The 144,179-nt window shown below is 32.4% G+C and overlaps 4 protein-coding genes across 8 annotated transcripts in view; 1 reads left to right on the forward strand and 3 right to left on the reverse strand.

Moving 5' to 3' along the window:
* The window catches only part of LOC143085264 (uncharacterized), a 79,683-nt gene extending 57,775 nt beyond the window's left edge, over positions 1-21,908 (reverse strand). Inside the window, exons 1-6 of the mRNA XM_076261513.1 lie at positions 20,475-21,908; positions 15,369-17,361; positions 14,953-15,150; positions 12,242-12,454; positions 10,995-11,171; positions 9,846-10,201 (exon numbers count right to left, since the gene is read on the reverse strand). Coding sequence (XP_076117628.1) covers positions 9,846-10,201; positions 10,995-11,171; positions 12,242-12,454; positions 14,953-15,150; positions 15,369-17,361; positions 20,475-21,893 — 4,356 coding nt within the window. The 5' untranslated portion in view covers positions 21,894-21,908. The remainder of the gene's footprint in view (positions 1-9,845; positions 10,202-10,994; positions 11,172-12,241; positions 12,455-14,952; positions 15,151-15,368; positions 17,362-20,474) is intronic.
* Positions 21,909-21,928: 20 nt separating this feature from the next.
* Positions 21,929-34,053, reverse strand: LOC143042982 (uncharacterized). The gene is made up of 3 exons (XM_076215482.1): positions 33,890-34,053; positions 22,098-23,593; positions 21,929-21,955 (listed from the first exon to the last, which is right to left on the reverse strand). The coding sequence occupies exons 2-3, from the start codon at positions 23,586-23,588 to the stop codon at positions 21,929-21,931; spliced, it is 1,518 nt and encodes a 505-aa protein (XP_076071597.1). The 5' UTR covers positions 23,589-23,593; positions 33,890-34,053.
* Positions 34,054-58,490: 24,437 nt separating this feature from the next.
* LOC143085265 (uncharacterized) lies at positions 58,491-113,813 on the forward strand. 5 transcript variants are annotated; one of them, XM_076261518.1, is made up of 7 exons: positions 85,724-85,823; positions 101,334-102,018; positions 103,468-103,546; positions 105,500-105,577; positions 105,862-106,128; positions 107,012-107,098; positions 109,428-113,813. In XM_076261518.1, exons 2-7 carry the CDS (start codon positions 101,344-101,346, stop codon positions 113,672-113,674), a joined length of 5,433 nt encoding a protein of 1,810 aa, XP_076117633.1. In that variant the 5' UTR covers positions 85,724-85,823; positions 101,334-101,343; the 3' UTR covers positions 113,675-113,813. The 5 variants fall into 5 exon arrangements, with proteins under 5 accessions (XP_076117632.1, XP_076117630.1, XP_076117631.1 ...); XM_076261519.1 differs by lacking the exon at positions 85,724-85,823 and adding an exon at positions 90,448-90,486; XM_076261517.1 differs by lacking the exons at positions 85,724-85,823; positions 101,334-102,018; positions 103,468-103,546; positions 105,500-105,577; positions 105,862-106,128 and adding exons at positions 58,491-59,182; positions 61,533-61,605; positions 62,351-62,428; positions 65,575-65,841.
* Positions 113,814-128,952: 15,139 nt separating this feature from the next.
* Positions 128,953-144,179, reverse strand: part of LOC143085266 (glutamate--cysteine ligase catalytic subunit-like) — a 23,368-nt gene continuing 8,141 nt past the window's right edge. Inside the window, exons 3-17 of the mRNA XM_076261520.1 lie at positions 143,916-144,016; positions 143,327-143,446; positions 142,370-142,435; positions 141,643-141,756; positions 141,180-141,238; positions 139,258-139,463; positions 138,575-138,691; positions 136,937-137,075; positions 135,524-135,636; positions 135,175-135,267; positions 133,979-134,083; positions 132,214-132,295; positions 131,327-131,430; positions 130,803-130,926; positions 128,953-129,208 (exon numbers count right to left, since the gene is read on the reverse strand). Of these exons, the coding sequence (XP_076117635.1) occupies positions 129,066-129,208; positions 130,803-130,926; positions 131,327-131,430; positions 132,214-132,295; positions 133,979-134,083; positions 135,175-135,267; positions 135,524-135,636; positions 136,937-137,075; positions 138,575-138,691; positions 139,258-139,463; positions 141,180-141,238; positions 141,643-141,756; positions 142,370-142,435; positions 143,327-143,446; positions 143,916-144,016 (1,686 nt within the window). The 3' untranslated portion in view covers positions 128,953-129,065. The remainder of the gene's footprint in view (positions 129,209-130,802; positions 130,927-131,326; positions 131,431-132,213; positions 132,296-133,978; positions 134,084-135,174; positions 135,268-135,523; positions 135,637-136,936; positions 137,076-138,574; positions 138,692-139,257; positions 139,464-141,179; positions 141,239-141,642; positions 141,757-142,369; positions 142,436-143,326; positions 143,447-143,915; positions 144,017-144,179) is intronic.

A 144,179-nucleotide genomic window follows, 5' to 3' on the forward strand; every position in this document is an offset into this window, starting at 1 on the left:
TGTCATTGTAGGAAATTGACATTTTGATGACAGTTCACAAGTAGTGCATGTTTTGGATTTAATTGATCCGGTGTAACTTCAAAACACATTTATTGATTATTTTCTGATAATGTACATTTTTCAGCACCTGTTTGTAACACAGATTAGTATTTCAAACTCGGAGCGGACATTTTATTGTAGGTTTTTACTGAGATTTACGGACCTAGCAAGCTATTTTTACAGCATTGTCATTTCTTTTCTCTAGGAAAAGCTTTGAGAGATATCTGCACCAAGTTTTTTTATAAACGTTTAGTACATGTATGCCCTGCTGACTGCAAATTTTGAGGTCGATTGTACTTGTAGTTTCAGAGAACATGTGGATTTTTTTTCAGAAGTGACGTAAGAACAATATTAAATTTCAATTTTTCTTGAATAATTGAGAGTTTGTTCCTTCAATAAACTGTCATGATTAAACAGTCATACAGATTGATTGATTGATTGATTGATTGATTGATTGATTGATTGATTGATTGATAAGTTGATTAGTTAGTTGGTTGGTTGGTTGATTGGTTGGTTGGTTAAACACGTTGGATAGGGTCAACTGAAACACGGAAAAAGAAACAAAGAAGATCTTGGACCCTATATTAAACACATGAGACGGAAACATGATTGATTGATCATGATCATGATTGATTGATTAGTTGATTGATTGATTAATTGATTAGTTGGTTGGTTGGTTGGTTGGTTAAACACGTTGGATAGGGTCAATTGAAACACGGAAAAAGAAACAAAGAAGATCTTGGACCCTATATTAAACACATGAGACGGAAACATGATTGATTGATCATGATCATGATTGATTGATTGATTGATTGATTGATTGATTGATTGATTGATTGATTAGTTGGTTGGTTGGTTGGTTGGTTGGTTGGTTGGTTGGTTGGTTAAACACATTGGATAGGGTCAATTGAAACACGGAAAAAGACACAAAGAAGATCTTGGACCCTATATTAAACACATAGGACGGAAACATGATTGGTCGATCATGATCATGATTGATTGATTGATTGATTGATTGGTTGATTGGTTGGTTGGTTGGTTGGTTGAACCCTATAAGAAACACATGAGACGGAAACATGATTGATTGATTGATCATGATCATTATTGGTTGATTGATCATGATCATGATTGATTGATTGATTGATTGATTGATTGGTTGGTTGGTTGGTTGGTTGGTTGGTATGTTGGTTGGTTGGTTGAAATTCAAACACACATAAAACTGTTTAAATAGTGCCAAAACCACATAATTTGATGACCTTGACCTTTGACCTTGTAACCTTCGTCAAGGTCATTGCTCCACAAGGTCATTGCAAAAGACCCTATGGGTCAAGGACCTTTTGTTTAAGAGTTTTGCCTAAAAATGGCCTTTTAAAAACCATCGATGGGAGTTATGTCCCTTACATGATGGTAAAATCAATATAGTCATAATGTAAAAAAAGTTGCCCCTTGAAGTACCAAGCATTTTTCACTGCTTAATTGTTTTGTATCTATAACCGTTCAAGAGTTATAGGGAAATCAAAGACATATGAAAATCTAAAATATGACCTTGACCTTTGACCTTGACCTAATTTTCTAAGTTAGGAATCAGGGGACTCAAATAAAAACATTCCAGGGTTATACGGTTAACGGTTTATGAGTTAAAAAAACATACCGACAAATTTATTCCGAAAAGATAGATAACTCCTATAAAATTTCTTCGAATCGCTTCGATCCATATACGCCAAAAATTACTGAGGATGTAACGAACAATTTTGTAAAATAAATTTGTCATAATCTTTAACGGTTGCGAAGGAGATGCCGTAACAAGGAAAACAGTGTTTGGGGAGATAACTCCTACAAAGAAAAGTATTCGTTTACGCAGGGTAAATTTCAAAAGCGCATAAACTGTTCGATATCATATACAAAATATCTAAGCGACATATTGCGAAACAAATGTTTATCGCAAGAACAAAATTAGGCGGAAGAAAAAAAAAAAAATAATCAGAAGAAAAACAATAGGTCTTTCCACAGAAAAGTGGAAAGACCTAATAATATGGAAAAAACTGGAGTTGTCGTTCGTTTTACGTTGATAGGATAGATAGCACACAACCTACATTCAGTTGTAATTGGAGGGTTAAAAAAAAAGGGGGGGGGGCAAAAGGGGGTCTCGGGGAGATTTTTTTTTTTATTATTAACGGAACAGAATGGTTAAAAAGGTTTTTTACAATATAAATCAATTGCTTTAAAAAAGCAATTGTAGGGGGTCTTTCCCCCTGTAAAATTAATTGAATTGGGGGTGGGGGGGGGGGGGTGTTTGTTTGTTTGTTTGTTTGTTTGTTTCTGTATGGGGTCTATATTATTGTTACCGGAGAAGTTTCATGTTTAGTTTGGAAAGTTTTTCTTTTATTTTAGGTACAGCGCGCGCGCCACATCACGTGACACGGGTTTATAATAACGAAAAGATAGTCTTTTTATTTCTTTTTAGGTGGGGACGTTAAACAGACAACATCTATAGAGATGGAATGTACACAATGTAATTTCTTTTGTCATTGTAGGAAATTGACATTTTGATGACAGTTCACAAGTAGTGCATGTTTTGGATTTAATTGATCCGGTGTAACTTCAAAACACATTTATTGATTATTTTCTGATAATGTACATTTTTCAGCACCTGTTTGTAACACAGATTAGTATTTCAAACTCGGAGCGGACATTTTATTGTAGGTTTTTACTGAGATTTACGGACCTAGCAAGCTATTTTTACAGCATTGTCATTTCTTTTCTCTAGGAAAAGCTTTGAGAGATATCTGCACCAAGTTTTTTTATAAACGTTTAGTACATGTATGCCCTGCTGACTGCAAATTTTGAGGTCGATTGTACTTGTAGTTTCAGAGAACATGTGGATTTTTTTTCAGAAGTGACGTAAGAACAATATTAAATTTCAATTTTTCTTGAATAATTGAGAGTTTGTTCCTTCAATAAACTGTCATGATTAAACAGTCATACAGATTGATTGATTGATTGATTGATTGATTGATTGATTGATTGATTGATTGATAAGTTGATTAGTTAGTTGGTTGGTTGGTTGATTGGTTGGTTGGTTAAACACGTTGGATAGGGTCAACTGAAACACGGAAAAAGAAACAAAGAAGATCTTGGACCCTATATTAAACACATGAGACGGAAACATGATTGATTGATCATGATCATGATTGATTGATTAGTTGATTGATTGATTAATTGATTAGTTGGTTGGTTGGTTGGTTGGTTAAACACGTTGGATAGGGTCAATTGAAACACGGAAAAAGAAACAAAGAAGATCTTGGACCCTATATTAAACACATGAGACGGAAACATGATTGATTGATCATGATCATGATTGATTGATTGATTGATTGATTGATTGATTGATTGATTGATTGATTAGTTGGTTGGTTGGTTGGTTGGTTGGTTGGTTGGTTGGTTGGTTAAACACATTGGATAGGGTCAATTGAAACACGGAAAAAGACACAAAGAAGATCTTGGACCCTATATTAAACACATAGGACGGAAACATGATTGGTCGATCATGATCATGATTGATTGATTGATTGATTGATTGGTTGATTGGTTGGTTGGTTGGTTGGTTGAACCCTATAAGAAACACATGAGACGGAAACATGATTGATTGATTGATCATGATCATTATTGGTTGATTGATCATGATCATGATTGATTGATTGATTGATTGATTGATTGGTTGGTTGGTTGGTTGGTTGGTTGGTATGTTGGTTGGTTGGTTGAAATTCAAACACACATAAAACTGTTTAAATAGTGCCAAAACCACATAATTTGATGACCTTGACCTTTGACCTTGTAACCTTCGTCAAGGTCATTGCTCCACAAGGTCATTGCAAAAGACCCTATGGGTCAAGGACCTTTTGTTTAAGAGTTTTGCCTAAAAATGGCCTTTTAAAAACCATCGATGGGAGTTATGTCCCTTACATGATGGTAAAATCAATATAGTCATAATGTAAAAAAAGTTGCCCCTTGAAGTACCAAGCATTTTTCACTGCTTAATTGTTTTGTATCTATAACCGTTCAAGAGTTATAGGGAAATCAAAGACATATGAAAATCTAAAATATGACCTTGACCTTTGACCTTGACCTAATTTTCTAAGTTAGGAATCAGGGGACTCAAATAAAAACATTCCAGGGTTATACGGTTAACGGTTTATGAGTTAAAAAAACATACCGACAAATTTATTCCGAAAAGATAGATAACTCCTATAAAATTTCTTCGAATCGCTTCGATCCATATACGCCAAAAATTACTGAGGATGTAACGAACAATTTTGTAAAATAAATTTGTCATAATCTTTAACGGTTGCGAAGGAGATGCCGTAACAAGGAAAACAGTGTTTGGGGAGATAACTCCTACAAAGAAAAGTATTCGTTTACGCAGGGTAAATTTCAAAAGCGCATAAACTGTTCGATATCATATACAAAATATCTAAGCGACATATTGCGAAACAAATGTTTATCGCAAGAACAAAATTAGGCGGAAGAAAAAAAAAAAAATAATCAGAAGAAAAACAATAGGTCTTTCCACAGAAAAGTGGAAAGACCTAATAATATGGAAAAAACTGGAGTTGTCGTTCGTTTTACGTTGATAGGATAGATAGCACACAACCTACATTCAGTTGTAATTGGAGGGTTAAAAAAAAAGGGGGGGGGGCAAAAGGGGGTCTCGGGGAGATTTTTTTTTTTATTATTAACGGAACAGAATGGTTAAAAAGGTTTTTTACAATATAAATCAATTGCTTTAAAAAAGCAATTGTAGGGGGTCTTTCCCCCTGTAAAATTAATTGAATTGGGGGTGGGGGGGGGGGGGTGTTTGTTTGTTTGTTTGTTTGTTTGTTTCTGTATGGGGTCTATATTATTGTTACCGGAGAAGTTTCATGTTTAGTTTGGAAAGTTTTTCTTTTATTTTAGGTACAGCGCGCGCGCCACATCACGTGACACGGGTTTATAATAACGAAAAGATAGTCTTTTTATTTCTTTTTAGGTGGGGACGTTAAACAGACAACATCTATAGAGATGGAATGTACACAATGTAATTTCTTTTGTCATTGTAGGAAATTGACATTTTGATGACAGTTCACAAGTAGTGCATGTTTTGGATTTAATTGATCCGGTGTAACTTCAAAACACATTTATTGATTATTTTCTGATAATGTACATTTTTCAGCACCTGTTTGTAACACAGATTAGTATTTCAAACTCGGAGCGGACATTTTATTGTAGGTTTTTACTGAGATTTACGGACCTAGCAAGCTATTTTTACAGCATTGTCATTTCTTTTCTCTAGGAAAAGCTTTGAGAGATATCTGCACCAAGTTTTTTTATAAACGTTTAGTACATGTATGCCCTGCTGACTGCAAATTTTGAGGTCGATTGTACTTGTAGTTTCAGAGAACATGTGGATTTTTTTTCAGAAGTGACGTAAGAACAATATTAAATTTCAATTTTTCTTGAATAATTGAGAGTTTGTTCCTTCAATAAACTGTCATGATTAAACAGTCATACAGATTGATTGATTGATTGATTGATTGATTGATTGATTGATTGATTGATTGATAAGTTGATTAGTTAGTTGGTTGGTTGGTTGATTGGTTGGTTGGTTAAACACGTTGGATAGGGTCAACTGAAACACGGAAAAAGAAACAAAGAAGATCTTGGACCCTATATTAAACACATGAGACGGAAACATGATTGATTGATCATGATCATGATTGATTGATTAGTTGATTGATTGATTAATTGATTAGTTGGTTGGTTGGTTGGTTGGTTAAACACGTTGGATAGGGTCAATTGAAACACGGAAAAAGAAACAAAGAAGATCTTGGACCCTATATTAAACACATGAGACGGAAACATGATTGATTGATCATGATCATGATTGATTGATTGATTGATTGATTGATTGATTGATTGATTGATTGATTAGTTGGTTGGTTGGTTGGTTGGTTGGTTGGTTGGTTGGTTGGTTAAACACATTGGATAGGGTCAATTGAAACACGGAAAAAGACACAAAGAAGATCTTGGACCCTATATTAAACACATAGGACGGAAACATGATTGGTCGATCATGATCATGATTGATTGATTGATTGATTGATTGGTTGATTGGTTGGTTGGTTGGTTGGTTGAACCCTATAAGAAACACATGAGACGGAAACATGATTGATTGATTGATCATGATCATTATTGGTTGATTGATCATGATCATGATTGATTGATTGATTGATTGATTGATTGGTTGGTTGGTTGGTTGGTTGGTTGGTATGTTGGTTGGTTGGTTGAAATTCAAACACACATAAAACTGTTTAAATAGTGCCAAAACCACATAATTTGATGACCTTGACCTTTGACCTTGTAACCTTCGTCAAGGTCATTGCTCCACAAGGTCATTGCAAAAGACCCTATGGGTCAAGGACCTTTTGTTTAAGAGTTTTGCCTAAAAATGGCCTTTTAAAAACCATCGATGGGAGTTATGTCCCTTACATGATGGTAAAATCAATATAGTCATAATGTAAAAAAAGTTGCCCCTTGAAGTACCAAGCATTTTTCACTGCTTAATTGTTTTGTATCTATAACCGTTCAAGAGTTATAGGGAAATCAAAGACATATGAAAATCTAAAATATGACCTTGACCTTTGACCTTGACCTAATTTTCTAAGTTAGGAATCAGGGGACTCAAATAAAAACATTCCAGGGTTATACGGTTAACGGTTTATGAGTTAAAAAAACATACCGACAAATTTATTCCGAAAAGATAGATAACTCCTATAAAATTTCTTCGAATCGCTTCGATCCATATACGCCAAAAATTACTGAGGATGTAACGAACAATTTTGTAAAATAAATTTGTCATAATCTTTAACGGTTGCGAAGGAGATGCCGTAACAAGGAAAACAGTGTTTGGGGAGATAACTCCTACAAAGAAAAGTATTCGTTTACGCAGGGTAAATTTCAAAAGCGCATAAACTGTTCGATATCATATACAAAATATCTAAGCGACATATTGCGAAACAAATGTTTATCGCAAGAACAAAATTAGGCGGAAGAAAAAAAAAAAAATAATCAGAAGAAAAACAATAGGTCTTTCCACAGAAAAGTGGAAAGACCTAATAATATGGAAAAAACTGGAGTTGTCGTTCGTTTTACGTTGATAGGATAGATAGCACACAACCTACATTCAGTTGTAATTGGAGGGTTAAAAAAAAAGGGGGGGGGGCAAAAGGGGGTCTCGGGGAGATTTTTTTTTTTATTATTAACGGAACAGAATGGTTAAAAAGGTTTTTTACAATATAAATCAATTGCTTTAAAAAAGCAATTGTAGGGGGTCTTTCCCCCTGTAAAATTAATTGAATTGGGGGTGGGGGGGGGGGGGTGTTTGTTTGTTTGTTTGTTTGTTTGTTTCTGTATGGGGTCTATATTATTGTTACCGGAGAAGTTTCATGTTTAGTTTGGAAAGTTTTTCTTTTATTTTAGGTACAGCGCGCGCGCCACATCACGTGACACGGGTTTATAATAACGAAAAGATAGTCTTTTTATTTCTTTTTAGGTGGGGACGTTAAACAGACAACATCTATAGAGATGGAATGTACACAATGTAATTTCTTTTGTCATTGTAGGAAATTGACATTTTGATGACAGTTCACAAGTAGTGCATGTTTTGGATTTAATTGATCCGGTGTAACTTCAAAACACATTTATTGATTATTTTCTGATAATGTACATTTTTCAGCACCTGTTTGTAACACAGATTAGTATTTCAAACTCGGAGCGGACATTTTATTGTAGGTTTTTACTGAGATTTACGGACCTAGCAAGCTATTTTTACAGCATTGTCATTTCTTTTCTCTAGGAAAAGCTTTGAGAGATATCTGCACCAAGTTTTTTTATAAACGTTTAGTACATGTATGCCCTGCTGACTGCAAATTTTGAGGTCGATTGTACTTGTAGTTTCAGAGAACATGTGGATTTTTTTTCAGAAGTGACGTAAGAACAATATTAAATTTCAATTTTTCTTGAATAATTGAGAGTTTGTTCCTTCAATAAACTGTCATGATTAAACAGTCATACAGATTGATTGATTGATTGATTGATTGATTGATTGATTGATTGATTGATTGATAAGTTGATTAGTTAGTTGGTTGGTTGGTTGATTGGTTGGTTGGTTAAACACGTTGGATAGGGTCAACTGAAACACGGAAAAAGAAACAAAGAAGATCTTGGACCCTATATTAAACACATGAGACGGAAACATGATTGATTGATCATGATCATGATTGATTGATTAGTTGATTGATTGATTAATTGATTAGTTGGTTGGTTGGTTGGTTGGTTAAACACGTTGGATAGGGTCAATTGAAACACGGAAAAAGAAACAAAGAAGATCTTGGACCCTATATTAAACACATGAGACGGAAACATGATTGATTGATCATGATCATGATTGATTGATTGATTGATTGATTGATTGATTGATTGATTGATTGATTAGTTGGTTGGTTGGTTGGTTGGTTGGTTGGTTGGTTGGTTGGTTAAACACATTGGATAGGGTCAATTGAAACACGGAAAAAGACACAAAGAAGATCTTGGACCCTATATTAAACACATAGGACGGAAACATGATTGGTCGATCATGATCATGATTGATTGATTGATTGATTGATTGGTTGATTGGTTGGTTGGTTGGTTGGTTGAACCCTATAAGAAACACATGAGACGGAAACATGATTGATTGATTGATCATGATCATTATTGGTTGATTGATCATGATCATGATTGATTGATTGATTGATTGATTGATTGGTTGGTTGGTTGGTTGGTTGGTTGGTATGTTGGTTGGTTGGTTGAAATTCAAACACACATAAAACTGTTTAAATAGTGCCAAAACCACATAATTTGATGACCTTGACCTTTGACCTTGTAACCTTCGTCAAGGTCATTGCTCCACAAGGTCATTGCAAAAGACCCTATGGGTCAAGGACCTTTTGTTTAAGAGTTTTGCCTAAAAATGGCCTTTTAAAAACCATCGATGGGAGTTATGTCCCTTACATGATGGTAAAATCAATATAGTCATAATGTAAAAAAAGTTGCCCCTTGAAGTACCAAGCATTTTTCACTGCTTAATTGTTTTGTATCTATAACCGTTCAAGAGTTATAGGGAAATCAAAGACATATGAAAATCTAAAATATGACCTTGACCTTTGACCTTGACCTAATTTTCTAAGTTAGGAATCAGGGGACTCAAATAAAAACATTCCAGGGTTATACGGTTAACGGTTTATGAGTTAAAAAAACATACCGACAAATTTATTCCGAAAAGATAGATAACTCCTATAAAATTTCTTCGAATCGCTTCGATCCATATACGCCAAAAATTACTGAGGATGTAACGAACAATTTTGTAAAATAAATTTGTCATAATCTTTAACGGTTGCGAAGGAGATGCCGTAACAAGGAAAACAGTGTTTGGGGAGATAACTCCTACAAAGAAAAGTATTCGTTTACGCAGGGTAAATTTCAAAAGCGCATAAACTGTTCGATATCATATACAAAATATCTAAGCGACATATTGCGAAACAAATGTTTATCGCAAGAACAAAATTAGGCGGAAGAAAAAAAAAAAAATAATCAGAAGAAAAACAATAGGTCTTTCCACAGAAAAGTGGAAAGACCTAATTATATATATATATTATATAAAAGAACTGTAACGATTTTACGACCTTAATATCAGAAATAATGATAGTATAACGGTAGATTTATAGACTTACATCATAATCTTCGGTGATAAATACAGCCTCTGGATTATCAGATGTTTTAGCCTTGAAAATTACTTTTCCTCGATGGACAACAATTTCAACACTGGAATCGCCATTGGGACCACAGTTAGATATGATTGGTTCAGGTCTGTATTTACCAGCTCCACGGTTGATCTTGACCTTCATTCTTATTGCAAATGTTTTCCCGAGGTATCGGCTTTGGAAGCCCCAAATATACAATTTACTATTGCCAACGAAAATACCTTTACCACGGCGTAGGGATATATGACTGTAATCAAAGGCTAATCCACCTTTTGAAATATCTTTAAAACCGTCGTCAAAATTAATCTTAAATTCTGCACTACAATCTGAAAAAAATACACACCATACTTTATAGTAATGAATTGTCCTTCAATTGGTGTCTTCCTCGAATGCCAACATTTTATATGTTACCTATTCCTTGAATGCCAACAAAAATATTTCAAAAGATGTTTATATAGGAACAATAGGTTTTTTATAACTATTTAAATGATTTTATAAGTATTTAAATGTAAAAAATAATTATAGAGAACATGATAAAATTGCAACATTTTATCACTTTTTGATTAGGAAAAATAGTAGCTAAGCCGTCTATATAAAGAGGTCCAATAGCTTGATTGGTAAAGGCACAACTGTAAATAAATGAATAGATCAAAGTAACGAAAACTTCTATTCTTTTTAATGAAAGTTGTACACGGGTAACGTTCCTTATTTGTTTTCAAGTTAGAGTACGTGTTTACATGTAGCTTTAGGCGACTGTGCGTTTGTTTAGATTTATACTTACTCAATGAGTATAGTATTCGATAAGATGCGGATCGGTAGCAATTATTGTCCTTTGGACCGCACATAAAATGAATTACCTTCTAAGGACCATATGAGCCAACTCAACGAAATGTATTCTAAACACAAATATACTGACACAAAAATTGCTATTGGAAAACATGTTAACATCTTGTATTTTGGCACAAAGCTGTCGATAGGCTCGGTAAACCTTGATCTTCTCCGTTACTTAAGTTAAATACAAGATATTTGATATTTTTTTGACATTGACATAATAATAATTTTTATTTGTATTATGACAGAAAGCAAAAACGTGGTCTGTATTTTGGTATTGTAACTTACGTCTATATTGTTTCCTAGCGCTTCCTCTTAAACCTCCATTTCCATTCATGTTTGATTTACACCTACATTGATTCTCACTGTAAATAGTACCGGATGGGCAAGCTCGAATTCTAAGTCCGCCATACTGAGGAGCAAGGTAACCATATCTGTTCATTGGATCTGGCAAGCTTGGGCAAGCTGTTAAATAATGAAGTACAGAGAAATTGTTTCACATATAAGACATATTTTTGCAGTACAATACAGAAGGAATAATTAAATGGAAGTTCGATGGAAAGGGGACACAACCTAAAAACACTTGAGAAAATGTTCGACTTGGAGATTGCATTTCTGTAAATATAGACAATACAATTTCCCATAGGAACTCCCTTTGAGGCTAAAACTTTGACAAATTTATTATTAAGTTTCGTGAAAATAATATCCTAAAATAGAAAGTTGATATGTACTGCTATTTTACTCAAAAGTCAAAACATAGGGCTGTGTGGCATATTTTCAATATTTATATGCCCTAAACTTGATATACTAAAATTGTGTTCTACCCAAACCTTTACTTTTTCACTAATTTAGAATTCATTATTCACCGCAATAGTATGTTTTTATGCTGGTAACATCCCCACGTTATGTCTCTATGGGATGAAACATAGACATCATATCTGGGAAACAGTATGTCAACACATCAAATGATCTATGAATAGTATATATCTGCCCAAAAAGAGGCGTGGTTTGAGAAACAGCTGTATTCACAAAGTGCAACCTGGACGTATTTACCGTTTTGATTTTTCCGTTTCTCTTACTCTTACAAAGGTCATCGATGATATATGACAGTTAATGTATATAGAGAAATTCTGGAAGCGTTTTAGTGAAAATGTGAATAATGAATTGAAAGAAGATCTTCGGATTTCAACAACTAATTTGTAAAATTTTTGCTTTCACTTGGATCGCAAACTTGATTAAAGAGAAAATCTTTGAAACATCATCAGCATGACAATTTGTAAATGTAATCTATGTCCGAATATACACTTTTATATCAAGAAGTCATGATTTCAATTTTGATTTTCAATGACACTGTACTTTAAAAAATAAAAGAAAACTGATGTTCTATTTTGGATGAAGAATCATGGAAACTTTACCGTAGACGACTCAACAATATAAAACATATGAGCATGCATTTAACCATTAACTATATATCTTATTTCTCACATCGCCTTCCAAAATAGATAAAATGATACTAGTAATGATAATTCATTTACATGTTTGAGCAAGCTGTCTTGTTAAAATACTCGGAGTTTCACACTCGTCGTCACACAGATCCCTGCCTGATGCTCTTACACATTCTTTATCGTCGTCATAGCGATAACCTTTAGGACAACATGAGGGTACTGATATCCCTTCTACACATTTGTAGAAACAATTACACCCTCCATCTCTTCTATAATGATTTGTTCCATGAATCAAACACTGGTCTGAAACGAATATTATGTTTTGTAATTTAATTATACATGTAGTTGAACATTGATTTTTGTATTGGTTCAGTGGCAAATGTTACATGCATTTGAAGGACGATATGTTGTATGTGTTCGGGTATGAGTTACTCTTCTTCGTTTCAGCTACGAGTTTGTACGTGCGTGCTAACATGGAACAAGTAACTGTAATCCGATATTTTACAACAGAGACGTAGCAAAGCAAACGCCAATTCTAAAATCTTTACCTGACGATAAGCGACGAATCGATAGGAGCACGGTATACGATAAGACCAACGTTTAATGATAGAAGAACTATAAGACTTTCGGTGTGTATGATTTGAATGTAAATTAATTTAATTATAAAAATTAAATATAATATTAAGCTTGTATATAAAACTTTCCCAGATACATTAAAAAGCCTAAAATATTGAAGAACTGACATTATTGAGAAAATGATTCTGATGTATGCTTGCTATTGGTATAGTCATGTAAGGTTTAGGAATTTTTGTGAGATATAAGGACTCATTTGCTTTTTCCCTACAATACGGGTGAACTATTTTGCCAGATATCACCCATTTTTATACTTTATAAGACATTAATAGCTCATAAAAGGTCATTTACCAATATTCTAGCAGATTCTAGATTACTTAGAGCCAAAATAAAGTATATATGCTATATATAAGATAATTCGAGTCAGCTTTTTCCCACAATTTGAAAAAAAAAAAAATCAAATATCTCGAAAAGGATTTCAATAAACCATGAGTATTTTTGGCTTATTTTTCTCTTCTGGTTAAAAGTTATTGTTTCACATTCAAGATTTGTTTTAATCACATAAATACACCTTTAAAGAATCGTACAGTTCCTTGAAACGTCTCATATAACGGACATATTTAAATTGTTTAGAAATGGTCCGAGACCACAATTGTCCGCGTCCCTTGACGAATATAGTCCCTAGTGTTGACAGTGGGTTACTTGCCATTAGTTTTTATACCCCTTCCAAATTTATTTCTCCATGTTTAATGCCTCAAATTGCAAGTATCTGAGGGGTGAAATTACACTGTAAAAAATTTGGGTCCAGAATTTTAAAGGAAAGTAGTAATTTGGTCCAGCTGAAAAAGGTTAAAAATGAGCACTTCGGAAACTGTCAAAAGATTTCAAGACGCCCCAAACCTAAAATTGTTCATATTTTGAGTTAGAGCCGATGAAGTTTTCTATAATTTTGAGATAGTTTGTCCCAAAAGTAGTACAACACACTGTAAAAATTTCTTTGAGAAAGCGCAGGTGGGATTTTTTTTTATTTTTTATTTATGTTCTAAAAGAAATGCAAAACGAAATAATTGTGGTCTCGGACCAAATGCGAAGATACATTTGGGTTAACTACTAACCCAGATGTATTTGTAACAAATCACTCCGAAGAATAACACTGAAGGGGGAAATAACCATTGGAATCCTGAAATTTATTCTATATCGCTTGGCAATTAAAATTCAAAAGCCGTACAATAAATCGAACCAGAAAAGTTTTATAGTCATATTGCATATCATTATGGTCTGTAGTTTTAACATTGGTGTCTAGTAGCTCACTCATTCATTTATTTTTATTAGTCCTGTCGATAAATACGATAGAACTGTCACCGTCAATATTAATTCAACTGTATAATAGAGTAATTTATAACTGGCAATAATGTGACATTTTTTTTTATTAACGAAATACTTCTGTCATGTCATTCTTTACACTTATTTTAACATATATAATGTATATCTATGTTAATACGAGCATAGTTCATGACACGAACTAATTACGATCTAGATGTAACATTTATACATATTTTAAAAAGCACCTATTTTCTATTTATTAGATAGAAATAATCAAGTGTTTTACATTGTAAAGTGTTCAAACACAAAAAAAAAAAAAAAAAAAAAAAAAAAAAAATCACCCCACTTTTTTTTAGCAAATTTTATTGCATTTTATGGACAGCAACTACTACAGAAATCTTTTAGTGAATAAGAATATGGTTTTGCTTACACAGACACTAAAGAGATAAAATTGAGAATGGAAATACGGGAATGTGTCAAAGAGACAACAACCCGACCATAGAAAAAACAACAGCAGAAGGTCACCAACAGGTCTTCAATGTAGCGAGAAACTCCCGCACCCGGAGGCGTCCTTCAGCTGGCCCTTAAACAAATATATACTAGTTCAGTGATAATGAACGCCATACTAATTTCCAAATTGTACACAAGAAACTAAAATTAAAATAATACAAGACTAACAAAGGCCAGAGGCTCCTGACTTGGGACAGGCGCAAAAATGCGGCGGGATTAAACATGTTTATGAGATCTCAACCCTCCCCCTATACCTCTAGCCAATGTAGAAAAGTAAAGAGTCTATGATATTAAGAATTTTATTTTTATATCGACTTTGTATTCCGAGAGAGAGAAAAAACTACCATACATTTCCAATAAAAAAGATGGCGAAGATTACAATACATTGCACTTACCTTCGAGACAAATAACATCATCTGGTGGTCTACACAGCAACTGCTTCTGGTCCCAGAACATACCAGCAGGACAATCTCTGGCAACAGTCTGAAGTTTTCCACCAAGATAGAAACATTGTACCAATTTATTACATTTACCAGGGAACGGTGCATATCCAATAGAATCGATGAATGCACCCAGATATAGCAAACATAAGGCTAAAATACACAAGAAGAAACAAAATTTACATTCTATAAAATCATCCAAAATATGTGATTTTTACAATATCAATACAAGAACTATAACACTATAAGATATCATTAAAACGATTTATGGAATAGTCAAAAAAATAGTTGAAACTCTGCTACCTTTAAAAGCATTTGCCTTTCTTGAAATGGTCAATAGCTATTCAAAACAGATAGGAATATTAACTCACCTTCTAAGTTAGGAGTAGCCGTTGCTGCTACAGTCGCTGAAGAAGTAACCTTTGTAAGTGATGGTTGTTTGGCTAAAACTGCAGATAGCAATCTTTTTCTAGATAAAACGTCCACATCGTCAGTTTTCAATTTTAATTTAATTTGTTTTGATAACTTTTCTGATAGTGTATTGAGACTTCCACCATTGCTAGGAATTTTGTATGTTGTATCAGGCAATGTTGGTTTTGACCTTATACTCCCTGCTGCTAAAGCTTGATTTTTTGCCTGTATTTTTTGTAGGGCTGTGAGTGCTTTTACAGCTTCTGCTATCTTTGTGGTTTTTGCTGAGTCTACACCTATACTCACTGATGCGGTACCAGTCGACAAGGTATTTCCGTTCCCCTGTATTATTGTATATGTATTATCCCCGTCTTCTTCACGCTTAATAGATCTATCAGTATGTTTCCCGGCTACAGTTATCTGGTTCGATTTAGCATGTTTACCAGAATGAACAAAAGATGATCTCTCCACAGACACAGATCTATCCCTGAACTGCTTTTTAACCTCAATATCTGGTAATACACGACCGTATTTATCTATTGTCAGTTTTATATCAGTTTTTGCTTTGTTATCACCACGTCCTGATTCTGTTTTTATTTTGTATTTTAAGTTTCCGTCATCTTTGCTCCTTTCAATCTTGATCTGAGTAACAGGTTGAGCAGGCAGAACCTTAGCCTCGGACAAAATAGCAGCTTGTTTTCCTTGAGTTGATATGACAGTGTTAGCCTTGTTATCATCACGTCCTGTTTCAGTTTTTATTTTGTATTTCAACTTTCCGTCATCTTTGCTCTTGTCAATCTTGATCTGAGTAACAGGTTGAGCAGGCAGAACCTTGGCCGCGGACAAAATAGCAGCTTGTTTTCCTTGAATTGATATGGCAGTTGTAGCCTTGTTATCATCACGTCCTGTTTCTGTTTTTATTTTGTATTTTAACTTTCCGTCATCTTTGCTTTTTTCAATCTTGATCTGAGCAACAGGTTTAGTTGGAAGAACCTTAGCCGCGGACAAAATAACTTTTTGTTTTCCTGGAGTTGATTTGGAAGCTGTAGACTCCTTCTTGGTTATGAGACTGGAACCGACATAATTTGAGTCTTTTTCAGATTTGATTTCACCACCTAATGCGTTCACTTTTTGAACATTTGCTAATTTTGAGTTTGAATTGTCCTTGTCGTTTACATTTTTTTTAGCAGTTTTTACAGCATTGATGGCGCCATTAACATCGGTCTTTTTCAAATCGGCTTTGATTTTAATTTTAAGATTCCCATCATCTTTGCTTGTATCAACACTTATTTTGTCTGATTTTATCTTTGATAAATTGTCCTTTATAGTAGAAATCGTCGAGTCTTTTACATTTTCAGCTTGAACCTTGATTTTTAATTTCCCATCATCTTTTCTAGTATCAACGGTAATCTTTGCATCTTTGCTTGTATCGGATGCTTTATCTATAGACACATCGTTAACCTGTGTTCCTATGTTCGTATCATCAGATGGTTTATTTATAGTTATATCGCTAACCTGTTTAACTAAGTTCGTATATGATGGTTTATTAACAGTTAAACCACTAACCTGTTTACCTAAGTTCGTATCTGATGGTGTATTTACACTTATTTCGCTAACCTGCGTACCTATGTCTGCATCAAATAGGTTATTGAATTGTAAATCTTTCTTTGAATTTTTAAACATTTTGGAACCCAGTTTCGATCCTTTAGGTAACAATGCAACAACCAATATATCCGAGTCGTCAGTCGAGCCTGTTCCGGTGTTCATGTTCATACCGAATAATTCAGATGGTGACGCAATTTTTTCAGTAAGTGTAGGCTGTATTATTAAGTTAGGAAATTCTAAGTGAAAATCCCCCATTCCATCTGCATCTACAATTTTAGCTCTAGGCATTTTTGCTATAAGAACATTTCTATCCCCAACAATCGCTAATTTTGCCGTAGCCTGTATCAACTGAAAAGAAGAAATGAGTTGCAATCTAAAACTGTACAGAATTTATTTGTAGCAAACAGTTGAGTGAAACACAATGTTTATTAACCTCAAAATTCATGTTTTTAGGTGTAAATATCATCTTTATATTAAAACAAAAAATTACCTGCTGTTTTAGTGGTTTTTTTTTGTTGTTGACGTGACTCGTTGATATATAACCCATATTTCTTATATGGTAAACAATAACTACTTTTATCGAAAGGAAATCATGTTGTCTTTAAGTTTTTATTTGTAGAAAGATTATTTTCCCACGGAACTTTCGAGAAATCAAACTTAACCAATTTAAATCTTTTAATGTTTTTTTTGCAGGCTTACATGCCTAATACATTCTAAATTACCGACTTTTGTAAAAATAGCTTCCTAAGTGCTATTTTGACGGTTCCGACAAAAAAATATTTATCATTTTGTAAATTTCTGTTTATAGTCTATTTATTAAAACAATGCTTTTCTGGTGCTTTCTTTGTACTTAATCAAGAAAAGAGTTTTATTCCATTGATATTAAATAGCTTGCAGTCTATGACGTAGCATTTGAGTAATTATTCGTTTTCATTGTTTTAAATTGACATAGATAAAATTGAGAATGGAAATGGGGAATGTGTCAAAGAGACAACAACCCGACCAAATAAAAAACAACAGCAGAGGGTCACCAACAGGTCTTCAATGTAGCGAGAAATTCCCGCACCCGGAGGCGTCCTTCAGCTGGCCCCTAAACAAATATATACTAGTCCAGTGATAATGAACGCCATACTAATTTCCAAATTGTACACATGAAACTAAAATTAAAATAATACAAGACTAACAAAGGCCAGAGGCTCCTGACTTGGGACAGGCGCAAAAATGCGGCGGGGTTAAACAGGTTTGTGAGATCTCAACCCTCCCCCTATACCTCTAACCAATGTAGAAAAGTAAACGCATAACAATACGCACATTTAATTTCAGTTCAAGAGAAGTCCGAGTCTGATGTCAGAAGATGTAACCAAAGAAAATAAACAAAATGACAATAATACATAAATAACAACAGACTACTAGCAGTTAACTGACATGCCAGCTCCAGACTTCAATTAAACTGACTGAAAGATTATGATGTCATCATATGAACATCAGGCACAATCCTTACCGTTAGGGGTTAGTATCATACCATCATAACATATATGAGAAGAACATAACCCGTGTCATGCCAACAACTGTTTTTAGAATAAATGTGTTTAGTTCCGATGCAAAGACCTTATCAGTGACTCAATATTAACGCCAAAATATGCAATCTTTAATGACTTGACAACAGTATCGTAATTATATCCCTTCTTAATAAGTCTATTCAAAGGTTTTGTAAGTTGCTGAGGTGAATACTGACACCTTTGTGCTTTATAAAGAATATTTCCATAAAAAAATTGGATGTGAAATACCTGAACGTATTAGAAGTCTGCATGTTGAGCTATATTTACGAATGATGTCTTTATACCGATGATAAAATTTAGTAAATGTTTTGACTAGTTTGTGATATCGAAAACCCGGGTGTAATAATTTTTCAGTAATACATACATTTCACTCGTTAAAATCTAAAACATTGTTACATACACGAGCGAATCGTACAAGTTGAAATATATAAACACCGTAAGATGGTGACAAGGGAACGTCACCATCTAAAAACGGATAATTAACGATAGGAAATGAAAAATCATCCCTTTTATCATAAATTTTAGTATTCAGCTTTCCATTAGTGATATAGATATCAAGATCGAGAAAAGGGCAGTGGTCATTGTTAGTATTAGCTTTATTTAAAGTGAGTTCAACAGGATAAATTTCATTAATAAACATACTGAAGTCGTCATTATTGAGAGCCAAAATATCATCCAAATATCTAAAAGTATTATTAAATTTGTTTATCAGATGTTGTTTCGATGGCTCTTTGCTTATTTTTGTCTATGGAATATATGAATATAAACGAGTGAATCACTGGGTTATATTAAGCATTAATTAGCTTAATAATTAAACTCTAGTTATTCTACCTATATGTAAGTATTTTATATTGTTAGGTGACAATTGTTCTTAGCACTTGCAAGACATAATTAACTCGGAATATTGATTTACTTGTTGTGTTATCCGTTCAGGCGTTTTTTACTGTAAAGAATCGTATAGAGTAAAAGACATGAGTACCGATAATTTCAAACACTTCTTTTTAACTATATACAGCTAGACATCATCTTTAAATTGACATACAGGAAATATCATGCTGTATCAATTACAAAAATTACAAATTGGAGGTATTTTGGATCGATATATAATAAGGATCATTTATTATTTTTGAATGCTTCTAAAATCCGTTTAGGTTCATCCACATATCGCTTAAGATTCTATGTAAATATCATAGTCAATTAATACGTGTTTGATAGATTCATAAATGTATAAAATGAAGATAAATAAAACTTCCTTTGAATTCCGATTCTCCTTTGAATTTCTTCCTTAAGAATTGTTTTTCGAAAATGATATATTATTGTTTATAACATTGTTGTTTTAATTATATGGAAATTGTTTGGGACCACCTGCTTTGTTCTACTTGAGTATCATTTATTTTGAGTGACGTGTTAACAAAACAGAATAAAAAGAGACTAAATTGCAGTTTGACTTTGTCACGATATTATGCTTAATTTCGTGCTTTTTTGTGTATTCTGTACATCTGAAGATCAATATCACAAAATTGTAGGCGATTGTAACCTTAAAGTTATGATTGCAGCAAATACATATTTTTTTTTCAATCAGAATGCAATAAAAATTAAAAAAGATGTCGAAATACCGTGTAATAACTAAATGATACTGGATCTAAGTCAGGAACCACGTCAGCTGTTGTGTTCTGCCATACTTTAATGACATTTCTTTGTCGGAGAACTTTGATTATTTCTGTTTTTATCTAAAGACTTGTAGTGATTGAGAACTTTGAAATAATAGACATCTGTCTGTTATACTAAATTGTAAATTGATCTCATGATAAGATGATTTATTTTAATTTTTTGTTCTTAAATTGTTGTATCATTTACTTTTACCCTTCATCCTTTAAAATCATATTCAATGTAAACACTTACTTGGGGCTTTGGTGTGTTTAGAGTTGCCTGAGCACAAGAGCACCCTTGTAGACCTGTTCCTAGCGCACCATGCTGGGTAAGCGATTTTGATGGTAGGGAAGGCTTCAGTATGTTCCATTCTTTAGGAGATGTACCGGAAATATCATCTAGAAATGCGGGCCGTGGTCGTTTTGTATCTACTTCCGAGACTAAAAGTTGTTGTATAAGCGGTTTATATTGCTTTATTGACTGGACCCTGGCTGCCGAATTTGGCGCTGCTAGTATTTCCCTTTTCGTAGATCCAGCAGTAGTATGAGCCGATGATGAAGCAGTTCCTTGGACTGGTATAGATATGGATTTAGTTGGTTTTGAAGGCCATGAAAGCCTTTTCAAAGGCCTAGGTAATCTCATTTGGTTGGCTAGTGTTTGCTGGTTTTTAAGTTGATGGTTAACAGCGGCATTTCTGAAGCTTTGCGAATGTCTTTGTGATTTAATTTGATTGGCTAAAGTTTGTTGGTTTCTAAGTTGAAGATTGATAGCTGTATTTCTAATATTAGGGTTGACACCTTTCATACCTGCATCTATATTTATACCCACTGAAGGCTGTTTGGGTTGAGGTGATCCAGTAGCTGAACTTGGCGACATATCTAATTTTTGTGATGCACCGCCTGTGTTTGTGCTATGTCCAATGATAACCCATGAACTTTTTGTTTTATCTTGATCCTGATTTATTCCTTGTGAACCGTCCTGATTTTTCCCTTGTGAACCATCCTGGTTTTGTCCTTTAGAACCATCTTCTTCTCTAAATTTATTCCTTCCAGTGGATTTATGTTCGTCTGATTTTGAAAGTTCAACCTGTTTTATTTCAATTTCTATTTTCTGCATTGTTTGTTTATCGTGTGGATCTTGCACTGATACTTCATTTTGTTTATGTTCGAATTCAAGCTTCTGTATTTTATTTTTGTCTTGATTGAACCCTTTTGAGTCGTCTTGATTCATTCCTTTAGAACCATCTTCATTATGTTTGTCAACATATGTTTGTATATCAGATATTGCAGATTGGAATTTACCTACTGAACTTTTGTCTATATTTGTATTACCTCTAGGAACCATATTCATCGACATTTTATTAAGACGTGATCCAGAGCCAGAGCTTTGATCGGACACATATTTAGAATTTGGTGAATCTGAACTTACAGAAGACATTCCAGATCTAGACGAAGCTCCTCCTACAGGTGATGTCATTCCAGACAATGACGAAGCTCTTCCTGCAGCGGGTGTCATTCCAGACACCGATGGAGCTCTTCCTGCGGTGGATGTCATTCCAGACACCGATGAAGCTTTTCCTGCAACGGATGTCGTTCTAGACACCGATGGAACTCTTCCTGCAGCAGATGTCATTCCTGACATCGATAAAGCTCTCCCTGGAGCGGATGTCATTCTTGACACCGAATGAGCTCTTCCTGGAGCGGATGTCATTCCTGACACCGATGGTGCTCTTCCTGTAGCAGATTTCAATCCAGAAACAGATGAAGCTCTTCCTGCAGCAGATTTCAATCCAAACACGGATGAAGCTCTTCCTGTAGCAGATTTCAATCCAGACACAGATGAAGCTCTTCCTGCAGCAGATTTCAATCCAGATACAGATGAAGCTCTTCCTGTAGCGGATTTAAATCCTGACACAGATGGAGCTCTTCCTGTAGCAGATTTCAATCCAGAAACAGATGAAGCTCTTCCTGCAGCAGATTTCAATCCAGAAACAGATGAAGCTCTTCCTGTAGCAGATTTCAATCCAGACACAGATGAAGCTCTTCCTGCAGCAGATTTAAATCCAGATACAGATGAAGCTCTTCCTTTAGCGGATTTAAATCCTGACACAGATGGAGCTCTTCCTGTAGCAGATTTCAATCCAGAAACAGATGAAGCTCTTCCTGCAGCAGATTTCAATCCAGAAACAGATGAAGCTCTTCCTGTAGCAGATTTCAATCCAGACACAGATGAAGCTCTTCCTCCAGCGGTTGTCATTCCAGAAAACGATGGTGCTCTTCGTGTGGTAGCTGTCATTCCAGACAATGATGAAATTTTTTCTCCAGCGGATGTCATTCCAGAAAACGTTGGTGCTCTTCGTGTAGTAGCTGTCATTCCAGACAACGACGAAGCTCTTCCCGCCGTGGATGTTATTCTAGACGGAGAAGATGCCTGTTCAGAACCAGATAGCGTTTGTGTTGTTGATGATCCACTCATAGAAGAGCCAGATATATTTTTAGACAACCTTTTTCTAGCGATACTAGCCTGTGTCTTTGATGCTGACGGCAAATTTCCAGATATCGTTACTGAATCAGAACCATCCCTTTCCCTTTTTTTACCTGAAAACATTGATATTTTTAGTTTGTCTGAATCGCGCGATCGTTCATCTGGTGAATGTTTACTTGACTTATCACTTGATGACGTTTTTGACGGCGAGAAAGATACAACAGCGGTACTTGAGTTGGACTGTTTAGATGAAATGTTACTTTCACTTTTAGAACTGTTATCGTCTTTTCTGGTACGTTTACCGCTTTTGACAGAAAGTTTGACGTCTTTACCCGTATCTAATGCTTTAACTAATGAATTTACAAGAGAATTCACGTTATCTGAAATTGAGGTTTCAGCATTCTCTTTCAGTTTTTTTGAAGACATTTGGCCTTGTTTAGCTGATGATTTTGATCTATCCTCCTCTTTCTGTATAAATCGGATTTTAGTTTTTCTTGAATTTGATCGATTTTTAATGAGGAATCTCCTTCTGTTTGCGGCCGTGTTCAATCTTGCATATCGATGACAGTTCTTTCCACCTTTGCCATCAATGCAAGCTTGAATGTGAGGAGGAAGTGGAGCGAAACCTCTCTTTTGTGTTTTGCGAACCTCCTTATATCTAGGCCCGGTATCTATAGGAGGTCCAGCTGGAGGTCCGTTTGATCCAACAAAGTCTGAAGGGCCATCTATTACCGGAGCAGACATCAAATTACCGGAAGGGAAGCTTGCAGCGGGACTTAATCCGGAGTTAGCTTTATCACAGTTTACAGTACATTTTATTGTGGCGCTATACGCATACTGAACATAAACAATAAAGATGAGTGCAATCCCGAGGTTGTTCATTTTATCTGAAATGTAATAGGAAAATAAACTTTTAAGGAAAACATTTCTTCAACTTAGGCTAGTGACGCATGTAGTGGGAAAGTAAATTTAATAGATAAAATTTGAAAAAAAGACTGAAGGTTTATGAGTCATAACACAGTAACGATGTCGAATTCTAAGAAAGTGAATAGAAAATAGTATTAAAGTGTTATCATTGGAATTAAATGGTTAAATGGAAGATTCTATCAAATTATTCAATACTGAGCAGAAACGCTTACAAGTAACGTGTATTTTCCTGTACACAATCACTTTGAAAAAGTTTTCAAAGAACGAAAGACATTCATATTCACAAAAAATTGAAACACAACTTAGATATTCTGATTCATAGCAATTATCCCGCCTTAAATCAAACAGGAAAAAATCATCTTTCAATTAAGTTTGAAATTAAATATTATAGATACTTATGTGACATATTTCATCAACTAAAGTGTATATAAAAGTGTTATGGCTTCTATAATAAAGGTTAACTTTGATTTATAACCAAGTCGTTACATCTGACAATGTATGATCTTTTTCTCTTTTACCAGTGCGTTGGTACTGGTATTATCAAAAGTAACAAATAAAGATGTTATTAAAAAAAACCATTAAATTCATCTTCTCTCAGACAAATTTAAACGACCAAAAAAGGTGGTTAAATTGTTTAAATATCATAATCAAGTTAAATAAAAACGTTATTGTACACAGATTTGTATTTTTTTAATGATTTATTTTAGAGCTTTTACATCAATTTAACCATATCTGCAAACACGAAACACGAATGCAGATACTAATAATAATATTAAATTCTTTATTTTCAGAAGGTAACACAGATAACAATACAGTTAATCCACGCAAAGGCCTTATACATCTACGTGATATTTTTACACAAAGATAAACAAAACACAATGCTATTACACTGCATGTGTACAAGAATACATGTATAGTACAGATAGACCAATACCACTGACATGAAAAAGTATTACTACAGTAAAGTTATAGCATTTTAACTACAAAAAGTCCTCTTCTTGTGTCGTTAAGAGATGAGATAGACAGATTTCCTTATTTACACGCTTACTTTCTTTCAAATGTTAAGGCTAAAAATTCAACAAAAAGCTTCCTGAATACTTTAAAGTTGTTTTACAATAATTAGTTTCACATCGTTTAACAAATATATTGTTTTGGGTAGATGATCTTAATGCATATTCAATAACAGTTGAACAGCTTGAAAATAGTTCAGATAAATATTCAGGTGCTACTAGATTATTCATACACTTATATATCATCACTGCCATAAAATATTAAATTCTATTATAAATGGTAAGCTATTCTAACTCTTTAAACATAATCGATGAAAAGATATTGAACCCAAAATAAGTTTCTAAATGTATATAATTTACGTAAAATATATGTGATATTCGAAAAATCGTCCACATACATTATGATATCTACATTCTTCCGATTAAATGTTATAAAAATATAAGGTGGTCACCGGATTGATTTTTCGTACATAACGCAATCTTTTGTGAGCTAAATGCAAATCTGACCAGTTGATGTTTTCATATTATGAAAATAAAAATGCTAACGAAATCAAACATTCGGTGGACGGATCGTCGACAAATGCCTATTTTTATAGACCTTATTTAGAAATGTGTATTTTACTATATACTAGTATCTGAATGTATAAAAACCGACGTTTAACGTGTTAAGTTCTTAATGCATAGTACAGAATTTTCTTTGAAATTCGATGACCACCCAAATACACTTAGTTTGCATCATGTCAGAAGGTTGTTTTTCATATATGAAATGGGATATGAATTTGTGAGCTCTTCCTAGAGACGGATTTATCTTACTCTGATCTGTACATGGTTGTCCTATCTGTGTCTGTAAACTTAATACATACAACGTGTTTACTAGCTATTTACTTTGTTATAAAATTTTCATAATTGTCTTTGTTTAATTTTAATCTTAATTGGTATATAAATTAAAGTAAACATAAACATGTCACCCTAACACGACTTTAACATACATGTGATTGTTTTAATTTATCATTATGTATATTATTTATTATTTACATACTTTATGCATTGTTCGCCATAGTAAAACTCGTTTACCAATTTGCGGTAACATTAAGTCAAGGATACCATTAAGATGTTGTTATGAATTTGATGTATAATATAATATATGATATTCTAATATAATATATCATTTATGTATGTATTTGTTCGTTTGTCTTATGTTGAATAACATCTTTTTAATGAATAAGTTGATTTTTAATACACATACTACTACAATCATTACGAATATACTATTGGATATTTATCATATTGTCATTATAATGTCATTATAGTCATACGATTAAACTGAGTGACTTTCCATTTATGTCAATTCGACATTTAAGAATCTAATGCAAACACCGTGAAACATTCAAAAGCATACCCAAAAAAATTGGACTAGCAGATATTGCATTATACAATGAATATTTGACTAAAAGAAACCTGGGGATTGTCAGATTATAAGTCATATGGTTTACTACGGACCCCCTACAGATTCATAGAGGGCCAGTCAATTCGATTGGGCATGAAGTCGAAAGCCGAATCTCCCCTGGTTTTACTTACACTTTACCTTCCGAAGGGGATCGATAATTAACTGTAAAACGAAATTATCGCTCACGGGATTTTTCCTGCCGCGTTTTGTAAAACGCTTTTAAAACAATAAAATACAGCAACATCAATATATGACTCATCAATTGTAGTAAACGTGACGTCAGGAACTGCATATGCAATCTACTGACCCCAATCGGATCTACAGAGCGTTACCATCTGAAGGCATTTAACCAATCATAACGTCATGAGTTGAACGAGGTGGGATAAACGTTTTAAACAACGAATGTTCGATTAATGAAAACGTTGGAATTGACAATAAATGGACTACACAATGGGATTTTAATTTGAAAACCGTGCGACTAGCAGATTAATATTGATTTACTTATAGGGTTTTTGCATCGGAACTAAACACATTTATTAAAAAAACAGTTGTTGGCATGACACGGGTTATGTTCTTCTCATATATGTTATGATGGTATGATACTAAACCCCTAACGGGAAGGATTGTGTCTGATATTCATATGATGAAATCATAATCTTCAATCAATTTAATTGAAGTCTGGAGCTGGCATGTCAGTTATCTGCTAGTAGTCTTTTGTTATTTATGTATTATTGTCATTTTGTTTATTTTCTTTGGTTACATCTTCTGACATCAGACTTCTCTTGAACTGAATTTTAATGTGTGTATTGTTATGCGTTTACTTTTCTACATTTGCTAGAGGTATAGTGGGAGGGTTGAGATATCATAAACATGTTTAACCCCGCCGCATTTTTGCGTCTGTCCAAAGTCAAGAGCCTCTGGTCTTATTAGTCTTGTATTATTTTACTTTTAGTTTCTTGTGTACAATTTGAAGTTTAGTACGGCGTTCATTATCACTGAAATAATATATATATTTGTTTAGGGGTCAGCTGAAGGACGCCTCCGGGTGCTGGAATTTCTCCCTACATTGAAGACCTGTTGGTGACCTTCTACTGTGGTTTTTTTCTATGGTTGGGTTGTTGTCTCTTTGACACATTCCCTATTTCCATTCTCAATTTTAATGTTCGATATATGGAGACGTTAGAACTAATAATTATTATTGGTATTATTTTCATGTATGTCATGGATATAGGTGTAAACGAAGTAAACATTTTCTATAGGCTTGAAAATACGTTTTTCTAAATTCACACTAACTCATTTTGACGTAAATTAATGAATTCACTGTACCGCATTAAGCAATGTGTGTTCTACATATAAAAAACGTTGGAACTGACATATATATTATATTACCTCCTATACATTTCTAGGAATATGATTGGTTAAAAGCGTCCTCGTGGAAACCGTGTATATTTAATATTAGGTTAGTTGGGAGGCGGGGCATATTTCATACAAGGTTAGTAGTGGAGTTGCGTCCCTTTATATTCCATATAAGGTAATAAGGAGGCGGGGCTGATTTCATACACGATTATTAGTGGTGTTACGTCCCTTTAGAAAAAGAAAACAGTACTGAGAATTTTTTTTAAAGGTTTAAACAGACGAAGAATGTGATGATAAAGTTAAATAAATTCATAAAACACATTTAAATCTAACAGGTTGTCATTGTTGGCATCTGTTTTTGTAGGATCAAAGGGAGTAGTTTCCATGTTAATGCTTACTGAATTGAAAACTTGCTCATTTTGATAGGTCACTAGTCTAAATTTTACACGTTAAGATAGTCGGTATGATAAATTCGTTACATAGTGTGCTAGTGACGTAATACGGTACATATGGGGTCAGTAAATTCCATATGGAATTTACTGACCCCATATATATACCGTATTAGGTCACTAGCACACTATTGAACTAATGATATTAAACAAAAGGTGTTCGACTTATGGAGTCCTTGAATTAAGAGATAACGTATTAAACGATGGATGTTCGACATATTTAAACTTGAAACTGGCAAATATTGCATTAAACGATTAGTGTTCGACTTTAGAAATCTTGGCACGGAAAATAACATATTAAATAATGAATTTGCGACATATGGCAAATATGGGATTGTTAGATAACGCATTAAATAATGGATGTTCGAATAATGAAAACATTGGAATGGGCCGATAACGCATTTCGACATCTGGAAACGTTGAAATTTAAAGATAAAGTATCAAATACAATAAGGAATGGAAACAAGGAATGTGACAAAGAGACAACATCTCCGCCATAGAGCAGATCATAGAACAACTTTTCGAAAAATTTCCGTTCCAGAAGGCGGGCTTCAGCTATTAACTAAATCTTTGTGTTTACTTGTTCAGAAACACTAAACTTCGAAAATATACACGAAACTAAATCAAAAACTAACACTCATGAATAACAAAGCCTAGTGGTGCCTGAATTTAGACAGGCGCGCAAATGCGACGGGGTTTAACATGTTTAGTATCATGAAATCATGCGAGAAGAACATTGAAACATTGGGATTGAAAAATAACGGATTGAACAATGATTGTTCGACATATGTAAACCATGGGATTGTCAGATGACGTATTGAACAGTAAATATTTGACTTGAGGAAACGTTGGGAATGTCAGATAACTCACTACACAAATGATATGCGACATGTGGAAATCTTGGAATGGTTAGAAAACGCACTAAACAATAGACGTTGACTAATGAAAACTTTTTGATTTTCAGATAGCGTATTACACAACAAGTATTTGACATATAAATACCTTAATGGACAGATAAACCGATGAAAACCTTGGGATTTAAAAATAACGTATATCACAATGAATATTCGACATATAGAAACATTTCGATAACCAGATAACGTATAAAATAATGAATATTCTTCATACAGAAAAAAGTAAAAACACAAAAATACTGAACTCCGAGGAAAATTCAAAAGGGAAAATCAAAAATCAAAAGGCAAAATCAAAAGTCCAAGCACATCAAACGAATGGATAACAACTGTCATATTCCTGACTTGGTACAGGCATTTTCTAATGTAGAAAATGATGGATTGAACCTGGTTTTATAGCTAGCTAAACCTCTCACTTGTATGACAGTCGCATCAAATTCCATTACATTGTCAACGATGCATGAACAAAACAAACATACTCAAAGAGTAAAAATGTCAAAAATAGGGGTACAACAGTCAATGTTGTGTTATCATCTTAATATCACTACATAAACAACAAATGTAACAAAGTAGCACAAAAAGGCATACATCAAATTCAACATTCTCACTTTGCTTTTCCTATACGGCTGAATTTATCTATGTACAGTCTACCCATAAATGAAAGAATGTTTGAAATGTTTAAATTGACAAAAAAAAAAAAACCCGCATTAAACAACGGATATATGACAAATTATAACACTGGGATTAATTAAACAGTGGATGTTCGACACATGGGAACCTTGAGAAAGGCAAATAACATATACCAATATATAGTTTATGTTTATGTTACTCTGAGAATATTTTGTATATTGATTTGAGTAACACAAATTACTGCGCCTAAACTTAACTTTCAAAACTCGCATTTTACACTACAATTACGAATGAGAAAAGTTTAAACAACACGACGGGTGCCACATGTGGAGCAGGATCTGCTTTTCTTCCGAAGCACATGAGATCGCCCCCAGTTTTTGGTTGGGTTCGTGTTACTGAGTCTTTTGTTTTCAATATTGTGTCTTCTGTACTATTATTTGTCTGTTTGTCTTTTTTTTAAGCCATTGCGTTGTCATTTTATTTTCTATCTATAAGTTTGACTCTCCCTCTGGTATCTTTCGTCCCTCTTTTTCTAAACAGGTCATTGGGTAAAAATATCAGTATATACGTAAGTAGACAGGCCTACTAGTCGACAGGGCATAGCAATTACCAGATAATTTGTTTCAGGTAGACAAGTCATACGTCTCGCTGTCGATCAACAGGTTAACTAGGTATTATAGTAGCAGGTGAAATTGTTTACAGGTCGAAATGTTACCAAATTGACTTGTTAATAATGCAGGTCGACTGGACGTAAGATCGACTGATCGACTAATCGACTGGTCGACTGGTCAACAAGCCGAGAGGTTAGCAAGTCAACAGAACAAAAATTTAGTATTCGTTATATCAATTTGTTATATGTTTAACAATCATTTGGCAACAGTTAAAAATAGTGTATCAACAAAATATATACAGTTCGATTTAACAAATATCAACCATTTCATATATCAATTCGTCTCATGTTTTGAAACAATTTACTTTCGAACCGTAAACCTATTTATATTGCAAGCACCTACAAAAAACCTGAACATTTACTTTAATCTTCGTTTTAAACTTGAGCTGACTTGAACCCTTACCTTAATCCAAACCTTGAACCCTTACTTTGAACCCTAACCTGATACCTATCCCATAACCCTAGCATTGTACCTGTACCTGTACCCAACCCCTTACCCATACCTTTACTGTATTCATAACCCTATCATCTAAACATAGCTCTAACTATAACTCTAAACCTCACCCTAGTCTTACGTATATCTTAAACCAATATTACCGTAACTGTAACCCTTATCGAAGCATAAAACGTAACCTTAAACCTTAACCTATCTATTGACGAACCATTTTTTTAAATAGTTTTATCGCGTTTGATAATGCAATATTCTGAATGATGCATTCAACAAAACCCAATATAATTGTTTTTAAAATTATAGAGTAATCGCACTATAACTTGATCCGAAATCAAAAGTGTGTTGTTTGAGCGTTATCAAAAGATACTCAGCAAGATATAAGTTTTTATTTCTTCAAACAGTTTTTTTTTGAAAATCAGAATTTTCCACATAAGGTATCAGTCTTGTATTACAACTTCAGTTTTCGGTGTATGTCAAAACATGGAGGGAAATAAAATAGTGCATATTTTTCTGATTTTTTTTCCAAATTTATTTTTTTCTGTTTGATTATAGGTTTATGCTGAATTGAAACATAAATATAGACTTTTAAAAAATCTTGCATCTCTTGGGGGATATCAATCCAGGAAAGTAGAAGGATATCATGTTTACTGGAAGTGGTGCGGCCTAGTAAAAACAACAAACAGAAAGTAGAAAAAAATGTTTTGACTTCAGGTTTACGTAACTTTTTATTCTTCGTGGCATGACCCACTTTTTTTCTATTAAATCACAATTTCACATTAGTACATACATGATATGAACATGAATTTATTTTCTATGTAGCATGTTTGATTTTTTTATTTTCAAAGATCAGCTGTTTTGCATGTAAGCCTATGTAGCAGTCAATTACAAGACTGCAACCATAAGGTAATGACTATACCATTCGTTTCATGTGTTTGAGTCTTTTGCAACTTGTTAAAGAACTTTCCATGTTAGAATTTTCCTGTGAGTTTTGTATTTTTGCTCTTTACCTTGGGTAAATCCTATTAGATAGTCTGTATGTATATATAAAGGCAACAGTAGTGTAACGCTGTTAAGCAGTCATAAATCTATTAAGTGAAAAATAAAATAAGGTCACAAACCAAAACTGAGGGAAATACATCAACTAAAACAGTAAAACAACCGAATAACAAATACACTGAACTGCAACAAAAACAAACACCAAAATATAGTGAAAAGGACTATGTGATAACAAATGCCTTATTCTTTACTGGTACACTTAAATCATCTGTTATCAAATGTTTCATATTATTAATTATTAATACAAATTTTTTTTCGGAAAAAACCAAATGTTGAAATAAATATATGCTTTGGTTAAACATTTTGGTTAGTAAACATTTCATACCAATAACGTTTAGATAACTCAATTTGGTTGGCAAATCTATCTACACGACAAAATATCTTTAAGCAGTTTCACCATTTTTGTTCGAACATTCTGAAGTACACATATTAGTCTTTGAAACTATGAATTTTAAGATTAATGTTTTTTTTTAAAGAAATGGCCGTTGTGAAATAAATACAAGGCAAATTGTCCCTTTTTAAATTATGATATGCCATTAACAGTTCCATCCCAGAAAGATTGTAATTTTTTAGATTTTGATATGCCATTAACAGTTCCATCCGAGAAAAATAGTCATTCCATAATTTCTAACTGACTTTGTGTCTAACAAATTTAATGATAAATCTCTAGCCTTCTACCAATGGAGTTCGTCAGTTCAATCCAGATGTTAATATATACAACATACTTTATCGTTACAGCAATCAATATTCTAGATTAAAATAGAAATTGAAATGAAAATAACACTATAAATTTAAAACAAACATAGCGCTTGTCCCGTCTTGAGAATGTTAAAACGCTCCAAAAGCATAGAATGTATGCAATCTGCATACGTGAGGATACTTATATTTGAAAGGAACGTAAACAACAGGATAGAAAATTAACATTAATTTAAGGTCAACATTTGGTCAGTTTCTTTATAATTTCTAAATCTATCTAACGCGAGTTTAAGAAACTTTATAGGGATAAAAAGGTACCAGGATTATAATTCAATACGCCAGACGCGCGTTTCGTCTACATATAGACTCATCAGTGACGCTTAGATCACAATAGTTAGAAAACCAAACACGTACAAAGTTGAAGAGCATTGTGGACCCAAAAATTTCAAAAAGTTGTGCCAAATACGGCTAAGGTAATCTATTCTTGGGATAAGAAAATCCTGAGATTGTCGAATAATTCAAAGGTTTGTAACAGAAAATTTATAAAAATGAACATATAATTGATCTTCATTACAACACCAAAGTGGTGACTACTGGGCTGGTGATGCCCTCGTGGACAATAACATTTTCGTTTAGATGTTAGACATTCTTATCTCAAATTGATAGTTGTCTAATTATAAATTGTACAATGATTTCTAATTTTTATTTCAAACTGTGATGCTTTAAATTAAGTGGATCTTTAAAAACAATTAACGCTAATAAATAATATTAAAAACAAAGTCGTGATACGTTTCGGAAAACGTAGATATGTTTCACCTTTGTTCATGTTTGAAAACATTTAGATTTACGACAATGTCATTATCACAACTTTATGAATGAAAGCGTACATTATAAAAAAAGGTTCATTTCAACAGCTTAAAATAAACGAAAGAATTAATGCATGAAGAATCCATTAAAAAAGCACAAAAAGGTAAACCTAATATTACGTGACACTTTAACTGTACTTGAGCTAACATCAAATGCAACAATCTGCATGTTCTAGGTTTTAGCAGTTTTTTCTTTTTATCTAGATGATTTCCATTATGAAAAAGCAGTTCAGAGTGTCACAGGAAATATACTGTTTATGCATTTTAAATCTTAATCTAGAAGTTATGTTTTGAAAATTAGGTGAAAGCTTCCTTTGAATTTAGATGATAACCAAGTTAGAACCACGAAATGAATTTATATGGAATATGATTATGATTAAACAATTAAATTTATTGACTTAAAGTTTTAAAGCTAAATTTGGGGAAAAATGTTAACAAATCTGTTAATTAACCACCGATAAAACTGGACGAACAAAACGGAATAGATCTCAGTTACAAACGATCTGAATAACTGTAACCGAAGACAACAGCTTACGGGCATATATACTATGATATAAGAAATATATAACTCTGCATAATTTTTATAATGGACAAGTTCTGTTTTTTCTTATTATCCCTTAATTAACTGAAAATCATTAACAAAATCGTTGTTCTTAGTGTTATATTTTTCTGAAAGTATGTTTATAATAAACAAATAAAATGAAAGGATCATACCTTAGTCTTTGTCAGCATACAGTTAAACCACGTGCTCTCAGTCTGTGAGCTAACTCCTGCACTGTCTGTTTCCACACACACCGATTTAAAATGCACATTGCTTGTCATTACACTGTCACCTTTCATCACGGAGCTAGACCAAAGCATACTGTCAAAGGGGCTATATATTACTATAAATAAAACAAATGACGGTATTGTGTAATAATTAGAAGACACAACATGAATTTTAATTATGCATATTATTAATAATTTTGGTGAAATAAGTTTAATTAAGATTTAAATTATATTAATCACTTCTAACAAGCTTTTCCGGCTTAAAAATAAACTTCTTACAAATTACATATGCGTTGTAGCCAAATTCAAAACAGTTAAAGATTTGTATAGGCTGTTAAAAGATTTGAAAATGTTTTACCTTGTAAAGGAAAAGTAACTTTAGTAATAAATATTAGAGTCAAGATAAATTTAACAACAATACAATTCAATGTCAAGAAGCAGATGAGTGTATTACAGATTATAAAATTACATATTTCGGGTTTGGTATTTCTTTACCACCATCAGATCCTGTGCTTTTTGCTTTTAAAACAGACTGCCATATCGGATTTTGACTCAAAACTTGTACTTAATTCTCTAATTTTTTAAACCTTTCTATCAAATGCGCTAAAGTTCATCCACCAAATTGACGAAGAACGAACATACAGAATTAAATATTGATTTATGAAAATTCGAAAGATGTTACAATAAACAGGATGTTTTTGAGGTAAACCCTTTAAATAGGCATCAACACTTTTCATTTCTTTTCAAGATCGCTTCCTCAACAAAGTCGTCAGAGATAAAAAAAAAAAAAAATTATATATATTTGCATTCAATACAGAGGGTGGTAAAGGGGGGGGGGGTGCTTGCACGAAAAAAACGTGAAATAAGATATAATTTCACGTTGAACATGAAATAATTTCTGTAATGAACGTTGCACGAAAAATAAATACTTTTATTTGAACCTTTTGTGACTGAGTCACTGTCTTCTTGTATATTTAACTCTTTGTTTTACTTTATATCCCTGATTTAGTATACACATTTATGATATAATTGGTTTACGACTTTTAAAAAAGTATTTCTTGACGATCCCTGCCAAGTGTTTGAATTTTATTTGAAAAATACCGAGCACGCAAAATAAGACTTTGAAAATCACGATGCACGTAAAATTAAATAAGCAGAACACGTTGAACGAGATACCCGTCTTGCACGAAAGAACGTCAAATAAAAAAGTAAAAACACGTTGAACGTGAAATAAAAAACGGCGATCACGTTGCACGAAAATAACCCTTTACCACCCTCAATACATGCAGAACTGATTCTTTTGGGTCTGATATGCAGCAGATGGATTGGCTTGTTAGTACTGTTAAGTCTTGTTGGTTATGAATTGAACAGAATATATGTGTTGTCTTTGTTTTTAAAGGTTATGCCGACTCTAAATATTGATTACCTACTTATACAGATTTATCAACGATAAGCAATCCTTTTGCAACTTTGATGATTATTCTTAATGAAATTCACATTCTGAAAGTGGTGTATGCATACTTAACCCGCCCGCACAAGACCTACATGAACTTGAAAGTGCATGTAATCAAAACCTGATTTAATTATGCTACATGTTTTTCATCAATGAAAACATACTAAAGTCTTACGTATTTGGGATATTAACACTACAACGAGTTGAATTCGAAATGGGCCTATTCATAATTAGTTCACAACAGTAACCTCACAAGTATAATCTCATAATCTGGGATACCATAAGTAGAATTTAAGGATGTAATATAACAGGGTAAATAACACATCTTGTTATAGTTATTGGTTCGAGGCTAGATCTACTGGTATAGAGAGAAAGTCGAAGTCATATGCAGCTACCCTGTCACCAATATGATTATGTTGTTTGTTTTTGCTTTTCTCTGTGCTGAGTGTTCATGTGTTTGTTTGTGCTGTGTTCACTTCACGTAGTGGTGTAGTTTATCAATATTTTCCCGGGAGTTTTGGCTAGCCATAAATTCAGGTTCAACCAACCATATTTTCTTTAAATGTCCTGTACCAAGTCAAGATGATAACAGTTGTTTCTATATATGTTGGCTTTTATTTTTGTTGTACTTCAGTGTTTCTGTCGTTCCGTTGTTTTCCTCTTATATTTGATGTGTTTTGAACGGTTTTATTTTGTTACCCTGAATTTGATTTCTCTCAATTGATTGAGGGCCTATAAACAGCGATATAGTTCTGTTGCCTTAATTTATAACCAATTTATAATAGACAATAGGCCTACATTAGTCAAAGAGAGGTTTTAATGAACCCTCCTATGCAAAAAAAGTTCCGGAAAACAAACAGCAGTTCTTTTTGTGTGAATAAGAACACCGATGATATTACTACGGAATGTGTTTACTTGAAGGCTGCCTTCGTTAAATGATCTTTGGAGATGAGATTTTTCTTTGATTAAATAATACAACTTTACTGATTAACGGAGTAGATATTTATTTAACTTATTTAATGTTTTTGCAGTAAATGATTGAGTACAATATTGTTAAGATTTTACGAGAATGTTTCCTATTCGATCCTAAGAGAATAACTAGTTTTGAACACATGTTTTGTCGAAACGCAAGGGAATTTATAAAAGGATATTTCAATATTTTTGTTGAACTTGATACGTGAGCAGTTGAGCAGTAAATATTTATCAGCCAATAGGATCGAATTAAAAATTACTCATTTTTGTAAACACCCCCTATTACTTTACAAACCGTAATGACACCAGGGACATGGTTCTAAAAAGAGGATAACGCGCCCTTCTAATTCCAGTCCAAATTCAATGTCTTTAAAATAATAAATGAAAACGCCGTATAACTTTGTCAGTTCAAATAGTTACAAGCTACGCATGTTTCGATCAGAAACACAAACCCGTAGAAAAAAAAACCAGTCAATGTTTGTGTATATTGAAAATTGATAATAACTAAACAAAACGAAAAAAGTCTTTCTTTACATTATCAAACAAGTATTGTATTTCAGACTCAAATTTAAAAGAAAAGGGAAAACACATAGCCTGAGCAAAAGATGACTAATTAAGGGCTTTTGCTACTGGCAGGTATAACAGGACAAATGAGCGTTTTTCTTATAATATATACATGTATATGTGTTTTAAAAAAACTTTTTTGAAGAAAAAAATCTGCATTTAATATGCATGCATATAAGTGTTATTTCGGATAAAAAAATATACAATAGTCCACCTGTCTTCATTTATTTCTTTCACCCATCATAATATAATAAAAATGTCTAATTTATGACATAACTTTGCGTCATTTGCGAATATTATGAGAATTTGTAATTATGACTCTAAATATCATAATTCCGATTCTATTATTACATATCTTGTGAAAATTACTTGTGCACTGACAGACATGAAAGGGATGACCTTAAATACAAAATATCAAGACAAGCTGCCGATAATAACAATGAAATAGTTTTGATACAGACAGGCAAATGTTTCACACACATATGGTTCTGTGTATGGGCATGCAGAGCTATGACAGAAATTTGCAATTCATGTCTTATAAAGTATTTGACTCTTTTTGTATCAAATCACATGAAAGTCAACATTTTTATTTAGTGAGAAGGCAATTACTGAAAGCTAGTGCAATGCAATAACAACTTAGAAAATATAATGTATCTAAGACTTAAATATCAATCAGTACACATCCATTGGATTTAGTTTGTTTCTTGATACATCCTAGTTTATTTCAAATGAATTCACATATACAAACAAACATACTATTTGAAATCGTCAATTAATTAAAATTCAATATATTTAGAAGAATATTTCACAAACAATTCATATGCAATCTGACAAGTGGTCATATGAACAAAATTTAAAAGATTTCAAACAAGGAACATATAGACACAGTTAATCTGAAAATAAGAGGGTTGTTAATTCGTTTATATTATAATGTCATAACAAGTATTTGGATGTCCTGCAATTACCATGCTTAGCAATGACATAAGGTCATATTGTTGAAAGATCCCTGTTTAGATTATTAAAATCTTTCATTTTGCATTATTTAAAGATTTTTTTTCTATAAATAATATCATGGTATAGATAAAAAACAATCAATCGGGTTAATGCAAGTTATATGATGCATGAGAATGAACAATGAAGTTGGATCATAATAAGAACTAAAGGAAAAAGTGTTGATTCTTATTTTCATTCCTAGAAATGATCAGACCCGTTAAATGATTCAAAGTAATAACTGTTCCCTAATGACACGTTTTCTTTGTGTTGGTGAAGAATTCGTATACGTTGAATATATCATTTCTTTTAATCATGGCGTTGTCTGATCTTTTCCTATTTATGGGTTTTTAATTTCTACAATCCTTTTAAAGGGGCACTAGCTACGAGATATATAACAAATCTAAAGTTTGATTTATTTCTGTTCAACCAATAATGAAAGTGAAATAGTGAAATAATAATTCGCTTTTTGCAGCCAAAAAGGTTCAATTTTGTCAAATTACGCTAAGAAACATTGATAATTAGTTATTCACTTGCAAGTGAATGAGTCGACCTTTTTATAAATCAGTATTCATGTGAACTTCCATTTAACCCCTAGCTAGAGATTGACAACGCATGTATTGTACGTGTACTGGTTATTTAAAGAAAAAGAATGTCAACAATGAAAGTGAAACTACGGTTAATCATTTGATTACTAATTCGATGCACATAAAATCATTCTTAAACGATTAAAAACAACTAGAACACACCCGCGAAATCGCGGGCATTCAGAGCGTGGTTGAAAGTATTTTTCGAAAAACTAAGGATTTCCTTATCCCAGGAATAGATAATCTTAGCCGTATTTGGCACAACGTTTTGGAATTTTGAATCCTCAATGCTCTTGAACTTTGTACTTGTTTGGCTTTATAACTATTTTGTATGAGCGTCACTGATGAATCTTATGAAGATGAAACGCGCGTCTGGCGTAAAATTTATTTTAAGATTTTTTGTGAAAAGGGCTACTGGTACCTTTGATAACTATATAGGTACCTGAGGACAGGAATTTGTTTTTTATTTCATTCATCTTCCTTTATTTCTAAAATTCCCATTTTTTTGTTTTCTATTAATTTCAGTATGAAAATACATTTAATATGTACTGACCATTCAAGCCAGGGACCTGTAATTCAGTGGTTGCCGTTTGTTTATGTGTTAAATATTTGTATCTCGTTCTTTTTTTTTTTTTAACATAAATTGAGGCCGCTAGTTTTCTCGTTTGAATTGTTTTACATTGTCATTTCAGGGCCTTTTATAGCTGACTATGCGGTATGGGCTTTGTTCATTGTTTAAGGTCGTAAAGTGACCTATAGTTGTTAATTTCTGTGTCATTTGGTTTCTTGTGGAGAATTTTCTCATTTGCAATAATACCACTTCTTCTTTTTTTGTAATCAATGAATTTTTGTATAAGATTTCATGACTGAAAAAAATCAAAAAAGGTATCAAAAGTCATAAGTGATCATAGATACTTTGGGACAGTGCAATTATTTTTCTAGCCGGGCTCCTCCTTTTTTTCCCCCAAATTCCCATTTTTTTCTAATAGTTTTAATAACACAGGAATAATTTTCGTACTTATCTGTATATTATGATATAAAGTGTAGTTGCTTTATACTATCAATTCTCAGTTTATTAATCAATCCATGGCGGTCATTGATATATAATTCAGACCCTCTCTATTCAATAAACTCTGTGACTGCCGTGGATAGTAAACTTGAAAATGATAGCAGATAGAAAATACACTTTGTTCGAATTATATCTATGTTAAAAGTATACAGAAAAAAGCTAAACCGGAAGTCTAATCTGACTTAAAATTTCGTCCAATGACGGAACAATATCCGGATGCATTTTTTTCTTTTTTCTCCCAAAATAACTCAATCTGAATAATCATATGAATGGATGACAAATGCAACTATGTACTGTACCTATATGACACAGAGGAATGATGATTAATTTATTGTGGAAAGAAGAGAAGGACACACACAATGATGTCTTCTCGTCTAATAATACAGATGAAAAACATCTATTTCTAATCTATGAAATAAAATCAAACAGACCTATAAAAATCTAATTGCACGTGTTTGTTTAATCTATTCATATCTATATTTATGTTTACATCGCTTATATGGTCATCTGAGGTCAAATCGATAGTTAATTAGATGGCGTCTGCACTAAAATACACACGAAACGAACCTATATATTATCTACCCCATGCTCTGTAAACTGTTTATTTTAGACTTTTGATTGTTTGAATAAATGTTTTACATTGTTATAAATCAAATATGAGAATTTGAGTCAAATCGGTGACCATGAAATTGACAGCTAGTTCCCCTTTAAGGTTGGCCTACTGGTTTGCATTGTTGTAAGAAAAATGATTGTTGACTGAACCTTAATGCTTTTAACTACGGAAGCCGTAAGGGGACACACAAAACATTAGAAAATATTTTTTTTAATTCGAGATCACGATAAAACATTACCGTTTTACCGAGATCTCGATAAAAAATATATCGTTATCTCGAGAAAACGAAACTGTTATATCGAGATCTCGGATTATTATATCGTTATCTCGATTTATTAAAACGAGATTTCGGATTATTAAATCGTTATCTTGGTCAAATATATCGAGATCCCGATTAAAATATATCGTTATCTCGATAAAACGAATCTGTATTTCTGAATTCGTCATTCTGATGTTATCTTACAAATATTCAAATTAATATCAGAAACAAAAATTCAAAGCACTCTTTAAAAATTTTAACTTAATTGCGAAATTCCTTGGTTCAATGTATGGAAAACCTGACTACCAAAACATATAAATATATTAAAATACTCAACGTTACCATTTTTTATTTTCACAGTACCTTTGATGTTCTTCATGCCATATTTATAGATATAGCATGTCCATTTTGCCCCAATGACCATTAGAGGGGTTACAGAAGACGTACATGCCAAAATAAGCGTGAAAATTATGAAAATAGCCAATTTTGAATAATGAATGGGATATTTTGAATAATGGAATGGACTGTTGCGACCCTTCAGACCCTATACAGATATACATTACACCTTATTCGAAAGCTTATTAATAGAGAAACAAAAGGAATATAGTCAATATGTCCTGCAACGCATATTAGAGGAGTAACCAAGGACCTAAAAATAGAAATACGGGTGAACATCATAAAATAGCTTATTTTGAATAATGGAGTGAACTTCTGCGATCCGTCAGCCCATAATTAAGGAAAAATTTATAGACCATTTGAAAGCTTATTAATAGAGAAACAAAATGGTTATGAATAATATGTGCCGCAATGACCATTAGAGTGGGTTACGGAGGACCTAAATGCCTAGATACGCGTGAACGTTAAAAATATGTAGCCAATTTTGAATAATGAAAGGGATATTTTGAATAATAGAATAGACTGCTACGATCCTTTAGTCCCTAATTACATACATATCTTATACCTCATTCAAAAGCTTATTTATAGAGAACAAAAGACATATAGTCAATCTGTTCCGCAACGCATATTTGAGGATTGACATAGAACCTACATGTTGAAATACGCGTGAACATTAAGAAATAGCTTATTTTGAATAATGGAATCGATATTTTGAAAAATGGAATGGACTGCTGCAATCCTTCAGCCCCTAATTACATACATACCTTATACCTTATATAGCTTATTTATAGAAAACAAAAGACATCTGGTCAATATGTTCCGCAACGCTTATAAGAGGAGTAAATAGTTATCATAGGTACCAGGATTATAATTTAGTACGCCAGACGCGCGTTTCGTCTACATAAGACTCATCAGTGACGCTCAAATCAAAATATTTATAAAGCCAAACAAGTAAAAAGTTGAAGAGCATTGAGGATCCAAAATTCCAAAAAGTTGTGCCAAATACGGCTAAGGTAATCTATGCCTGGGATAAGAAAATCCTTAGTTTTTCGAAAAATATAAAGTTTTGTAAACAGGAAATTTATAAAAATGACTACATTATTGATATTCATGTCAACACCGAAGTGTTGACTACTGGGCTGGTGATACCCTCGGGGACGAAACGTCCACCAGCAGTGGCATCGACCCAGTGGTGTAAATAGTTTCCAGGATTATAATTTAGTACGCCAGACGCGCGTTTCGTCTACATAAGACTCATCAGTGACGCTCAAATCAAAATATTTATAAAGCCAAATAACACAGACCCTTCGACCCCTTCGACCCCTTTATACACTACTTGAAAGCTTATAGAAAGAGGGATACAATGGTATATTAATAAGCTTTCGAATTAGGTATACTGTATATTTGGAATTAGGGGTTGAAGGGTCGCGACAGTCTATTCTAATATTCCAAACATCCATTCCATTATTCAAAATTGGCCATTTCTTAATATTCACGTGTATTTTGGCATTTAGGTCCTCAGTAACCTCTCTAACTGTCATTGAGGCACATACTATTTATATCATTTTGTTCCTCTTTTAATAAGCTTTCAAATGGTGTATAAAGTTTTCCTTAATTTGTGGCTGACGGGTCGCTGAAGTTCATTCCATTATTTAAAATAAGCTTTTTCATAATGTTCAGCCGTATTTCTATTTTTAGGTCCTTCAATACTTCTCTAATATGCGTTGCGGAACATATTGACTATATAACTTTTGTTCCTCTATTAATAGGCTTTCAAATGAGGTCTATTTACAGCAAAGGTAACGTAAAAATAAAAATAAAGAATACGTTGAGTATTTTAATATTTATATATATATATATTTTGGTATTCAGGTCGTCCATACATTGTACAAAGGAATTTCGGTTAAAAATAGTTAGGGAAATCCACTAGTTTATTCTCTGAAACTAAATAAATGAATGAATTAAGTTTAAATTTTTAAAGAATGCTTTGCATTTTTTTTCTGATATTAATTTGAGTATTTGTTAGATAACATTAAAATGACGAATTCAGAAATACAAATTCGTTTTATTGAGATAACGATATATTTTTATCGAGATATCGATATATTTAACCGAGATAACGATTTAATAATCCGAGATCTCGTTTTAATAAATCGAGATAACAATATAATAATCCGAGATCTCGATTTAATAAATCGAGATAACGATATAATAATCCAAGATCTCGATATAAGAGTTTCGTTTTCTCGAGATAACGATATAATAATCCGAGATCTCGATATAACAGTTTCGTTTTCTCGAGATAACGATACATTTTTTATCGAGATCTCGATATATTAAACCGAGATAACGATTTAATAATCCGAGATCTCGATATAACAGTTTCGTTTTCTCGAGAAAACGCAACTGTTATATCGAGATCTCGGATTATTATATCGTTATCTCGAGAAAACGAAACTATATATTAAACCGAGATAACAATATAATAATCCGAGATCTCGATATAATAATCCGAGATCTCGATATAATAAATTGAGATCTCGATATAATAAATCGAGATAACGATTTAATAATCCGAGATAACGATTTAATAATCCGAGATCTCGATATAACAATTTCGTTTTATCGAGATAACGATATATTTTTTATCGAGATCTCGGTAAAACGGTAATGTTTTATCGTGATCTCGAATTAAAAAAAATATTTTCTAATGTTTTGTGTGTCCCCTTACGGCTTCCGTATTTAACATATATTCGTCTAATGAACTTTTTTTTTGTCTGTTCCTTATTTTAACCTCAATATATATTGATTAATATTAAAAAACACTGTAATGGAAAAAACACTAAAAACTACATTTCGTTTTAAAAATGCATATATATGTTTTTATAAACAAATGAAATTAAAAAAAAAGATAACAAAACACAATTACATCATCTTGATATTCATCATTGTTTTCATGGACAAACTTTTCAACATTGATCTAAAATCCAGGACAAAATAGAAAAAAAAAACCCAAACTATTCCCTCAATTTTAACGTTTCTCTACTGCATACAGTTGGCTGCAAATGTAAGAAATCAAAATACATATATCAACATTGTGGTCTGCATGTAAAATGACATTTTTATGAATAATTATCTTGTCTAATGTTTTTTAGTGACGTGTGACGCTTTTTCCGCAACGAATGCACATTTGTTGATACATGCATTCTCTAATTATACATCAAAACCATACTTAAGTGCAATTTTTATTGAAGAACTTAAAACCAGAGGGTTCTATTTCGAGTAGTAGCAATTCGTACAAGGAGTTCAAAATAGAGTAGAGTAAAAAGTTCACTGTCCATCATATCACTTAACAAAATGTATATTTTTAATATTTGTTTATATTATTACTGGTTTGACCAGGATAAATTGGATTTCAGCATTCAAAATATACAAGGTCGTTGATTTAGGACATGTTTTTAATATCGAACTTCAAATTGTGATCACTCATGCGGAACGCAGGAAATATTTAACGACATTGATATTTTATTTCAATATTCGCAGTTTTCAATATCTATACGTATTCCGAATTTGCAACGGTTAAGCATGTCAAAGATATTTAAAAGATGAATACATTTTGTGTTTTTACAAAAGGCGTCGAAATCACTATAATTGTGAAAAATCTTTAGAATGCTCCATTCCGATAATGAAAAGCTGAATCACAAAAATTTTGAACTCCCAGGAATATTCAGAAAGGAAAGTCCCTAAGCAGATGGCAAAATTAAAAGTTCAAACATATAACACAATTGGATAACAACTGTCATATTCCTGACTTGGTACAGGCTTTTTAATGTAGAAAATGGTGGATTAAACCTCATTTTAAAGCTAGCTGAGCCTCTTACTAGTAAGACAGTCGCATCAAGTTCCATTAAATTGACAACGATGTGTGAACAAAACTTACAGACATTTTAGGTAAAAATGTCAAAATAGGGATACAGCAGTCAACAATAGTTATAATCGTAACCACTATAAGACAAACAAATATGCAACAAAGAAGCACAAAATGGCATATAGACCAAGAATATTAACAAAAATTAAAGACAAGAATACACAAATTTACAAAAGTATAATGACACATTGACAGGATGCATAAGTACAGAGCCACTTCATCTATGCATTAACGAAATATCAAAAGGCATATAGACAAAGCGCATTAGCAAAAATGAAAGACAATACATATTATAGGAAGATGTGGTGTGAGTGCCAATGAGACAACTCTCCATCAAAAATAACAATTTAAAAACAGTAAACCATTATAGGCCAATGTACGGCCTTCAACACGGAGCCTTGGCTCACACCGAACAACAAGCTATAAAGGGCCCTAAAATTACGAGTGTAAAACCATTCAAACGGGAAAACCAACGGTCTAATCTATATAAAATAAAAAAAACGAGAAACGAGAAACACGTATAAATTACATAAACAAACGACAACTACTGTACATCAGATTCCTGACTTAGGACAGGTGCAAACATTTGCAGCGGGATTAAACGTTTTAATGGATCCAAACCTTCACCCTTTTTCTGAAACAATAGCATAACATCACAACATAGAAAAACACACGGTAAAATATCAATTGGCAGGCTTAACTCAATCAAAAAACGTACATTAATACACTATAAACGAATAAATTTGATCTGCGATATCTGAATGCAAACGCACAGTTAATAAAATATTAGGGACAAACATTCAAGGCCAAAAAGCAAACAAACAAGTTCAAACAAAGCCATGGCAAGTCACCACTGCGTAATATTTCACCCTTCGAAAATATACATTTTAGAAAAAAAACCTGGTTTTGATAAAATACAGATAAATCTTGAAGTTTATGCAAATGTAGTAAGAAGAAGTGAAACTTAGAATATATTCCAAATAAAAGCTGGTATATAGATAAGATCCATATAAGTATAAACTAACAAAAAAGCATTATAAACAGTATCAACAGGTCGAATTAACAAGAAAATACGATTTGGGTGTACTTGCAGTTACTGACAGCTAGTTAAAAGCCAAATACAATTAATAATAATAAAAAAAATCATGCATCAGAGACTAAGAATGCAAAAATATTTTACAATATCACAACATCGGTATGTATAAGTACAGGAGTCAAGTCATATGCAGCAAAGAAACACAAAAAAAATAAAATATAGACAAAGCACATAAGTAAAAACGAAAGCCAAGGATACGAGAAGTTTCATAGACCAATAACTTTTCAAGTTCTGGGGATAAATCAATGGAATCCAATCAGAAACATTTGAATTGCTAATGGAAAAAGTAAAATCACAAAAAATACTGAATTCCGTTGAAAATTCAAAACAGATATTATCTAATCAAATGGCAAAATTAAAAGCTCAAACACACCAAAAGAGTGGTTTACAACTGACATATTCCTAACTCGGCAAGTGAAAGAACATCATCAATATTTCTGAAAGTGACATGAAATGACCTGGCTTTTTTGACCTTCTTGTTTCTGACAAGTGTCTGAAGGAACTCTGATTCGTATGAAAATAGAAAGAGATTGGCAAGGAGAGGTGCACAGTTTGTTCCCATCGGAATGCCGACAATTTGATGAAAAGGAAGTGTTCATATTTAATGGTTTGGAAAATAGACGGACAAAAGACATCGACACAGCAAGTGTCGCTTTACAAAATATTACTGTGTAGAAAGTATGAAAATATCAGTACGTGTATTTAATCTTAAATTACTGAGGGATATTTTGATTAAATCAAAACATGCGTTAAATTTCCAAAATTTACGATGACACATAATTAATTATGTGACGCTTTTATTGTTTAACTTGTTGATGAAGTCCATCTCTTGATTTTACTGAATTAAACACCTATTTTCCATGCATTAAGTATGTCAAGGCATTACGTGTTGAATTTGATTTATAACATACTAAAATTTATATCCATATTACAAAAGGCGATTATAAACAGTTAACTATGCAAGGATGTGTCATAACATGTAATTCTAGACACAATTAAGTCATTCATCGGGATGACCTCCGAGAATGCCGATAGTTATACGACCAAATATAAATATAAATATAAAAAAGGCAAGCACGTATAACAACAATTACGCAGGACCTGTTCATGTCATTGACCAAACACTATGCAAATCATCGTTATATCTTTACAAGGAAATGTTTTTTTTAAGTCGAACCAGGCAACGAACTGGTTCTTCTGATGGATCATATATTTCATATATATTTAGTGCGAATATTTGGTTTTCTTTAATAATTGAACATGAGTAGCACATGGGCGCCAATGGTAAAATTGAAGATCGTATGAATACAAATTCAAATTAGGTGGTATTTTTGCCTTGCAAGCCAATAATACAACAGGTATGGTTTGGGGTGTATATGGAAAAAAACTTCTAAAAGTAAAATATTATTCAGTAATTCTGTCGTCTAACATTTGAATGAAATAACAATCAATTTTATATGTTTTTGCTAAAAAGTTTCTACTGCAAGTTTAATTTATCAGACGGCAAGGCTAAGAAATAATTTTACCTCAGTATAACTTAGATATAACGTATTTATAATGAGATTTATGAACAAAAATGATGGAAATACAACAGTAATTCATCGGTGCAAAGTTGATCAACATCATCAAGTATCATTCATAAATAACAACGTCGGAAAAGTTTGCACATTCATTCATCTTTTTCAGTATTCTAAAATGAAAAGGGAACACTTATTATTGCCTTCTAACGGCGTCAATCCGATGAACGTTGTATTAAACGAATTAACTTAAATAAAAAAAACCGAATTGGTTTGAAATGGCTCGTTTCACGTCAGGGATTGGCGGGGCTACTTGAAAATATTTGAAATATTCAAAGAATATGCAACGATGCCGCGGCGCAACCGGCATGGATTAAGTTAAATAATTGTTGTTAAACTTCAATTAATTTTCATAGATTCAATTACTACTTTTATTTGACATTGACCTTAATCCTAAATATTATGCTGAATTTTGTGACCACGGAAATATCAATTCAACAACTTCCGCGCATTCTCCTGTTGGTTACATTGCTAGAAAAATATACAGTTGACGGGAAAGGTAAGAATCAAAAATACATAAGCAACTAAAACTTTCTCGTTTTAAAACTACATATTTATAAATTATTATATTGTCTCATGTTGTGTAGGGACGTGTAATTTTTTTCTGCAACGAACGCACATTTGTTGATATACATTCACTAATTGTATTTCAAAACCATAACTAAATGATAATTATAATTAAGCACTTAAAACATGAAGGTTACATCTTGAGTAGTAGCAAATAGTATAAAGAGTTTAAATGTGGCAGAGTAAACAAGAAATTTCCCCCATATCATTAGACATGATGTGCATAAACAAAGTTAATCTCATCGAAATGGCGGAAGTACACATGATAATGTTATATGTGCATTATTGAAATCAATAGTAATTATATTTATTATTGACTTGTGAAAAACCCCCATCTTTTTATTAAAAACTCTAAAATATAATTTTGAATCATCACTAAAATATAATTTTGAATCATCACTAAAATATAATTTTGAATCATCACCAAAATAAATACAGATCTTCAATTTAATATAACTAAGAAATGTGTATAGTTTTAAGAAATATTCTTAAATCGTTTTTGAGATACGGCGCGACATGTAAAAAAACACACCCCTGTTTTATTTATAAAGTCCCGTAACTCAAAAATTTAAATCCTATTTTTACCAAAAAGTATACAGATAGTTTGATTATTATAAACAAAAAACAACTATGTAAAGTTTCATGAAATTTGGATAAGCGGTTTTCAAGTTACTGTGCAACATGTAGACACCAGACAGACAGACAGATAGACGGACGGACGCCGGACAATTGTATACCATAATAGGTTACGTCAAAATTTTGACGGGCGTTTAAAAATGAATGTTAATGCAAGTGTTTTACCTGCATAAGAATGATGTTTTGTAGATCGAATCAGCCAATCAAAGGGTTCAACCTGGTTTCACTTTCAATGTTGAACCAAATTGGCTGCTAAAACAAATCATTATTTCACTATTTCACTTTTATTGATAATTAAACAAAAAAACAATAACACTCATATTTTAATATTGTTTTATACCAAGTAGATAATGTCCTTTTAAAGGTGGTTTGGCAGAGCCAGTTTCAAATGATTCTCAATTATTCAGACGCTCAGCTGACATGTATTAAATTAGCGAAATAAGGATACATCAGATATATTGACAAATAGATTCCGACTTCTGTAAATATTCTCTTGCTAAGTTATTTATGTTATTACAATTTCAATATGCATTTCGTAAGAATACTAAAGATTGATATTGAGCTGACTATGAAACAATAGTTGTATTAAACGGATTTTAAGAATATACCAGTATGTGATTATAAGGATATGTAGACTACACAACTACATTTGGCAACAATCCTTCAATGAAAATAACCAAAAGACAGTTCAGAAGACAATAGTTTATGCTTTGTCTTATGTATCCTGGTATTTTAGTGGTATTTGATGTTGCAAAATGTTATGAGTATTCTAATTGGACACTTAGGTGGTCGATGCTGATTCTTCCTTGGGAAGGAAACAACCCCCTTATAATTCTATGTTATAGTCAATTTGTATGTTTTCTAAATTTTGGAATTAAACTTATAGTCTAACCCATTATCAATTTTAAATTAACGACCATGTTATAGCTATTAAAATTTGAAAGTACGATTAAATTGAATTTCCCCCTAAGTATGAATCGTATCATGCTTTCAATTTTCAAACATTTCATTGAATATCATAAATTAGAAGATAACAGAAAATATTAGATACTTCTAGTATATTATAGTTTCAAAGAACTACTTTATTGTACAATGACCTTATATCCTGTATGTAGTCATGAACGGAAATATGTATTAAGTGTTTCCAGTTTACGTACATAATTTTGATACACATGACTGCAAAGGTGAGAAATCAATATATAGGTTTGAACGTTGTTTTCACTTTAGACTTGGATATATATGTATTTATATAAATGCTCTGTTTGATAATTATTATCTTGTCTAATGTTGTTAAGTGACGTGTTAAGATTTTTTTCCAAAAACGAATGCACATTACTTCATATGTATTTGTGCATTGTATTTAAAAACGATAAGCTAGCGATAATTTATCTAAACACTTAAAAACTCTTCAACTGTTTCGGTACTTATACATCCTTGGATTTCAAATATTTGGCTGTGAGCGTTCCTTTACAATTTACAAACATGTTGTTTTAATTTTTTAAAAACATAGAAGATACCTTTTTTTTTTTTTTTAAATAAAAAATATCAGGAGATTATATATGGACGAAAGAATAAATGTTCTCCATTTCATTTTACATTATGTGAATACTAAAAGATTTCATAATGAAAGGAGTAGGTCCGATTTTGGCCTCAAATTTCAGGTTCATCTGACGAAAGATTTTGACCACTTTTTAAACACTTAAGTGTCTATTTCATTTGATTCAATTAGTTAATGAGAACGATTTTAAGTGATTTAGTCATTAAAAACGATCCAATTGAAGGTCAAATATGAAAACTACCAAATATGCCAAAAAATATCACTTTTCAGATGTTCTTTTGTCAAAAATGAAAGTGGCCGCATCCGTGTTCATCCTCAACCTTTATATATGTTATGTATTATCATCAAATACAACTTACATTTCAATATTAAGGATGAACACGAATGCAGCCACTTTCGTTTTACACGGAAACAGTCTAAAATTTAACTGAAATGCTAGAATTGTGAAGATTTCAGTAATTTAGCATAACTTAATAGTGCTAGTACCCACTATATATGCATTGTATTGTCAAAAACAGCCCATATTTATGTAGTAGAAGAATTCTGCTGTCCAATAAATAACTAAAAGTATACATTTTAAGAATTTTGTAAAACTGCTATATTTTGGGGCCAAAAAGGGGTCTTACTGGACCTACTCCTTTGACGATATGCAAGCAATTATATACGCTATCTTCATTAATGAATATAGTGGAGTGTAAACATTGTCAGATTTATTACTTATTATTATGGTAATTCAGTCCAGTGTTCAATAAACTCATCATAGCTATCAATGTTATTTTAATTTAATTACCGTTCATATAAAATATATTAAATATTACATGTAAACATCTAGATCCGTGCCTACACACACTTTATTCATGCCATCTCTTAGGATGCTAGGCTTGATTAAGGTAAATCCAGGAAAGCGCTTCGGACGCATTAAATTATTAAACGTGTTGTTTCCAATTTTTTAGAATGCATTCGGATAAATCTAAATGTGATAGATAATATGATGACAAGTACTAATATAACAAATGCCCGCAATAAAACTAGAGGATTGACTTAATATAGTGATACAAAAACGATTTTTCACGGAAATATAATCATCATCCATTTTAAGTAGATCGCGTTTTTCTTCCCACTAAAAACTTTTTATTTCTCCAGGAAGTGTCTGTCTTTATTACGTGGTCTTTATTATGCTCATCCAGTTTGAATAAATCTTAATACAACAACTATAAAAGGTCTTGAATATTCACTTTACGGTTTCTTCGTTCATCTTTTATACAAACGAAAAAAATGATAAGAATTATTACTCAACAATGCTTTTATTCAATTAAATTTCACCTAACATCCGCCATATCTATTAACGGTTACATATGGAAGTCAAGACCAATCTTCTTACAATCTATAAAGGCAAGTTATAAAATAACTTATTTTAATATGCAGATGACAGAAATCTTTAGCTTTATTCTAATTTTACTTTTGCCTATCCCTTTTGGGAGCCCCTGCACTAGAGCTTGTGTTGTAGTTATTACACATCACGTGTCAGTTGTACACATTCTTGATAATCAGCACGACCGATGATTATGTAAACAAGATTTTATTTGGGATTTTATCATCTTCTTAACAGTTATTTGTACATTTAGACAATTTATATACCTTCGTTATTATTAGATGTGTTAGAGAACTAACAGGTAATGTAGTAATGTATCCAATTGCATTTGTTTGAACTTATTTCTGTTGTTGTTGATATGAAATATTCATTGATCAGGGAAGCTGTGGTTCATCGTCATCTTGTATATTAATTGTGTACGAACAGTACATCGCTATATAATGCATAGCAAACGCATTTGAATACTTTTCAACCCGTTATTTGCTTAAACAGAATGTATATTTATTGGAACTCTTCTTATACAGCGTATATTTTTCGATTACATTATATATAGCAATTTACGGAAATTGGAAAGTCGGAACTAATAAAATCTTTGTCGGAGTTGTTTTGATGTGCATCTTCATTCGAGGAAGATTTGTGTTCTCTTGAATAGCTAGAGGTTTATGTCGTGTGTGACAAACCTTGTGTGGGTGCACATGTACTTATACTGTTAGGTATTGATGAATCACCTGCATTTAAATGGACATCCATCTCAACAGAGATAGGTCTCATCTGACGAGATTGCAGCAAAATGCCATTCTCCTTTAAATTCTCCAGAACTGTGACAGTAACAACTACCGATGTTGCCTCTGTCATAGCATTCTCTTGAAGGGTTTGGTCCATTTTCTGCTTTTTAGATGGCCTCTTTTTAGGTTTCCTTTTCGGATCATCCTGTTAATATGCAAGTTTAATGAAAACCAAAGTGTATGTCTATATACACATTTATTGAAATATATTATCTTTGATAAATAACATGGTTTAACATTGACATGTAATGACCATACTGACCAAACACAATGAGTCAAATTGGTGAACATAAATTTGACAGCTAGTTCCCCTTTAATGGGATCACTCAATATGCGGAACTTCGTTAGTAGCTGCAATTCTGAATATTCTTAAGTAGACAACTAATACAGTTTAACTTGAGTTTACCAATGAGAGCGATAATTATTAATGTTGTCCATGTTTAGAAACTTCCCGAGTTTTGTATTTGCATCTTGATCTTTACGGATTGTTTATTTTGCATTCTAATAAAGATTTTGTTTGTCCGTCGTCGTTAACTTTTACTAAAATCTTCTCCTCTGAAGCGGAGAACCCGTTGTGGGGTTGCTGCCCCTAAATTAGTAATTTTAAGGAAATTTTGCCGTTTTTGGTTATTATCTTGAATATTATTATAGATAGAGGTATCTCTGAACAGCTATAATGTCAGCAAAGTAAGATCTACAAATAAGTCAACCTGTTCAAAATGGTCAATTGACTCTTTAAGGAGTTATTGCCCTTTAAAGTAAGTTTTTAACAATTTTTCGTAAATTTTTGTTATCTTTTACAAAAATCTTCTCTGAAACTACTAAAACAAAATGTAACCAAACTTGTCCACAATCATCATAAGAGTATCTAGTTAAAAAAATGTGTCCGATGAGCCTGCCCGCCTACCAAGATGGAAGACATGGCTAAAAATAGTACATAGGATAAAATGCAGTTTCTGGTTTATATCTCTGAAACTAAAGCATTTAGAGCAACTCTGACTGGTGGAAAAATGTTCATCCGATTAAGATATATCTGCCCTGAAATTTTTAGTCAAATCTGACGACCAATTGTTGGGTTGCTGCCCCTGAGTTAGTAATTTTATGGAAATTTTGCAGTTATTTGCTATTATCTTAGATATTATTAAAGTATCTAATGATATCTTATACTATAAAGTATGATTTTAACATTATTTTACATAATTTCCAAAGCATCAGTAAATACAGGTGAGCGACACAGGCTCTTTAGAGCCTCTAGTTCAATATATATCTAGTTCTAATTCAAAACATATTTCAGTAGCAGATTTAAACTTTCAATATGAATAGATGTCTCTTTTCAAATTACTGTGGCTTGATTATGGGTGTTGTTATTTAACTTTACCTGTTGCTCAACCTGATTGTGAAATTGACAATACAGATGGGACATTCAAATTGACCAGTTGGTATTGTTAGATTTAAACTTTCGAGTTCGATTCATTTCCGTCAAAAATGATAAGCGAGTGATTGGAAAACTATAATTTTATATTGCACGAATTATTTGTCAAATTAAATTCACATCATTGACACTCAACACTGCTGTCAATAGGGGGTTGTGATTAAGTACTTACAAAATAAAATTTATTTTAGTCTGTTCTGCACAATGACGATCACTAAGTCGCCGGATGAACGATAAGAGTGCAGGGATATAGGCGACCCTCTATCTGGTAAATGACGTCATAGAGGCGTGCATAATTGAAGAGGTTTCCCGGTGACGGATGAACTCGAAAGTGGTCTATTTGGACATTTATATTGACCAGTTGGTATTGTTAAATTTAAATCTACCTTGATGCTACCATTACAGTTTTTTTCACCTATTCAAACCGTACAGAATGCTTTCTCCTGAAGTTTTCTTCACTTAGTATTATTCTATTGAAAAAATGATAGGGAAGAAATTATATTTGGTTTTTATTATTTGAAATCCCCAATATAATTATGAATTATCTAATTTTTACCAACCATTTCTATGTGTACATTTGATCAATACTTATTGACATGAGCTTGTACAAAGGGTTCCTGCATAGTGAGATACCGAAAATAATAGTTTGAATGAACTGAAATTGATTTATTGACATTTGATATCCCATCCAGTATTCAAGTTTTCACTATTTGAAATCATTTTAAAATATATTCCTAATTCTAACAACTTTTTGGAATATTTTCTTTCACTTTTCACTATGCCACTAGATTTTGTTTTTCTATATCCATTGTTTTCAGTTTAATTTCCAAAGATATGTATCTTAATCAAACTGGTGCAGAGTCTTTATATTAGATCCATAATTTTGTAATTTTTCGATATCACATTCAAAATAATTATCCTCACTATACATTCTTTTGGAATATTTTATTTATATTGTCACTATATCACTTGATTAAACTTATCTCCACAGTATTCACGCTTTACTTCATTTCCAATGATATATGTTCCAATTTTACAATATTAGATCCAGAATTTTATAATGATTATTTCCAATATAATATTCAAAAATGTTATCCTCAGGTAATGATTTTTGTGGATTATTTTACTTTTATTATTCACTTTATCACTTAAGATTTGACTATATTCACTATATTTACATTTTATTATTATTTCCATGATATATATCCCAAATAAGCTGGTGAATTTTCCTTATCTTAGATCCAAAAATTTTATGATGATTATTTTCTAAACAACATTTAAACATTTGATGGAAATTACTATAAATTAAGGAATGTATCTCCCTCGTGCAAAGCTCTGATTCCTTTCACGGATTTGGCTATACTTTTTGGACCTTTTGGATTATAGCTCTTCATCTTTTATATAAGCTTTGGATTTCAAATATTTTGGCCACGAGCATCACTGAAGAGACATGTATTGTCAAAATGCGCATCTGGTGCAACAAAATTGGTACCGTTAATTTTATTACAGACACAGAATAATGTTGGTTGAACTTATTTCTCGAACTTGCATTAGAGTTTTTTTTAACTTTAAGATCCCATCTTATAAAAAGTGAATTTCCCTGAGTGAACAAAATTCTTTTTTGTGCACAAAAATCCTAAGTAGATTTCAAAGAAAAAACTGCAAGTACACTCCAAAAATATTTTGGCTTTTACATGTACATCATCCTGTGACAGCCATACATTTTGAATGAATTATTTCCTTTTTGATACATTCATCACAATTTATTCAAAGTCCCATTTAAAGAAGCAAAATTAAATGCATCTAAGAATTGAATTCAAATCAAATAAATCCATTTTTAGCTCACCTGGCCCACAGGGCCAAGTGAGCTTTTCTCATCACTTTGCGTCCGGCGTCCGGCGTCCGTCGTCGTCCTGCGTCGTCCTGCGTCGTTAACTTTTACAAAATCTTCTCCTCTGAAACTACTGGGCCAAATTAAACTAAACTTGGCCACAATCATCATTGGGGTATCTAGTTTAACAAAAGTGTGGTGTGACCCGGCCAACCAACCAAGATGGCCGCCATGGCTAAAAATAGAACATAGGGGTAAAATGCAGTTTTGGCTTATAACTCAAAAACCAAAGCATTTAGAGCAAATCTGACATGAGGTAAAATTGTTTATCAGGTCAAGATCTATCTGCCCTGAAATTTTCAGATGAATCGGACAACCCGTTGATAGGTTGCTGCCCCTGAATTAGCAATTTTAAGGAAATTTTACTGTTTTTGGTTATTATCTTGAATATTATTATAGATAGAGATAAACTGTTAACAGCAATAATGTTCAGCAAAGTAAGATTTACAAATAAATCAACATGACCGAAATGGTCAGTTGACCCTTTTAGGAGTTATTGCCCTTTATAGTCAATTTTTAACCATTTTTCGTAAATCTTAGGAATCTTTTACAAAAATCTTCTCCTCTGAAACTACTGGGCCAAATTAATCCAAACTTGGCCACAATCATCTTTGGGGTATTTAGTTTAAAAAATATGTCCGGTGACCCGGCCATCCAACAAAGATGGCAGCCATGGCTAAAAATAGACCATAGGGGTAAAATGCAGTTTTTGGCTTATATCTCAAGTCAAAATCTATCTGCCCTGAAATTTTCAAATGAATCGGACAACCCGTTGTTGGGTTGCTGCCCCTAAATTGGTAATTTTAAGGAAAGTTTACTGTTTTGGGCTATTATCTTGAATATTATTATAGATAGAGATAAACTTTAAACAGCAATTATGTACAGCAAAGTAAGATTTACAAATAAGTCAACATGACTGAAATGGTTAATTGACCCCCTAAGGAGTTATTGACCTTTAAAGTCAATTTTTAACAGTTTTTATAAAATTTGTAAATTTTTACTAACATTTTCAACTGAAACTACTGGGCAAAGTTCATTATAGAAAGAGATAACTGTAAGCAGCAAGAATGTTCAGTAAAGAAAGACGTACAAACACATCACCATCACCAAAACACAATTTTGTCATGAATCCATCTGCTTCCTTTGTTCAATATTCACAAAGACCAAGGTGAGCGACACAGGCTCTTTAGAGCCTCTAGTTTTTATGCAAATTGGTTCCAATAGATTTCTAACACTGCGAATTAAAATTCAAAATGAAAAATTTGAAGGGGTATAGAAACACTTAAAAGACACACATAACATATCCATCTGAAACCTGAAACTGAAGAAACCTGAATAGGAATTCTTGTTTAACTAACAACTGAACAATTCTATGACTATTAGGATTGAAAATTTAAAGATATATTTATTATGTAAAACCTGTCAAAATTTTCATACACGTTAAAATTTATTATAGAATAACCCGAGGTGAAAAAAAAACTCCAGGAAAAAAGTTGGCTGTAAGGTTGAATTAGGTGAATAAAAACTGTACAAGTTGCATCAAGTTAGATTTAAACCCAACAATACCAACCGGTCAATTAAAATGTCCAAATTGTATTGTCAATTTTACTATCAGGTTGAACAATATGTAAAGTTAAACAACAACACCCATATAGAAGTCACAGTTAAAGCTTAATTAACAAGTAGATTCATTGATGAGTTATTTCATGCATCATTGCAGCATTCATATATTGCAAATTCGGTTTCCTGTGGGAACTTGTCTTCTGTTAGATTGGCATAACTAATATTTTCAATTATTTTATTTTTAAGATCCTATCTTTATGTCAAGAATGCAGCATCAAATTATTTATTTAATTGGATAATTATGCTTAAGTTTTACAGATAAATGATTTCTTGCCCTATTAGCGGGAAGTTGTGGTAGCCATAAAACCAAGTTCAACTCATCAATTTTCCTGAATTGTCATGTACAAAGTCATGAATATGGCATTTTTAGCAAATTGTTCATTTTATATATATTGGCGTTTATTTTTGTTTCAGTTCTGTGTTTCTGTTGATGCGTTGTTTTCCTCTTGAACTTGATATGTTTCCCTTGTAACTCGGATCTGTTTTCGCTTAATCGATTTATGATTTTTTAACCGCGATGTTCTTTTGTTGCCTATATTTCTCAATGATAGTTGCTGGTTAATCACAACTTGAAGGAAGAATTTATCATATCACATGAAGTGTCAATGATTTATCCACTCGAGATAGTTTAAATTTTCGAATTTTAAAGGCGAGGCTCGCCGAGCGTTTTAGATATTTAAAACTCAATTGTGGAGAGTAGATGAATATCGTATTACACGAGATATGGTGGAATATGTTTCTCTTATGAATTTTAAACATTGTGCAGGCAGATTTATTCCTTTTTTCAAATGATCTGCAAAAGATGTGTGTTTTTTATGTGACGTCATCAGGCATGGTCGTCATGTTTCATGCCGTCTGAATAGGAATTTTTGAGGAAAGTAAAAAGTTCAAAATCATAATCGAATTTTTACCAATGAAGAACATAGATCTAACGATCACACGTTGATTTAATAATAAAAAAATAATCAACGGGTCATGATAGGTATAAATCCAGTAAGAATTAGAGAAACCTTGATACGGGACTCGTATCATAATGGATTTTCCCACGTAAAGCCGTTTTGGGTACTGGGAAAGATCATTCAGAATACAAACGATAGTTGAATTCTTTAAGCATTTTTACTTACATTCAAATAACAGTAAACCTTAGATTTAAGTATTTGTTTATATTTATTCAGGATGAAGATATGGCACAGGATGAAAGAGAAAATTTCTATCGACACTCCACACTTATCGTAGATGATACAAATGAGGTTTTCCTGGGATTAGTTGATCTACATTTAACTAATGAAAGCCTTAGCCTTATCAAGTTCATTGAAAATAATCAGCATGCAATTTATCATCTATGTTATAACAACATTACCTGCTGTTCATGTCTACCTCAGGCAAAGAAACCTATAGGATCTCCACATAGTAGAATTCTACATCCCTCGCAGTTAGATATCCTTTTTGATATCAATAAAAAAGATCCAAATCACAAGCCTCAAAATCGGGCAAAACATTGCTGCTGTCCTGTTAATACTCAATTACAACGAGATGATCTAGACCTAACACTAGCAAGATGTTTATTAGTAAACTTCTCTAATGTTGTACCAGATCATTCACAAGAAAGACATTCGCTGGAGAAACTAATCAAGTTCAGAAACAACACGTACGGTCATGCAGCTAAAGGAACAATTTCTAATAAAGAGTACACTGATAATAGGAAAGAAATTGAAGCATCTATTATGATTCTCGCTAAAAGATGTGGCAAAGAAGAAGAATTCAGGCAGAAATTGAAAGATTCTAAAGTCAGACCTTTAGACGAAACAATTTGTAGACAGCTTCAAACGTCACTTCTACTTTATGCTCAGAGAGAGGAAGAGTTTAAGACGGTAAAAAAGTAGCTAGTTAAAACTGTTTTACAACACACATACTACTACACACAGTTTTGTGTTTGCCCTAATTCTCTCTTTGTATTGGTAAGGTCAATGTACTGGACGTAAATATTTAAGATTTATCCTTGTATCAATTTAAAACAAGTATTAAAAAATACTCTCTATTGAAAATCCAAGCGTTTATATCGACGTGAAGTACATCTTACTTTATCTTAGCCTGTTATCTTTTGATGGTTATTATTCGTTTGTTTGTCCTATATTTTCTACCATTTCTTTGTTGTAGCCCTGTCGTGTAATTTTGTCATTTTAATGTTATAATTATTTTTGCCATCAAAGCGGGAGGTTTTGCATGCAACCCACCACTTTTTCATAAAATACCCTTTACCAAGTCAGGAAAATGGTCATTGTTACATTATAGTTAGTTTTTGTGTGTGTTACATTTCGGTGTTGTGTTTCTGTTGTGTCGTAGTTCTCTGATATTTGATACGTGTCCCTTAGTTTGAGTTTGTAACCCGGATTTGTTTTTTCTATATCGATTTATGAAATTTGAACAGTGGTATACTGCTGTTGCGTTTAGTTTCTATACATAAAAATGTACTTTTCTAAGTTTTACTAAATTTTCATCTACATTTGCGATGCCACAATATAAAGTAGCATTGGATGTATTGACAGTTAATTCTACGTTTGTTGGTTGTGGCGCTCTGAAAACCTTTATATTTTCCGTTCATAATATTTCACCAAGAGCAGTAATGCTATTGTTAAAAGAAAAATGTTTTTCAAGGAAATACTATCAATTGTTTTTCAAACAATACTTTTTCAATTAGGTTACTTCCTCATAGTGTTTGTTTGTAGTTGACGAACACTCTCATATTAGATATACTAAAGTCATTCAAATATTTAGGCAAAAGTATTTGAAAGAACATTATATGGAAAACGAATGGCAAAAAATTCCTGTCAGTGACTGTTCAGGCTAAATGTTATAGAAAACATCAAATCATTGTTTGCTGGATTCACGTACATTAGGAACGCTCAGATCCGAAAATTTGAAAGTTGAGGATGATTTAGAAAAGTTGAGAGCTGATAACCGAAAAAAAATATTAAAAGTTATGTATAAGCCATCTAAGGTCAATTTTGTCAGAGGTAGTTGGAACCTTGTAAATAATTAATAAAGCTATAACAGTGTTTTCCTTTTACTAAGGGAAGGTGGGTGTTTTAAAAAAATCACTTGCAACCGGGTGTTTTTTTTTTAAATGTCCACCCGTTTTTTTTTTTTAATTTACTGTGGGTGCACGTGGGGGTCACAAAAATAAAGATTAGTATAATATTCACATTTAATGGAGTTGAACAAACATAAATAGACGTAGTCATATTAATTGTCAAATATTCTTTGATTTGATTTTTTTCAACAATTTATCTCTTTTCTCTCTTCTTTCATTTACAATTTTATGTCCTGTTTCTTGCTTTTGTGCCGTATTTTTGGCCCATAGAACAGTAGTATCCTTCCTCTGTGACTATAAGCCATTTGAAGTCTTGCTCATATTTGTCTTCACTTGCGTGTCTTTTCCGTTGTTTGGTTGATTTTTGTTCAATTTCCACAACTTCAACATTACTATCAATTTTATTTAACTTATTTGGTCTAGTATTTTCTTTATCATCATCGTCATCTGCCTTTCTTGTACCCCGATTGATAAATGAAAACATTGAAATTTGACGATTGGACGCCATGTTTGTCAATGAAAACAAATCAGCGAGGCACGATTAGTATTCAAATTTTAACGGTACGGAACCGAAAAAAAGCCGAAATTTGAAAAAAAAGCCGACCACCTCCTAAAATCGAAAGGTGGTCGGCTTTCGAAAGAAGGTGGTCGGCACACCCGGCTTAAATGCCGAATGGAAAACACTGTATAATAAATGGAGGGTTTGTTTAAGGATGTCAGTTCCAAAGTACTGACAACTGATGAGCTGATGATTTTATTTGGACTTTTTATCTTATGTTTCTGATGCGCTTTTCTTGATTTACCTTCATCAGGAACACCTAGAGCAAATTTTAAAAGAGATAGAGTTAGAGGGAGTGTATTTCTCTAAATGAGAATTTATCCCCTAATATTCACCTAGCAGATTTGAGACAAAATGGACCAAGTAGAACAATAGTTTTGTTCTATAGATACTCTGTGTATCTGCAACAAGTACTGTTTTACTCATAACCAGAAAACATTCCATTTTAAATAGTTCATTATGTTTATTTTGTGTACCTGTTCACATAATTTTGATAAATGTTCACCTAAACCTAATAATATTTCTTTAATGTTAGCGTTTTGCCTAATATTTACGAAATGTTTTGTCATAGGACATCCCGTCTGTAATAGAAACTGCTGTCGAAGCTGCTTTTGAGAAGTTTCAAGGAAAACAAGCAGGTAATGGTAAGTCGTTTTATAAAAATTGTTATGCATATGCTAAATCTAGATTGTTTTCATTGATCGTTTACGTGTCACCAAATATGTAAATATATATATATATATATATATGTTTCGTAGATAAAGGCAATAGTCGTATACCGCTGCTCAATAGTCATTATTTGATTTATCTAAAACAAATCTGGGCCACAATACAAAACCGAGAGAAACAAATGAATGTTTCGAGGAAAACAGCAACATAACAACATAACAACATAACAACATAAACACTTATCTGCTACAATAAACAAACGCCAAAATACATAGAAATGGACTATTTGATAACCATTATCGTACTCTGGACTTAGTACAATCCTTTTTAAGAAAAAATATGATGTGTTGAACCTGGTTTAATGACTAACCAATTCAACTTATATGTTAATTTTTTAAGAATACTGCTTGAATGAGTATCATACCATATAAAGTCTTTTTCTATAACAATGTAGTAGTAAACAGGTATACCAAATTACAATTTTATGAAAAGTTTGTCTTCTACATGCCATTTTATTTTTAGAAAAGAAAGCATCAATTAAAAATAACATGTTTACGTCTATGAAATGCAAATTTAACATTATTATAAGTAGTCAAAAGTATATAGATATACACATTCACCTTATTTCCAGAGACTAACATCATTTCTGTCATTTTCTAAAATTAACATTCTCTATAACAATCTCTTTGACATCCTTTAAGATTGTCAATTGTGTTGTAGAAACAAAAAAGTCAAATACAAGGAATGAACGAAGCCCAAGCGAAGAATATGCTGGAAACAGTTTTACAGAAGAACATGGTATTTATAACATGCACATTATAATCCTTCTTTTAGCTCACCTGGCCCTAAATGCCAATAAACTCATCATAGATGAAAAAAGAAGACGTGGTATGGTTGCCAATGAGACAACTGTCCACAAGAGACCAAAATCATAGACATAAACAACTATAGGTCACAGTACGGCCTTCAACAATGATCAAAACCAATACCGCATACTCATTAATAAAAAGGCCCGATATGACAATGTAAAACAATTCAAACGAGAAAACTAACGGCCTTATTTGTATAAAAAAAAAATGAACGAAAAACAAATATGTAACACATAAACAAACGACAACCACTGAATTACAGGCCCCTGGCTTGCTTGGGACAGGCAAATACATAAATAACGTGGCGGGGTGAAACATGTTAGCGGGATCCCAACCCTCTCCTAACCTGGGACAGTTGTATCACAGTACAACATACCACGATTATATTTTGTATATTCGCCAGATGCGCGTTTCGTCTACAAAAGACTCATAGGCGACGCTCGAATCCAAAATAGCAAAATGGCCAAATAAAGTACGAGGTTGAAGAGCATTGAGAACCAAAATTCCTAAACATTTTGCCAAATACAGCTAAGGTAATCCATGCCTGAGGTAGAAAAGCCTTTAGTATTTCAAAAAATCAAATTTTTGTAAACAGTTAATTTATAAGTATAACCATATCAATGATATTTAATGTCAACACAGCTGTGCTGACTACTGGGCTAGTGATACCCTCGGGAATTAAAACTCCACCAGCAGTGGCATCGACCCAGTGGTTGTTAGTAAACTCATCATATGAACCAGGATTAAATTATATATAATATACGGTAGACGCGTGTCTCGTCTACAAAAGACTCATCAGTGATGCTCGAATCCAAAATAGTAAAAAAAGGCCAAATAACGTACAAAGTTGAAAAGCATTGAGAGCCAAAATTCCTACACGTTTTGCCAAATACAACTAAGGTAATCCATGCCTGAGGTAGAAAAGCCTTTAGTATTTCAAAAAATCAAAATTAAGTAACAAGTAAATTTATAAATATAACCATATCAATACTAATTCATGTCAACACAGCTGTGCTGACTACTGGGCTGGTGATACTCTTGGGAAATTATAACTCTACCAGCAGTGGCATCGATCCCGTGGTTGTAAATAAACTCATCATAGAAACCAGGATTAAATTATGTATATACGCTAGACGCGTGTCTTGTTTCCAACGACTCATAAGTGACGCTTGAATCCAAAATAGTAAAAAAGGACAAATAAGTACGAAGTTGAAGAGCATTGAGAATCAAAATTCCTAAACGTTTTGCCAAATACAGCTAATGTAGTTATTCCTGAGGTAGAAAAGCCTTAGTATTTCAAAAATTCAAAATTTTGTAAACAGTTAATTTATAAATAAAACCATATCAATGATAATTCATGTCAGCACAGTGCTGTGCTACTGAGCTGGTAATAATCTCTGGGAATTAAAACTCCACCAGCAGTGGCATCGACCCAGTGGTTGTAAATAAACACATCATAGGTACCAGGATTAAATTTTGTATATACGTCAGACGTGCGTTTCGTCTACTACTCATTAGTGACGCTCGAATCCAAAATAGTAATAAAGGCCAAATGAGGTACGAAGTTGAAGAGTATTGAGAACCAAAAATTCCTACAAGTTTTGCCAAATACAGCTAATGTAATCTATTCCTGAGGTAGAAAAGCCTTAGTAAGTGAGCTATTCTCATCACTTGGCGTCTGGTGTCCGTCGTTGTTCTTCGTCGTCGTCTTAAACGTTTTATTTTTTGAATTTCTACTAGATATCACCAGAATGGAATGAAACCAAACATGGCAACAATGTTGCTTTTTAGGTGCTGACCATGTGTTGATACTTTGTAGCCGATCCATCACCCAAGATGGTCGCCAGCGGAGGACTTAGTTTAATATAGGACCCTATGGGAAATACATACAAATGTCTTCTTTTAGAGAACTGAATGGAATGAAACCAAGCTTAGCATGAATGTTCTTATGAGGTGCAGCCCAAGTGTTGTTACTTTGAAGCTAATACATCATCCAAGATGACTGCCAGCGGGGGACTTAGTTTTACATAGGACCCTATGGGAAATACAAACATATGACTTCTTTTAGAAAACCACTGGATGGAATGAAACCAACACAGCATAACTGTTCCTTATGAGGTGCTGACTAAGTGTTGTTACTTTGAAGCTAATCCATCATCCAAGATGACTGCCAGCGGGGGACTTAGTTTTACATAGGACCCTATGGGATACATACAAATGTCTTCTTATAGAGACCCACTAAATGGAATGAAACCAAGCTTAGCATGAATGGGGTGCTGATGAAGTGTTGCTACTTTGTTGCTGATCTACTGTTCAAGATGGCAACCAGGATTTATTTCTAAGTTATGGGATATAAATTAAAACAATATTAATTGAATCATTATTTAAGTATCTGTTATTGTTTTTATCTTTTTTTATATGATTTCAAAAACCCAAGTAGAGTCAGGTGAGCGACACAGGCTCTTGAGACCCTCTAGTTCCATAATTGTACGCCACCAATAATCTTACTTTTCTCAGTTAAGGTAGATCATGGGTATATATTTATAGCGATATTTTCAAAAATATAATAAAAAGTCGTTGAAAATTGCCTAATTTGGTTAGATTGTTCATGACAAAACTCATTTCTGTGCATAATAAAACATCTATGACAAATAAATTGTAAGAAGATAGGTTTTATAATATTTTTTAAGAAAATAAAAGTTAACATTTGAATTGTAGATATGATGACAGAAATTGTTCAGCTTTGATGATCTGTGTATGATTATAGCGCATTTTATAAAAAATAACAGTGACATATAGAATCGTATGTATAACAGAATGTATACTAAAACTTTGAATCACAATCTTTAGCTAAGTGTAAACTCGCATCTTTTTTTTTTGTCGGTGAACTTACCAAATTAAAACATTGATACACCTCTCCAAAATTAACTTGGTTAAAATTTAATTTTCCTTTTGTGCATGTTTCAAAGACTTCTGTAACAATTGATGCTTAGCATATGTCATTATATTATATTATAAGTAATAACCTATTCGTGATAATTTACTAGAATAAATCTGCTTTGCATTCTTTTGTAGACATTCTTCCTGATCGTTTTCTGCACTCTCTTGCACAAGAGTTGAGTGTAAATTGGAAAGACACTGCCTTTCAACTAAACTTTAACAAAAATGAAATAGACGAAATAAAAGAAGATAATACATCGAGTATTGTAGAGCAAGCCACCACTATGCTCATCAAATGGAAAAGACGCAGAGGAATACAACCAGAAATGATCGACGAAATATGTCATGCTTTGACCGAGTGTGGAAGAAAAGACTTGAGTGACACTTTAAAGAAGAAGCTAGGTGATTAAACTTGTATGATATGTGTATAAAATCATCAAGCGCTTAGCCGTTCTTTAAAAGATAATTTAACAAACTCTTTTTGAGACCTCATTTTAACAAAACAAAACTTAAAATTAATCGAAAATATTTACAGAACACTTGGTTGATTGCTTGATCAAATATTGGCCTAGCTATAAACCATCAGTGGCGTAGAAATTATAACTAATATATGATAAGGGTGTGGATTAAAATGCATACCATTCCAGACCTTTCAGGTTTTTTCACATGACTAATATTGCCAATAATTAACAAGTGCTCGGTCGAATCCGATATCGACACATATGGTATTTGTCACATGTTATCTTGTTCGCAATCTGTACGTTCTGCCTGTCAGGCGCACCGTACAAAGGTGAATCTGGAATTTGCAATATACACGGGCATTTTCTTACCTTAACTTACTAGTACTCATTAAACCGAACTGACTGTAACGAATTCAATCATTAACCAACAAAATATATCTAGGAGTAGTTTCCGGTGGTAAGAGAACAAGGACGGATTCAAACAGAGAGACTTTTCGAAAGCGGGGAAAACTGTTCACCTTAAAATCAGCATTACTCTATCAAATGACAATACGAATGCTGAAAATCTAGGCTGAAAACAAGGGAGGGTACTTAATTCAGTCATGGAATCGTGATGTCGCGGGTGTTTTCTAGTTTCTATTGTAGTCTATAATACACAATACAGATTAAAGTATCTTATATATCACTTTCACACACACATATTTTTCAAAATGTTTTCTAAATCTGAATAAAAAACCAAGCAAATGACAGTACATTTTGAAAGAACATCTCTGTCTTCCAAAATTTATTTTGAAAAATATAAATATTACGTACTGACTAATATGCTGGGTGTTTAGAAAAACAATTATCTCAACTATAGTATTATAATTTGGCTTAATACTTGTTGAGTATTTAGAGAAGCAATCATATTGGTATTGTATATACTGATAATTTCATGTACATTCTTATCCCCCTTTTATAGGTATTTATAAATCCGAAAAAGTAGACGAGGAGGATTCATCAACTGGTTTGCAAGCCACTGCTAGTTCAAGACAGATTTCCTATCAAGGTTTGTTAATAGAAAGTAAATGGATTCGTGTTGATCTTGCTTTAGTTTTCAGTGTTGTGCTTTGTGTTTTGATGTCTATGTCATCCGGTAGCGCTCTTAACAATTCTCTGTCCTGCAAATCGTGTTTCTATTTTATAGTTTTAAAATTGATAACGTTTAAGAGCTACATAATCTAAATAATAAATATTGTACGAATTTGTTGTTGACTAAGATTGAAATGAGAGTCAATTACTTATCTGCTGAATCTCTTGATATCAATATAATCACGAATAACATGAATAAGACATCAAGATATTTATAGAGGAGTTACATGACTGAAGTCACTAGTATAACAGGATCTTTTAATTTAAATTTGATTAGTTGACCATTTTTTAATATATGTTATAAATGACAACTGAGATGTTCCAATTATTGTGTACCTGCAATCCCGTTCCCATTCACTCAGATTTGACCGAATTTAACTTATCACTGAGTTTGAATACTCACATAATCAATACGACAGAAATCTGCTTATGATGCACTCGTCAGTTAGGAATTACTATTTTAATTGAATCACAGATTGTTAAAGCATCTTCTGTTCCTGGCATTCTGATATATAAAGTCAACTCGTTTTGTCATACATTTGCATATGAATGTTATCTGTATCTTCCATACATTTAAAAAGCGTAGTTGGTGACAAAAGATCTGTTTTGTGTATCCAAAGCAACCTTTTGCCTTCATTTACAACACCATAATACCAAAAAAAAATAATTAAAAAATAACGCTAACAAATATCAACCCCCCTCATTTGATTCAAACTTGAATTTCAATTCTTTTATGTCCAAAATGTTTTGGTACTGTTGATATAAATGTAGCAAATGACAAAATACAAATTTGTTGTCTGCAAAAAACAGACCATAATATATTACACAATTTTGATGTTGAAATAAATCCAACATGAAGACGATGTTAATCCTCAGATATCAATTAAAAACTCCATTTGATCAAAATTCAAAACTTCACACTTAACTATGTAGTGCAACATTACCCTTCCGGAGCACCTTAGATCACTCCCAATATTTAAGGGATTTGTGTTGCTCAGTTTTCTATATTTAGTTTTGTGAATAATTTTTTTGTGTCGTTTTTTCAATTTTCGTTTTTGCCATTGTATTGTCAGTTTTGTTTTCGAATTCTGGGTTTTAATGTTCATTTGATATCATTCGACTCTCTTGAACGGATAGTGTTATGATTTAAGTGACTTTAAATGAGTATCATTGTTACCAATGAGTACACACATTCCCATCTGACGAAGCCATATAAAAATATTAATGTTTCTCATTTTGATATAAAAAGGAATATTTTAGGTTACCATGAGACATTATAGACAGAGATTTTCTGTTTTGTACTTCACGGCGAATGCCAGTAGAAAACAATGATCTCTGCCCAAATTACATAGTTTTAGCTCAGAGTTTAATTTAATCTAACTCGATAAGATTTATAGTTTTTACGCGGTAAAGTTCATATACATGTATTTCATGTACAGAAATTTAATTTTTGTTTAAGGGCCCGCTTCCGGGTGTCGGATTTTCTCGCTATATTTAAGACCCATTGGTGGCCTTGGGTGTTTTTCAGCGCTTTGGTCGGGTTATTGTTTTCTTTTACACATTCCCTATTCCCATTATCAATCTTAATATTTTTTCGCCTTTTTAATCATTGTGTATACGTATTTCTCAGAATTTTAATACAACTGTTGAACGTGTTGAAGACCCTCTCCAGAACCTTTTTTGTCATCATTTCTCCTTTCAATGAAGTCGAAACATGACTTAATCTATGTTGATATGAAGATGTGCACGTAGCCTGGATTTCCAAAAATGTTCATCATGTCCAGTTTTAACCTCGTAATCGCACCTTCTCCAAATTATTGGTTATGCCAATTTGAATCACAATCTATTGTTAGATTCAGATATGCAACAATGTACATATGTAGATCTATATTAACAGTTCCATTTTTTCCCTTTTTGGAGTCTCTAAAAAAGTTAAACGTCAATCTAGGATGGTAGAATATTTGTCCAGTTCTACAGCTCGAGTTTTTTCAAATTGTATTTTTATTTTTACTTTTTCACTTCGTGCACTTAGCATGTCAGAAAAGTAGTGTGAAAGGTTCTTCAAATAATCTTGTATACTGAAATTTATCTAAATTTCAGATGAGGAATTGGCACAGCTTGAGGCGATTGAAAATAGTTTCATTGAAACCAGTGCTTTTGATGATGTCAAAAAGGTTTTAATGGATAAGAAAATGGTACTCATAAAAGGTGAGAATGGATCGGGTAAGACAAGTCTCGGATATCATTTATACTGGGATTTAACATGTAACGCAAACATGGACAAAGATAACATTTGTACAAATATGACGGAATTCTTAAATGAATATGATCTTGAAGAAACACAAGTGTTACTTTTAGATGATGTATTTGGTACTCTAGACGTTGATCAAACCGAGCTCAACAAATGGTCAGAACTAATGGAACGGATGCCCGACAACCGAAAAAAAGAAAATGAGGCTGGATGTGAGACATACATGATATTCTGTTCAAGAAGCAGACTAATTGACATAATCAAACAAAAAGAACAAGTTGATTGTTTAGATCAAAGTTATTTCGTTGACATTTCTTCTTTCACAAAAAGATTATCGGTTGTAGAAAAGAAAAAAATCTTCACACGACTTTGGTCAAAATATCACAATGAAGAGTCTCAACCTTCCTTCATCAACAACTTCCAATTTCCAGAGACAAAACATTTCAACTTTTGGTTCTGTGCTGAGGTAATGGCAAGATGCTCTTACGGAGAACCATTCTGGAAAGATCCCGTAAACTTTTTGCTAAATAAATTAAAACACGAAATTGATAGCAATACCATTTCATCCGAGCTTTGCAGAAAACTAATTTCAAGTTATTCCAAGGAAAATAACAATCATTGTTTGGAGTCACACACGCTTGGTTGCAGGTTTGAAAAGGAAGAAGTTAAGCTATGTAAAGATCATCCTGAATTTTTTAAGTGTATCTCTCCAGACCAATTCGAGTTTCAGCACCCATTGATAAAAGACAAAATTGAGATTCACCTAGCTGTAAAAGGTGATTTGGTAGATGCAATACGACAGTTGCCTCTTCAAAATCTAATGACAGCTGTTTTACCGAAAAAAGGTCGTCGTTCGTTAAAAAGAAAAGAGATCGAACTTCGTTTGAAAGATGAACATATATGTCATTTGATAGAAAGACTTATAGCAGAGGTTTTAAAGGGCAATGTAAAAGATGTATCATCACATGACGTTTGGAATAACGACGACTGGGTTACCATGCTAGACGATATCTTGAAGAATAAATCATCCGACGTGAAACACAAATTGTTAACGATTGAAGATAAGATTGAAGGAAAACATTTTCTTTTCTGGAGCGCGTTGTCACATAAACGGCGGCTATGTGAGAAACTTATACGGTATATTGAGAGTTGCAAACAGATAGAAAATAAAGAAATTTTTCTTTCTGTGACCCTTGTTGGTGCATGTACAATACAAAAGAATGTTTCAATCGTTAGAGAGCTAATCAAATTTGGTGCCGACGTCAGTTTCTGCAATGCTTGTCGGATAGAAGACACTACGCGAAATGATGAAAAGGGTATTGAAAGTTCAATAGATGAACAACACATGTGTCCGCTCGATATATCTATGAGTTATGGAAATATTTCTCATGTGGAAAATCTGCTGAAACATGGAGCTACTATATCTCATTGCTCCTGGAGACCATGGCAAATAATTCATAAAGCATTTGCTCTCGGTGATATGTTTGTTAAACAGCCAGTATTTCTTGAAGCTTTTGTGGATGTTTTTTCAAAGTACAATTCAAATAAACAAAATGCATCTCCCTGTGTAGAGAAATCAGGATTGTATATCCTTTTCAATGAAATCAACGATTCGTGCCATGATTTAAAAGATATATTCCTGACATTTGCCAAATACGGTGTATTAAGTACTACCTTGTTGAATGCATTTCTTGAGTGCAAAGTAGATGCAAATGTGACCAATCGAGACAAAAAGAACGCCTTGCATTTACTTATGGACCATTCTGAGGGTGATATATCAGAAAAGTGTAAAGTAATAGAGAAACTGTTACTGAATGGTTGTGATGCTAATATAAAAGGTAAACAACGACATACCCCACTGTCATTAGCCATAAGAAAACAGTATAAACATCCACAAATACTGCAGACTCTTTTCGAAGGAAATGCTGATGTAAATATCAAAGTAGGAGAAGGAAAATCTTTGTTACATGTTTGTATAGAAACTACAATGCCGCCGAATGATGCGATAAATATCATTAGAAAATTGAAAGATCAAAATTGCGATCCATTTTTGGTAGACAAAAAAGGCCAAAGCGTAATCGAAATCCTATTTCAACAGGACGAAATTAACATCGACATTTTAAGTGAACTTTGCCGTTATCCCCTCCATACTTGTCTTGAATACAGCAAAATACCAGAAGAAAGAAAATTGAAAATCATCCGATATTTACATGGCAGAGGAATGGACGTAGATTGTCGTGACGAGAAAGAACAAACCCCTTTATCTACCGCAATCACTTCTTATTGTAGTCAGTCAATCATTCAATGCTTACTTCAACTAGGAGCTTCACTCAATCTTAAGTTTGGGAATGATCACTCCATATTGCAATTATTTCTGAGATTTCATCCTGACATAGACGGTCGGACGATTAAAGAGTTTGTTAATAAAGATGTACATCTACAGTCGGGAAATGTCATGGTTATCATAGCAGATATTTTGAGAAGCAGCAAAAATTATCATTTCGTATTGAAAACCATTTTGGGCCAATTTTCATTAGAGTCAACATCCTTCAAATCATTCTTAGATGAAGAAAGTAGAACATTTCTGCATCTGACCGTTATGTCAGAACTGACGGACAGGGAATGTAAAGAGGTTTCCGAAATGTTTATCAACAATGGAGTTGATGTTAATCACAGAGCAAAAGGTCAAATTCATGCTCTAGATTTGGCAATACGAAACGATAAAGTCAGAAGGACGAGCACCATTCTATACCTATTGGAGCATTCCAAGTTGAAGGAGTTTAATGCAAAATCATTCCTGTCAAATATTTTTGACAGTGGACAAATTTGTATAGAAATTTTATCCAGAGCAATTGACAAAAAAATTATCAACAAATCTAAACCACCAAAAACTAAAATATTGCACATTCTAGCAGAAAAGGGGTTAGAGAACTTTTATAAAAACTTTCCAAATACCGGTCACACGTCTTGTCCCACTTCTACAGAGTCAAATCTTGGACTTCCTCATTCCAAAAGCGTTAGTTCTAAAATGATAGATATGGTAGAAAGTAACGTAACATCTAACGAGTCGCAGATTATAAAATGTTTATTGGAATGTGGGTTTCAAATAGATGAAAAAGATGGCTTTGGAAGAACTCCTTTGCACAAGGCTTGCTATTGCAAAGATCAAGATATCAGTTTGGTAACCGCATTGTGTGAAAATGGTGCAAAAACAAATGCGAAAGATCTAGATAGAAACACGCCACTTCATTCATGTGTAGCCTCAGAATCCGGAGATCTGAATGTTTTATCCGTGAGCAAAGTATTATTAAAATACGCGGCTAAGGTGGAAAAATGTAACAATAAGAAAAGAACGCCATTGTTGCTTGCTGTAAAACAAGAGAAAGAAAGAATTAAAACGGTGACATTTCTTTTAAGCAACAATTCTGATATCAACGTTAAAGATAGCAAAGACGAAAGTTGTCTGCATTACTGCATACGTAAAATGATTCCAGATATTGATGCTTGTAAACTGTTACAGATTCTATTGGAAAGCAATCCCAAATTAGAACATAAGAATACTCTTGGATTGACAGCTTTAAACCTGGCATCGACTTGTAACACGTTTAGTCGAGTTTCGTGCATAATTCGACTTCTTGAAAAGGGGGCAAAAGTAAATTCTATTGATTTATACAACCGTACTCCACTTTTCAATGTTGTGCGTTGTTTACGAGGTCATGATATACTGTTATCGCTTGAAAGAATAGTGAGACTTGCTATTTTATTTGCGTGCCATGCAGATCCGGGGTATGCAACTAAAACTAACGAGACTGTAAACGATTTTGAAACCGGAGATTTTGTTGTTAAAAGTATGATAAGAGAATATCCTGCATCAGAAGAAAAACTTGTGTCGTTCATCTATACAAAGCTTCAAGCGGTCTCAAAATATTACACAGAACATTCACCAAAACATAGTTTTAAATTTGATTTAAAGGAGTTAAAGAAAGAAATCTCCGGGACTGTTACCAAAGCAATCGGATATTTAGGCGAAATTCGCTTTGATATTGAAGAAGACGATGTTTGTCGAAGCAGTGATTGTGTTTCTAGCGCACAAGTAGCTATGGAAGTTAACAAATAAACATTTGTTACGAGGAAAATTGTGATACCTGACTGTTTTTTTACGCTTATATATAGGCTTTAGTTTATAGCATAGTGTGTATTAACTTCCAGTTGGTCTTTTGGTGTTACAGGTTATATATAGGCTTTAGTTTATAGAACATGGTGTATAAACTTCCAGTTAATGTTTTGGTTTGAACACCTTAAATTAATTTAAAACGTCTTCATCGATCATTTTATCAATACTGTTACAATGCAGTACTTCAAAATGATAATACCGAGTATGCCGAGGTTATTTGAAGGGCGGTTCAAATACACGTACTAGACCTTTGTAGAATGTTTCGATGAATTCTAACATAGTCTAATTTCCTTGACCAAAAATTTAGAGCAAAGACGACTAACTCAAAAAGTCTTAAGGACAACAGTGGTCTTCTTTTTAATCTACGTCAAATATTAAAAATCGGCCATGAGGATATCACCGTTGATAACACAGAAATTGTTACATTTCTTGTTATCCCTTGAATAAGTATAGATTATGGGTACTGACGTTGTTTATCATCTTAATACTATTAACGTGTTAAGTATTATTAGATCACATGGCCCAAAGAGCTAAGTGAGCTTTTTTCATCACTTTGCGTCCGTCGTCGTCGTCGTTAACTTTTACAAAATCTTCTCTTCTGAAACTACTGAGACAAATTTAACCAAATATGGTCACAATCATTATTAGGGTATCTAGTTTAAGATATGTGTCCGATGACCCCCGCCAACCAACCAAGATGGCAGCCACGGCTAAAAATAGAGCATATGGTAAAATGTAGATTGTGGCTTATATCTATGAAACCAAAGCAATTAGAGCAAATCTGACGTTTATCAGGCTAAGATATGTATGTCCTGAATTTTTCAGACGAATCAGACAAATTGTTGTTAGGTTTCTGTCCCTGAATTAGTAATTTTAAGGAAATTGTGTTGTCTTTTGTTATTATTTTGAATATTATTATAGATAGAGATAATTTATAAGCAGCAATAATGTTTAGCAAAGTAATATCTACAAATAAGACAACATTACCAAAATGGTCAAATGACCCAATAAGAAGTATTTGCCCTTTAAAGTCAAATTTTCTCCTGAAACAACTGAGACAAATTTAACCAAACTTGGCCACAAATAAGCATTAAGGTATTTAGTTTTTAAAAATGCGTCGGATGACCATGTCTGACAACCAACATGGCAGACATGGTTAAAAATAGAACATATGGAAAAAGAATTCAGTTTTTGACTTGCATCTCTGAAACAAGAGCAAAAGTATAACGGTCGCATTATTTCATGCCTCAATTGTTAGTCAAAATATCATGTGAGCGATACAGGTTCCTTGGAGCCTATAGTTGTTTTTTATGACTATTACTTTTACTCTAAAGTCTGTTTTTGGTGATATCCATTTGAAGTGACTCTGTTCTTGTAATTGTATTATTATGCTATGGTACATTTTTGTAGTCTTGTTTTTCATTTTTGCTTATGTGCTTTGTCTATATGCTCTTTTGCAGTTCTTTGTTATATATTTAGTAAATCCAGAAATTTTATTTATAACCGTAAATTTAAAGTATATAATTAACTAAGTTTACTATAAAAAATATTCCATTCTCTGATAAACTGATAATCAATTTTCTTTTTCATTACAAATGTTTTTTTTATCAATTGCAAGCAAATATTTCATCTTATCTTTTACTGAGTTCATTGACCTTTTTTTTAAATAACATCATTCTGTTATTATAAACAAATGAGAAGACAAACAGCTTTTTTCTGCATTGCCTTTGATTATTTTCGCAATGTTACCAAACAAAAAGGTACACTAATCCCATTGGTCAGAAATCAATTTTCAATCTGTTCTTATAATATTTGTGTATATATAAAAAGAAGTTGTGTTATGATTGCCAATGAGACAACTCTCCACAAGAGACCAAAATGACACAAAAAATAACATATACAGGTCACCGTACGGCCTTCAACAATGAGCAAAGCCCATACCGTGGAGTCAGCTATAAAAGGCCCCGAAATGACAATGTAAAACAATTCAAACGAGAAAACTAACGGCCTTACTTATGTACAAAAAATGAACGAAAAACAAATATTTAACACATAAACAAACAACACCTACTGATTTACAGGCTTTGTTCACAATCCCAAAAAATATTTCTAATGTTTGAATTTTTCTAGTACAATTTAGATTATCATAAATCTCAATTTTATGAAGAAATTTGTTTGTAGCTAAGATTCTAAGATTGAATCTTTACTGCAGTCACTGCATTTAAGTATTTTTTTGTGACCAAAAAATTGAAAATTTTCTCCGATAAATTTTTATCAAAGCCAAAACGTCCATCTTTACTGACTTGTGGTAAGTTGTGAAGTTGCCATGCTTTAAGAACATGTTTTGAAGATATATGTTTGATATTTTGTTATAATTTTTGTATATAAAAATTTTCACAACCATAAAATTTTTCAAGTTTTACATGTACATTTAACAAACAAAAACAATTTGCCATTTGTTGTCTGTTTTAAATAATCTTCTTATCCATGTATTTTTGATTTTTTTACCTATTATGTCTGTTAGTTTTGTTCACACATCGTTGTCAATATTTTGGAATTTGGTGTGAATTCATAAAAATTAAAGGTTTATCTAGCTATAAAATATGGTTCCATCTACCATTTTTTACATAATAAAATGCCTGTACCAAGTCAGGAATATGACAGTTGTTATCCATTCGTTTGATGTATTTTGAGTTTTAGATTTTGTCAATTGATAAGGGACTTTCCATTTTGAGTTCAGTATTTTTGTGATTTTACATTTTACATGTACATTTATTGTAAACAGATTATGATTCAGAATCTGAGTAAGCAAAATTTGTATTTTAGATGAAGGTGTAATGTCAAATATTTGCAGAACCGAATTGACATTTCAATTTTGATTTTGAAATGTGTTAAAAGAAACTTAATGATCAATGTATAGAATTTTGGCATTCGAAAATGTGTTCTAATGCCCTAAGGTATTGTGCTATAGAAAATTTAATTTCTATTTGAAAAACTTAGAATGAAATTCAAAACAGTGTGGCTCTGGCCATTGATTGACACATTAAATTCATCCATTGACTGGGACAATTTAGGTGAACGTTTGTATGTAACGACCATTGCTCACTGTGTACTTTTTAAAGACACTTAAACTATGGGGTCACCAAAGGTTCTCAACACCTTAATAAAGTAATTCGAAAAAATTAATCAGAAATAACACGATGTTTTGATTTATATCAATACATAAAGGTTATTCCTGATTAATTTTTCGAATTATTTTATAATTAAAGGCGTTAAGAAACCTTGGTGACCCCACAGTTTAAATGTCTATCGTAGGTACGTCGTTAACAGTGGTCGTTACAGACAAACGTTCACGTAAATTGTCCCAGTCAATGGATGAATTTAATGTGTCAATCAATGGCCACAGCCACACTGTTTTGAATATCAATCTACTTTAAGATCTAAAATTATCCCCATATTATATGTACATCCCTTGTAAATAACAATGTGGTAGTCACCAATTTTCAGGCGAGAATTTAATTTGCCACGAAGCGAAAGGTTTTGTCCTCTCTGAAACCTGATGAACATTAGTTACGAAAACCACTAAACGGTTGATGTACCGCGCTGAAGTACGTCCATTATTCATAGTTCATTATTCAAAATTCAATAATGAATAATGAAAAAGTTCACTATTCACTACTTACTATTGAAAAATGAATAATGAATAATGAAATAGTTTATGTTTCATTATTCAACTTGAAGCGGTGTATAGTGAAATAAGAATTAAAAAAAAATGACTGTGACACTATAGCTTTATCCCGTATTTCTAAACTCGTCATTTTGGTTTTATCTAACAACTATTCAAATTAATATAAGAAAATAGAATAAAAAACTCTTTAGATATAACATTTTATTTATTCATTTAGTTTCGAAGGATAAACTAGCTAACTTTTTTTTAACAAATTCCTTGTTCCAATGTATGGTTGACCTGACTACCAAAACATATATCAAAATTGAAATACTCTACGTGGTATTTTTATTATTTTTCACTGAACATTTTCTATTCTTCATCCTTTAATTATAGACATAACAAGTCGATAGTGACGCAATGACCATTAGAGGGGTTGCAGAGGTCCTATATGCAAAACTACGCATGAAAATTAAGAAATAGCCAATTTTGAATAATGAAATGGATATTTTGAATAATGGAATGGACTACTAGGACCCTTCAGCCCTAATTACAGATATACCTTATACCTCATTCGAAAGTTTATATAGAGAGGAACAAAAAGTATAAAGTCAAAATGTTCTGCATATTACAGAAGTATTGAAGGACCTTAATGTCGAAATACGCGTGAACATTAAGAAATAGCTTATTCTAAATAATGGAATTGACTGCTGCAACCCGTCAGCCCCTAATTAAGGAAATATTTATATACCAAATTAATGCCCAGTGGCAAGGGAATAAACTGAGTATTAATGATTTGTGCTGCAAGGACAATAAGAGGGGTTCAGGAGGACCTAAATGCCAAAAGACGCCTGAAAATTTAGAAATAGCCAATTTTGAATAATGAAATGGTTATTTTGAATAATGAAATGGACTGCTGCGACCCTTTAGCCCCTAATTATAGATATACCTTATACCTCATTCGAAAGCTTATTACGAGAGGAACAAAATGTATATAGTCAATATGTTCCGCAACGAATATTAGAGGAGTATCGAAGGATTTAAATATCGAAATACGCTTGAACATTGAAAAATAGCTTATTTTGAATAATGGAATGGACTGCTGCGACCCTTTATCCCCTAATTATAGATATACCTTATACCTCATTCGAAAACTTATTACGAGAGGAACAAAATGTATATAGTCAATATGTTCCGCAACGAATATTAGAGAAGTAACGAAGGATTTAAATACCGAAATACGCTAGAACATTAAGAAATAGCTTATTTTCAATAATGGAATGGACTGCTGCAACCCTTCACTCCCTTATCAAGGCAAACTTTATACGCCAAATTAAAAAGCTTATTGATAGAGGAATAAACTGAGTATAAACGATATGTGCCGTAATGACCATTAGAGGGGTTACGGAGGACCTAAATGCCAAAATACGCGTGAACTTCAGCGCGGTAAATGATGTCATGTAGCTATGGTAATAATGTGAAGAAAATCTGCTTCCAATTTTAACATGAAAATGTAAACATATATAAATTTGAACAACTATTTTCAATAATGTAATCATATTAGACATGTTACGAAAAGGTATATTCACGACGCTGAGGTTGACAAATTACACTTTAAATGAGGGGAATGTGTCAAAACACAAAAGATCCTGTGTATACATTACATATTATTTACTGCATTGAGCCTTTTGGAGGCAATTCCGTAATATCTTTAAGAAACTCTAAAAAATATGGGGGGGGGGGGTAAATGCAGCAGATGTGCGGGGCAACGGAGACACGGGGTACATATGTGTGAATTCTTCGGCGAGCCCTTATTATAATCTGGTTTATACCTTCTCATGAATATAGATGTAACGGTCATTTTTATATAGTTATGAAAAGCAAACAAAGGTGTGTATTTATTTTGATTCAGTTGTTGGCCACGTAAATTGTTATCTAACGGGGCCTGTTTTAAAACAACTAAAACACGATTTTTAAACAATTCCAAATTGAAACATGTTGAATTATAGGTTTAGAAAAATTTACTCCTGGTCATATAGCTTTGAATGCATGTATTTACTTCCTTAAAAAAAAGGAAGAATGAGCAACTTGACAAAAGATAAATAATGCAAGGTGATTATTTATGTAAATAAAAGGCAGGATAAACTAATCAAAAAGTCCAGACAGAATAAGGCGATAAAACAGGCAGGAAATATATTCTACAAACCAGCGGCCTGTAGTTCATTTGGTTGTCGTTAGCTACTGTCTGATATATATATTTGTTCTTCGTAAATGGTTTTGTTTTGGATTATTTAACTTTTTCGGGATTTTTTATAGCCGACTACTAGTATACGGTAGAAAATTGACTCCAACTACGCGGTGGGTGACATGCATTACCCACAGCGTTAGCTGCAATCAATGGAACCTCTCATGCCATTTACAGACGACAGACGGAGTCTCAATTTTACTCCGGACACAGACACAGACAATACATTCCTACACAGGTGATTTCGGACAACAGAAATCATATAAGATTTATTCGAAGTGGTGTCCTATGATACTAAAATGATGTCCAACAGTTTAATCTATAGATTTAAATTGGACCAGGTTTGAAGTCAGATTTCCCCCCAGAATTTTGTCATCGTAGCGGTTAAAATTAATCTATGTCGATCGCCCCTCATTACATCCTACAGACGCCATCATCTAAGAGCTAAAAATTATCTATGTCGATCGTTCCTCGTTACCTCCTACAGACGCCATCAACTAAGAGCTAAACCACGAGTAGAAAGAATAAAATGTCAAAAAATGAATTTGCGTATATCAGAGTGTAGGGTATAATATGTCAAACAGGCTATAAGGCACTTAAACACGTCTAGAGTCATGGGAAGCTCATGTAGACATCTGAGAGAAAAAAATCAACCAGATTGTAGAGCTTTGTGTGGGATTTGTGGAGCAACAGATTGACTTTTTCAGGAACTGTAATACAACAATAAAACTAATTTCTAATTGGCTTACTGCGTATATATTATCAATCTATAATAGAACGAACTTGTATAAATAACTCTCAGCCCCCTATTTTTCTACCCCAACCACTCCCGCACGCGTACACCTTTCACGTCTTATGTTAGCCAGCAATGATATCACAAAAGAAATTGTCAAATAGGATGTTACATAATGATGTTCTAGATAAATGTGATTTGAATTAACAAAGAGGCACAGGATTTAAATTGTACCTATTGAAATCTATAAGCAATGTTTGACACCGTCCCCAAATTTAAAGTATAATTTGTCAACCTCGGCGTCGAGAATATACCTTTTCATAACATGTCCATTAGAAGAAACAAATGTGTTTGATTTTGAAAGTTTTTAACATAGTATATCCCGCAATAATATTCATTGAATTTATGACTCTCCGTTCGGAAAATAAGTTGATGTTTCTAATTTATACGTCGATATTTGTTGAAATATTGAACAAAAAGATAAATTCGTATCAACAACTGTGGAATAATGTAGTGATTATAAATGTACTTTGTCTGTAAACGTGAAATTTATGTGTACGAGCTTTAGAAACAGGACGAAAAGCGAGGCTTGCCGAATTTTCTCCCATTTCGCAGCGAGAACTAATACATTTTATATTTCTGACAATGTACATATATTGTTTACAATTTACACCTGGTATTTGAGCATATGTTGTTTAAATCTTAACCATTATCTCTGATTGTTTTACAATTATTGAAACGCGGACTCGAAGAAAACCCCAAAATGAACTTTTACCCAGAAAGAAATATTCATATTACCGATTGATCAACATGGAAGCGGGTAGCAGGAAAATTTATTTGTACATGTACAAACAAAGCAAAAAAAATATTGTTTACCTGTTTTTTGTATACAATAACTAGCTAATTGCAGAATAAAAGCGAATTACTTAACTGTAACCATTTTTAACCGGCTTTTTTCGACAAAAATGTCGGTTATTGATTTGGGGATGTACGGCGGGCGGTCGGGCAGCAATCAAATGTTGTCCGTGCATTTACGCATGAACTGTTCTACCAAAGCTTCCCAAATTTTAATATATTGTTACTGATGACAAAATGAAGGTCAAGTTTATTAATGACGATTTTGACTTTTACCGTTCAGGAGTTATGGTTCTTGAAAGATTGAAAAATGGTGTTTCCATTCACGTTGTTGCATTTACTAATGAACCATTCAATCTAAGCTTTTCAAATTTTAATATGTTGATACTGACTACAAAATGGAGGTCAAATTTGATATTGACGATTTTCACTTCCAGCATTCATCAGTTATGGTTCTTGTGATATTGCCAGGACACAAATAAATGTAAATAAATCCGGTTTGCTGTCGTTGTGACAGCCTCTTGTTTTTTTTAAACTGGTGAAAAAATTAAATGGGAAAAAAAAAGATTAGCTGACTATGCGGTATGGTTTTTTTTGTTCAAAGCCATAAGGGGATCTATTGTTATTTATTTCTTTGTCATTTGGTCTCTAGTGGAGAATTGTCTCAATGGCATTCATACCAGATCTTTTTTTTATCGATAGTCAGTATTTTCTGAAATTCAAAGGGAAAATTATGTTATGATGACCATTTTAGCAACGAAATTATTTATTTATTCTTATAGACAACAAAAAAGACAACATCACTTATAAAAAAAATAATAGAAGAAAACGATAACAATTTACTAGAATATGTATTTTTTGTATCGTTCTTGACGACACGGTTCGAAAAGTTACCGGACCAAATACGGATAAATGAAAGACATTATCTTGAGTTTCAAGTTGCGGGATTTAATTTCGAGTATGGCCAGTGAAGGTGAAACAAGGCTAATGACCTTTTCATTCAGAAGAAATATGTGTATGCGTCATTTTTGTGGATTACAGGATAAGGCAGTTTTTATATTTAAAAAAAGTTTTTTTTTAGAGAAAATGCAGACCTGTCAGATCGAAATCGGATCAAATTTTTCCAACATCCCTGTGAGTTTAAAAAAAATTGTCAGATAAGAGGGGCGGGTCACCTGACCACCCCTTTTCAGGACACCCACCCGTCTCAACACGCCTTGTCAGGGACGGAGGAAATAATAAGTCTTAGGAAGGTTATTCAGAATAATATTCACAACTGTTAAAGGAAATGAACGAAAATAAAATCTTAACCATTTTGCGATTCCTTAGCTGCTACATGAATCGTGGGAGACGTCATTACATTTGTAGCATTAATCTAGTACACGTTTTTCGCCAGATGAAAACCCTACTGGGAAGGTAATAACAAATCATCCTGGTCTCTTGTGAAGAGTTGTCACATTGGCATTCGTACCACATCTTCCTTTGTATATCGTATTGTTCCTTTCGGTTGCACCTCTTGGAAACTAGAGTCGTGTCTGTATATTTGTTAAAATTTTCAACAAGTAACGAAGCATGGATGCATAACGCACACTCTTAAAGTAGAGCAAACAAAATTCCCATAAAACTAGATACATTGTATGTATATAGCATTTTTACACCAATCAATATAATTATAAAAATCCACAGTTTGTTAGAAAGGTAAAACTTTTAATTTTCTTCATTTTAAAAAAAAAATGCATATCATTGATGCGTTTTGTCTTAATCTGTGTCAAAAAAGCGTTTACCAGAACGTAATAGGTGTTTGCACATAACGTAATAGGTGTTTGGACATGACGTTATAGGTGTTTGTACATAACGTAATAGATGTTTGGACATAATGTAATAGCCATTTGCACATATCTTACATGGTGTTTGCACATAATGTAAGCGGTATTTGCACATAACGTCATAGTGTTTGCACATAATGATGTAGTTTTTATACATATCTTGATAGATATTTTCATATAACGTAATAGGTGTTTGCACATAAGGTAAACGATGTTTGCACAAAACGTATTAGTTGTTTGCACATAATGTAAAAGGCATTTGCACATGACGTAATGAATGCTCACAGAGAGTATCAATTGTTCGGCAAAACGCATAGGATCTATACCATGATATATTATGTTTTTCACTGGAGGTACATATGTATAAACACAACATAACGCCAAAAGACTATAACATCATGAGGTTTACATAAAACAAAGATGTATCAAAACAAAACGTTTAGAACATTTGACATAACAATAACACTTGAGACAGGACGCAATTATTAACTGACTTACGTAAAAGAAGAATAGACACAACATAGATAAAAAATGAGAGAATGTAAAGGTGGTTGATCATAAAGTTTCGAAGTATTCACAGAATATATAGTAGTTACAGCATAATGTAATGCCTATTGTACACAACAAAGTTTAGCAATGACATATCATACAATTGTTTGACCAAACAAATTACTAATTTGACATAACACAGAGATGCCGTGTCAAGAAATAAAGGCATCTGCACATAACACAAAGAAGAAATGATAGGACGTAAAGGCAAAGCGACAAAACACATTAAATATTTACGCTATAAGACAGTTCCGGCGTTCCATATTTAACCGCTTCTGTAGCTTGTTTGGTTTTGTTTGGCGGGCTTGTTTTGCGGATATCTAATTTTTGTCACCCGCCATTATGTGTTTTGTACTAGATCAACTGAATAAGTATTAGTATTTGTATATGTATTTGTGTTTGTTCTTTATATTATTGCAAAGACATGTATGTAAAGATTTATGTTTTCGGCCAAATAAATTTATATTATTATTCATCTTTTATGAAGCCAAGAGTAATTTTAACACTGTCTCCCTGTTTTACTGAGTTCCTATTGTGTTTCCATTTCCTTGCATTTTGATACGATTTGCATACAACTATTTTTTGTCCATGGATTTATGAGTTTTGAACAGCGGTATACTACTGTTGCCTTTATTTATTGAACTGTATTGTACAGCTGTTATCTTGGTGTTTTCGTAGATATTGACTCATTATCAGATGTACATATGAGATATTATCGGGAATTCTATACTAATTGAAGCAAATCGAACAACTGATAGAAGTTTGCCTCGTGGTGTCTTTAGACTCCATTTTTTTTTGCATCTTTTCGCTCTTTATTATTCCTCTTTTCCCCGAGGTAATCAAGAAAGCTCCCGGCATTTTAACAAAATGTTCAAGCAGACACGAGCCTTAGTTAGTAAAAATAACACAAAAATAAACCATCAAAATAGTAAAATGAGCTGTTTAGTTTAGTTTAAACATATTTATTTATAGTGGATTTGGAAACAAGTTTTGCAACTTATATTAATCCCTTTCCACTTTGCGGGTGCGAGTGCTGCCTTGTAGCGGCATAAGCCTGCTCTTTTTCGAAATCTACAAGGGTGTCTTTAACGTGCAAGAGATATGGCTCTCTCTTAACACGGGCCAGCCATTTATCGTCCCCTTCCGACGGACTATCATCGTTTCCTCGAGACCATACTCGCAAATGGTGTCAAGGGAGAGCCGAAAATTCAGTTCCTGAAATTTTCATCCCAGACGGGAATCGAACCAGGAACCTTTGTGTTAGTAGTCCAATGCACTAACCACTACACCACGGCTCTCTTAAAATGAGCTGTCGTAGTAGAGTAACGCTAACTTGCCCCAATCCATCTTCAAATGGTCTTCATTTTCTTTCTGCAGTTCACGTTTCTTATTTCGTTTTTGTTACTGCAATTATTGTTAAAGAGAGGAAGGATGTCTACGATACACTTGACATAATTATGTTGACCTTAGATTTTTTTTTATATAGATTGGTTTTCCCGTTTGAATCGTTTTACACTAGTAATTGTTGGGGCCCTTTGTAGCTGTCTGTTTGGTGTGAGCCTAGGCTCCGTGTTGAAGACCGTACCTTGACCTATAATAGTTTACTTTTATAAATTGTGACTTGGATGGAGAGTTGTCTCATTGGCACTCATACCACATCTTCCTATATCTACTTAATTTTCAAGTATTGTTGATAAAGTTTTTGTCTATCTCTTTTGAATTCAAATACATATACTAGTTTGCACTAAATCTACGCTAAATAAAGACATGTGATTTTCTATATCAGGTCGAATATGAACTTGTCCTATTTGGTACTCTTGGTATTTTCCTGTTGATGCAGTATAATATTAAAAAATAGTTATTTTTCTAAATAAAGATTTTGGAAAATGTATATATCTAGTATCTTGATTTTTCAGGTTTATGTATCTTTCAAAAAAATCAGATTTACGTTAAATAACTGAATCGTTTGCTTGCTGATTTACTCTTTAAATTCCTTTGATCACGATGTTGCCTGACCTTTTCAGCTTATTTTAATCATTCCTTAACATTGTCCATTTGGTTGTATTGTTGTTAGAAAAATAATGCAGATATTTGTTGAATTAACCTAAATGATTTTACAATATACTTGTCTAAAAACTTGAACTTTATTTAAATTGTTACCCCATTTTAACCTACATATATCGACTAATATTATAGAAACACTATAATGAAAATAACACTTAAACTACATTTAATAATTTGATTTTAAAAAAGAAATGCATTTTTATATATTGTATAAACACATACTATAAGTAAAATCAACAAATCAAAATTATGTCAACTTTAATATATTTATCATCATCAAGGACTACTTTTTTGACATTGACCTTAAACCCAGGTCGATATTATATTAATACTGAATTTTTGTAAACATGGATTTATGAATTCACAAAAATTCAAACTTTTGCATCGAGTTAAACATTACCCTAACTAGCATACAGTTGACTGAAAAGGTAAGAAATCAAAATACATATATAAAAAAAAGTGTTCTGCTTGTAAAATTTAATTTTTATGAATAATTATCTTGTCTAATGTTTTTCAGTGACGTGTGACGCTTTTTCCGCAACATATGCACATTTGTTGATATGCATGTATTTCTACTTCAAAACCATAACTAAGTGATATTTTCATTTAAGAACTTAAAACGTAAATGTTATATATTTATATATATTAGTAGTAGCAATAAGTATGAGGAGTTCAAATACGGTAGATTAAACAGGTAAATGTCCACCATATCATTGATCATGATGTGTTTAAACAAAGATTGTTTAACGGTAATGGCGGCATTGCATTTAACAATGGAAATTTTTAATTTCAATTATATACATTATTGAAAATAATAGTGTTTTTTATATAGCAATAATAAAGAAGCCTAACTATAGGATAACAACACTGAGCTGCATATCTTTATCGGTATTTTGTTATTATTCGTTACCATGGTTACCTTGAGAGTATTTGTGCTGGTTAAAATCTATATTTTCTTTAATAAATTAGTAAATTAAATAATTTCTTATATATTGGCTGTACAGTGAAGGGAAAATTGCATTTAATCGTACCGTACCGGACCATACCTTCCAAAAATACACATTTTTAGGAATTACTTTTATAACTCGCTCTCAATTGATGTCACTAATGCGGAACATAGTTATTAATAATTGACGACATAAATAGATTTTGCTAAATTCTCAGGTAACAATCTCAATGTTCATTCCCGATACCGATAACTTTGTGCAATTGTTAAGGCAATTATAAAGACATATAACATTTAAATACTTGTTGCGTTTCTACAGAACGCGCACATTCACCTTAATTGTGTAATATTTTTGAGATTCTCCATTTAGATAAGAACTGTACTGAACTATGTGTAATGGTTTGGAACAATTGATAAACAATAGAAATGTAAATAGCGATGGTTGCTTTAAAATATGTAATTGTGTAGTACATGTCAAACATATTCAGTAGATGTATTTCATTTGTTAAATTGTTTGGGTATGTTGTTCAATTTATCCATTCTCTATTTTATTAATAATGGGATTATTTTATTCTTTTACAATTAGTGATTAAAGTTTATCACTTGATAAAACTGTATTTAAACACACATTGTCCTTGCATTAAATATTAAGAGCATTACGTATCCAGTTATACGTATATCCAAATAACAAAAGTAAAAAAAATACAAATTCAAATGAGGTTGTAGTATTGACATGCAAGCCAATAATACATCAGCTTTGTCTTGGGCTATACAAATTAAATTCAACAAATGAACAAACTGTTATTAGAGTAAACATATTCCATTTTTCTGCCTTAGTAAATCTTAAAAAAAAAGAGGATAACCATATCTTAGTATTTTTGCTAAATCTTTCTAAGCAAAAATAATCAAGAAAATGTACTCCTCATAATGTTTACATAATGTGTTTAAAATGATATTTTTTAACGGAAATGACGGGAATACAACCGAAATGAATAAGTGCAACGCTGATTTGCCTAATTAAATAACATGTATCATCCATAAAAAAAACCAGTTTTCATATTTCTTATTCTTCTTTTACCATATACTAAAATAATCCAGAGAGAATTTCATTTGACGGCGTGATTCCCGTAACTATAATATTTAATCATTTTTGTTTAAACGAAATAGCCGCTAAGTTGATTAGAAATAACTGGAATCGTTTAAGGGTTTGCCGGGGCTATTTTTAAAGAATATGGCTCTCAGCCAGCATAAAATAAGTTCAAAATTAGTGAAAAACAATTAAAGTAATACGTAAACTTCTACTAATGTTGACTTTATTTTAAATTAATGATTGCTTAATATGTAATTACAATTTACATTATGCATTTCGTAAGAATGACTTTATATAATGAATTCATTGGATAATTTTTCTTTACATTGAGAAGATTATTAGACTACAATTGAACAAAAAAGATTTCATGAAAATATGTAAACTGAAGGAGATATATGCTACACGTTCATTTGGTAACACTTTACGAAAGACTATGATACACTTTAATTGCAATACTCATATAAGAAGACCCTTTATCAGTACTGAACGAACAATGAGATGAAGAACAACGATCAAGAGTTGTTGACGTATTTTCTAAGCTATGTTAAAAATTAATCTAGAGTTGTCTCTCTTTGTCTGTTGTTAATGATAATTCACAAATACCAAAATTAAAATACTACAGACTTTCTGTATATTATACTCATTTGTGTAGAGGTTCCATTCTCTGTATTTCATTTACAACTTATACAAAAACAATCCTTTTAATTAAACATACATTTTATTACACCAACTTGTATTTACATTTTCATTTCTACAATATACATTTTTACTTTGTGGCATTACTTCTATAATATTTTGTTGAGGCGCCAGGGTGACTACCGATTACCTATACACAATGACTATCAGCTGACCTATGTTGACATAGTGTCATAAAACCCCTGGTAGTTAAACACGGTTACACCACCACCTACCATGGGGAGTGACCGGGGAAAACACTCGTATTACCAATGCTCCAGTTATTAGTGCCCCACCTGTTGGCAGATAAGATGAGGTTGAGGAGGTCCCAGAGTCACCCATCTGTAGACCCCACCGTTACCACAAACCACATTTTCCAAACCTGCAAATTTTAGAACTTGTCAGGCCGAGTAAAATAATCCCCCAATCTCTACCAGTCTCCCTGGACCGCCACATGGGAGCCCAAGTCAGCTACCAAATCTGACATGGGTTCTCACCTCCACAAAATTTTCATTATTGAATCTTTGAAAAAGTTGATTTTGTTGTGCGTAGGAAAGACTCAACACCCCCCCCCCTTGTATATTATTTAAGAAAATCTGATTTCCAGTTTGTGACAAATGAGTTCCATCTGTTCTCTATAAAGACACTTCACTTGCCCTAATGTTCTCATGTAATATAGCTTTACCCTCGTTTTCTATAACAAAGATTTTGACCACTAAAGTTCTCTTTTTCTGTTCTGTTCTATTATTGCACCCACATTCAAAGGTGCAAAATGCCAGTATCGCACTTTAGCATTGAAGACCATATTATAATAACCTTTTTAAAAAAAAAGCCTGGCTACCTAGGGTAGAATATTTTACATTTTCAATTAAACCCTTCCCGGTCAATTCTAAATCTGTCAAATCATTAGCTCCACAGTGAATAATAATAAAATGAGGAGATGGTGAAAAAAATATTTTTTTTTTTGCAACAATAGGGAGCGAGTCCAAATCTTAAAGAGACTATAGCTAGACAATAACAAGTGGAAACAAGGAGTTATCGTTCATAAACTCGGAACAGTAACTTATCAAGTCCAAGTTGGAGATTTAGTATGGAAGAGACATATTGATCAGATTCGTGAATTCGTACCGCAGGAAAACAAAGACATACCAAACATACTTGAAATTACCATATCTAATATTGACACTGAATTATTATAAAACTACAATTGTACAAAAAAGATTTCATGAATATATGTAAACTAAAGGAGATATAGGCTACACGTTCATTGGGTAACACTTTACTTAAGACTATGATACACTTTGTTCTAAAAATAGATCAAAGGTACCAGGATTATAGTTTAATACGCCAGACACGCGTTTCGTCAACATTAGACTCATCAGTGACGCTCATATCAAAATTGTTGAAAAGCCAAAAGTACAAAGTACAAAGTTTAAGAGCATTGAGGACCAAAAATTCCCAAAAAGTTGTGCCAAATCATCATGATATTCTGATGGAATTAGGTTTTGAAAAATTTAATGAGTAACTAGGACACTAAGGTGGCCTTTGCCGACAGTTTATCTTTAATTACACTGTGCATGTCTTTGTATTTGTCAACTTGTACCTTTTCTAACAAAATAAATATTTAAAATCATATTAACACCCTTCGTAAACCTTCATATAGATATAGGAAGATGTGGTATGAGTGCCAATAAGACAACTCTCCATCCAAATAACAATTTGTAAAAGTAAACCTTTATAGGTCAATGTACGGTCTTTAACACGGAGACTTGGCTCACACCGAACAATTTATAGCTATAACGAAAGGGCCCCAAGATTACCAGTGTAAAACCATTCAAACGCGAAAAACATCGGTCTAATCTTTATGAAAAACGAGAAACGAGAAATACGTATAAATTACATAAACAAACGAAAACTACTGTACATCAAATTCCTGACTTAGGACAGGTGCAAATATGTCTACCCATATTATAGCAACTAAATATGGAAAGTGCACTAAAATGACAACTAACAACTAAAAAAGGATCCATTTTCATTTTGAACTTTTTAAAAATTTCAGATATATACAAATATTTCGAATAAAATCTAAAACAATAGATGAAAATTATGAGATCAATGTTAATGTCATAGTTTAAAATAGCAACCCTTTTTACATTGACCTTAAATCCTGAATGCTTGGCGCAATTTTCTGTATACGTAAATATTAGTTAAATAACTTCAACGCATTCTCCTGATTGGTACATTATTTTTGCCATACATGTATACACCTCTTGACTAATCTCTTAATCACATAACGGTAAACAAGCCGATTTCCGGTCACGTGATATAATTTTTTATGCACACGACACCTTGCGTGTCGTCCCTCCTCTTGACTAGAAAGGTAAGAATTAAAAATAAATCAACAAAAACATGCCATTTTAAGATCTTTATGTTATAAATAATTATCGTGTCTAATATTGTCTATGAAACGTTTTAATGCACCAATACACTTTTGTTGATATGCATCCAATAATTGTATTTCAAAACCATAACTAAGTGATAATTTTATTTAAGCACTTCAAACATGAAGATTATATCTTGAGTAGTAGTGATGACTAAAGATTTTAAATGTGGTAGAGTTCACAAGAGAATGTCCACCATATCATTTTACCTGATGTGTTTAAACGAGATTATTTAACAGAAATGGCGGAAATACACATAAAATTGAATTATTTGTTATCTAAATAATATACATTATTGAAATTGATACTGTTAGAGTTCTTTAATCTATTACTAATTAATATCTTAAAACTGTTTTTATACAGGCAACAAGTCAACACTGGGTTTATGGCTATTGTACATGTATACTAAAAGTTAAGTCACACACTAACTATGAAACGAGTGTAATTAAGTGCGTTTGAGGCATATTAATGGTTTACCTGCAACTAGAACAGTCCAATAAAAAACTTTAAATGCAAAAATGTATAAAAAGTGTGTTGCACTTAACTGCAAGGTTTGAACAATAGACAGACAAAAGAAATCTGATGTTGAGCGTATCGTTACCATAGAAAGTGCATAAAATGTGCATGATTTCGCGATTTTTCTTTTTTTTTTAATTTGTTGTTAAAAATTGTCATTTTATAAAAATCAACAGAAGTTGAATGCTACTTGTAATGCACAGTAATTGAGAATTTGTCCTTGATATCATGTTACATAACATGTTTACCTTTAGATTTATTTACGAAAATGGCCGGTGTACAAAACCCAACAAAATACAACACGTACACGTATAAGTTGCAAAAAATGACAAGAATCATAACAAGGGGTTCGTCGGGAAGAATTGCAAATGATAGCTATTGACCTCGCTGCTCAGCCGGTATGGATTAATTTAAGTAAACAAAATTAGAATACAAGAGATATATTCATAATTACTATTAATATTTACTTGGTTTTTAAATGAACAATCCTATAAAGAATTTAAAATTTTCATATGCATTTCGTAAGAATACAAAAGATTGATCGGAAAAGGATATTGGTATTGCGTTGATAAAACTATTATGCTTATATGATAGCAAGTGTTTGATAAAACTAGTGTGACTGTTAATAAAGGGATGTGTAGGTAACATGTTCATTCGGCAGCAAAACCCATTCAATAGATATAACAAAACAGACAGTTTACCAGACCATAGCTTATGCTTTTTACCCCATTATAATGTTTAGGTGCATTTGGTATGGCAAAACGTAATGAGTAACTTTGACACTTGCGTGGTTGATGTCAAATCTTCTTTTTAAATCACATAGTCTAACTCCCTTTAAATCGTGTGGATTTGTCTATCTGTGTGTTTTTGTGAATTTAAGAATTAAACTAATATTCGTTCCCATTATGAACCTCTTTATATCGACCCATAATTTAGCTAATGAAAATCGAAAATAAACTTAAATTACACTGAATATATTTGTCTCTTTAAATTTTCTAACATTTCATAAACACAAATATTGATTAAAGTAGATAAAAAGCAACAGAAAATATGTTATGCTTTTGATATATAATAGTTTCTAAGACCAACTTTATGTTACATTGGAAGCATATGGAAGCAATACATTGTTATCAAAGCAATAAAAATATTGTGGTTATATTTTTATGAATACTATTGAGTATCAGAAATATTAATATGGAGGAGTAAACAAGAGAACAGTAATGTCCTCCTAGTGAATTATGTGATTGAACCTAGATGTTTGTGGTAGTGGAAAGGCGTTCTATTCTTTACGTTATGTAAATTATTAAAACTAATACAGTTTTCAAATTGTATATATTTATTTTAAGTTATAATATGATTTTCTTCATTTGCGTTAGAAACAAGCCACGTTGTTATTCAAATAAACAATGGGCTGCATGTGATTGACGTCATATTTGAAATAGAAACGTCTGGAAATCAATGCATTATATTTGTCAAGATTTGAAACTTCGCTTTCGCTATAAAGATATATTCAATCCTACCCATGTTAAAATAAGAAAAAAGCATGTCATGAAAGAATTTTGTTTTAACCATTAAAAAATGGCAATTAAGTATGGTGTTAAATGGGTGTTGCTAATTGATATATAATCATTCATACAAACAAAATTTTAGAGTTTCATATAATCATTTCGAAGCATGTTTGCGCATACTTCTAATACAATTCCATCGACATATATATTGTACATATATAACATGATATTATATAAATCCTTTGTATAATATATTTGACTTTGGGATTGCATTAGAAGTGTGTACATGCTTATGAATAGAGAAACAAAAACAGCATAAACTGTATTATGTAACTATCAAAATAAATAGCTGAAATGAACTAGATATGAAATTATGAAAAATTCTCTTCTTGGACAACCCTGTCGGTCAGAAAAACTTGATAAAAAAAAGAAGCACACTAGCGCCTACCTACATTCAAAATGTAGTCATTACAACTATATTTGAAATATAATAAAATAATGTAGAAACAAGCAATCCAACCCCATTGAGAGATAAACCTCTCCAGAGTTATATTTAGATAGTATATGAGATAAATCTTCTGAAAATAAAATACAAAAACACTGTTTTCTGTGTATAAATACAATCAGCAAACAAATTATATTGTATTCCTGTGATAAGTCACACGATCAGTCAAACATTAGTGCAATGACTTTTTCGCTTAACCGGAAAAAGTGATGACATTTTTTCATGTAGCCTTTTTTTTAAGAATACGATTTTTCCAAGTAATTTCTTTCTCTACATATAACGTGTTATCATTTTATTTGGTTTAAGGATCCTATTTTATCAAATTTTGTTATAGCAGTTTTAATAAAGATCTTGAATATTCCTCTTTACAGAATATTTAAATAAAATGTTAGCTAAAAAGAAAAAACGCCGATAAACTTATCACAAAGCTAAACTTTTATACATGTAGATTTAATCAACATACACCATATATATTTATTACTGTATATAATTGATCAATGTTCAACTATCAATTCTACAGATTTTTTCTATATGGTCTTTGACATTGAACAAAACCCGGAAATCGGAATTTAAAAAAAGTTACTTTAAGAATGAGTCCATCTAATTGTAATGAGGATTATTTGTTTTTGAATATTATCAATTCACTTCAACTAAATGTTTCTTTTATCATAAGTTTTTTGACAATGAAGGAATATTTACAAATTCTTTCATCTGTAGGATATTGTTTCACATCTGCTTAGTTCTATTATTAAAATGTGAACAATTATACGGAACTTGGTTAGTAGTTGAAGTTTTGCATATCCTTAGTTGAATTATAATATGATATGGTTTAAATTTCGTTTATTATAAGGAATGATGATTTGACCGTTGTCCATGTTAAGAAAATTTATTAGTATTATATTTTCACCTTTATCTCGTACTGATTTTCATTTTCATTTCTAGTGAGTTTTTGTTTGTCAAAATCAACATATACATCCTTATCAAGTTCCAATTTAGAAAATGTTTTATTAGCAAAAGTGTACCTCCAACATACATAATTTATATATCTATATTAAAACCTTGATAAAAAAGGATACATAGATAAGCTTATGCATGTAGCTTTACATAATTCATAAATTTCAAAATAAGGATTTCCTGTGCTCACAAGTTAACACTTTATAATATTTCAAAAGTATACTTCGTTTTACACTATTGAAATCTGTTGTTAAAAGAAAATCGTAACGACATGAGTGCAGAATTAAAGAAACTTTTCCACCATGGTTACTTACTGTATTCACGAGGGGTATGGTTGTCTGCGAGAGAACGTTCTGTGCTGGTGATTTGGTCCTGTCAGGTGCTGGTGGGTCCTGATTCTGTGGTGGTGGGTTTGTTTACATTGTATCAGAACGGCAATAAAACGACTGTTTTGTTGTTTAATTTTTCTCTGATGCGTCATAAGTACCATGCAAAGTATATTACAACAATATTATATTGCAAAAGTCGTGCAAGCTCGTTAAACTGAATTGTCCTGACGCTGTGCTGGTGATAAGAAAAACGGTCCTGGTTCTGTGCTCCTATGTCCTGGTTCTGTGCCTTTATATTTTAGTTAAAAGTGGCATATATTCAAGATCATTGATGCTGTGCTGTTATTGACTAATTAACTGTTGTCTGCTTTCTTGAAATTGACATTGTTGTGAATCTGTTTACTGTTATTATGAGAGAAAAAAATACCCCTATTTTTTTTATTTTTTTTTTTAATCAACTGTAATCTTATTTATTGGCCTGTTAATGGAACCCTTCTTGCCCCCTTTTAAGATAAGAAAATATGTTTACTACGATTTTCGGGATTCTATCATTTTGCAAGATCACCAAAATACGTTGTAATTTTTACAATACTTATATATAAAGTAGATGATGTGTATGTTTGTTGTCAATGGACCCCACAAGAAACCAAAGGAAGTATGTGTTAACAACCATACGTCATCGTATGACCTTCAACAATAACCCATAAAATAAAAATGTAAAAGGTTTTGCATAAAAATGGAGGGCAAAATTTTTTTTCTTTTTTTACATAAATAAGGCCGTTAGTTTTCTCATTTGAATTGTTTTACAGTGTCTTATCGGGGCCTTTTATAGCTGACTATGCGGTATGGGCTTTGCTCATTGTTGAAAGCCGTGGTGACCTATAGTTGTTAATGTCTATGTCATTATGGTCTTTTGTGGATAGTTGTCTCATTTGCAATCATACCACATCTTCTTTTTTTTATAAAATAATACAAATCTACACACACAAAATACTGGCTTAATTTCAACTGGTTAGCAACCCGAATCGCTATAAGTTCATATATAAGCTCACCTGTGTCGAGGGGTCGTGTGAGGTTCATGTATTGTCTTGGTGTCCGCAATTACAAAAAGATCTTTTCTGAAATTACTTGACCAAATATTACCAAATGATTTTTCAAGAGTGAATCTAGGAAAAACAATATTCATCAACAAACATGACCACTGTCTGTTAAAATGTATTCGAGTTTTTAGTTACAGCCGATTCCATTGAGTATGTAGGCAAAGGTAATATCTTTGGTTAGCTTTCTTGTTAGCTAAACCGTGAAGTCATTGTTAGGTAAGGTATACTACGCTCCTTTCGAAGTAGCCTGGTCCAACAGACAGAAGATGTGTCATTTGTCGGACTAGTCTACTCTTAAAGTAGGGTAGTTTACATAACCTAACAATGACTTTTCTGTTCAGCAAGCAAGATAACCAAATATATTCCCTTTGTCTACACACTCATTGAAATCGGCTTTAATGTTGCAAAAGTTCAAGCAATTAGGGCAAAACTTACCGAGTAAAAGAAATCAAAAGGCTGATATGTATCTACCTTGTACATTTCAGAAAATTCAGATCAGATAACGAAACTTGGTCCAGCAACATTTATAAGCAATTTAAGATGTTGACCCCACAGTTTTCATTCACCACAAATATTCTCGTTACAACGAGTCATTTTAAATACAAAAATACCAGTTGCAGCCTTTTGTTTATCTATTAATGTATGTACATGGATAAAGTTATGAAAGGCAGCAGGGTCACCAGGGTGAGGAGTCCATGTCATCTGAAATAAATGCTCAGCATAGATCTAGAAAGCGACAGATAATCATGACATTAAAAAAACTCTCTTCTTTTCGACTTTTTTCGAACAAATTGACACATAAAAAGAATTATATAGTAATGTGGAATTTTTAACTTGCGTTCAATTCATTGGTTACATCTTTTACTAGGATAACAATCCTGTCAAGTATGAGCTGGGTAAAATATTTCAGAAAAGAAGATAGAAATGTGAAAGTTTCCGTGCGTCAGGTCCAACAGCATACGAACAGCTAACATGCCTCGTCAGGGTGGAAGCTAAAAAGTCCACGAAAATTTTATTTAAAACCTTTATTCGTTCTAACAAAGTTATTGAGATTTTGTTGAGGATTTAATCATCTACGACAACAAGAATTTTTTAGAATTTACAGCTCTTCTATAAATATATGCAAAGCAAACTATTGATCAAATTGCTTGCTATGATTGTTTGGATGTTTGTAAACGACAGGTAAGTAGTCTGTTTACTATATACTAGAATTTGTTTGGACAATAAACATTAACTTCAATTCCTGTCAGTTTGTATTTGTTCAATCAAATCCCAGTATGTATTGAAACTCCGCCTACCTATTGTTTGAAAACATCCAAGCAAACATAGCAAGCAAGTCAATCAAAGTTTTTCTTTGTATGCTTTTACAGAAGAGCTGTACTATATAATGCAAAGAAGCGTTTAAGTATTTCGCCAAAAAATACTATCAATTTCTTTTTGTCCTATGTAAACTTCCGTACCATTTCCTTCCATTCACGATCATTAAATTGAACTGTAAAATATTTCTTGGTACCTTCTTAATTCATTTATAAGTCTTATGTAAGTATAATTATGACAATAACTGTTGTGAGCACAAGATTCACTGCACACTTTTAAAGTTCTGCTTCATCAAGCATTAAAATGTGAACTTAAGTTTTGAGACTTTTTTAATCGACACGATTGGGATTTTTGTATATGAGAACATGGTTTATCTATTAGTTGAAAATGCGGCTTTGAACTAGCTTTCAGTACCTGTGAAAATTCGTTGTTCAATAATGTGTGTCTTTGTGTTATTATTTAATGTGATAAATTGTTGTGTTGGTACAAAGTAAAATCACACACTGTAACAATGAAGGATGAAATGAGGAGGGTTGGTTGGGTGGAAGTGGGGAGGGGTATGCGGAGCGCTAACAAACATGTCTATGCGGCATGGGCTTTGATCATTGTTGAAGCATCAATGAAAGGGGCATTTAATCTATAATACTAAAATTACGAGGTCCAATTTGTCAGCCGTCATCACGTAAAAACGACGAATCAAAGAATTCAACTTTATATATAACTAATATAGTACAAAGGTGTAGATTAAAAATTACACCAATCCAGGCCCTTTTGTTTTCCACGTAATTAATATTGCCAATAATTAAGAAGTTCCGGGTCGAGTCCGATACCGATACCAATAGTATATTCACCTGTTACCGATTACCTTATCTGTACGTTCCGCATCTGACAGGCGCACCACCAAACGGTGTATTCAGAATTAATATGCTATATGTATTACACGGGTCATAATCACAGCGTTGACACTACTTAATTGTCAAATTGTTACCTATTGTAGTATTTTAATTAGTTAAACTTTCTAAGATAACAATACGAATCTATAATATTAAAATAACGAGGTCCAATTTGTCAGCCGTCATCAAGTAAAAACGACGAATAAAAAAAATCAACTTTATATATAACTTATATTGTACAAAGGTGTAGATTAAAAATTACACCACTCCAGGCCCTTTTGTTTTCCACGTAATTAATATTGCCAATAATTAAGAAGTTCCGGGTCGAGTCCGATACCGATACCAATAGTATATTCACCTGTTACCGATTACCTTATCTGTACGTTCCGCATCTGACAGGCGCACCACCAAACGGTGTATTCAGGATTAATATGCTATATAGTAGTACACGTGTCATAATCACAGGGTTGACACTACTCAACTGTCAAATTGTTACCTATTGTAGTATTTTAATCAGTTAGACTTTCTATGATAACGATACGAATACTAAAAATCTGGACTAAAGTAAGGCGTATAGGTACAGTTTTCAATTTGTTAGCGGGCATGACGTAAAACAGCGAATCAAAGAATTCAATATTTATAACTAATATACAATGCTGTTGATTAAAAAATACTCCATTCCAGGACCTTTTGTTTTCCAAATAATTAATATTATCAATAATTTGATAAGTTCCAGTTCGACGGGTTCAAACAGAAAGATTTGAAAGCAGAGAAAACTGTGTATCTTATAATCAGCATGACTTTATCAGATGACAATACTAATACTAAAATAAGGCTTGCGCATAGTTATATACTTTAATTCAGTCACGGATCCGCGATATACGGGTGTGTTCTAGTATCTTAATAAAAATATTCTTATTTTAGATACTATATATTGTTATCTTATATTGGACGAAAGATGTTGCCCTTTTATGTAATTATGTAATACAAGTTACGATCATTTGAAAACACATATTAAACAGCCAAATGGATGCACAAGAGCTAAAATATGAGTCATAGATCCTATTGACAACAATTATCTGCCCAATTTTATTGATTATGTAACATTTGTTTCAAATATGACCAACTTCTTATCCAAAATCACCAGCACCGTATCAGGACCCACCAGCACAATGACAGAACCCACCAGCACAGTATCAGGACATGAATAAATTGAGAAAATGCTTAATTTTAATACATTGCAATGTTTTTTTCACAAAATAGTTTTGTCGTGTGGATTGCTGTATAGAAAGCGGACTCTATGAGCATTTTTGTTTTATTTTTTCACTTCTAGATTTTCTGAAAATGAGCATTTTTGTCATACGCTTACTGAAACAGTTTAGAGGGTCAACTTGTTAATGGTTTATATATGAACCCATAAGAAACAAAATTGAAAAATCTCAACTGTTTTCTTCCATTTTTTATGAGTGAAAACGTCTAAAATCATCATTTTCGTCTTTGTTTACATTTTTTCATTGATCACCAGCACCCGTCAGGACCGAATCACCAGCACAGAACGTTCTCTCGCAGGACAACCATACCCACCGTGGTATTGCTAAATTAAAGATTTGTAGATGAGTGATTACTCAATGGTAGTAGAAGGTTGAATATACAACATGTAATTCATGAAACAAAACTTTATAACATATGAAATGTAAATAATTTACAATCAATTTGATAAATAGAATCGAAGTACATTCTATTGATGTTTATCGAAGTGCATTTTATTGATGTTGATCGAAGTGCATTCTATTGTTTGTCTTTTTCATTTTTAGCCTTGGCGTTGTCAGTTTATTTTCAATTTATGAGTTTGACTGTCCCTCTGGTATCTTTGGTCCCTCTTCTATTGATGTTTATCAAAGCACATTCTATTGAGGTATATCAAAAGGCAGTATTTAATATAAATAATAAAAAAAAGGAGATCTGGTATAATTGACAAATAGACAGCATGTCACAAGAGATCAAATGACACAGAAATTTACAACCATAGGTCACTGTACCACCTTTAACAAAGAGCATAGCAAATATCCAGTTTTCAGCTATTAAAGGCCCTGAAAAGACAAATGTAAAAAGAAATCAAACAAGCTTACTAACGACCTAACTTATGTACAAAAAAAGGATGTAAAGCAGATACGTAACACACCAACAAACGAAAACCACTAAGTTACAGGCTCCAGACTTGAAAGGTGCACAAACATACATCATGAAGCGATGTTTATAACGAAAGCTTGATCCCAACCATATCATAACCTGGGAAAAAGTAGTATAATAGTACAACATAAGAACAAACTAAGAAAATCAGTTAAACAGAGTACAGATCTGAGAGTACTCGCAGTTACTACAGCTATTTCAAAGCCAAAACAACTAATAAACAAATCATACATCTAAGACTAAATTGTCAATCAGTACACATTCTACATCCAATTGGTTAAGTTTAAAGACGTCACAAACAGTCATAAAAAAGTACGCCTTTGTACAATGCCAATGTACAGGTATCGACATATTGTTGATTCATAAAAGTGCATATGTATATGATAATATTGTTTAATTTGCTTTAAATTTACTGGTTAATATTACAAAATTTACAAAAATCAGCTTAAAACAAAATAAATCATTATTCAAAGATCTAATCACAGTGTTGTAATGTGTAACCTATATGAACAAAACAATTAGTTAACTTGAAGAATCGATAAGTTTACCAGGAACATTTCTATCTGGGCACGGTAAACGACATCTCTGTAAGAATGAAAATGTGCTATACCGTTTGAAATAAGTATTTTACAGATACAAGAAAACTTCAAAACTGAATCTTTATATATAAGTAAGAATTTAGTAAAAGTTTGAAGTACTTTGAGGTAACGAAATCCCTAATTACTATAGATTTTAGATTTTATTTTATTTAAAGTACAACCTGATACATGAAATTACAATTACATTTCAATACATTAGCAATGGTATACCATATCAGCCAGCCTTTAGAGGCTTATGAAGCACTAACGATATTCATACAAGATTATAAACATACAAAGAATATATATTAACTCGATTATTTATTCTGAGATCTGAGGTTGTTTTAAGTTTTTATAAAAATATTTCTCTCTTTTTTTTTGTGTTGTTCTTTTACATCATTGCATAAGTGGTGGTTTTAATATGTTAATTGTGAAATTCTCATTTAAAACAGATCTGTAATATAAATATGTATAATTTGTAAACATTTTAAGCTGGAATTGCTTCCCTTAAATCAAGAGCAAAAATAATTTAAATGATGAATTCAATTAAAGTATGCATAAAATTTTTCTGTATGTGTTCAGTACTAGCTGCTGTTTGCACTATATTACCAGAAATACAACAGTGCGCCATGCGCCTATAGGAATACATACAACCTTTCGTCAAACTGTGTTGCTGTTTATCTTAAAAATTATGGTATATGTTTATCAGAAAATGAACAAAATCAGATACATGTATTACATTAAATATTTAATTTAGTACTTGAAAACGAAATAGACTTGACGATGACAGGGAAAGTCCATTCAAAATGCAAGATGATATCTTAGATTGTGTTTTTTTAATCAAAGTTAAGTACCATTAAAAGTTTATCTTAAGTATGTGTTTATGTTTTTTTTAGAAATGAAGATATGGAACAGCAAGAGCGAGAAAATTTTTATCGACATTCCACACTGATCGTAGATGATACAAATGAAGTTTTCCAGGGATTAGTTGATCTGCATTTAACTAATGAAAGCCTCAACCTTATCCAGTTCATCGAAAATAATCAGCATGACATTTATCATCTCTGTTATAACAACATCACCTGCTGTTCATGTCCAACCAAGGCAAAAAAACCAATAGGTTCCCCACCGAGTAGAATTCTACATCCCTCTCAGTTAGACATTCTTTTCGATATCAATAAAAAGCACCCAAACCACAACGCTCATAATCGGGCAAAGCATTGCTGCTGTCCCGTTAGTACTAAATTAAAACGGGATGATCTTGACCTAACACTTGCAAGATGTTTATTAGTAAACTTCTCTAATGTTGTACCGGATCATTCCAAAGAAAGATATTCGCTGGAGAAATTAATCAAGTTTAGAAACAACACGTATGGTCATGCAACGAAAGGAACAGTCTCCAATAAAGAGTACTGCGATAATAGGGAAGAAATTGAAGCATGCATTATGATTCTCGCTAAAACATGTGGAAGAGAAGAGGATTTTAGGCAGAAATTAAAAGATGCTAAAGTCAGAACTTTAGACGAAACAATATGTAGACAGCTCCAAACATCACTTTTGCTTTCTGCCCAGAGAGAGACGGTAATAATTTAACTATTCAGAGATTTTGGTTTACACGTAAGCCAAACACACATATACATGTACAGTTTATACAATCATTATACAATCATCTTTTGAATAAAAGAGGGACGAAAGATACCAAAGGCACAGTCAAACTCATAAATCGAAAATAAACCGACAACGCCATAGCTAAAAATGAAAAAGACAAACAGACAAACAATAGTACAAATGACACAACATAGAAAACTTAAGAATAAACAACACGAACCCCACCAAAATTAATAATATGTTACGTTATTTAATTTGACGAAAATAAATAAGATTTTTTTTGGTACTAATTGGAACGAATATTAGAAAAGTAAATGCTTGTACCAAGATACACAATATGTGTATCTCACATATATACTATTAGAGGTCTATAGGAATTCATTCGAGCAGCAACTACAACCATACACAGTCGGAAATATTGTGATATGTAGCAAGAATGTAAAGTTTTATACTTTCTAAATTTGTCTTTATACTTTTTTTCACAGAAACGCACTGATGCGAATTAAAAAAGACTCTGTGTTTCAACACTTGCCCAATTGTACCACGATTTTACGAGCTTTTCCTGGAATTCGTTAAATCACCATCTAATGTTTAGAAAATTTATATCATGTTTCCAATCACTATGATACAAGAAAATGAATAACCAAGACAATGACAACTATTGTCATTCTTCGTAAAGTCAATTCCCGGGGTAAAACAGAAGTTATGATAAAAGGTCACTATTTAGCCTTCATTGGACAGTAAATTTTGTTCTATCATGTTTTTTTTCACTAAATTTTGATAATTGTTCACCTGAATCTAAAACATAATCTGTAGCCATCCGTTCAATATGTTTGCCCAAATCTTTGAATTACACTAAAACTAAACACTGCTCATGTGCCTGTCAGACGTCTGTAATTTGGTGGTTTTCGTTTTTTGCTGTGTACAAATGTATCAAATATGGTTATCGTTCATTATTTCCTGTTACAAAACTTTGATTGTTTCGAAAAACTAAGGATTTTCGTATCCCAGGAGTATATTACCTTAGCTGTATTTGGCACAATTGATTTGGAATTTTGGGTCCTTAATTCTCTACAACTTTGTATCTGTTTCGCTCTATAACTTTTTTGATGTGAGCGTCACTGATGAGTCTTATGTAGACGAAACGCGCGTCTGGCGTATTAAAATATAATCATGGTACCTTTGATTACTATTTCTACACAAATCAGGCCGTTAGTTTTCTCGTTTAAATTCTTTTACATTTCTCGTTTTGGAATCCCTTATAGCTGACTTCTTAGTATAGATTATACGTAATATTGAAGGTCGAACGGTGATATATAGCTGTTAATTAATGAGTCATCTGATATCTGATAAAAATTGTATCATAAGCAATCATACCACATCTTTCTATTTTTATAATTATACGAACATATTTTATTATAGGACATACCGGCTGTGATAGAAACTGCTGTTGAAGCTGCTTTTGAAAAGTTTCAAGGAAAACATGAAAGCACCCACGCAGGTAACGTTTAAGACTCTAGGATAATAATTTTTTTTGTATATACTAGATATATAGATTATAACATGGCATTTTTCATATCAGACCCCTTATCAGCCCTAGTTCATGATATCAGCACGAGAGCCGACAGGCTCGAGTGATGATTTTGACCATGGGTTGATCAGGGGTCTGATATAAAAAATGACATGTTATGTTCTTTTTATCATATATTTCAGCAGAAGACATAAAGACAAAAACTATTGTTACAACTTTGAAAAAATGCTTTTGTTGTAATAATTGTTTTGCACTTTTAAATATTATATATTTCCCTTATTCTAATACTTTTTTTTTATCCAACTGTGTTATGTTTTACACATTAAAACGTAACATTTAGGGGTATTTTCCGGTATTTGCCGAATAACCTCGAAATGTCTTGCGATAACGTTACAGAAAAGCAGTTGATAAAAACCGGAAGCAGTTGATAACAAAACGTTCAGGTATTTCACATCCGATACTTTATGGAAATATTCATTATAAAGAACAAAAATGTCAGTATTTACCTTAGAAGCTAACAAAACCTTTAGATAGACTTATTAAGAAGGGATATAGTTACGATACTGTGATCAGGTCATTAAAGATTGCATATTTTGGCGTTAATATTGATTAACTTATAGGGTCTTTGCATCGGAACTAAACACATTTATTTAAAAACCAGTTGTTGGCATGACGCGGGTTATGTTCTTCTCATATATGTTATGATGGTATGATACTAAACCCCTCACGGGAAGGATTGTGCCTAATATTCATATGATGAAGACTAATTTTCAATCAGTTAAATTGAAGTCTGGAGCTGGCATGTCAGTTAACTGCTAGTAGTCTGATGTTATTTATGTATTATTGTCATTTTGTTTATTTTCTTTGGTTACATCGTCTAACATCAGACTCGAATTTCTCTTGAACTGAATTTTAATGTGCGTATTGTTATGTGTTTACTTTTCTGCATTGGCTAGAGGTATAGAGGGAGGGTTGAGATCTCATAAACATGTTTAACTCCGCCGCATTTTTGCGCCTGACCCAAGTCAGGAGACTCTGCCCTTTGTTAGTCTTGTATTATTTTTAATTTTAGTTTCTTGAGTACAATTTGGAGTTTAGTATGGCGTTCATTATCACTGAACTAGTATATGTATTTGTTTAGGGGCCAGCTGAAGGACGCCTCCGGATGCGGAAATTTCTCGCTGCATTGAAGACCTGTTGATGACCTTCTGCTGTTGTCTTCTCTATGGTCGGGTTGTTGTCTCTTTGACACATTTCCCATTTCCATTCTCAATTTTATGTAAAAACTAGTTTTATCATTGGGTACAATTAAACCATTATTTTCTTTAAGTATATGATAAACGGATTTATTCCTTGATCGTGCTCCCAAATATGTATATACAGGTGCTCCTAGGAATACTTATAAAATGCAACTTAAAGAGAACATTAATGTATGATATTTTTTCTAACTAAATCCCGAAATTTGCCAAGTAACGCCGAAATGCCCTGCGCAGGCCAATGATAATAGACGGTAGCATGTGATAACTTTTTCAGCCTGCTAAACACTATTTCGGAAAATATTGAATTTATGTTAATTTAATGTTATTATCATACTGTAATATTTATAAGTTATTTGTTATAAATATATAATAAAAAGATATACAGCATAATTTTATGAGAATATTTCATACATGGCAATTTTTAAAAAGTTTAACTCTTTCCTAAACTTTACATTTTATGAACAAGTAACAATACGCGAATAATAGTAAGTAATTAAAGATCCTGGGATAAAAAATTATGAAAGAAATCAAACAAGAAAAGTTGTGTACTTAAAACTGAAAACAGCTATGACTGAGACTGATGGCAACCAATAACATCCAGAAAAAAAGCAGCTTGAGTAGAAGATAAAATCATTTTCATTTAAGATTATCAATTTCATTGTAGATACCAAAGAGTCGCAAACAAGATACGAACGAAGCCCAAGCAAAGAAAGTTTAGACCGCAGTTTTACAGAAGAACATGGTAATAGTAACATGCAAATGTTTAATCCTTTTTAATAATTGAACGTCACGAAAAGTGTTTTTTTTTAAACTTAAGATGAATAAATAATTCATATTTCATGATTTCAATGAACCCATGCGATTAACACGCGTTCAAACTATGATAGCCGTGTATTGTTTCAAGTAACTAATTGAATTGTAGATTTCAGAAATCGTTCTTCCACAATCATGCTTGGCGTATGTGATTTTAGTATTAATATTTTTGTTAAGACATATAAAGATCAATCTGCATCGATTTACTTGCAGATATTCTCCCTGATAGTTTTCTGCATTGTCTTGCGTATGGGTTGAGTGTTAACTGGAAAGATGCTGCCTTTGGACTGCAATTCAACAAAAATGAAATAGACGAAATAAAAGAAGAAAATCCATCGAGTATTGTAGTTCAAGCCACCACTATGCTAATTAAATGGAAAAGACGCAGAGGAATACAACCAGAAATGATCGACGAAATATGTCATGCTTTGACCGAGTGTGGAAGAAAAGACTTGAGTGACACTTTAAAAAAGAAGCTAGGTGATTTAACTTGTATGATATGTGTATAAAATCATCAAGCGCTTAGCCGTTCTTTAAAAAATAACTTACATATCTCTCTTCGAGACCTCATTTTAACAAAACAAAACTTAAAATTAATCTAAAATATTTACAGAACTCTTGGTTGATTGTTTGATTAGATATTGGTCTAGCTAAACCATCAGTGACGTAGAAATTATAACTAATATATGAAAAGGGTGTGGATTAAAATGCATACCATTCAAGGCCTTTCTGTTTTTCCATATAATTTTTATTGTCAATTATTAGCAAGTGCCCTGTCGAATCTGATACCGAAACATATGTATATGTCACATGTTAGCCGGTTCGTAAACGGTGTATTTGGTATTTGCTATATACACGGGTCATTATCACAGCTGAACTTGGTCATTAAACAGGAATTGACTGTAATAAATTCAATCAATGACCAACAAAATATATCTACAAGTGTGTGAAAACAAGGACGGATTCAAACAGAAAGACTTATTGAAAGTGGAGAAAACTGTTGACTTTATCAAATGACAATACAAATACTGAAAATCTAGGCTGAAAATAAATGGTACTGAATTCAGTCACAGACCCATGATGTCACGGGTGTGTTCTATTTTCTATTGAAGTCAATCGAAATTAAAACCAACCCTCTTATACATTCGCTTTAAACACAAAGTGTTTCTAAATCTGATGGAAAACCGAAACAAACTAGAACGTATTTTAAACCTCTTTTGGTTTTCAAAATATAATATTAAAAAATATAAATATTACGTACAGAAAAGTAATTATTTTAAATATATTATCATGATTTGGCATTACTACTTGTTGTGTATTTAGAAAAGCTGATAATGATATGTACATTTATCCCCCTTTAAAGGTATTTATAAATCCGAGAAAGTAAATGAGGAAGATTCACCAACTGGTTTGCAATCAACTGGTATTTCAAGACAGATTTCTTATCGAGGTTTGTCTATTACTGTACTATCCACTTAATCACTTGATATTACTATAATCACAAATAACACGTTCTCCAAATGACAACAAGATATTTCATAGGAGTAATATGACGGTGTCATAAGTGGAACAGGATCAGCCAATTGACATTACAAAAAAAACAACATTACAATATGTAATTTCTGATGTCTTGAAAGAATATAAAAGTACGCACTGTCATACAGAAAACAGTCAAAAACATACATTACGCAAAGTAGATGGTCACATAAACCCAAATAAAGGCTATATAAACTATTGTTTAATTGGATATCATATCAATCTTGTTTGGTCCAAACAGTAAATCAGAAAAAAGTCAAGTATGCGTATCAACAGATTCCTTAATATGTTGATGTATACGATACAATTCTCAGCAAATCATAAAAATAATATACAGTGTTTTAATTACTCCTCACTCAATAATAAGTAGATAAAAAAACATGATTTTTTTTAAATTTACAAAATATTTAATCAATTGCATTTCAGGACATTGTTACAATTCATATAGAAAATAAATAATGTTTAAATCGGATCAAATATATTCTTACCGATTATGCTCTATTATAAATCATCCTGCGTGTCAAAGTACAATCCAAACAAATTGAAAAACACATTATCATAGAAAAACTCACGTCATAAAGACGAGCGGCAAAGACGGCAAATATAGGTAGCGCAGTAACCGTTAATAATTGTATAGAAAAATGTAGCTTTTATTAAAAGCTTACCTATAAACTAAATAGTTAATAACTGTATAGAATAATGTAACTTTTACAAAAAGCTTTCCCATAAATTCACCAGTGGTAGGTAAGCGACAATGTAGAATACACTATTAGTGTTTAAATGAATGAATCTTCTATCAAATATTCATAACATAAACATAAGAATACGTATGATTCTTACAATACATCTTTATCTTTATAATGGCCATCTTCTTAATATTTGATTCAGTTTTAGTTTGAGTCAGCAGTATGTCTTCTTACTCTTAAAATCGTTTTTTCGTTTAAGTACCGAACTTTTCATTGCAACTAATCCTAAATGGTTAATCGTTTTTACATGAAACTTATTAGACTGTTTGATCCTAAAGTGCATATTTGCCTCTTGGTAGAATGTTCCCGTCACATGAGTATTTTATTTTCATAGATATTTTTTTCCAACTTAAATTGTGTTATCCTGGACAACACAGAGTTTATCATTGCGACTATTTGCTTTGTTGTATCCCTTATCTTGGTATGATTCCTTTAGATGCTTATTTACAAAATTGCATAGGGATAAGAAGAATGTTTGGCCTTGTCTAGCATCCTGCTTGTCATTTTGTATCAGGAATATGACAGGAGATATCCATTCGTTTAATGTGTTCTTTGGGATTTTACTTTTTTCTCCTCCAATGGAATAGAAATGACTAAATCCTAGATGATATGTTTTTTTGTTTGTTTTTATTTTAAATTATGCATACTGTATTGAAAACTTTCACATTTGTTATTTTGATACAGAAAATACCGGTACCTTATCGGCATTGTTAAACATTAGATTGTATATTTAGAAAATTTGTTAGTAATTGTTAATATTCAAAATTATAAATATATACAATACATTATTGTGTATCCATTATTTCAATATTTATCAATAAAGAGAGAATTTTATTTCAGAGAGAAAGTGAGCAGAGAAGAGAAAATAAAAAATAAATAAAACACAAATGCAAAACAAAAACAAAAAAAGAAAAACTAGAAAAAAAAATCAAAAAAAAAATCCTTAAAATTTGGAAATTGGCTGCAGTATTTTATTCTTAAAAATACAACATTAAATACATTTGGCAAAGTTGGTTTCTCATTGTAAATGATTCATACAAACACAAAACTGATATTAAAGAATGTATATGCTATTTTAGAAACAAAAACAAGAACAAAAACAATAAACAACACAGCATATTATACAAAAACATACATGGTGGTGTTGAGAAGGCTAACAACAATATACACAATAACATGATATGTTGATGTGCATGTGGTCTAGATATTCCAAAACTTTTGACTTTGTTCAGCTCTAACTATGTATTCACACTGCCTCCATAAATTAAACACTTGACAACAATCACAATGTATGTTAACCACTTCTTCCGTCCCCCTATTTAAGTCAGTAAAATACTTTAACATCAATTCAGAAGGCGGGGGTATTTTTCCATCCGACAGCTCGAGTTTTAATTGCATGTTTTTGCTTTTTACTACATGCACTAAGCATGTGATCAGAAAAGAAGTTTGGAAGTGTCTGTAAATAATCTTATATACTGAAATTTGTTTAAATTTCAGATGAGGAACTGGAAGAGCTTGAGACTACTGAAGGACAATTTATTGAAACCAGTGCTTTTGAGGAAGTCAAAAGGGTGTTAATGGATAAGAAAATGGTATTCATAAAAGGTGAGAATGGATCGGGCAAGACAAGTCTCGGATATCATTTATATTGTGATTTAATAGATAACAAAACCATGGATAAGGATAACATTTGTAAGAATATGACTGAATTTTTAAATGAATATGATCTTGAAGAAACACAAGTGTTATTTTTAGATGATGTATTTGGGACGCTACACTTTGATAAAACCGAGTTCCGCAAATGGTCAGAACTCATGGAACGGATGCCTGAAGATCGCAAAAACGAAAATTATGCTGGGTGTGTAACCTACATGATTTTCACCTCGAGAAGCAGTTTGATTGAAATGATTAATCAAAAAGAATATGTTGGTTGTATGGATCAAAGTTATTTGGTTGACATTCCTTCTATCACAAAAAGGTTATCGGTTTTAGAAAAGAAAAATATCTTCAGTCGATTTTGGTCAAAATATCACAAAGAAGGGTCTGCTCAACCTTCCTTCGTCAACAACTTTCAATTTCCAGAGACAAAAGATTTCGACTTTTGGTTCTCTGCTGAAGTGATGGCAAGATGCTCTTACGGAGAAACATTCTGGAAAGATCCTGTAAACTTCTTGCTAAAAAAATTAAAAGATGAAATTGACAGCAGTACTATTTCACTCGAGCTTTGCAAAAAATTAATTTCAAATAATTCCAAAGAAAAAAAATGTTCTGATTCACACACACTTGGTTGCAGGTTTTTAAAGGATGAACGAAAACTTCTTAAACAACATCCTGAATTTTTTAAGTATATCTCTCCAGACCAATTCGAGTTTCAGCACACATTGATGAAAGACAAAATTGAGATTTACCTAGCTGGAAAAGGTGATTTGGCAGATGCAATAAGACATTTGCCTCTTCAACATCTAATGACTGCTGTTTTACCGAAAAAAGGTGGTCATTTGTTAAAAAAAAAAGAGATCGAACTTCGTTTGAAAAATGAACATATATGTCATTTAATAGATAGACTAATAGCAGAGGTTTTAAAAGGTAATGTCAAAGATGTATCATCACATGATGTTTGGAATACCGACGCTTGGGTTATCATGCTAGACAATATCTTGAAGAAGGAGTCATCTGACAAGATACACACATTGTTGACGATTGAAGACAGAAAGGAAGGTAAAAACTTTCTTTACTGGAGCGCCCTGAAACATAAACGGCGACTGTGCGAGAAACTTCTACGGCATATTGAGAGTTGTGAACAAATAGAATATAAAGAAAATTTGCTTTCTGTGACCCTTGTTGGTGCATGTACAATACAAAAGAATATTTCAATCGTTAGGGAGCTAATCAAATTTGGTGCCGACGTCAGTTTCTGCAATGCTTGTCGAATAGAAGACACCATGCGAAATGATGAAAAGGGAATTGAATATTTAATAGATGAACAACACATGTGTCCTCTCGATGTAGCTATAAGTTATGGAAACATTTCTCATGTAGAAAATCTGCTGAATCGTGGAGCTACTATATCTCATTGTTCCTGGCGACAGTGGGAAATAATTCATAAAGCATTTGGCCGTGGTGATATGTTTGTTAAACAACCAGTATTTCTTGAAGCTTTTTTGGATGTTTTTTCAAAGTACAATGCGGATAAGCAAACTATATCTCCCTGCGTCGAGAAGTCCGGATTTTATGTCCTTTTTAATGAAATCAATGAGTCGTGCGATGATTTAGACCATATATTCCTAACATTTGCCAAGTACAGTGTATTAAGTACTACTCTTTTGAATGCATTTCTTGAATGCAAAGTGGATGCAAATGTGACCAACAGAGACAAAAAGAACGCCTTACATTTACTTGTGGACCATTCGGGGCTTGATATATGTGAAAAATGTAAAGTAATAGAGTTACTTTTACTGAAAGGATGCGATGCTAACATGAAAGCTAAACAGCGACAAACCCCACTGTCATTAGCCATAAGAAAACAGTATAAACATCCACAGATTCTGCAGACTCTTTTGGAAGGAAATGCTGATGTAAATATCAAAGTAGGAGAAGGAAAATCTTTGTTACATGTTTGTATAGAAACTGCAATGCCGCCAAATGATGCGATAAATATCATTAGAAAATTGAAAGATCAAAATTGCGATCCATATTTGGTAGACAAAAAAGGTCAAAGCGTAATCGAAATCCTATTTCAACAGGACGAAATTAAAATCGACATTTTAAGTGAACTTTGCCGTCATCCCCTCCATACTTGCCTTGAATACAGCAAAATACCAGAAGAAAGAAAATTGAAAATCATCCGATATTTACATGGCAGAGGAATGGACATAGATTGTCGTGACGAGAAAGAACAAACCCCTTTATCGACTGCAATCACCTCATGTTGTAGTCCGTCAGTCATTCAATGCTTTCTCCAGCTGGGAGCTTCACTAAATCTTAAGTTTGGGAATGATTATTCCATATTGCAATTATTTCTGAGATTTCATCCTGACATAGACGATTTGACAATCAAAGAGTTTGTTAATCAAGATGTACATCTCCAGTCGAGAAATTTCATGGTTATCATAGCGGATATTTTGAAAAGCAGCAAAAATTATCATTTCGTATTGAAAATCATTTTGGGCCAACTGTCGTCCGAATCAGCATCCTTTAAATCATTCTTTGATGAAGAAAATAGAACATTTCTGCATCTGACCGTTATGTCAGTATTCACGGATAGGGAATGTAAAGAGGTTTCCGAAATGTTTATCAACAATGGAGTTGATGTTAATCACAGAGCAAAAGGTCAAATTCATGCTCTAGATTTGGCAATACGAAACGATAAAGTCAGAAGGACGAGCACCATTATATACCTATTGGAGCATTCCAAGTTAAAGGAGTTTAATGCAAAAACATTCTTGTCAGATATTTTTGACAGTGGACAAATTTGTATAGAAATTTTATCCAGAGCAATTGACAAAAAAATTATCAACAAATCTAAACCACCAAAAACTAAAATATTGCACATTCTAGCAGAAAAGGGGTTAGACAACTTTTATAAAAACTTTCCAAATACAGGTCACACGACTTGTCCCCCTTCTATAGAGTCAAATCTGGGACTTCCTCATTCCCAAAGCGTTAGTTCTAAAATGATAGATATGGTAGAACGCAACGAAACATCTAACGAGTCGCAGATTATAAAATGTTTATTGGAATGCGGGTTTCAAATAAATGAAAAAGATGGCCTTGGAAGAACTCCGTTGCACAAAGCTTGCTATTGCAAAGATCAAGACATAAGTTTGATAAGTGCATTATGTGAAAATGGTGCAGATACAAATGCGAAGGATCAAGATAAAAACACGCCACTTCATTCATGTGTAGCCTCAGCATCCGAAGATCTGATTACTTTAGCTGTGTGCAAAATTTTATTAAGATACTCGGCAAAGGTTGGAAAATGTAACAACAAGAATAGAACCCCCTTGATGCTCGCTGTTAAACAAGAGACAGAAAGAATAAAAACAGTGACATTTCTTTTAAACAACAATTCTGATATCAACGTTAAAGATAGCAAAGACGAAAGTTGTCTGCATTACTGCATACGAAAACGAACGCCAGATATTGATGCTTGTAAACTGTTACAAATTCTATTGGAAAGCAATCCCAAATTAGAACATAAGAATACTCTTGGTTTGACGGCTTTAAATCTGGCATCCACATTTAACACATTTAGTCGAGTTTCATGCATAATTCGACTTCTTGAAAAGGGGGCGAAAGTAAATTCTATTGATTCGTTCAATCGCACCCCACTTTTCAATGTTGTTCGTTGTTTGCGAGGTCATGATATCCTGTTATCGCTTGAAAGAATAGTTAGACTTGCTATTTTATTTGCGTGCCATGCAGATCCGGGGTATGCAACTCAAACCAACGAGACAGTAAACGATTTTGAAACCGGAGATTCCGTAGTAAAAAGTATGATAAGAGAATACCCTGCAACAGAAGACAAACTTGTGTCATTTATCTGTACAAAGCTTCAAGCAGTCTCAAAAAATTACTCAGAGCATTCACAAAAACAAAGTTTTAAATTTGAATTGAAGGAGTTAAAGAAAGAAATCTCTGGGGCTATTACCGAGGCAATCGGATATTTAGGCGAAATTTGCTTTGATAATGAGGAAGACGATGTTTGTCTTAGCAGTGATTATTGTGCACAAGTAGCAATGTAGATTGACGAATAAACATTTGTTACTAGGCAAATTGTGTTACCAAACTGTTTGATTGAGTAGACAAAAAAGCTTTAGTTTATAGCATAGTGTGTACTAACTTCCAGTTGGTATTTTGATGTAACAGGTTATATATAGGCTTTAGTTTATAGAATAAGGTATATAAACTTCCAGTTAATCTTTCGGTTTGAACACCATAGTATAAATTTAAAACGTCTTCATTAATCATAATACCAATACTGTTACAATGCAGTATTTCAAAATTTCAATATGCCAAGATTATTTGATTTTATATACACGTATTAGACCTTTGTAGAATTGTTTCGACGAATTCTAACATAGTCTATTTTCTTTGACCAAACATTTAGAGCAAATACGACTAACTCAAAAAGTCATAAGGACAACAATGGTCCTCATTTTAATATACATCAAATATTAAAAATTTGCTATGAGGATATCAACGTTGATAACACAGAAATTGTTACATTTCTTGTTATCCCTTGAATAAGTATAGATTTTGGGTACTGACGTTGTTTATCATCTTAATACTAGTAACGTGTTTAGTAGTATTAGCTCACATAGCCCAAAGAGCCAAGTGAGCTTTTCTCATCACTTAGCGTCCGTCGTCCGTCGGCATCGCTAACTTTTACAAAAATCTTCTCTTCTGAAACTACTGAGACAAATTTAGCCAAAATTGGTCACAATCATTATACGTGTATCTAGTTTAAGATATGTGTCCGATATCACCGCCAACCAACCAAGATGGCCGCCACGGATAAAAATAGAGCATATGGTAAAATGTAGATTTTGGCTTCTATCTCTAAAACTAAAGCATTTAGAGCAAATCTGGCATTGATAAAAATGTTCATCATGTTAAGATATATCTGTTCTGAAATTTTCAGACGCCTCAGACAAACTGTTGTTAGGTTGCTGTCCCTGAATTAGTATTTTTAATGACATTTTGTTGTTTTTGTTATTATTTTGAATATTATTATAGATAGAGATAATTTGTAAACAGCAATAATGTTCAGCAAAGTAAAAATTACAAATAAGTCACATGATCAAAATGGTCAAATGACCCCATAAGGAGTTATTGCTCTCTAAAGTCAAATTTAACGATATTTCGTAAATTTTTGTAATCTTTTACGAAAATCTTCTCCGGGGCCCAATTCTGTTTGTTATCTTTATTAACGATTTGCCGTCATGTGCTGAGTCTGACGTATACATGTTTGCAGATGACACTATAACTGGAGTGAAAAATGGCTATTACGTTTTCACCCGGACAAATGTAAAGTACTTCTAATTGGTACCAAATCCAATTATGGGCAAGATAGCACTTATAAAATGTCGACATACGATGGATCTGAAATCACACTAGAAACAGTTCAATCAGAGAAAGATGTAGGAGTAACTATAGATTCAAAGCTAAAGTTTGATAAACATATCCAACACAAGTCAACAAAGCAAACCAACTAGTTGGGATTATAAGAAGAACTTTTAAATATTTAGATTACAAAAGCTTCTGCCTACTATTTAAGCCTTAGCCCGTCCTCATCTTGAATATGCTAGTAGTATATGGAACCCCCACAAAAAGAAAGATATCGAGACAATTGAAAACTTCCAACGTAGAGCAATAAAAATGTTACCCAACCTTAAAGATTTGTCATACGAAGAACGCTTAAAAATTCTGAAAATTCCAACTTTAAAATTTAGAAGACTAAGAAGCGACATGATAGAAACATATAAGATAACAACAGGGGTATATGACTCAAAAGTAACAGAAGGTCTACTCACTCGTAACACCAGCTCGACAACAAGAGGCAACTCTATGAAAAAAATAGAAGCAGACTAGACATCAGAAAATATTACTTTACTAACAGATTAGTGGAAGTAAGGAACAGCCTACCAGATATCGTAGTGACCGCAAAGAATGTAAAGATTTTTGGAAATCGCGTAGACAAACATTGGACAAACATTGGAAAGAACACCCAATGATTTATAACTTTGACACTGAATACACTTATAACATCGGAAGTAGCACAAGTGTAGTTAGTGACGATGAACCAGAGCCAAATATAGAGGAGCAAACTGATCTCCTGCGTTTGGAAACACTTAGATAGACTTAGGTAGGTAGAAACAGCTCAAACAAATTTAACCAAACTTGGCCACAAATAAGCATAGAGTATTTAGTTTTTAAAAATGTGTCGGTTGACCCTGTATGCCAACTAACATGGCAGACATGGTTAAAAATAGAACATATGGACAAAATGCTGTTTTTGACGTGTATCTCTGAAACAAGTGCAAAATTATAACGATTGCATTATTGCATGTGAGCGATACAGGTTCTTTGGAGCCTATGGTGGGTTTTTTTTTATGACTATTACTTTTACTGTTTAGTCTGTTTTTGGTGATATCCATTTGACGTGACTCTGTTTTTGTTATTGTATTATTATGCTATGGTACATTTTTGTATTCTTGTCTTTCTTTTTTGCTTATGTGCTTTGTCTATATGCTTTTTGTAGTTCCTTGTTAAATATTTAGTAAATCCAGAAATTTCATTTATAACCGTAAATTTAAAGTATATATACTTAACTAAGTTTACTATCAAAAATATTCCATTCTCTGAGAAACTGATATTCAATTTTGTTTTTCATAATAAAAGTTGCATGCAAATATTTCATCTTCTCTTTCACTGAGTTTATTGACATTTTTGTTTAAAAACAGCATCTGTTATTATAAACAAATGAGAAGAAAAGAGTTTGTTCTTCATTCCTTACAATATTTTTGCAATGTTACCAAACAAAAAGGAATACCATTGGTTAGAAACCAATTTTTAATCTGTTCTTATAATATTTGTGTATGTTCACATTCCCCAAAACAAATGTTCTTATGTTTAAATTTCTGTATAACAAAATGTACAATTTAGTTTATCATAAATCTTAATTTTATGACGAAATTTGTTTGTTGCTAAGATTCGAAAATTGAATCTATACTGCAGCCACTGCAACTTAGTATTTTTTGTGACAAAAAAATGGCAAATTTTCTCCAATGAATTTTTATCAAAGCCAAAAAGTGCATCTTTAGTGACTTTTGGGAACATTTTTATTTCACTTAAAACAATAGACATATCTTTAGATACTTTTGAACTTTTGACAAGTCTTTTCTCATTTTTAAAGAGAGAAAAAAGTCCGATCGTAATTAACAATATCATTTATAAATCTTATACCATTTTCAAACCAATCTTTATTAAAAAAAAAGGTTTATTTTTTTTTTAACTTAATGTTGTTGTTAAACCAGATTGGACTAGCTAGAAAGCATTCAATTTTTTTTCTCTGAGAAGTTGCCATGCTTTCAGAAATATTTGCCAAAATTTATTTTTGATATTTTGTTGTAATTTTCACACCCATATATTTTTTCATCTCCTTCATGTACATTGCACAAAAACACATTCTACAATTTGTTGATTGTTTTTAATGATCTTGTTATCCATTTATTTTTGATATTTTTACCTATTATGTCTGTTTGTTTTGTTCACACATCTTTGTCAATATTTTAGTATTTGATGCTAATTCATATAAGAGAGAGGTTTAGCTAGCTATAAAATCCAGATTCAATCTACCATTTTCTTCATAAAACATGCCTGTACCAAGTCAGAAATATGACAGTTGTTATCCATTCGTTAGATGAGTTTCAGATTTTGTCATTTAATCAGGAACTTTCCGTTTTGAATTTTCTTCGGTGTTCAGTATTTTTGTAATTTTACATTTTACATGTACATTTATTGTAAACAGATTATGATTATGAATCTGGGTGGGCAAAATTTGTATTTTAGATGAGTGTGTTATGTTGATATTTGGCACAACCGAATTGACACTTTAATTTTGATTTAAAATGTGTTGAAAGAAACTTAATGATCAATGTATAGAATGTTGATATTCGTAAATGTTTTTAAGCGTCATGCACATTGTGCTATAGAACATTCACAACTCATTTTTGATTTGAAAACAATAAATGTTAAGAATTATTCCATTTTATAATCCTTTGTAAATATTGATGAGGTTGTTACCGATTTCCAGTCGAGACCTCAATTTGCCAAGAACCAAAAGGTTGTGTCTTCTCTGTGACCTGATGGACATCGCTAATGGAAACCACTTTATTGTGTCATGTAGCTGTATTAATAATGTTAAAAAGAATCTGGTTCCCAACTGTTGTCATGAAAATGTAAACTATTTTCAATAATGTAATCATATTAGAAAAAAACAAACTAATCTTAATTTTTTTTTATACTTTTAATTCACACATGCAGAACACATTTGTATACTGTAAATATGTATAAGTCCTCTGTAAAATTGTATTATCTTTTTTTAGAATAAAGTATTCATTAACAAGACCGTATCGTGGTTCACCCTAACGCCAATTATCAACTAAAGAGTATACAATCGATTAAATAGATATAAGAATTTTTTGTATGAGTGCCAATTAGACAACTCTCTATCCAAGTCACAACTTGTAAAAGTAAACCAGTATTAAATTATCAATATTGGTCAAAGTACGGTCTTCAACACGGAGCCTTGGCTCACAATGAACACCTAGCTAAATGATATATATTAAAGGACAGCACAAATTACTAGTGTAACAGTATTCAAAAGGGAAAACCAACGGTCTAATCTATATTAAAAACGAGAAACGAGAAACACTTATGAACCACATCAACAAACGACAACTGCTGAACATCAGATTCCTGACTTAGGACAGGTGCAAACAAATGCAGGGGGATTTTAACGTTTTAATAGTTACCAACCTTAACCCTTATCTGAAACAATAGTGTGACATCACAAAATAGAAAGATACACTATAGAATATCAATTGAAATGGCTGTACTCAATTAAAAATTTTCCTGATTTTTATTCTTCAGATGCCTACCATACCAAATTTTTGAAGAAAAAAAAACAGAACAAAAAAAAAAAGGATTTTAGCCTTAAATTCTAAACAAAAAAAGGAAAACGAGTCTCAATTTGAAGAGGGTGGTTTTGGTGTTTACGTCAATAAGACAGCATTCAAAAGAGACAATAACCAAAAGTCCTCTTCTAGAGAGCACCATCCAGTTGTTAACAATGGACTTTAAATTTGCATACACAGAATGTCAATCGCCAGATAAATGTGACATAACCATTGTACAATGTTTAGTACATAAAACACGTAATAAAAAGTAACGTTTAGACAAAATCTAATCAATGTATGCTCTTATTACTAGTATCTAACAGTATATAAAATGCAGAGGTGAAATCGTAGCATTCTACTTATTATACAGTTTATCAGTGACTACACTTTAGAGTAGATATATGACAGCAACATCATTAAACGTTCATGTAGGCAATCTAAATAATCATCACACCATCAAATTTGCGTCAGAGAGTTCTTGCTATGTTGTTGTAACATGACACTATCAGTTTGTCACGGACTTATGAGTTTAAGTATCCCTTTGGTATCTTCCGCACGGACTTATGAGTTTGAGTATCCCTTTGGTATCTTCCGCACGGACTTATGAGTTTCAGTATCCCTTGTGACATGACATTGTCAGTTTGTCACGGACTTATGAGTTTTAGTATCCCTTTGGTATCTTCCGCACGGACTTATGAGTTTGAGTATCCCTTTGGTATCTTCCGCACGGACTTATGGGTTTGAGTATTCCTTTGGTATATTCCGCCTTTGTTTTCTCCTATAACTATTGTATACATTATGAAATGTTTAGACAAGAAATATAATTCTAAATATAACATGTAACCGACATTCTCTAATTCAATACACGTGTAGGTTATTAAAACGTCAAGGAGATCTTATGACTAGACCAACTTAAACCTTTTGAAAAAAAAAATGTCGATATTCTCTCAGCTATCATGGGCGAACTGTTAATTGATTTCATTCAGATATTTTGACTTGACCAACTGGAATATAGTGTTTATTGATATTCACGTCATAAATCATTTACTTTATACAATATTAGAACTTAAAACATTACAAGATGCGAAGGTTTAGTTTAGGATTGTTTAAAAAGTTCAACTAGAAATCTTCTTTAAGGTTTAGCCTCCGATATGTTTCACTAAATACTTGGGGGTCACTCAGACCCATCTGATTTCTAATCACTATTTCGTAAGAGTTTCTTGGCACCTTTTCAATTATTTCACTTATCATTCATATTTTACATTCATTTTCCAAGCCTTTTTCATTTAACATCTCTAACCTCAACTCAACACCTGAAAACATTGTAGCCCACCGTCACGCGGGGGCTGGTCCACTGCCACGAATAGGTCGTCAGATGAAGCTTCGCTTTGTCATTCTTTTGTCAGTTGTGTTGTTCAAGTTGAGCGTAGTGGCTTGTCAGCTGGTGTACTTTCCACGAAAGAATCGCTTCCTGACAAAGTCACGGAACATTTTTTCGTCAGATAGTTGAGTGATTTCCCAAGGCCAACGGGAAAAACATAAAACATATTTTGAAACAGAATTTCGACTGTCAGTTTTACACGAATACACACAGGAAAAACAAGTATATAAAGTTTAATTATAGAATGATATGATTTCATTTCAACAGGTTAAGGTAACGGGTAAGTAAATTGCTTGTGCGGTGATTGTTTTGTCATAAATTGTTTAAACTTAGAACTTAAAGAACAATACATTAAAAAATTGATAAATCGAAAAAATGAAGGGGTTTACGCTATAAGGTAAAAAGGGCATATAAAAATGCACCCAAATTTAACGCAACTTTCTAATAATAAGCACACAAAATTTACGGAAAAATAACTTACACCATCAAATCGTTCACGTGAATGTTAGAATTAGAAATGGAAAGGGGGAATGTGTCAAAGAGACTTAAGAACCCGAATGTGTCAAAGAGACAAGAATACGTCAAAGAGACAAAAATGCGTCAAAGAAACAAGAATGCGTCAAAGAGACAAGAACCCGACCAATCAGCAGAAAACAACCGAAGCCCACCAATGGGTTTTTAACACAGCGAGAAAATACCGCACCGAAGGGCTTCAGATAGTCCCTAAAATTGACAATGGAAAAGAACATGTAGTATATTCACGCACGCGAAATAAGTAAACGCTATCTTGCTGACAAAAGACTTGTGTACATACAATATGCTTAGCTTCGTCTAAACTGAAACAACGCTACTTTACTTACAATAGACTTGTGTGCATACAATATGCCAAGCTCTGTCTAAACTAAAATAACGCTATCGGACTAACAATATAATGTTGTGCATACAACATGCCAAGTTTAATCTTTAAAGAAACGTAGTACATTCTTATGGGTCATATCGCATACCTTATCAAGATGAAGAAATCCTGGGAAATATCATTTAAGGTTGTATGTCGAACTAAGTTTTTTTAAAACGACATTGACGGTCGGTTCATGTAGTTTGGGTGTCTTTCGAAATCTTGGATAAAAAGACAACAACCGAGAACCTGAGGGCTAGATGTGTATTGTTAGCAGAAAAAAACCACACGTACGCTATCCGTATCTTTTTTGTGATATTATAAAACCATTTTCGAAAAGCTATCTTCTCGCATTTTATTTTACAATTCCATCATTAAGTTTTTCCTGTATAATCCATATAAAATGTGTCAATTTGTCACAACCTGTAGCTTGAGAAAGTGCTTTGTGATCTATCATTTTTATCATATTTTTGATAATATATCAATATGGGGCCGTGTCAACGAAGCTGTCCTATGATTAGGACATGTCTAGGGATGGTCTTAGGACACGTCTTAGTCCTAAGTCAGGTTAACGAAAATCTTCTAAAATTAGACATTTCTTAAATTATGGTCCTAAAGTTAGGATATCTAAAAAGGTGTCTTAGGATAGTTCTAAAAGTTAAAGTTAAATTCACTCACACACATATAAAAGTCCGAAGGTTCTTGGTCCAGTTTATACACCAATAAATTCCTTTCAAAAGGCGTTTAATCCTTATAATTCTTTGAAATTAGAGATTAGGAATTAATTTTCCCCACTCGTAACCTCTGTCACATATAAATTGTACATTACTGTCATTGAATAGACCTGGCATGATGACGCAAAAATATGTATTTCGTGAAATTTGCTATCTGATGAAATATAAACTAAAAAAAACTGTTACCATCATTCTAACGAATGTTTTAAGTTTATTATTTGTTTTAGTAATGCCGCCATCTTGTTTAACATTGGTTACGAAAAGAAGTTCGGTCAACGTGGTCTATCGAAAAATAAACAACGTCAAGAACTACTAATCATATGAACGTATTTTCGAATATCAAAATCATATAAGAATTATTCTGTATTGTACTTTATCAGGGTGGTGTATATGAGTAGTGTAGTGCGAGCAGTATGACCCCCAAACCTCGGACGCGGACGCGAGCGCTATATTTGGACCTGTGCGCGGACGCGAACGCCATATTTGGGCCTTCGCGCGGACATCGGGACACCAACTCCATATTTGGACCTGAAATCGGGACGCGAGACGCTATAGTTGGACCTGCGCGCGTACACTAACCCTATATTTGGGGCTCAGCAAGGACATCAGAGTTGGACTTGACATGGGGATGCATACCTCAGGATATATGTTTCCATGCAAGGTTTGTTCTGGTACGAAGACTGTAAACGCGCCAGATCATCATCATAGTTACCAGGATTAAATTTTGTGTTTACGCCAGACGTGCGTTTCGTCTTCAAAGACTCATCAGTGACGCTCGAATCCAAAAAATAAATTCGCGTCCACTTTCAAGGATGTGACGTAACTTCCACCTTGGATGTCCGTGCTGAGGCCCAAATATAGCGTTAGTGTACGCGCGCAGGTCCAACTATAGCGTCTCGCGTCCCGATTTCAGATCCAAATATGAAGTTGGTGTCCCGATGTCCGCGCGAAGGCCCAAATATGGCGTTCGCGTCCGCTCGCAGGTACAAATATAGCGCTCGCTGACGGGCATGAGGACCGTGCAAGGTACGCACATACCAAATATAGTTATCCTATTACTTATAATAAGAGAGAATTTAACATTACAAAAAATATTAACTTTTTTTTTCAATAAGTCACTGAACCATGAAAATGAGTTCAAGGACATTGGACATGTGACTGACGGAAACTTCGTAACATGAGGCATCCACATTCTAAGTATGAAGCATCCAGGTCTTCCACCTTCTAAAATATAAAGCTTTAAAGAAGTTAGCTAACGCCGCCGCCGCCGGATCACTATCCCTATATATATATTATTTTGATAAATTTTCGGAGCACGTGTTTTGAAAACTGGAATCGAAGTAGAGTTATGAGGATTAGTTTGGTAAAACTACTGGTGGAGTATCCGCGTACCAAAATGTTGACATTTACAAGAAGATAGTGCTTGTTATTGCCGTGCCGATATTTGAATGTTCACACTTTTTTTCAAGTTTACTATTCATAGAAAAATCATACCACAGTGGTTTTTATTAGTTTTGATATTTAACGTCAGATAAAGATGTAGTGTTAATTGTATCTAGAAGGTCCTGTTGACACGATCGCTGTTACATGTAGCATGCTCATGGTGTTAATTGAAAACACCTCCCGAAGATACTAACTTTATTCAAATAGTTAGTAGGATGTTCGATTGTGTAGTGGGGAAAATTATAAGTTCTGCTGCTTACTGTAATGAAAAGTTTTTAGGATCCGTACGCGTTATAATCGTTTCCGAATTTTTGACATTGTACAATAATTCATTAGTTTGTTTGGTGTAAATTTTATCTGTTAACAAAAGGACTTTTTAGCCAGAAAAAACAACAATAATGTAAGTACATGCATTTGTATTACAAAGCATTAATGCTAAAAAGGAATATATAATCAAAAAATAAAGCAGAGTTAAGAAAATAAAACAAACACTATCAACGTGTCAATTGTGGAATATTTGAATTGATTTTACTTAAGAATATGTATAGAAGTGTGAGACGGTTACAGCCCGTCAAATTTAGTTCACTAAAGAGTTTGACAAAGTCTTCATGAAATTTGTTTCCGAGAATGTAGTACACAATCCGTAGAAAAAAGTTTTCAGAAAAGAATAGAATTCCTCACTAACTCACAGAACGCCACTATTTTTTTATGACCCTACAGAACTTTTAAGACCTAGTGTAATTGCATAAAAATTATGTGCTTTTCGCTGCCTATTTTCTTAATTTAGCATGTATTATTGTTTTAGTCACGACAAAGAAATTACAGAAAAACCATTTCCATTTTCTCGTCCTCTGTCTCAGTATCGGGGATTTTCTGACGACAATTTTATGTACGGTACACTATTACAAGTTGATGTATCTTTATAAATATTTGGCTGGGGTATTCCTTATTTGTGCAATGTTATCGTTTCATTAATTTACAGTTCAGTGTTATTTTCATTGTTTCAAATATTATTGATATCTATTGAGAGATATATAGCGGTGTCGGAATGTGCCTACTTATAGCTGAAGGAAAATATATCTAAGAAGAAGTTACTGCCGATATTTTTCATCCTCACATTGCTGCATCAAATGATCCATAACTTATTATTTTTCAAATTAGATTGCAAACATAATATGGAATTCGGGTCTATACTGTTCAATCATGTTGCAGGTGCACTGATGTTCTCCCTAATAATTATATTGTATACCATTACTATTTTGCGACTTCGAAAAATGCTGACTGCGGTATCCCTTGGAGATGATACCCTTTCGATATCTCGTCATAATCAGCGCGCGAGAAGATTGAAACTCAATACTATTACCCTAGGACTTATTTTAACAGTTTTGTCTACCAGTATACTTCCAAAGTTTGTATTGGATCTCATATTTCCGGAAGATCAAAACAAAATACGGAACATTTTCTATATTATATCACCTCTCGCTAACCCAGTCGGAAACCCGGTTGAAATAGAACAAAAGAATTGAAACTCTTTGTTAGAGAAGGCGATAAATGTGTACTGTATTGTTTACTATAGTGACAAAAAATAGTTAAGCAGAACAAGTAGATTTCAAGTCGACGACATGGGTATCTTTCAAGTTGGATGAAGAAAATGCATAACCTTCGATTTTTTTTTTAAAATTACCACGGACGGAAAACATATCAATCTATTAGTTCAAAAATGTTCGTGTCTGCCCTTCCATTATGTGACTCAAGATAAAAAATCCAAAAAATAAGTAATATTTGTATCGAAAAGAGAAAATCGAGTGCACCTTTTTATGTTAGGGCGTGTTTGAGTTGAATATTTTGTCTTGATATCGTACAAAGTAAGATTATTTCATACATCGTTTCGCTTCAGATTCTATCATTTTTATATATCAAAGCTACAGATTGACTTTTTAACACAAAAAAATAACAGTACTAAAAGATGAAATATATGGGTCACGTGAAATACCTATCTAATGAGTCACAAAAACAGAGAAGGTGTGTTCGAATAGCTATTTTTTTACTGAGAGTACTTGACGACAGTCTTTCAAGTTGGATGATGAAAATGCATATCTTTGAAAAAATATAATCTTTGGTGTGTGAAAACTAGGGTTTATAGTCTTTATACACTAAAAAAAATCTAGTCTGCCCTTCCACGAAATTTTTAATTAGAATTTTTTTAAATGTTTATGAATTTTCGAAAATTCCACCTGACAGCCGATCAGACAATAGTTTTTAAGTTGAATCAATGCAGACAAGATCATTAACTGATGCTCATTAGCTAGTTGATACATTTGTCTTTAAAACTACAACTGACATATAAGGATCGTAATGGTGCAATGTGGATAAATTTATCGGTTTCCATGAGCAAAATTGATAGCGCGTCATCCCTACAATGGCTTCCATTTCTACGATTGTGAAAATGAACTTGCGTAATGGGGAGATAATTCTGACGAAGTAGAATCCTGACTGTAACCCATGTATTTATAATTAAAAATTTGTTGAATTTCGAGAGAAAGCAAATCGACTTTATTTTATTTAGTGAGAACATAGATGACCTGCAAATTTGATAAATGTTGTAAACTCTTCTGCAAAGGAATATGGTTTATATATTAATATGTCGAAAACTAAAGTAGTCGTGTTTAGAAATAGAGGTAATGTAAAAAGTCAGGAAAAATGTGTTTTGAATAACAACCAAATTGATATATGTGACAGTTTTGTATATTTGGGTATCTTTTTTAATTATAATGGTAGTTTTTAACATACACAAAAAATGTTAGCCAATCAAGAAAAGAAGGCTGTTTTTGCTTCATGTAGTAAAATTGTAGATACATATTATAACTGTGAAACGTTACTGTCCTTATTTGATACTTATGTATCTAGTATACTTAATTATAGCTGTGAAGTGGGGGATAATCATAAAGCTGATAATATAGAGAAAGTACATTTATATTTTTTAAAACAAATTCTAAAGGTTAGAACAACGGCTGTTAATATCATGGTTTACTGTGAATTGAGACGTTACCCAATGTATTACGAAAGACACAGAAGAATGATTCAGTTTTTGTTCAAATTACTAAATACTGATAACTGTATACTTAAAGCATGTTATGAAAATAGGATGGAGAGTTCATTTAAAAAACCCAATGACAAATCGAGTTGTTCAGTCAAAGATATTTTATGTTGATATGGTTTTGATGATGTATGGCTAAAACAAAGCGTAAATAATGTTGATATATTTATACATGAGTTAAAACAAAGAATGAAAGATACCTTTATAGCTGATGGTAATGTTTTTTTTTAACAATTCATCAAAATGTATACTTTATAGATATATATATATGACAAAGATATACTATTATTTAGATAGACCTGTTAATTAAATATATAAACATTTTATATGTAAATATATTATCTCCGCCCGGAGCCTCAATATAGAGACATGCAGATGTTACAATGTAGATAAAGAAAACAGATTTTGTACTATGTGCAATAACAATACTGTAGAAGATGAATACCATGTTATTCCAGAGTGTAATAGATATAGTGATGTAAGAAAACTATACATTAAGAAATATTATTGGCAATATCCATCCACCTTTAAACTTATACAGTTGTTATCAGTTAACAATGTGAAAGAACTTAATAATTTACGTAAATTTTTGTTTAATATTGAAAAAAATCGTAATATCTAGTTGTATTACTTATTCATCATATGAATTTATTTTCATTCTCAGCCATACATGTATTGTGTGTATAATTTTTATTTATTTACACTGATGCATTCAAACAAAATTGTAAAAATGTATATTCTATAAGTTGTATTGCTTCTGAATAAAGTATTATTATTGGTATTGTTGATTTGGAAACTAAGGGGCTGATGGGACGAACAATGTTAAAGTATATGTTATATTATTCAGGCTCTGAAAAGTAAATTTCTATTTGATACATCAATCTTCCATTACATTATAGATATTTGAGATAAATGTATGTGTATTCAGATTTGATACAAGAGTAACCCGGTGAAATCCATTTAGAGCATTCAAATAAAGACAAAAGCAAGAAAGGTGCGATCAAAGCGGTGAAAATATTAATGTTGAACTTTACATTTGAATATATCAAAGAGAACATATAATATCATATGTATAACAGATCATAAAACGAACAAAAGTAGACAGGTTTAAGGTGTAATACCATCCTTGATTTCCCCCTATTAGTCTTTGTTAAATTTGCACTTTTCCAAAAAATGTGTAGAATTTATCTTTGCTTCAGATGAAGAAATTCTTGGCATGAATAAAGTTTTATACTGCCCAGTACAAAAGAAAAAAAATCACATACCATTTCATTACATGTATGAAAATAACTATCACTGGAAGTTAACCAATCAAATTTTCTCTTTTTCTAACCTGTGTACAAGCTTTAGTAACCATATGCATGTAAACCTCAAAGTTTCCAAAACATTCTTTAGAAACCCTAAAAAAATAAAAAAAATATTGCTGCTTTGAAATACCCAAGATATATGTTTATGACACAGAAATGTTTTACTGTAATGACATGTAAGATTACTTACTTATAACTGTCAAGGGAATATTTTTTTCGACCTATTGTCTTATGCAACTAGATGTGACGTACGATGATATGGTATTATTATACCTAAAATAATAAAAGAGTTCTAACTGTGTTTTTTGTTTGTTAATCACAAAGTGACATTCAAGACTTGATATTAGAATAATTTTACATGTTATATTGATAGTTTGATAATGTCAGAAATGGATAAAAGAAAACATATTGTATGATTGTAAAGCTTAGCATTATGTCAAACTTCATACGTTCCTTGTACGTAGTGTAAGTATAATGTCATCGATGCATTAAACGTATAATTATACCATATTTAATACCTAACTCCGAGGAAAATTAAAAACAAAATGTGCCTTAACAAAGGCAAAATCAAAAGCTCAAACAATTCAAACGATATAAAACAACTGTCCTGATTTGGTACAGTAATGTTCATGTACGATTTACTTCAGTATATAGATTTAATTTTAGGTTTTGATTTTCAATAGAGTTTTTCTTACACTGTTACAGTATTGTCAAATTTTCCAGTCTTATGGGTAATAAGTAGCATTATGTTAGTTATATAATCCTCGTCGTTGGTGATTGCTAGAATATTTCTTTACTATTTGAAAACTAAAAGAGAAACTTGCTTAGTAAAGGATTGATATTTGTCTGGCCAAGGCAGAGTTAGAGTTGCATATGAACAATAATTAACATGTCAAAGGAGATAACACAATTGCAGGCAATAACAGCTTCTAAGGTATATATTTCGAAATGTCATATTCATATACCAGTATAAGACAGAAAGCTACAATATTCACACACACACATGTAATTAGTTATGAAAGGTACCAGGGTTATAATTTAATACTCCAGACTCTCGTTTCGTCAACATAAGACACATCAGTGACGCTCAGATCAAAATAGTGATAAAGCCGAACAAGTAAAAAGTTGAAGGATTGAGGACCAAAAATTCCAAAAAGATGTGCCATATATAGGAAATATATAGAAATGACCATATTATTGATATTCATGTCAATACCGAAGTGCTGACTACTAGGCTGGTCATACCCTCGGGGAAACATCATCAATATACGGGATTCTACAATAGATCTATGTTTGTGTACTATAGGTCAAGCTAATCTTCTTGAGTTAGTTAAGATGTAAATAGATAAAAACAAATTGTTATGTACAACAACACACTGATCCTCATCAAGTGCATAACGTTTGAATTGTTGTAAGACTATATGTGAACAGAGACCATTTAAATAGTAGAACCTTCACGTCGTAAAATAACCCAAACAAGTCATTTAACTTATAAAACGCTTTAATTCCAACACAATTGTGTGTGCAACTTGCTTATCAAGTTGCAAGGTTTTCGATGATGTACAAATATTAAGTTGCTACGTATCTCATGCTCCTTCATTTGATTCCACCATTGGACTTTTTTGCGCATGCTTTTAATAATTCATAATTGATTATATCGGACACAATAGAATCTTGCTGATAGTAAGGATGCGTTGTTACAAAATTTCTAATGAAGTTGGCAGTCGTTGGTTCCGCACCTTTATAAATATAAAAATATGTTAAATCTATATAATACTTATAATACAGTATCCATAGATAAAATAGGATTTAAACAAATCTTGATAGTATTTACTTACATACTAAATGCAAGTATGATATCAATGATGCACCTTTTTTTTAATAAAATTAATGAAAATAACCCCTGAAGTTATAAGTCTGGCACGTCAAGGCAAGGAAAATTCTCCATTTACAAATTTTGAGTCAAGATTTATTCCTTTTTCTGCTATATTGGAGGTCAACGTGCACATGTCCCCACGTAGTTCATCCAAAAGTAAAGTCACAAAATTATTAGACTCCGAGGAAAATTCAAAACAGAAAGTCCCGAATCGAAACCATAGATTGGGTAGAAAAAAACTTGAAACACTGATAGTTCATGACAAATTCACATAAATAATCCTCCTATTTACGAAAAATAAGCCCATAAACGAAGAGATACAAACAACAGTATACATTATGTACATTAGAATGCTTACATAACGGTGACATATCTGTACTTTAATATTTGTTGGTAGTAGTCTCATTGGCCTTGTTAGCACGTATCTCTTTACCTTTATAATATATATTTTTGGTTTACAGGATGAAATCCTGATTGTTGTAAACTATAACTAGAATTTAAATTTATAACATATACTAAATATACAAATATTCTTCCATTATTTCCATAATTATTTTAATAACTCAGAATACGTTTGATTATTGTATGTGGCTGTTGAATACATATAGATGATAAGGCAAATGAAATTTTAAATATTTTATATAAGCAAGCAGTGCGTCTTTTATCTTGCATTTTGTTATCCGCATTTATCTCTAAACAATGTTTAAAAAAAGGTAAAATAACAAACTTAGCGAATTCCGAAGAAAAGACAAAACGGAAATTCTCAAAAGGCAAAATCAAAATCTCAAACATATCAAACGAATGGATAACAACTGTCAAATTCCTTACTTGGTACAGACATTTTCTTATGTAGTAAATGATGGATTAAACCTTACGCTAAACCTCTCATTTGTTTTACAGTCGCATAAAATTCCATTAGATTGACAACGATATATGAACGAAACAAACGAGGTAAAAATGTCAAAATAAGGGTATAGCAGTCAAAATTGTGTTATAATCTTTCTCTAATTCTTCGTCAATTTATACCTTTCTGCACCAATTGTAAAAAATAATAAATCAACGTGTAGTTCGTTTGATCTCAGTTCCTCGTTGGTTAAAATCCGATTATGACGTCGAATTTTCTTGTTTTCCTCTGAATTTCCTATTGCAACGTCATGAAAAAAGGCGACCATGCCTGATGACGTCACATAGAAAATACACATCTTTTTGCAGATCAGTCGCAATGAAGGAATAAGTTTGCCTTCGTATTGTTTGAAAATCATTAGAGAAACAGATTCCACCAACAAATCTCGTGTAATACGATATTTATCCACTCTCGACAGTTAAATTTTAAATATTTCAAACGCTCGGCGAGCCTCGAGTTTTAAATTTGAAAATTTAACTGTCTCGAGTGAGTGGATAAATATCGTATCACACTCGATGCAGTGGTAGAATCTATATTGATCACTTCGACTTACCTGAGGCTCTGTCAGATATAAGTTTCAAGTAACTATTGGTTAAATGATTTGTTTCTTCATCTGTGTCTTCGCATTTACTTTCTAAGTATGTTTTAATCAAGGGAATAAGGCCAGGAAATTCTACCTACAAACGACAGTTAGTTATATAATAAGTAAAATCACAAAGATACTGAACTCCGAGGAAAATTTACTACGGCAAGTCCCTAATCAAAAATCAGGTAATAGTCTCAATGTTTATAAAAGTCTTTTGATCTCCAGAAGTTTCAAATGTATAAATCAATGGTCTATAATTTCATAAAGTATTCAATAAAAAAAGTAAACTATGAAAAAGGGTCTGATTATAACAGTATCTTAAAATTTTGTGTTATGTAACATAAACATTTTATGATGTTATATGATGACATCAAATTTAATAAAGCTTTGGTATCGATTTGAAAAATGAAGCTAATAGTCCTGGATGCAATTTTGCTATAAATGATAGCTCTAATTTAGAATTAAAGTATCATCATTATTTATTATCTTACGTTCCCATTTATTATTTCATCTATTGTCATCTGACAAAAGTCATTGCCATCTTTCGTTTTCAATTGACCAGGCTTGGTTATTTTAATTTCTGTTATTGACTTGTCTGTAAAAGGACAAAAAGTATATTGTAGACGACGGAATGAATGATGATGATGACATCCTTTATATATAAAAAAAATCAAATCAGACAAATATGAAAACACTGAACATAGATGTATATGTTACTGTTACACAAAAACAATGATCCATGTGTTAGTACTACAGTCTGAAATGTATTTTTACTTGAGTTTTCTATGTTGTGTTTTGCATATATTTGTTTATCGTATGATCGTTTCGTTTTTTTTTTTGCAGTTAGATTATCTTTGACTAATGATTTTGAGTGTTTCTTTGACATCTTTCACCTCTGTGTTTTACAGTTATGAACACTTATACCCGTATTTACTTAAGCAACAACACATGTGCCACATGTTGAGGAGGCTCAACTAGTAGAGAACCTGAGATCACGTCGGTTTTTGTTGTGGTTTGTGTTGCCCCGTGCTTAGATCTCTATGTTGTATTATGCGTACTATTGTTTGTCTTCTGGTCGTTTCCTTATTTTTCTATGGCAGTTTCCTTTTGAATTAGGAGCTTAAACTATACTACTTTCCTAATATCTGTATGAACTTATATTTTGTCAATTCACAAAATAATGTTTGTGCAGACTGTTTATGCGGTCTCAACTAATCTGATGGATGTGTTCTGATTGATATAATAGTCTGAAACACATTATTAGATTCTGTTGAACTAGCTTTCGGTTCCTACTAGTGTAATTAAATCGTTATTTCGTTCCGATGATTCGCATTGGTTTCAACTATATTAATTGTATTTATCATGAACAAAAATATACCGGAAAAGCTGTTTCTTCTGAAATAAAACTTTTCCTCCATTACAGCGTCGCGTTTGCTAGCAGCACTCATATTTTCATCAACCTGAAAAAATTACTTAAGTTATTGTTTGTTGTTTTTTTTTTTTTTTTTATTTTTTAAAGATCGAGAATATTAACTAAAGAGCAAGCAAAGTATTAAATAAGATAGAAGATACATATCGGTTTAACAGGGACATAGATTGTTTTTACAATTATGAATTTATTGTGGTTTCTTATTAAAACCATTTCATGTGGACTCTGAAAGTAATAAGATATATCATCGAAATATTTTCCGAAAACACGATTTGAGAATGTTCTCTAATTTTGAATTGTATCAAATTAATTTGAATTTATGGATATCGTTCGTATCTTAAAATCACAATAGTTTCCCTTTGTGTCAAAATGTATAATGTGTAGATATTAGGCAAACATTATCCTTACTGAGTTTCTAATTGTGAAGGTATTGGCATAAACAAGTTTAAAAGAGATTTGTAATCTATTGATAGCTACCGTTAAAACCTTGAAAACTAACGTACTAAATTCAAACATATATAACCGTATCCGTCATTGTAATTGAAAATAATCCTTTATGCATTATGAACTTTAAAGTTTATTGAAAAAATGTTATCTATTCTATCAGAAACGAAGCACTGACATTTCGAAATGATAACAAACTCGGACTTATGACCTACATTATCCCATATCTAAAAAATGAAAATGACATTTTAAAAGTTTCATCTCCTAAAAGGTATGAGTGCTTTGCAGTTTTATAAATTTATGGTAGTTTTTGTGTTCGCGAGGAATTTGTTAGGAAAACATGTTTGGTTTTTAATCACATGTCATTAGTATTTATTAGGCTAGCTGTTTTTTTTTAAATACGTAATTTGAATTTATGTTTTTCATAATTACATGTAAAAAACACTAAACGTAAATTAATGGACCCTTTACAAAAATATGAGCACCATCCGTTCTCAAAATCAACAATTATGAGCTATGAAAGAAAACATAAGAAAGTTTTTAATTTTATTTTATTATATGTTTAGAAGTTAAGTATGACGTTCATTTTCACTGAACCAGTACACATTTGTTTTGAGGGACCAGCTGAGGCCCACCTATGAGTGCGGGATTTTCTCGCGGCGTTGGAGAACAATTGGTGGCCATCAGCTGTTATCTGCGCTTCGATTGGGTTGTTGTTTCTTTGACATATTCCCCTTTTCCATTCTCAATTTTCAAAAAAACAAAGAATTTGAATTTGACCACTAAATTTATATTTGGATTTCTATGATTGGACTGAAACGATAATGTAAGTTCAGATATTATAAATCTCTACAATGAATTAAATTGTTATATGTAGAAGTCCATTGAAAACTTCGATTCTATTGTCACATTAACAGTAACTGTTTATTACGAATGTTACACATACATTTTAATTGGTGTAACTTTGAGTTTACAAAGTTTTTTATACCATTTTGACGTTATATACTAATGTTTTGTATTGCTGCATTGTTTAAAGCCTATGATACGTTTTAGATAAATAATTAACTTGCATTTCTATAAATATAGACCATGCTATCTACTATAAGAACTCATCGTACCGATGTAGTTTCGTTAAACATGATATATCATAAAATGGAAAGTTCATATCCAATGCTATGTTTTTCAAAGGACAAATCATAGGGCTGTGTGACGTATTTTATCCAGTTATTGTCTTATCATACAAGTCTACATGTAGTAATGTAATTTTTACCTTTGATATTGGAATGACAAAATTCAGCCTGTAAGCTATGACAATTCTTGTCACCAAAAAGACGAATACAGCATAAGCAGCATTTTCAAAATCGCTCAGTTGAATCTGTAAACAAACGCTTCATTTTAGTTTGAATAACGTTAACTGTATTATGCATATTTTTCGAAACGTTTCTAGGCCAAGGTGGTCGAGTGGGTCTTAGAAGTCTGTATCACTAGCTTATCAAGATTGTGGTTGCGGCAGGTGCACTTGACTTAATTGATTAGGATAGCCAGCATATACACGGATGGTCAGTAGTTCTCACCAGGTATTCCGGCTTCTTCCACCAGTAAAATCCGACCGCCACGAAATAACACAATAGTGATGAGAGTGGTGTTAAACGCCAAGCCATCAATCAATCGAAATAAATGTTTGGGTATTTTGTTTATTCGAGCGCGTATGGATTACCAAATCACAGGCTTGATAATGCTCATTAGTCTTTTCGTTATGCTTAATTGCCGTTTCTCATCCCATCCGTTGTTTATGTAGATGGTTACGATGAAGAGGGTGGCATAATATTGTACGTATTGCTTATCATAAAAGGATTAAGGAGTATATGATCATCTGGTGATACAAACTACTAGTATGATACAATAGTGTATACTTAGCATTATCAGAGTGAGAGTGCACACAAATCCATTTATCCAATTATAAATTTGAAAATGCATACATGAATGAATAAAATCAATTAAAGTTTTTCATTCACTGCATCTTCATTTAATATGATAACCTTCAGTCGCTCTTCTATCGTTTTACTCAGAATAATTTATCTGCATAAACATTCTTCCTCGATTCCGATCATTGGATAAAATCATAACTAACGTATTATATATGAATGAAATCTACTACAAATGACAGCAATTATTTAAGAATTGAGAACAGTGTTATTCAACATCCTCAGTACTGCCGGGTGTTTGCCCCCAGCAATTGTAATCATTCAATAACACTCTATTATAGAGTAAATATAGAAACAAATGGGGTGGGAAAGATCTAAAACCAATACAATACTGTGGTTTTTTTTTGCCCTCAAGGGAATCACAAATGAATCAGGACTGGTCTTCTGGGAATATGTTTAATAACCACATTATATACATGAAACATTAAAAGCTTAACATGATATGATATAAACGCAGGTTGAAGAAAAGAATACAATTTACTTCCATTGGTCTAAATTCTACTCTCCAACCAGTACTAGTATTACAGATCGGCAGTTTCAATCGTAGTGTTTGCCAGTTAGTTGAATTGATGTTCTGTAAAATAAAAAGAAAATGCATCTATTTGACAAGTTTATATAGGTCACGTGAGCAAACTCAGATGTCGTGATTAATTCAACCTCATATATCTGCAGCGTTTTCTGGCAAATATTGAAAATAGGAATATTAACAAGGACACCGTGTAATTAAAAAGACATTTATAATGAAGGATATTGAAAGATTGAACGTCAGACTCACAAATCTCAACATTACACATCATTGTACATGTATTCATCTAAATATTTATACTTACTTCCAGATGTTGTATGTCCAAAATTTCATCCTGATCTAGAGTTTCGCTACATAGAAACAATGGATCGCGAATAAAAAGATACGCAATGTGTTTGGATAATGCTTCGTCCAAGCCTAAAGAAGTACAAGAATAACATTTATGATCATAAAATATTGAATGTCTCTGTATCCCAACATCTACCATACCAAAATTTGAACTTTACCTGTATATATAGACCCAAGCCGTTATATATACATCATGTACTGTACGTATTTAGTTTTAGTTTGTGTTTTGTAAAGTGCTTTTCCAACGACTACGATTATCTGATTAATTATATATGCAGTATATTTTAATTGTCTATCTGGGGTTTTTTAAGGTATTGTTGCTTTGTAGTAAAGCTGTTGCCAAATTCTGCCGAATCATGAAAAATACGGTAGTAAATAACAATAAAACATAATAAAACAGGTCTTCTAGAAAATTCTTTCCAATTGAGTACAAATTGAAAACGTGCCATATATATGTGTTCTTTCAACGGTCGATTAAGTGACCTGAAGCTAAATTGAGATATTTTCCGAACCAAATTATCCGATTAAGATCTGTCAAGATATGTTGAAAAGCTCAAAAGATATAGTACGATTATCTCAGGATATTTTATTGTTCATAATAGTTTGTTTGGAAAACAAATGTTTATGTCTTGACTCCAAGACAACATAATAAGTCAATAAATAAGCCAATTTCGATTCTGTTGCAGCTAAACCAAGAATATAATACTAGTAACTAACATACGCTGTTTCTTAATATTCCTTAAATACACTTTTATAGCTGACTATGTGGTATGGGCTTTGCTCATTGTTGAAGACCGTACGGTGACCTGTAGTTGTTAATGTCTGTGTCATTTTGGTCGCTTGTGGACAGTTGTCTCATTGGCAATCGTACCACATCTTCTTTTTTATACATCTGAATTTCCAACAATCAGCTTTATCACTGAATGTTTATTAACTAGGATATGGAAATAAATTTTTCAAATATAAGTAGAACTGTTCCTAAATGATAAATTTCCAAATTACTTCTACATCTTTAGCATTTTACCTTATTAATAGAAAACGTTTCTGTTAAGTCAATCATATGTTGGTGTTAATAAATAAACTCTTCATTGATACTAGGAATGAAATTTTGTATTTGGGTCAGACGCGCGTTTCGTATACAAAAGACTCACGCCCGAATAAAAAAAGGTTAAAAAAGCAAAATAAAATATGAAATTGAAAAACATTGAGAACCCAAAATTCCACAAAGATTTGCCAAATACAGCTAATGTAATATTTTCCTGAGGTTGATAAAGCCTTATTGGTCAAAAATTCAAAGTTTTGTAAACAGTTGATTTATAATTAATACCAAAATGATGATTCATGTCAACACAGAATTGTTAAACGTCACCTTCATTCTTCAGTTCTTCGTACGAATCTTTATCATATACGATATCTGTGTTATTATATTGACTATGTTCTGGACAAATATAGGTTTCTACAGAACTCCAACGTGATTTCTGTATTCTAAATCTATCATTCTTTAAAGGCTAAAAAGAAAATAAAATACACTTTCTTGGCGATAAATATATACAAGTGATAGAACAATATCAAGCAAATGTTGTTCAATATTAGGACTTCTCTAATTCTTCGTCAATTTATCACTTTCTGCACCCATAGTATATAAATTTAATCAACGTGTGGTTCGTTTGATCTCAATTCTTCATTGGTTAAATTCCGATTATGACGTCGAATTTTCTTGTTTTCCTCTGAATTTCCTATTGTGACGGCATTAAAAAAGGCGATCATACCCGATGACGTCACATAGAAAGAACTCATCTTTTTGCAGATCAGTCGCAAAGAAGGAATAAGTTTGCATGCGGATTGTTTGAAAATCATTAGAGAAACAGATTACACCACTAAATCTCGTGTAATACGATATTTATCCACTCTCGACAGTTAAATTTTAAATATTTAAACCGCTCGGCGAGCCTCGGTTTTAAATTTGAAAATCTAACTGTCTCGACTAAAGAAAAATCGTATTACACTCGATGCAGTGGTAGAATCTATATTTATTGATTTTATTGTATTGATATCATATATAATATTGCATAATGAAGAAATAAATTTAACACACCACTAGTTCAATATATATTGCTTATTACTGGTATTTGAAATCTTACACAGAAGAGGTGAAAATTTCAAATTTGTAAGAGCAATAAATTTATGAAAACAATCAATCAATTGGACACCAAAATAAATCTGTACATTCAGGGGCAATACCGGGATATGAAAACTTCCCAAAAGTCCACATATATACAGATCTTTCCGTCATTTGTAAAAACTTATTTTATACATATTTTCTGAAATTAAACCAAGCCCACTTAAAAATGATTCCTGACTTAACTGTTTCAAATTTAAATTTCCACAAGTTTTAAAATCAGATAGATAAAAAATAAGAAAATCAGTCGACAAAATTTGTATCATGTTGGTTTGTATTGTATTGATATCCATTGATTTATGAAACATTGACTGTATGCTTTGACCGACGATATTTGTCTTTAAATGAATGTAAAGGCACATCTTCTTCTTTTCTTACTACTTTTTGTCAGGTCTATAGAACACATTTTCATCTGCAAATATTAACGAAATATTCTTCATGAAATCAATCAAATTTTTATAACAAAAACACCTTTACGATTGCAGTTTAATGAAATGCAGCAAGAAGATAACAAAGGGATAATCGAGCGCACAGATAAAAAAAAAAGAACTGACAGTGCCATGGAAAAAACACGAAAAACAATCAAAATCACAAACAAAAGTCTACAAAGCACAACATAGAAAAGCAGAAAAAACAATACTAAACTAGACAGGAAGCTGGAGGCCATCTTCAATAGTAGTTAGATTCTGCTCCACACGTGGCACTCGTCACATTGTCCATAATAGTCAAATATTTATGTAAAGTTATTGTATCTCTTTGCTCAAATAAGTTCATAACAGATTGCATTATTTTCTGTCTATAACAATTGTTTGAATGCATTTTGCATACCTTTTGACCTTTTTCTTCATCTGTTCTGTCATCAAAGCTTTGTGATAATACTGGCCATCGAGTATCTATATCAGACAGATAACCTCTATGTACAGGTGATGCTGCACTTAAAGCTAGCTGAAAATAAAAAGTTCCATGCAATAACGTTAGACGTACAATTCATCATCCCCGAAGTTTCAGGATTGATATATATGCGGTTATTGACGATTTCGGAACGACAATGGTTGAGTTCATTATCAAAACCAACTTTAAATTTGCGTGTATTTTTTGCTACTGTATTTTAAGTTCGTTTTTCATTGATGACTTTTATCTCCTTTCTAGCGAAATTTGGAATGAGAAAAGCAAGTCGTTAGTTTTGCGTGTTATTGCCTTAGCTTTCTCCAGGAAATGAAATTAATAGGTCAACCTCTTAAAATGCGTAAAATGAAGTCTATTTAATTAAAATGCTTGCACTGTGATTAACCTGTGATGACATAAGCCCAGTTAAAAATCGTAGCATGCATATGTAGGTATTAAAACCTAATTATAACATACTAGAAATTAATGACTGCAATTTGCCGACTGATCGTTAAAATAATTTTTTTTTTTAAATCTTTCGTTGGATTGATATCTTCTAATTTATACTGACACTGTATTGAACCATAGGTTTATTTAGATAGGACCATAATAACCATAAAACATACCATGATTGGACAAATATTTACAAGTTGATCGTAAAGGAATCTTGCCTCATCCAAATTATCCATCTGAAACGTCGTTTGCAAACCACAACATCCAGCACCAAAAACAAGACCTTCCATAAAAATACTGTTATCATTAGATTGTTCCATTTTCCATTTAGTCTTGATGACAGCAGGAAAAGCCAATTTTGTCTTTATATCCTGGTAAACTGTATCAATGAAAGCATATTACATTAAATTGAAAATGAAAATGGGGTATGTGGCAAATAGACATAAACATACATGTATTACTACTAAAAAACATATGTATTTGATTATTGTTTTCAAAATTTGCGTGTTAACTGATGAAAATTAAGATACAAGACGAAATATATGAAATAATTACTTTATTTAGACAAGTCAGAAAACTATTTTAAGTTGGCTTATTTTCTTTCGTTTTTCATGAACTCGTGTAAGTCTTCAACCAACTTGGTAATTTGTGGAGGGAATACCTATCTGAATTAACCTACGGCATCCTTCTGACTCTATTTAAACGTTTCAAATAATTCATGCCGACCACTTGAACCCTAATTTGTTTTCGATTGATTATATTTTTAAATCAACTTTTAACGAAACCATACTTATATACGTTAGAAAAACCGTTGCTCTGTTTGAAGTGAAACGTCCCGTCATGTACTGTTTAGTGTTTGGATAAAGTAGAATGGAGCTATTATCTTTAATTATCAAAACGATGATCCATGTTGATACAAATTCTCCTTTTAAAAGTAGTTTCCAAATATATTTTACTTTTTTTATTTTCTCTATTTTTTTAGTAATGTAGAAATTTCAATAAAAGTATCATAGGAACCAATCCTTTTTATTTTCATTTTGCCAAAAAAAAAAAAGATTATAAGAACGATATATGCACCCGTAAAGTAAAGGGTCTTGATAAATTTAGGCACATTTGAAATGAAGCGGGTTTTACAATGCTAGGACAGTAATCATTAACTCAAAACAAACAACAACAATTAGCTGGAAAGAGCTTTTCTCATGTTATCAGCACATAGCACAAATCAAATTTAAAACAATCAAGTGACACAAAAGAGAGGCGCAATATACCAAAGTGATAATCAAACTTATAAAATCGTAAACTATCTGCCAATGCCATGAACAAAAACCCGAAAGACGATCAATAAACAAACAGTGTGTACAGACTTGGCAAATCGAATCTCACCGAAGGTGATTTCAAGTACTACGGTCGGGTAGGCAAGCTCCGAAAATGGCACCGTCGTATTGCTCGTGAAAGTATTAAACCGAACACTTACCAATTACCGATTTAGGAATGCTTACAATTATAGAAAACTATTTAAAAGCCCAATGTCTACTATAGAGTAAGTCATGTTCTCACAGACGACTACATCAGTATATATTCAAACGATTTTGCATAACTATGAAACTTTTGCAGAAAAAAACCCGTTTGAATATTGTGCTTATAATTATTAATTTCATAGGTATTCATCAGGCATTCAATAACATCGACGAAGGATACCAAAGAACATTCAAACTTATAGTCAAATATAACTGACAATGTCCATTCAAAAAAATGATCAAAAGACAAACAACATTATCTAAAACACAATATAGACAACTAAATAGTGAAGTAAACAATTTACTGGGGGTACATGTATCTCAGATGCTCCGGACAGCATAAATAAATAACATGAAGATGTGTATAGTCAAAATAGAAACTATATGTTGTGGCTCAAGACTTTCAATCTTCTGTGAACTACAGGTTCATACTTAATTATGTATGTAGTAATAAGTCGTAAGAACATGCAACAAAGTAGACTAAATGAATACTAAAAAATAAAATTATGATGAACTTCTGTACACACTGACAGTCTTATCAGTATTAATTGTTTTAGATTAGATTTAATGATGCGTACCTGGAATAAGAATTTCAATTTTTCCACCTTTTCTGTCTTTTATGTTCTGATGTATACTTCTGTGATAAAATGAGGTTAAAACTGAGAATAAGATCAGTAGGGTTTTATTAAAAAGAATGATTTGCAATCGCTTTGATAATAGCATGATTTGCAATCGCTTTAATAATAGCATGATTTTTATAAAAATAATTTTGAAACTTCATCATTCCTTACATGCTCTTTCTGAATTCATTATAACATGAGTCTTCAAAAATGACTAATGCACAAAATATTTTGAAATTTCTTCTTTCCTTACATGCTTTTTTTCTTAATTAAGTATGAATTGAGTCTTCTAACATGACTAATGTACTGACTCATCTTATATTTTACTTGAAATAGATGCATGTCCTTTGGAACATACTCTTGCTTAGCTTATTTTTATAGTTATATAACATTACACTAACAAGACAAACTTTTAACTTACGTTGTTCTTTGGCGGCCTTTGTATATAACATCATCAGGGGAAAACCATGGCTTTGATGTAACATTGTTCGGATTACGTTCAGTTGACGGGACAGCAAAACAACCAACACCTAATCTATAATTTATACGTGTAATGCTCGTAAACTCCGTTAATAAATTATTTTTCAAACTGTGAGGGCCACTGGCAAGCCCTTTGTACACAAAACACGCGTCAATTGCTGTTTTTCATATTTGTTTCTCGTTCATTTTTCGGTACATTAATTATGCCATTATTTTTCTAGTTTGAATTGTTTTACATTCGTGATTTCAGGGCCTTTTATAGCTGACTATGCGGTATGGACTTTGATCATTGTTGAAAGCTGAACGGTGACCTAAAGCTGTTAATTTCTGTGTCATTTGGTCTAGAGCTTTCTCATTTGCAATCATACCACATCTTCTTTTTTATAATTATTGTATAAAACAATATTTGATTTCCCGTTGTTTATATGTCTACAGAGTTCATTCAGTTCATATGAATTTCATCAATATATAATAAAAAAAACTATGCCAGTTTAGAGGGCAAACATTTTCCGAAAAGCCAAAAGAATCGATGTTCTTCACATGAAACTGTGAATTATAGTTGTCTCAAACATAATCATACACAACCTCCTTACTTTTGTATACCATTAAAAACTAACAGATGCAACAAAACATATCTGAAATTTGTATCGAACATATCTATATAATACCTTGGGTACGATGGCAGAGTAAATGGGATTTCATCCTCCTCTAATACAGACGTTAGTTCTTTCCGCCTAAAATATTATATGCAATGTTAATAAAAAATAATAGTAAACATGAATATAAGACTACTTAAATGCATGCATGCATTACATGATAAAGACAAATTCAAAATATACTCAGTTCACTAGTAAGTGCTTTGGTAAAGAAGTGATTTTTATAACTTGCTAATTAAGTCCAAAATTAGTTGAAGACAAATTTAGGACAGTTTTTATCATAACTTAACAATTATGAGTGTTAATACATCACTCGCTATCCAATAGGTTGGGTTGATCGTTCGTGGTAAAGATTAACACAGATTACGCTTCGGACACACGCTATGTTTTTTTTTACACTTTTGAATATATCCTAGGTGGGTTTTTTTAGAGGAGTTTATGCAAATAGGGTCAATAAAACATGTTGGGCTTGTTGGAATGATGAGGTGCTATAAAATGTATTGCTATACATTTGCATGTTAAGATATTCATACGCATATACCAATAAACGTATTTTTCGTATAAATCAAATGAAGAAATACATTAATGATACTAAGTATTATCGCTATTTTGTGCATTTTTCCTTTGATCTTTTTTTGTGATAATTTTTCATATCATGCTACTCGCTTGAGATGGAAGATTATCGGCTAGAAAATAAGAAGGCACGTGGCGTTGCTAACGAAATTGACATGAAATCGTAGGTAAAATAGCGATAAACAGATTATCATTGGTCATCTCAACTCGATTGCCTTTCTCGCTTTCGCCGTCCAGGTTCAAGCAAGAAAATCAATCTCGTTGAGATGATCAACGATAATCTATAAATAGCTGAATATTGAATTGATATGTTTGTCGATAAATTCTGTCAATTAGCCAGATTTTCTGATATGGAAACCCTTTTGCGTACATCCTAAATGTTCTATTAAACAATACCTTTCTTTCATACTCAATTCAACTTCTGAAATGGAATACAATAGATCAGAATAAGGTCTTTCAGGGATACTTTCTACCATATATGCTCCAAACTCTGGTGTCCATATAGGAGTACGATTCCTTGAAAATAAAATTTTCTTGCAAAGAATAAACAAATAACACAAAAAACAGGATTGGTAAATACAACTGCATAGAATAAAGTAGAAAACACACTACAAAAAATATGTGAGCTGAAAGCAATTTATACAATTTAGCTACATCAATACATTTTCTAAAAAAGAAAGTTTTCTGAAATATAAAATACTCAATAATTCGTTAAAGGATTATGATTAGGTCGAAGGTTGTTTTTTTTTTCAGGTGAACAAGGTGTGGCATTGATGAAATAATGATCAACAAATACATGTATGTTGTTTTTTTTTCTTTTTATTGCAATGATTAGATTAAAAAAGCAACAGTAGTATACCACGGTTCTCATAACCATATGAGTACGTCTGTATTTCCATTTATTATTTAATCTATATCAAGTATCTTTTAACAAGTACATACATGTGTGCAAACTAAAATGAAATAAAAAAAAATAATCTAATACCCTATATTGCGTATGTTCAAGGTCTCCAAAACATCCTTCGCTTTAAGACAAAGCTTAGTTGTTTTTTCTTCATCATCAATTTTAACAATCATATATTCAATCTGAAAGAAAGATAAAGTGATTTCCTAACGAATCTATTGTATCAATCACAACATATACAATTGTTAATTATAGTTACTGCTTAAATTGTTTCAAAATATTGTTTATACAATAAAAAAAGTTTTTGTTAATATCTTTTACAAATTACAATTTATGATGAATTAA

This window comes from Mytilus galloprovincialis, chromosome 8, assembly GCF_965363235.1.
Source record: "Mytilus galloprovincialis chromosome 8, xbMytGall1.hap1.1, whole genome shotgun sequence".
Taxonomy (NCBI): domain Eukaryota; kingdom Metazoa; phylum Mollusca; class Bivalvia; order Mytilida; family Mytilidae; genus Mytilus; species Mytilus galloprovincialis.

What these genes read in the sequence shown, in the direction of transcription:
- LOC143042982 (XM_076215482.1), bottom strand. Translation starts at nt 23,588, where the DNA reads ATGAACAACCTCGGGATTGCACTCATCTTTATTGTTTATGTTCAGTAT. An exon ending in CTACAGGAAGAGCTTCATCT is followed by an intron (nt 21,956 to 22,097) that starts GTATCTGGATTG and finishes AATCTGCTACAG; the next exon opens with GAAGAGCACCATCGGTGTCA.
- LOC143085265 (XM_076261515.1), top strand. Translation starts at nt 58,496, where the DNA reads ATGGCACAGGATGAAAGAGAAAATTTCTATCGACACTCCACACTTATC. An exon ending in AGGAAAACAAGCAGGTAATG is followed by an intron (nt 61,606 to 62,350) that starts GTAAGTCGTTTT and finishes ATTGTGTTGTAG; the next exon opens with AAACAAAAAAGTCAAATACA. An exon ending in CAGTTTTACAGAAGAACATG is followed by an intron (nt 62,429 to 65,574) that starts GTATTTATAACA and finishes ATTCTTTTGTAG; the next exon opens with ACATTCTTCCTGATCGTTTT.